This window comes from Mirounga angustirostris, unplaced genomic scaffold, assembly GCF_029215605.1.
Source record: "Mirounga angustirostris isolate CCGP_5_RB_7025 unplaced genomic scaffold, mMirAng1.0.hap1 SCAF_12, whole genome shotgun sequence".
In the NCBI taxonomy this organism is placed as follows: domain Eukaryota; kingdom Metazoa; phylum Chordata; class Mammalia; order Carnivora; family Phocidae; genus Mirounga; species Mirounga angustirostris.
Genome location: NW_026991720.1, coordinates 31191985 through 31336163, shown reverse-complemented (window position 1 = coordinate 31336163; position 144179 = coordinate 31191985). Strand labels below are relative to the sequence as shown.

Genomic DNA, 144179 nt, shown 5'->3' with positions numbered 1-144179 from the left:
ACTGTGAGATCATTAGACACACTTGTTTCAATTCTGCCCTCTGATCATTCCACCTGGATATTTCTACATGTTAAAATGAAATGAGGCATAGATTGAATCAGGAAATCTAAGTTCATACTTTGGGCCTTACAGATTTGGAACTTGGGAAAATTGTGTCATTCTGTCAAGCTCAGTTTTATGCTGTGATTATCTCTCACAAAGTTGTCATGATTATCAAATAAAAGAAACTTAAATGAAAATTTATATCAACATAAGCTAGTTTACTATTAATAGAATAGAATTCAAGATATTGTCACTTTTTTCCTGAGCGCATTTTGAGAATTAGGTATATAAAGGTAACAGAAATTTTGCAAGTTAGATGAAAGATGAAATTAAGCAGAGGATTTGGACATGGATGGATAAGATTATAAATATATTGTGCCTAGACTTCTTCTCTAAAATATTAAATGTAGTCCTGTACTTTATTTCTAAAAAAATGAAACATAAGAAGGAAAACAAAGAATACCAGCAATAATTACAACATTTTCATAATCTTTAATAAGAAGTATACATCTCCATAGGGTGAATCTTGGCTTTGAATTTAATTGTATTTTGTTCACAGATTTTTTAAAATGTAAAATATATTAAAGAAGAAAGCTATGTTTAAATATACTATGAATATCTCAAAGAGAGAAAAGGGTTACAGGCATGTAGTAGTCACAAAATTATATGAATGTATCCAAATATTAATTGAATATGTTTCTGTTCCTGCATATAATGAAAAGAATAGTGTCTTTTCGGTCCTGCTTTTATTTTAAAGAAGACAGCTTCCATCAGTTAAATAAAAATTAAATAGAAATTTAAATAGAATCACTCACTTAAGTGTAATCTCTAATTTAACTCCCACTAAAAATATACAGAAAACATACTCAGATTGTAATGATGGTACATATATTTGAGATTTATCTGCTGCATACTTACTTGTAATTCTACTCTTTCACAAAATATAACTCATTAATATTATTCTCCCTTACTATCTTTCAGTTGTTTATGCTGAAGCACTAAAATATCTTAGATATGACAACTCATTATCAATTTCTGAGCTTATGAAGACATTTGATGCCTGTCCATCAGAACATAGAGATTAGGTAATACAAATATATCCAAATACCAACTCCAGTTTTGAGATCTACATTATCAAAATATTAGTAAATAACATGACAAATGTCTAAATAAACCATTTGTGACATATTTAGGTTGTTCCTTCTCAGCATTCTCTGATGAGGTATCTCTCTCTCTCTTTCTATTATACTTACACAATAAATACATTGTAAATATAAATACATAGTAAATAAGAATATTATCCTTATCTTCCCCAGTTATCAATGAAAATCAAAAGAAAAAGATGTTACCTTAAGAATGTATCTTGTAAAATTATCCGAATTATAAAGCAATAGCCAAAGTACTAGTTACAGCTTTTAAAGGCTATCCTATTTTCATCCACTAGAAAACATCACAACTTATCATATTATGAACAAATTACAGGTCATCCTGTAGGATTTGGAATTACACCGCCCATAATTGATTGATGCAGTGTATCCAAGTTTACAGCCCAGCAGGCACAGGCGGCTTTTCCGAAGGAGAAATTACAGGAATTCCTGCATTCCAGTCCAGAACCCTGTTTTCCTTGAAGCAATGCCAATATGAAACTAGTCTTGAACCTGGTCAAACCACATTAGATACTATTAACTGCTGATACAGTCACAAAGTTACAAGGCAAAGATCTCTGGATCATGTTTCCCAATTCAAAAAAATATACATTCCCATGACAGAATGTTTTCACTCCTTGGGCATCTAAAGTTGAAAATCTCACATGATTTTTCCAAACCAGATGGGTTGAGGCATGAGGAAGCTTTCAAAAATCTCCCATCAAAGCAGCAGATTTAGCAGATATAGACAACTTTGGCCCAGGACTCCAGGACAAAGACCCTAAGTTCTAGGAGCTACTAATTGTGACACACTTCTTCTTTGTGTTATAATTATAAAGCTTTCTCTTAGTTTAGTAGATTGTTAATTTTCAAGGACAAAAAGTTAAGATTTTTTTCCCTTTAATTCTTTTTTTTTTTTTTTAAGATTTTATTTATTTGACAGAGAGAGACACAGCGAGAGAGAGGGAACACAAGCAGGGGGGGTGGGAGAGGGAGAAGCAGGCTTCCCGCTGAGCAGGGAGCCCGATGCGGGGCTCGATCCCAGGACCCTGGGATCATGACCTGAGCCGAAGGCAGACGCTTAACTACTGAGCCACCCAGGCACCCATTTCCCTGTAATTCTAATGCCCTGGTATCCAAAGATGATCTTTGCTGTTTTGACAAAATCTGACTGGTAAAAGAAAATGGAGACCTGGCCTCAGTGTCACTTTCTGGATCACCTAGAAGGGAGAATTCAGACAGAGTTTGGGTTTGGGGATTTTTTTTTTCTTAGAACTAGGAAAAATAGTTGAAAGGCTAAGCAGAACATTTCATGGGTTATTAATGATTCTACTTATTTTCCATTACAGTCCTACGTTGTGTTCTTTCTCGAGTCAAATGCTTTCACATAACTGTTGTCCCAAATGATAACTGAAATCACTATAGAAAACACAAGATCATATAAGAAACTGAAGAATGCACTCCAGATTCATTCATTTCTTATGATCACAAGCCTCACTTGGATGAGTGAGAAACTTGAAGTTTAGATGCATGGAACAGTAAAGAGGCAAATATGTCTTTTCCTAAGAATGGAACATACTGATAGAGACAGCTTCATGAATTTGAATCACTGTTGTTGTTTAAGGCAGCTTGAATGGGAAATATCAAAGCTGCCATAGGATAAATGTATTAGTATTCATAGAATATTCTAGTTCTTCACTGTCTAATATGATAATCACCAGCCACATGTGGAGTACAACTAAGGAACTATATTAAAAGCATTTTTTTACTTTTAATAAATATTGAAGCAATGCACATTTTTTTTCTGTTAAACATAGCTCTATCGTTTTGTTAGAACCATATCTCACTTTAACCACCACATTCCATAAAATATTATATTGCAGGGGCGCCTGGGTGGCTCAGTTGGTTAAGCGACTGCCTTCGGCTCAGGTCATGATCCTGGAGTCCCGGGATCGAGTCCCACATCGGGCTCCCTGCTCGGTGGGGAGTCTGCTTCTCCCTCTGACCCTCCCCCCTCTCATGTGCTCTCTCTCATTCTCTCTCTCTCAAATAAATAAATAAAATCTTTAAAAAAAGAATATTATATTGCAGTGCAAGAACATGTCATTTCTAGTATCTCACTACTACTTTCTTAAAAGCAATTGTATGTTCAAATACTGTATATTAGGTAATTAAAATATTGTAACTATGCCACCTGTTTTTTTTTAATGTGTTACTACAGCTATTAAAAATTTAAAGTAGTTTATAGTGGTTCTCATCACATATATATTGGTTAATACATAAGTAGTGTTATTTTGACTTGGTCAGTGTTGATGCTGGCAATATGAAATGATACTTAGCCTGGATATGACTTTGGATAACAGTCTATGAAACTTGCTTCATGAATGAAAGACCTATGAGACTCCACATGACAGATAAAGCAAATGACCTTTTTTAGTTCTCTAAATCTTTACTGTGGCTCAAGTTATGGGCTCTTTGTTGATAAATAGTGAGAAAAACAATTATGGAAGAGAAATAATGTGTGAAATGTTGGTAATGGTAAGCAAATCTGAGAAAAAACTTCCCTCCTTATGTAGTTTGCCCTTAACCATATTTTAAAGATAGGATACTATACAGAGTGTCATAATGCTGGGTTTAGTCTTAAAAGTGGCTAATATTCATTCAATTTTTTGTTGGTACCTACTGTGTGCCGGGCATTATAAAAATATCCCAAAAGGAATAAGAAATGACCCCAACTTTCACAGATATTACGGACATATAAAAGAGATCTATAAACCTAAAGTTGCAAATATTGTGTGGATGGATCTGTAACAGGTATTTGCACAAGTCATGCTGGATGATAAAAAGAGCAAGTAGCCATGTCTACTTGCAGTTGGGACAGCTGGTCAACTAGGAATCACACAATTTAATACATGCAGGGGTTTTGTTGTGCTCCTATTGGAACAAAAAAAGTGAATTTTTCTAGGCAATGACAAATCACAGACAGCTGTCCATTATTCTTTTTTTTTTCCTTATAATGAGGTTTTTGATAGGAGTAGGCATCATCAGCAATGTTATTTCCTAATATGTATATTTATACACATTGTGCCTTTTTTTAATGTGAACTTAAATGTGGCTTAGTGGTTTTCAGTTTCTTGAGCACTGACACAAGTCCTTTTACTTCCTGAGAATTTCCAATTTGAAAGGAATTTGGGTACCAGGAATATGATACATACTTATCTACTTGCTTTTTGGCAAGTTTTGTTTTACTCTACCTTGTTGGTTGAAGATATGCAAAGATATTTTGTAATCAATTTCCTTCATCTTTTAATTCTACAAAGAAAATAACACTTACTTCAAATATGGTTCCTTTGTCCAATTTCTAGTGAGTTCCCATAGATCTTTGTGTCTCTTAGTATTAAAAGAACTCAACAAATTAAATCAATGACTCAGACATAGGAGATTTTTTAAGAAACCAAATCTCAGTTATATCAAAAGCATTTTGTAACATTCAAAAACATTTGCAAATTAACAAAATGATTTCTCATACTGACATGTTTTTCATAAATTGAACAGTTTTTTAAAATTAAATGGCCATGCTATTTCTATTTGAAAAAGCCAGTCTCTTTCACCTTCAAATTATTTTTAGTTTTTTTCATGATGTTCTTTTAACCATTCTCTGACACCCTCCAAAGGAAAGAAAGTTTTACATTCTATCTAGGTCACTGGTTTCCAAGAGTGATGAAAATCATTTAACTTTAGTAATAGATGATTCAAAATCTGTTTAAATTTTATCTATTTTCTCTTACAAAGTTATTGTGTGTTTTAGATACCAAGGATTCATGACCCTGAAGCTGATATGATTCAGAAAAATTGGAGATTTGTTAATGATACAAAGATGGTCAAATCTGAACAAGATGGAGATATTTAGATCTCAAAAGAAGTGCAATTAGCATTATAGTAAGCACTAAGGTTCAAGTGATGATACAGGTCAAGTGAAAACTATCACTGAATAAAATAAGATGACACTTAACATGTGAACATGACTCAGTAATGTGTGCAAAATAAATGAACAAAACATATTTTGTACTTTAAAAAGTAAAACAGGTAGAGTGAAATAAAACTTTTACCACTTTTATCTATTTAAACATTATGTATAGATCTTGGCATCTTTTCCCCAAAGACTGTTCATCTAGAGCATGCACACACATGTTCACAGACACACTATATCAGACAACTACAAAAATTTTTGTGAAAACTTTCTTTCTTTCTCCAACTGAAAATTATCTTCAGCCATTTGATTGTATTATAATTAAGACCACAGACCTATTCCAGGACTTTCCTTCTCTGAATGCTAACTGAACATTTGTTTATTTTTAAATATCATGCAACACATATTTATTGACAAGCTATTCTGTGCCCATCTCTACATTTGGCTCTATAGGATTATAAAGATATGCATGTCATTGCTATCCTGTCTCCTTCCCTCCCTTTCTTCATTCCTTCCCCTTTCCTTTGTTCCCCTCCTTTCTTTCGTTCTCGTCATTCTTCTGAGTATGTGGTAGTACAGAGAAGCATAAATTCCCACTAGGAAATACTTTCTCAGAGTTTTGTTTAAGGTGCCCTTATGTTTGGGTTTGTAAATACAATGACTTGGTAATTTAACTCATTCTTAGACAAATAATTTTAATTTAGCCATTAAGTTAATATTTGAAAACAGCAAGCTGAAGTGTTAAGCTGCACACTGAGAAGTTGTTAATGAAAAAATTTAAAGTGCATACTATGAACAACTCTGCATTTTAAAGCCCAATGGATGATTAAAAAAAAAGAGTATTATAATACTGAAGCTAAGATTATATTTTAAAGTTGGATATTTTAAACATGCATATGCCAGTACTTAATTGGGAAATTAAGAACTCAAAGAAATAGTTAATAATATCCCCAAAGAAAATTTACTAGAAAATATGTGACCAATTTCTTTTATCAGGAAAGGTTGTTTCCCTTGAGGTATTGTCTTAGTTTTTTATTGCTGCCTAACAAATAACCACAAACTTCGAGGCTTGAAACAACACCCATTTATTATCTTTTTTTTTTTTTAAGATTTTATTTATTTATTTGACAGAGAGAGAGACAGCGAGAGAGGGAATACAAGCAGGGGGAGTGGGAGAAGGAGAAGCAGGCTTCCCGCCGAGCAGGGAGCCCGATGCGGGGCTCGATCCCAGGACCCTGATCATGACCTGACCTGAGCCAAAGGCAGACGCTTAACGACTGAGCCACCCAGGTGCCCCCCCATTTATTATCTTAATGCTTTCCTGTGTTAGGACTCCAAGTGTGGGTTAACTGTGTCCTCTGCTCAGTCTTGCCAGTTGAAACCCAGGTGTCCAACTTCATCTGAAGTTGAGGGTCAGTCCTCTTCCAAGCTCACTGTTGCTTGTAGTATTCAGTTTCTTGCGACTGGAGAGTGAGGCCCTCAGCTTCTAGAGGCTGCCCCCTTCATGTCATACAGCCCTCTCCCCAACATGACAGTTTGCTTCTTTAAGGCTAACTTGAAATCTCTTTTCAGACTTCTAAGAGTTTAATTAATGTAATGCACTCAAAGAAGTAATTATTTGATCACCATATTCCATTGGCTAGAAGACAAGTTGGGTTTACCTGCACCAAGGGGGAGAGATTATACAAAGTGATTAAGAAAGATGTGGATACCAGGGGGAGGGTCGTTTGGGGCCATTTAGAATTCTGCCTACCATAGGTACTTTACTATAATATTCACTGTTTCTTCATCATAGTCTTCAATTTCATTTAGAATGCTTTAAATTGCAAGAAAATATGTAAATAGGGCTTTTAAATCAGTGCTTATTTTCTCACAGTCATACTGAAAATTGTTGATTGATGGTGTCCTTTGAAGCACAAAGTTTTTAATTTTGATGATGTCAAAAGTATCTATTTTTTCCTTTTGCTGCTCATGCTTTTATGTCATATGAATCTTCTGCCAAATTCAAGGTTATAAAGATTTACTTCTATGTTTTCTTCTAAGGGTTTTATAGTTTTAGCTCTTATATTTAGATCTTTGATCCATTTTGAGTTAATTTTTTTATATCATGTGAAATAAGAATCCAACTTCATTTTTTTGCATATTTATCTCCATTTGTCCTAGCATGTTTGCTTCTCTGCGCTGTGGTCTGGAAAGTTCTATCAGGAAAACACAAAAGTGATTGTGGGGCTTACCTCTTATGTTTACCTTCCCTCAAGGATAACTGCCTTTTACTGCCTGTTGTCCAACACATAAGAAGAGGTACTTCAGGTATTCTGTCCAGTTTTATAACTGTTAATCGTGGGAGAAATTTTCCAAAACAAGATACTCGGTCATGACCTCCTCATACCTCTGCCCCTCCCTCCTCCCAAAACAACACCACCACCACCAACAACAACAAAAGGGAATGATGCAGAAACCAATAATGAAAACTAGGAAATTATATTCTGGACAACCTTAAGGGAGAAATGACTAGATAATTAGCTTCATAATTGAGTTTTCTTTTCTTTTTTTTTTTTGTTTATTTATAGTTGTATCCCAGGTACAAACTAGTGTGAGAACTGTAGAGGGGCTAATTGCAAGAAGGTTTTTAAGACAATTGGGATCAATTTTTCAGAAAAAGGGAAATGAAAACACTGAGTAAATGAAACTATGAACTAATGGGGGATTATTTTGTATGCACATCCTAGAATAGAAGAGATAAACATACACCCTGAGAATAAGCTGGGCGGAGTTTCTAGGATGCCAAGCAGTTCCTTTCCTCTTCCTTGAGGAGAGAGCTATACAATTGGGCTACCTGAGTAAGTCACACCCCACAATGATAATGGAAATGCATTTTAACCCTTAAGTCTTAGTTTCCAAGTGAATTCATTGTGTGGGTAATTGCAGCACCTACAGGTAGGGTTTTTGTTTAGAAGTAAATGAAATCTATATAAACTACTTAATCTATATAAAGTACTTTGTTAGAATTAAATGAAATCTACATAATTGAATAAATACTAAGTGTATTTAACAGAATGTATGTATGCACCATGTAACAAAACTGATTTGATTATGGAAATGTACCAATCAATTGTCAGGACAGAAAATCAGAATATTATGATTTCATTCATTCCCATTCAACTTGTCTATTGTTTAGAAATTGAATAGACTATGGAATATGATAGTGAAAGCCTAACCAATTGAAAACTTCATTCCAAAAGATTTTTTTTTTTTTTTTGGACCAGCTGGGATTCTCTTTATCCCAAAATACATTTTTAGGTAATGTTTTGCCTTTTGAAAGGATTAAATATAATAAAATGCTTTTAAAAATTACATATAAGGGCACCTGGGTGGCTCAGTCGGTTAAGCGGCTGCCTTCCGCTCAGGTCGTGATCCCAGGATCCTGGGTTCAAGCCCCACAACAGGCTCCTTGCTCAGCAGGGAGCCTGCTTCTCCCCTGCCTGCCACTCCCCCTGCTTGTGCTTGCTCTCTCCTCTCTCTCTGTGTCAAATAAATAAGATCTTAAAAAAATGTAAAAAAATTACATATAAAATAGTAGTGGATATAAAATGAAAAGTTAGAAGAAAAATGGGGTAATTACCTTCAATGATAAATAGCTACTCCAAGAAGAACAATAATAAAATAAATCTTTTTTTTTTTTTAAAGAAGTTTTAAACTTCTCTGGAAACTCAGAATGTTTCTGGAATTTCTATGGACTTGATATTATAATAACAACAAAGATGACTTTCCATCAGTATAAACCATTTTTTAAGATTTTATTTATTTATTTGAGAGAGAGAGAGAGAGCACGAGCGCGGGGGGGGGGGGAGCACACAGGGAGAGGGAGAAGCAGACTCCTCCCCACTGAGCAGGGATCCCAACGTGGGGCTCTATCCCACGACCCTGGGATGGGCTCACAAGGCAGACACTTAACAGACTGAGCTACCCGAGTACCCCTAAACCATTTTTAATGGTCTAGCAAACACTATATAATTGTGTCTGTTGTATCTGCCGACATATGATGAATGTGCTTGTATAATTACTATACGTAATATTATATAATTATTAAAGTATGATTTTAGATTATAAACCATCTTTCTTGAGGGAAAAAGAAAGGAAATTATTAAAGTAAGATATTATTATGCTAAAGTAATTAAGAGGTCTTAACTTGCTAAAAAGAAAATAGGGTGCCTGAGTGGCTCAGTCAGTTAAGCACCTGCCTTCTGCTCAGGTCACGATCCCAGGAGTCTGGAATCGAGCCTGCTTTGGGCTCCCTGCTCAGTGGGGAGTCTGCTTCTCCCTCTCCCTCTGCTATTCCCCCCTGCTTGTGCTCTCTGGCTCTCTCTATCTCTCTGTCAAATAAATAAATAAAATCTTTAAAAAAGAAAAAGAAAATAAAAAAAGAAAAATAAAATAAATGGACTAATTTTACTCACTGACCAACAGCTAAGGGAAAATCTAAGAGAAACACACAGTATCAAATATAAAAGAAAGAAAATAGTACCTAGATGAATACTGAAACATTCTATTGGTGGCAAGCAATTACATTATTTCAAAGCACTGAATGATTATTCATAAAGCTTACATCATGAGAGGGCATCTGAATGGCTCAGTCAGTTAAGCATCTGACTCTTGATTAACACCTCAGTCATGGTCTCAGTGTTGTGAGATCCAGTCCTGCGTGGGGCTCAGCACTCAGCAGGAGTCTGTTGGAGATTCTCTCTCTCCCTCTCCCTCTGCTCCTACACACCACACCCTCCTCCCCCCAACCCCCCGCCACCGGCACATTCTCTGTCTTGCTCTCTCAAATAAATAAATAAGTCAAAAAAAAAAAAAAGCTTACGTCATGAGGAACATATTTGCTTTCAAGGATTGGTTCAAATGCAATGCCATAAAGATAACTGTTAGCTAACACTTGGCAAGGTAAGCTGGTCATTTGCACCTAGAGGAGAGACAGGTTGATAGGAAATTCTATTGAGTTATTTTTTCTGATTTTCTTCCTGAATTTGAGTAAAGTTATTGATACCATTTGTGCACCATGGTACAGAGAAAAGAAAATAATGAAGATGTGGGATGCACTGTGGCTATAATCATAGCTATACAGGGATGCCTGGGTGGCTCAGTCATTAAGTGTCTGCCTTCGGGGGCTCCCTGCTCCGCAGGAAGCCTGCTTCTCCCTCTCCCACTCCCCGTTTGTGTTCCCTCTCTCACTGTGTCTCTCTCTGTCAAATAAATAAATAAAATCTTAAAAAAAAAATCATCCTTCTTGGGCCATGTCTGGCCTCCATCAGATTGAGCAGGAATGATCCAATGTGAAGTGCTTAGAGTAGGATATTTTCAATTTGCAATGAAAGAAAAACAAGGGTAAGAAAAGCAAGGTAGAAGTTGACAGCCCACAAGTAAAAAAAAAGTGTTTTTGAAAAGGAAATTTACCCAAGAAGATGATCACATTGAAAAATCAAATCTCCTCAGGCAAAGCAGACCATATGCTAGTAAAGGTCAGTTATTTCTCCTAAATCAGAGTTGTTGCAACCAGCTATTTGTTTTACAGTGGGTTCCTTGGTTTGTGTTTACAGATCCTGGTCTCTCTCTTATGGGGTGACTGCTAAAAGGGGGGGGGAAAGGCAAAAATATCATTTTCTATGACCCACACCTGGGAATATTAAACAGTGCTTGGTTATTTAAAAAAAAAAAATCATAGCTATAGAGATCTAACTAAGTGAACTAGTAATGACTGTTTTATGTATATGTATGTATGTATATATGTATCTGTGTTTGTGTGTATATTTACATTTATATACATGGGTATATATACACATGTATTTCTATATGTTTTAAGTATATATAAAATACATACATATATACACACATATTTTTATGTAGATATAAGTATATATAAGTATATACATATAAACATCTTATGCTATGTGCCTAATTACTTGCTCAAATAATTACAGAATCATAGAAATTCTTGTTTACCAAGCTATTCTGGATTACCTTCATTTAATTGGAAAAGAAAATTGAGAAAAATATTGAAAAATAAATATTACATCCCCATGGCACAAAACATTATTTGACATATGACGTTATAAATCTACTCTTATAGTAAAACTGTGATACATCAAAATGGAGCCATTAGATATCCTTCTGCAGTAAACAATTTAATCCATCAATGGCATTTTGGAAATAAACTATTGCATAATAAAAAAAATGGATTTTCTACTTTCTATTTTTTTTCTTCACTAGAAATATTTTTTACTTCCCTTTTTGGCAGCCATATCCTTGGAATTCAATTAAGATTGACACATAATTTACACATATTTATTGAGCATCTAATATTCATTTACTTATTTATTCACAAGGTTAGATTGCTGCTGAGTTCCAAAGAACCATATTAGAGAATGCGTTGATGAAGGCAAAGGGCTGGCCTGCCTTTTTTGGCTTTATGCTAATTATAGACATAAGAAAAAATAAAATAGAGAAATACTTACAAATCAAAATCAATGTTACTAAGGAAAAAGGGAGCTGAAATAGAAGGGGGAGATGAACTAATGTTAAGTACACTGATCAGGGAAGAACTGCGACTTAAAGTAAGCGGACTTAATTCCGTGACACAAAGTGGGGAAATGGCATTCAAGTTGGAGGATCAGCATCTACAGAGAGCTTGAAATGGAAAAGAACATGTCTTTGTAATTAACTGAAAGAACAATGGTGTGATGGGAATGTAATGAGAAAAGTGAGACTGGTATAGAACGAATTAGAATGCCAGAAAGAGGATACATTATTTAGGGCCTTGGAGGCCACTGTGAGGAGTTTGGATTTTTTTTTTTTTTTAGTCCCCCTGAATGCACTGAGAGGACATAGAAGCTGCTTAGAGGGAAGAATAGGGATATTATTTATTTCATGATAAGAAAAACTGTTTTTTTTTTTTGTTGTTGTTGTTGTTTTATTTTTGCTATTGTGTGAAAAATTGCAGTTAGGCAAGGATAATCTAGAAAAAATTATAGAAGCCAAATTAAGGAGGGTTTTAATCATTGCTCTATAATCAGAGGTATACCATTAAAACTTTTAAGCAATGTAACAGACTGCAAACACTTGTGTTTTAAGATGATAACTTGGGCAGTAAGTGAACATAGACAAGATCATCAATCAGGACAGCCAGAAACTATTTAAGCTCAAACACTAGAAGAATGACAAACATAGCAAATTTGAGAAAGCAGGTAATAAGGTTCTATATCAAGAAACAAATAAATGAAAACATATTCCATGCTCATGGAATGGAGGAATTAATATTGTTAAAATGACCATACTACCCAAAGCAATCTATGGATATAATACAATTCCACCAAAATCCTGATGGTATTTTTCACAGAAACAGAAAAAAACAATGTTAAAATTTGTATGGGACCACAAAAGACCTCGACTAGCCAAAAGAATTCTGAGAAAGAAGAACAAAATTGCACATAAAAATAAAAAGCACAGTAAAATAAACCATCAACAAAACAAAAGGGCAACTTAGTGAGAGCAAGAAGATAATTGCAAATGACATATCTGATAAGGAGTTAATTTCTAAAATATATAAAGAAGTTATACAACCCAACACCAAAAAACACAAACAATTCAATTAAAAATGGGCAAAAGACCTGAACATACTTTTTCCCAAAGAAGACATACAGATAGCCAACAGACAAATGCAAATCAAAACCACAATAAGCTATCACCTTACACGTGTTAGAAGGACTAAAATCAAAAAGACAAGAAATAACAAGTGTTGGCAAGGATGTGGACAAAGGTACACTTGTGTACTGTTCGTGGGAATGTAAATTAGTACAGCCACTGTGGAAAACAGTATGGAGGGTCCTCAAAATATTAAAAATAGAAATACCATAAGATCCAACAATTCCACTGCTGGATATTTACCCAAAGAAAACAAAAACACCAATTTGAAAAGATATATGCACTCCTTTGTTTATTGCAGCATTATTTACAATAGGTAAGATATGGAAGCAAGTGTCCATCAACAGACCAATGGATAAGCATGTGGCGCGCGCACACACACACACACACACATACAGGGATATTATGCAGCCATAAGAAAAAGATGAGATCATGCCATTTGAGACAATATGGATGAATCCAGAGGCTATAATGCTAAGTAAAATAAATCAGACTGAGAAAGACAAATGCCATATGATTTTGCTCATAAGTGGAATCTAAAAAAACAAACACAAATGAATAAACAAACAAAAATCAGAATTACAAATAAACGTAGGGGGGAAAGAAAGAGAGGTAAACCAAGAAACAGACTCTTAACTATAAGGAAAAACTGATGGTTACTAGAGGGGAAGTGGGCTAAACAGGTGATGGGTATTAAGGAGTGCACTTGCTGTGATGAGTACCGGGTGTTGTGTGTAACTGATGAATCACTAAATTCTACACCTAAAACTAATACTGCACTATATTTTAACTACCTGAAATTTAAATAAAAAACTCGGAAAAAGGAAAAAAAAGCAGAATTAAATCTGTAAGTACACAGAACAAACTGATGGTTGCCAGAGAGGAGGAGTGTGGGGAGTTGGACAAAATGGGTGAAGTGAAGTGGGAGATACTGGCTTCCCATTATGGAATGAATGAGTCAAGAGAATGAGAAGCACAGCATAAGGAAAATAGTCAATGGTACTGTAATAGCATTGTATGGGGACAGATGGTTGTTATACTTGTAGTGAATATAGCATAATGTATAAACTTACTGAATTACTAGATTGTACACCTTAAACTAATGTAACATTGTGTGTTGACTATACTAAAAACAAAAAACAGAAAACTGGAGGCATCTTGCACCCTGATTCCAAACGATATTACAAAGCTAAAGTGATGAAAACACTACAGTATCAACATAAAAACAGACACTGATTTTCAGAGAAATTCAATAATTTGTCTAATATTATAATTTGTTATGACAGAGACAGGATTTTAAACCCCCTCTGCTTGTCTCCAAAGCCCATAAATTGGGGTCAGAAAGAGGAATTCCATCAGATGGGGCCCTGAGTGTGGGGCATCTCTTAGTGGGGCTTAGTTCAGTTGTGGCAACATCATCAACAGCTGACATAAAACCAAGAATGAAATGTACACAAGTTTATGAAGTAAACCTAATCCATTATTGAAAATATGAAACTAGTCATTTTTCTAACTAACAACATAGGTGTAACATATGTCCAAATATCAAATCAGAAAAAAATAACTTATGAAACATGACAGGTGTTTTGATTACAGTAATTTTGGATTTATTTTATATGATGGCAATTAAATGGATAGAAGTTAATACCTAAAATTATCCTCAAAGACAGCTTTAAAAAATCTATGCCTACTATAGGGAAGATCCTCTTATTGGAAATTTTTATATGGGGTTCATTCTTTGCAGGTTGACATTGGCATCATAGATAATAATCAGACCTGGTGATAGGTCTGTGGCTAAAACTTCAGGTTGAGACACATAGTATGGATCACATGCCTGACATGTGCCATTTTGTTATTGGTATCATTTTACAACATGGATTAAGAAGACAAAGAAACCAACCATATAGCCTGTGTTAGTCAATAGAAATGTAAACTATTTTGGTAAATCTTAAGTTTCAATAATTTAAAGTCTCAATTTATTCCTTTGAAAAAATACTTGAGCCACTTACTATATCCTTGTACCTATACTATACTGGATATATAGATATGTTTTAGGCAAAGATATGGCTCATAATGAGCCTAAAGAATGACAGGCATATGTATTCGTACTTTCATGTGCACACTGCCCCCAATTATAAAATACTGTTCAAATCTTACCCCCAATATGAAGTTTTTAAGTTAGCTAGTTTACAAAATCTGAAATAGATGAACTAAAATGACATATGAAATAGAAAAAAAGAAAAGCCACTTCTAAAATAGAAAAAAGATATAAGCTTGCAACAACTGAGATATCTAGATTTATAGAGTTGGAAGATATGACCTCCTATTGATCTCTTTCACAAATCTGTTTTCAGATGTTTGAGAACCAAAGCCAGCCAACAGTATCACTATCTTTTAGTGCCTTTTTGAAATTATATATTTTTCTGGAAAAATTATTTATTATTATTATTTTTAAATATTTTATTTATTTGACAGAGAGAGAGATAGCGAGAGCAGGAACACAAGCAGGGGGAGTGGGAGAGGGAGAAGCAGGCTTCCCGCCGAGCAGGGAGCCCGATGTGGGACTCGATCCCGGGACTCCGGGATCATGACCTGAGCCGAAGGCAGACGCTTAACGACTGAGCCACCCAGGCATCCTGGAAAAATTATTTTTGAGAAAGCATCTGGGGCCTGCAGTCTTCATTGGCTTTTGCACAGAACACTGACCAGCAGAATGTCATCATCTTTGGGTTACGGTGCCTCTTTAATTTTTAAAGACTATTTGAATACCATTTCCAATACCATGAGCATAACACAATCCTTTAAGGGGTCAAATAACATACAATTTTTTTAAATACATTAAAGTTTTCACAGTTTATTTTTAGTAGTGCTAGAATTGTTATGATTATAATTAATGTCATCACACTAATTAAACTAGGGGAAGAACATCATTTTGTTCTAAACACTGCTAGATTGTGGAAAAATATATATATAACTCATGATGAGGCAGTTCAATTAACCTTTTGCACATGCTATGCGTTGGTATAAGCAGCTTATTTATGCCATCTGCTTCACTTGCAGGATTTAATTCACTGATATATTATTGTCAAAGAGAAGGGATTTGAATAAGCTAGACAGTGCTAGATTTATTTAGGATTTGATAATAATTAAATGACAATATGTGTGCGTGGCTATATATGTATGTAATTTATAAGGGGAGATCATTATTTGAGAGCACGATTTTTATTTATGAGGATACACACATTTTAAATACCACGCAGTAAATTCTCTCTTCAAATCTATTAAATGAGTCTTGTAGTTTTGGTTCCCTTAATAATGCTTCACAACTATTTTATAAAGTAATCCTCTAGCTAGGGTCTGAGAACCTGTATTGATGGGACATGGGAGGAGACATAGGCCAAAGTAGTCAATTGAAAACCAGGATTTCTTTTTTTATTTCCTGTTTAAATGAAAAAGTAAAGGTATTTTATATTCTAGTTTATACATGGATTCTGGTAAGCTGCTGGTTACCCTAATTTGAGGAGGCTCCAGTATCAAATCTTTATAAGTGCTTGTTTATCAAAGACACCTCAAAAGTAATGCTTAGCACAATGGAATATAATATATCCTTGCTGGTGGATAACAGTTTAGTTATGACTGTGTTGGTAGATATTACGCTACTAAAATTATTCTGTTAGTCCAAAGGAAACTAAAACAAATTTTAAAACACAGTGACGACATTTGAGGAAAAGAATATGTATCTTGCTGGCCTGTCCCTCTCATTTTAGAATGACCCAACTTCCTCCAGCATCTTTTCATTCCAACTTCTGCTTTTCCAGCCCCCAACCCCCACCTCAGACCCACACCTGCTTCATGGCCCTGAGCTCATGAAGTGGAAATCACTCTCAGGAAATGTAAGGCTTGCTTTCTAGTCCATAATGTTATTCACTAACCTGTCAGAATTTTAATAGTGAGCATTCCATGCCTTAAAGGAGAAGATATTTGGGCATATCTAGATTTCTGAGAAACCCTCAGATTCCCTGTTTCCTCTATAGGTATTGCCAGTTTGATTAACCAGCTCTCTGAGTGTATTTATCTGATGTTGTGACTATCTTGAGAGCTCTTTCTATATGTATAATATGATAATTATAAGTTCAAGGCCATTGAATTTATGAGATAAATATTATCAAGATTGAATTAGGAAACATTGTACCTGGTTAGACTCTGCAGCAGAAAAACAAAACAAACACTATTGAGTATCTTCTGCCTTTTGAAAATGTGGATATTTAAAATCTCATTTGATCAATCAATACTGGAAACAATGGTGTGACTATATCCTAACAAATGCTTCATTTGTTCTTTCACCCCTGACCAAATATCAATTTCCTTTCACACTGCATCTTTATTAGGTTATCTTTCTTAGAGGTTGATGTAGATGAATTTATCTGTCTGGCAGAATGCATAAAGAGGATTTTCTCAGACATGTTGATGCTGAGCACATTGTTATATTTTGTCATCCTGTTACCCTGACATCTCTGGAAACATTTTTTTTCCTAACCTATTTTGTATGCAGTTAATGCTTTTATTTAAAGTGATGCTTACTGCCCACAATGGGTAATACATATATGCACTTAAATAGGAAGTACAAGATTTTCCACATTTTAGAGTAATGTCCAAATCAGACTCTCAAATGATATAAACAGTTATCATTGTAAAAATATAAAATAATTAGATTTTGATTAAATCTTTAGACAACTAAAGAGTGTGCGTCTAGAGAGTTAATATGTTTGTATTATCTATTCCGATAACTTAGAACCTAGAAGGTAAGTAGACAAGAGTGTCTATTAAGTCATTAATGATTTTATTCTTTACTTTAAGCAATCATTTACTTTACGAGATTCCACATCTGTAAAAGTAATAATGTCTGGATATGGTTCCTGTTTATTTATATGGTACAAGGAATGCAACATAACATTAATCCAAACTCATGTTACTCCTCTAGTTTTATTGTGCCTTTTAGAATAATTCAATAAGTGACTGGAAGATTTTTAGTTTGTGTTAGAGAGCACAGGATTTCTTGTCGACTTTAGAGATATATTTAATAATAAAATTAAATTGTGTATTTACTGGACCTCAGGGGTTTTATGAGTATAAAATAAATAAACAACATGGCTCATGGGTCTATCATGACCCAAATGACACATTTCTTGCACTCTACAGCATGCATTTTACAAATGTTCCAAAGTGCCTGGTGCCTGTGGCAGTAAATGTGCTAAGCCATCAGCTGGTAAATGACTTTGGAAATTAGTTGGAGGTTAATTCTCTGCCTCATTGGCCCACCAAAGTGGACAAACTGTAATTGATTTTGATAGCTTTCACAAAGCACTTTTTTTCTTGTGAATAATGAAGGTGTATTCACAGAGACATCCTCTGGTTATAGGAACAATTAAATGGGTATCAATGAGATGTCATTAAGAGTTTATGTTTCTGTGCTTAATAAACTCTCCACCTTTAATAGTTTCCTTGTTTTTGAAATACAACAAATTCATAACTGTCAAATGGTTTATTTTTTTATGTCAAGTATTTTTCACTTAACTCAAATATTTGAATTAGCACTAATATTCTATTTCTGCACACATTGTTACAGAAGAGAGGCAGCTAAAGCCATGTGCATCCATTTGTACCCATAACTTCAGGGAGGAAAGAATGCAGAGTGATCCTCTGGGAAAGAGATATCCTCATGTACATTTTGAGTAAAGGGGGTAAAATTGGTCAGGTACATGTTCACTGTTATAGATCTTGTTCAACAGTCACATGGAAAACCTAAGTCAATGTTTTTCCATTTAAATGAATTTCTCTAATTTTTTACTCATGAATCTATTATATCTGTATCTTTTCCATAATCTACACCTGTATTTTACATAATCTAGACCTCTTAAAATCTGAATTAGATAAATAGATCTGGTAGATCTTTAAAACTTACCAAAATAGAGGTCCTGATTTGTTTGGCGAAAAATGTAAAATACCTAATTGTGTCAGATGTAAGCTTGCTTTGCCAAGTGTCTTGAAAGAACTAAACCCAATATATTTGTCAAACCCACTGTGGGCACTTTGATTTGAGAAATTCCAGCTCAAAGACACAGTAAAACAAAAATTTTTTAGTGATAAATATTTACTAAGCATTAAGGTATTTTTATACATTATTTAAAAATCACATTAGCCACATAAGTAAACTCAGTTATTATTCCTATTTTACAGATGGGAAAATAGAGGCATAGAGAGTGTAATTTACCCAGGCCTTCATATTAAGTGATGATACCAGAATTCTAACATAGTATGTCAAACCTGAGATAATTCATAAATCAATAAAAGATTTTTAAAGGCAGATAAGATATTCCTCAAATACTATACCATGCTAACTTGTTCATTATCCAGTATGATGTCTCCCAGAAAGCACTTATTAAAAATAAAGCTAACTCCTTTCTTCACTATGGTGTAAATAATAGGAAAAAAAAAAAGATTTGCAAATTAGTTAAGATTCTTCTATATTCATGGGATTAAAATGCAGATTACATATGCTACAAATAAAAGTGAAATACTATTTCTGTCCACAGTAAATCTACAATTCATTAAAAAATAGTAAAATCTGAAGTATTCAGATAAACTTTTCTATCTTGATGATTAAAATGCTATAGTTAGGTTTTTATACAATATAATAATTTGAGGGGAATGGAGGAAATAATGTCATGATAATCATCCAAATAATGAGGACATATATTTAATTGACTCAAAGACCCATCCTAAACCTCTAAGTCTGCCTTGCCCAAGAGGTTTAGTGCAATATCCTCTTTTCCTTTCAGTGCCTTTTAATTATTTTCAGTCTGAATCTTTCATTTGATGAGGAATTGTTTATGTGATGTAAAAAGATCATCAGAGCCAAACAAAGTATGAGAAATTCAAAGCACATTTCTCAGACCATCAACTTCCTTATTGTTAACAAATGAAGGAAAGTACTTAACTTTTATCATTAGATGAGATTAAGTGAGATAATGGTCATAATGCATCTATGACAGTGCCAGAAGTTCAAAAGAGTATATATTAGTCAGCTCAGGCTGCTATAATGAAATACCATAGACTCAAACAACAGAAATTTATTTTCTCACAGTTCTGGAGGTTGGAAGTCCAAGATCACCATACTGGCTGATGGTTCCCAGAGAAGAGTCTCTTCCTGGCTTGCAGATGGCTGCCTTCTGATTGTGTTTGCATATGGTGGAGAGAAAGACATTTCTTTCTCTTCTTATAAAGTAATCAACCTGTTGGATTAAGACCGCACCTTATGACCTCATTCAACCTCATTACCTACAAGAAGCTCTATCTTCAAATGCAGTCACATTGGGAATTAGAACTTGAACATATGATTTTGGGAATTGGGGCAGATCTACTTCAAGTATTTTAAAAATAATTTTTAGCAAATCAGTCAGCATGATACATTGCATCAGCAAGAGAAAAGATAAAAACCACATGATCATTTTAATAGATGCAATAAAAGCATTTGACAAAGTACAAAATCCATTCATGATAAAAACCCTCAACAAAGTAGGTTTATATACCTCAACATAATAAAGGCCATAAATGAAAAACCCACAGGTAACATTATCCTCAATGGAGAAAAACTGAGAGTCTTATCCCTAAGGTCAGGAATAAGACAGGGATGTCCACTCTCACTACTTTTATTCAACATAGTATTGGAAATCCTAGTCATAACAATCAGACAAGAAGAACAAATGAAAGGCATCCATACCGGTAAGGAAGAAGTAAAACTTTCACTATTTGCAGATGACACATAAAACCCTAAAGACTCCACCAAAAAACTACTAGAAATGATAAATGAATACAGTAAGGTCACAGGACACAAGAAAATTTACAGATCTGTTGCATTTCTATACACTAATAATGAAGTAGCAGAAAGAGAAATTAAGAAAACAATCCCATTACAATTGCACCAAAATAATAAAACACTTAGGAATAAATTTGACCAAGGAGGTGAAAGATCTGTACTCTGAAAACTATAAAACACTGATGAAAGAAATTACAGATGACACAGACAAATGGAAAGATATTCCATGCTCATGGATTGGAAGAACAAATATTATTAAAATGTTCCTACTACCTAAAGCAATCTACAGACTCAATGCAATCCCTATCAAAATACCAACAGCATTTTTCACAGAACTAGAACAATCCTAAAATTTGTATGGAACCACAAAAGACCCCAAATAGCCAAAGCAATCTTGAAAAAGAAAAGCAAAACTGGCAGTATCACAATTCCTGACTTCAAGTTATATTATAAAGCTATAATAAACAAAATAGTATGGTATTGGCACCAAAATAGGCACATAGATCAATAGAACAGAATAGACAGCCCAGAAATAAATCCATGATTATATGGTCAATTAATCTTCGACAAAGGAGGCAAGAATATGCAATGACAAAAAGACAGTCTCTTCAACAAATGGTGTTGGGAAAACTGGACAGCTACATGCAAAAGAATGAAACTAGACCACTCTCTCACACCATACACAAAAATAAACTCAAAATGGATTAAAGATTTAAATGTGAGACCTGAAATCATAAAAAACCCTAAAAGAGAGCACAGGTGGTAATTTCTCTGGCATTGGCTGTAACAACATTTTCTAGATATGTCTCTGGAGGCAAGGGAAACAAAAGCAAAAATAAACTATCGGGACTACAACAAAATAAAAAGCTTTTGTACAGTGAAGGAAACAATCAATAAAACAAAAAGACAACTTGCTGAATGGAAAAAGATATTTGCAAATGACATATCCTATAAGGGGTTAGTATCCAAAATATATAAAGAACTTATACAACACCAAAAAAACAAATAATCCAATTAAAAAATGGGCAGAAGACATGAACAGACATTTCTCCAAAGAAGATATCCAGATGGTCAATAGACACATGAAAAGATGCTCAACATCACTCATCATTAGGGAAATTCAAATCAAAACCACAGTGAGATATCACCTCACATCTGTCACAATGGCTAAAATCAAAAACACAAGAAAGAATTGTTGGCAAGGGTATGGAGAAAAAGGAACTTTTGTGCACCGTTGGTGGGAATATAAACTGGTACAGCCGCTGTGGAAAACAGTATGGAGATTCCTCCAAAAATTAAAAATAGAATTACCATATGATACAGTAATTCCCCTATTGAATATTTACCCAAAGAATACAAAAACACTTATTTGGAAAGATATATGCACCCTATGTTTATTGCAGCATTATTTACAATAGCCAAATTATGGAAGCAACCCAAGTGTCTATTGATAGATGAATGTATAAAGAAGATGTGGGTGTGTGTGTGTATACACAGATATCATGTGATTTCACTCATGGTGAGTGAAGATACCATTTCACTCATATGTGGAATTTAAGAAACAAAACAAATGAACAAAAAAGAGAGACAATCCATAAAACAGACTCTTAACTATAGAAACAAACTGATGGTTACCAGAGGGGAGGTAGGTGGGGGGAATGGGTGAAAAAGGTGAAGGGGTTTAAGAGTACACTTCATCATGATGAGCACTGAGTAATGTATAGAATTATTGAATCACTGTATTTACACCTGAAACTAATATAACACTGTATATGAACCAAACTGGAATTAAAATTTAAAAAAAAGAAAAAAATTAAAGTACTTATTGGTACAAGCTCCACTTTCACCTCAGTTGGAGAGATGGAGATTGTGTGATTTATTTTAGATCATCTTTCTGAAAGTGCCACCAACTGAGTTGGCCTGACCAAATTCCATGTCCTCTATGGGTCTATTTGTGAGGAAGCAAAGAGAACTTCTTCTTCCTTTATTCTCTTAACTCTCTGAACTGTGTTTGACCATGTCAAACACAGTATCCTTAGAAGCCAGATAAAACCACTAATAGGACTATTTAGCATAATAGCCGGGGGGTAATTGCTTCTCAGCTCTACAGATTTACTAGGAGACTATTATTGCTCTATTAGAGCTCTTTCAGAGCCAGCTGTTTAAGCAATGAAATTTTCCCAAAATAGGCCTTTACTGACAATTTTCCTCTTTATAATTGGTGCTACTGCCTCCATGAGCTCAGTTTCCTTTTCTCCTTTTCAGGTGCCTGATGGCTATCAGAGTTCTTTCAGAGAAGCTGCAAAGGATTGAGTGTAGTTTTTTCCCTCCCTTGACTACTTCAAAATAACTCATAAAATAAGGAATGAGTTTTCACAATGAAATATAGCAGAAATTTGTAAAATTATAAGCTAAAAAAGTAAATTCTTCATAAAACACAGTGGGTGAAATATTGAAATTTTTAGATGGATTCAACAGCTGTTTAGCTCCAGTAGAAGATCAGAAAAATGACTGGAAGGTATGTTAATAGAGCATATTCAAACAAAAACAAAGACAGAAAGAAAAACCAAGTGTGTGTGTGTGTGTGTGTGTGTGTGTGTGAGAGAGAGAGAGAGAAACAGAGACAGAGACAGAGAGAGAGACAGAGAGAAGAGAGAGATAGGAGTAGAGGAGAAGAGAAAGCTACAGAGAGAATGAGCTGGGAAATGGTGTCAAGAAAAGAAAGGTAATGCACAGAAAAATATATTCATATAGGGAACAGTTCAAAATTATCCAAGCTGATGAAAGACATTAACCCTCAGTTTTCAGAAGCTCTACAAACCCATGCATGAAAATACAAGAACTTGGGACTGGGTGGCTTGATTGGTTAAGCATCTGCCTTCGGCTCAGGTCATGATCCCAGAATTCTGGAATCAGTCATTGGGCTCCTTGCTTGGCAGGTAGCCTGCTTCTCCCTCCACCTGCTGCTCCCCCTGCTTGTGCTTGCTTTCTTTCTCTCTCTCTCTGACAAATAAATAAATAAATAAAATCTTTAAAAAAAAAAGGAAATACAAGAACCATATCTAGACATTATAATCAAATTGCTGACAAGTACAGAGAGAAAAATGTACAATCAATCAGAGAAAAGAGACGTATTTCCTTCGGGGGAAAAACAATGATTCTGAGATGTGGCTTCTCAACAGAAAAAGTGGAAGCCAGAAAATAATGAAATGCTATGTAGTAATAAATTAAATAAATTAGTCAAATTCTAAACTACACAAATACGTCCTCCCAAAAGAAAGGCAAAATAAAAAAAATTTCAGGCATTAAGGAAATGACAAAATCCATTGCCCGTACACACGTATTATAAGATACAGAAGAAAAAGAGTCCTTCAGACAGAAGGTAGGCTCACAAAAATATTGAAAAGAAAAAAGAGCCAAAGAAAAGCCAATGTGTGAATAGATATAAAGTAATATTGATTTTATAAAACATTACTAGCAATATAGTTCCATATTTCAATACATATATAGAAATTAAGTGTGTGTTAAAAATAACACAAATTGTGAGAGAAGAGGATATAGAGGTAAGGTGATCTAAGTTACTGCGTTATTAAGGTGATCTAAGTTACTGTGTTATTTGAAAAGTCAAGGAGGCATTTTTTTTTTTAAAGATTTTATTTATTTGACAGAGAGAGCACAAGCAGAGGGAGAGAGAGAGAGAAGCAGGCTCCCTGCTGAGCAAGGAGCCCGATGTGGGACTCGATCCCAGGACACTGGGATCATGACCCAGGCCGAAGGCAGCCGCTTAACCAGCTGAGCCACCCAGGCGTCCCAAGGAGGCATTTTTTAATCTCTAAAGTTAGTATGAAATGAATATTGAAAGAACATGTTAAGTAGTGGCTTGATGGTGGGCAGGGGGAGAAAGAGAATAACAAAAATATTGATTAAATAAAGGCAAGAAAAGAGAGAGAAAAAGAATGCAAAACATATGAATTCAGTAGAAAATAAATAATAAAATTTTATATAGAAACCCAAATACTTTTAATTTAAATGGATTAAACACTCCAATTAAAAGATGAAGATTGTGAGATTGCATAAAAAGAAAATGCATCTATATTCTGCTACAAGGATCCACTTAAAATATAAGACCGTAGTAGAAGCATCCAATAAAATTAGACATATTTATGTTACCAAAACAAAAAACCAAAATGACTTTTAGCATATTAAGGAAAGAAACATCCCTTAATCTGATAGAATATCTAAAAAATTCTAGAGCAAACATTATACTTTATAGTTCCTCCTTAGATCAGCAACGAGACAAGTATACTAGCTATCACCACTTCAATTTGACATTTTCCTGGGGTCCTACCCAGTGAAACAGAGAAAGGAAATAAAAGACAAGGTTTGGAAAGAGAAAGCATTTTTTTTTTTTTTGCAGATAACATGATTATTTATGTTAAGTGCCCTCAAATTCTAGAGATCAATATTACAATTACAAAATTAATTTAGACACTTACTAAAAACAAGAATAACATTTACAGTTAATTATATTTCTATAACCCAGAAATAAACAAATAGAAAATTAAATTAAATACTCTATTATATGAACAATCAAAAACATCAAATTCCTAGGAGAAAATCCGATGAAAGATTTAGATTAAAAAAAAAAGCATTATCAAGACGTATTAAGTTCCTAAATAAATGGGAAAATGTTATGCTTTACATATTGGAAGAATCAGTATTTTATGTTCAACCAATCCCAATCAAAATTCCAGCTATTGTTTCTTGGCCAAAATTAAAAAGTTAATACTAGATGCAATACTAAAGGCAATCTTGAACACAGAGATCAAAGTGGAAGATTTACACTAAAAGATTTTAAAGCCTATTATAAAGCTGTAGGAGATAATGTTGTGATGTGGATTCAAGATTAGACAAATGGGAAATTGGTACTGATTCTAGTGTCCAAAGACCCACACATATATTGTCACCTGATGTGAAACAGATGACTACACTGCAATGAGGAAGCAATGGTCCTTTCAGTGAATGGTGCATGGACAATTAGGCATCTATCTGAAAAAAGTCAGTTTTGACTCTTAACCACATTTCATACAAAACAATAAATTTAAGATGAATATAGTTTTAAGTTTGAACATTAAAACATTAAAGCTTTTAGAAGGAAACAATATTTTTGTGATCTTTGAGTGGACTCTAAGATTTCTTTTTCTTTTTTTCTTTTTTTTTTTTTTAAAGATTCTATTTATTTATTTGACAGAGACAGACACAGCGAGAGAGGGAACACAAGCAGGGGGAGTGGGAGAGGGAGAAGCAGGCTTCCCGAGGAGCAGGGAGCCCGACGCGGGACTCGATCCCAGGACCCTGGGATCATGACCTGAGCCGAAGGCAGACGCTTAACGACTGAGCCACCCAGGCGCCCGGACTCTAAGATTTCTTAAATCCAACACAAAACTTGCTAACCCATCAAGATTTAGTACTAGATTTCATTAAATTTAACAACGTTCGTTCATCAAAAGACACCTTTAGAAGATGGGAAATGAAAGCCACCAAGTGGGAAGAGATATTTTTCAGTGTGCACATTGGACAAAGTACACATGATGAAACTGTATAAAGAACTTTTACAGATCAGTGAGAAAAAACCAGACAAATATTTGAACAGTCATGACATTAAAAGACTATCCAAATGATCAATAAATACATAAAAATAGGCCCTTGAACTCATTAGCAATCAGAAAAATGCAAATAAAAGTCATAAATGTTATTACTAAAAACCCATAAAGAATGGCTTAAATAAAAAAAGAGAAAATGTCAAAATAATTTGTGTTGCGTTTAAGAAAATGTCAAGGCTGTGGAGTAAATGGAATTCTTGCAGTGCTTGGATAAATGTACACTGCTACAAGTTGTTTGGAAAACTGTCAATATTTGCTACAGTTGAGCTGTATGCATGCCCCTTTACCCATGCTCTATGACCCAAGAGTTCCCCTCTTTGGGAAATACTCAGCACAATTGTGTAAATAAGTTAACCAAAAGAAGGGTATAAAAACGTTCACAGCAAGCTCATTAATTAGAGTCTACAAAGGGAAACAATCCAGATGTACATCAAGTGAAAAATTAATAAATGCTGCAATATGTGTATGCAACAAAATAATATGCAAGAAGAATGAATAAACTACTACTACACACAACAACATTATAGATATAATGTTGGGCACAAGAGGTCAGTTACAAAACAATTCATACTGTGTGATTCAATTAATATAATGTTAAAAAATGATGGATATCTCTGGGAGAAGATATGGTTAGAAAATAGGGAAGAGGTTGGTGGGAGTTTATTGGGTGCTGGTAATAATCTGTTTCTTGATCAGAGTGCTGTTTACTTGGGTGTGTCCGCTTTGTGAATATTCATTGAGCTGCATATTTGTATACAACTTACCACAAACAAACAACAGAAGAATATTAGGAAACTATATGTAATGAGTCAGAGGAAAGTGTTATAAAATAAAATAAAAAACAATAACAAGGTCCAGGAAAGGATGTATATATCATTCTAAGATGCATATCTTTGTAAATTAATAGAATAACTCTGAAAGTTTACACAATCTTCTCTTTCCAGTTAAGTACCTTTTATCAAGACTGCTGCTACGACCTATCTTACACACCCACACTTTTTATTTCAATAATAGTTCCTTAGATCCTTATCACTCTTTCACAATTTCCTCAAAGTCAATATAGTGGGTGTTCAGTTCACCATTTTATCAAGAACTAAACGACTTTTAATTTTAATTCAAATATTTTATTCAAAACAAAAAATAAAGTGTGTATTTTTTACCCATTAAGTTTGCTCTGTGTTCTTAGATCTATGTTCTAAACTGATTTTGCCTTATTTCAACTTTTCCTTTCACTCATACTAGTATTTTCAATACATTATATAAATCAAAATGCACTTTAATAGCTGATAATTGTTATTACTTTGAATTTATTTTCTACTTTTGTAAATTACCTAAAATCTAACATAAAATAATTGGAAATCGTACATAAAATAATTTTTAAAAACTTTTGTTTATTTTTAATTTAAATTCAATAAATTAACATACAGTGTATTATTAGTTTCAGAGGTAGGGTTCAGTGATTCATCAGTCTCATATAGTACCCAGGGCTCATTACATCACGTGCCCTCCTCAATGTCCATCACCCAGTTACCCCATCCCCTCTAAAATCAGTTTTTAATTAAGTATTAATTTTGAAGATATTTGTTTAATGTATGATTAATCATAAAAAGTGTTAAGTAAGATCGGGGCGCCTGGGTGGCACAGTTGGTTAAGCATCTGATATTTGGTTTCAGTTCAGGTCATGATCTCAAGGTCATGAGATGGAGGCCCGAGTAGGGCTTCACGTTCAGTGTGAGCCTTCTTGGGATACTCTCTCCCTCTCCCTGCCCCTCCTGCTTGTGTGCTCTCTCTCTATTAAATAAATCTTTTTTAAAACTTAAGAATTTATAAAAAAAATTTTAAGTAACATCATCTTGAAACCAGTATTAAAATTCATGGAAAATTAACTTGTTAGCTTTTGGTGTCTCATCTTATATTCTACCACATTAGATATTTAATAAAAGAAAAAAAAACATATAAAGTAAGGGCCTGATTTTCCTAGTAAAAAGACTGTGTTACTTTAAGAGGATTTACAAGTCTTCGAAGAAGGTATTATCAGGAGACTAAAGGCTTATTTTGAACTCACTTTTTGTTTCCCACTAGACAATATGAAAAATAGGAGTAGTTTCTTAGCATAACAGAGTATCTGATTTTGATGAAGTACAGTGCTGGACAATTAGGCAGTCAAAAATTATGAATGAATTAATGAATAAAAGAAAATGGTCAATATTTGCAAAAAATGGTGAATATTTTCATTAAGTCGTGAATTAACTAAATTTAATATATATACACAAATTTGATTACCAGATTATCCAAGGAGCTCAAAAGCAGAACTACAATATTGTATATTCTTTGCTAGTGATGTTAAGAAAATAAAGTGAGGTCAGTATTATTATATTTATTTTATAGACATGAAAAAAGGGCAGACACACAATAGGTAACTCCTTGTCAGGATAGTCAGTGGGAAAAACCATGTGGAGGAGACACTCTTTCACATTATATTTGTTTGCTTACATATACAATCTACATTCAATTGATAAAGAAGGTTCTTTAGGGAAACCTGTTCTAGTGAGAATTAGTTTGTATCACCAATGTAACCTGTGGGTCACCGTGTATAGATATTATTACATTATATTAAGACAAATTAATCAAATTTTGCTGAACCTTTTCCCTATCAGCATAAGGTTGAAGAGCATAAGATCTGTGCAATATTCTCTCACTCACTCCTAAAATATTTCTTGGTACTTCACACATGTCATCTCTCTGTGCTCTTTGCTCCAGTCTTCCTCGTGCATTTCTCGTGCTTCAGAAGCTACTTGGGAGAATGCGCTGCCATAGCTATCCTTATTACCACTGACCTCCTGCCTCTGCCCTTACATCCGAAGTTCCTGTTAAAAAAGGAACTGGAGTCCCTGAGGTTGCAGGTCTCAATCAGTACTGTGTTTTATGTAGTATTTTTTACTGCTTTCCTCACACTTTGTAATCTTTGTCAAAAGAGGTAGTGCTTACATTTCATGGCATCCTTAATGAAAATTCCCTTTTCTATTTGTAACCTCTATCTCCATAAATTCTCTCAAGAGGTCATGGAGTCCAGTCATGGTGTGTACTTGAAAAAAACCCTCATACTTCACTTCTGGATATGCCCAACATAGCTTCACGTCCCTGATCTTCTTCAGCAAAATCTCTCTTCCATCCAAAAGCTCTCAGTCATATATGCCCACGGTCGTTCTGTTCACTATGTTGTAACAAAAGGGGGGGTGTTGAAGTTTGTTTGTTTGTTCATTTGTTTAGTGTGAGGAATCTGCCAGGCATAGAGGTAAAAATTAGAAGTAAGCAGATGGTTATATAACTCTGAAGTTGAAGACAGAGGTTCTCATTTGGAAGCATGTTAATCTCCCTCTCCTCCTCTCCCCCTTTCTCCCCTCTCTTCCCATCACCTCCCCTTCCCTTTGTTTCTTGCCTTGCTACCTACTAGGCTTACAAATATAAATAAGGCTGAATCACTTCTCAAGGAGCTCACACATTAGATGGAAGGCAGACAATTTTAATGGAACAGGATATGTGTCATATTAAGCTATTAGCACGTTCTATCAAGGGAGTGTCTGATATTTACTTTGGAAAATCAGGCAAAGCTTGACATATGGTGATGTTTCAACAGTGTCCAGAGGGCATAATGTGGGCAACTTCCCAAGGGAAGGAGTGAAAACATGCCAAACTGTCAAACTATAGGCATCTTGATATGAGCACAATATTGTATGCATATGGGAGGAGTGGGTAAGATAATAGCAAACCTAAAATTAGTTTATATACCATAGTAAGAAATTTTTAAGATTTGCCCATACTTATGGTACACCTTTGAAGGACTAACCGGGAAGGGCTATCAAATATATCTATATTTTAGAAGCAACTCTCAGATTGAACTATATTAGAATGGGTCTAATGAGGGAACATGAAGGAAAAATGGCCTTTGGCAGGTTATTCCAATAAGCCAGACAAGACATAATGAGTGTCTAAAATATATCATTATTTTACTTTCAAAAGGAAAAGTTTGTATTTTTCAATCTGTGAAGTACAGACTTCTGGTTTTTATGGAGTATTATGTGAAGTAGGCATTATATGAAAATTGGATAAACAATAGCCTCTGAATGCACACACAAACACACAATTTAAACATTTTTTTCTATTTCTTTAATGATAAAATGCAAATTATTTTTAAGTGTTATGGAATTCACTTTGATTCTCAATGAATATTCTAAATATCTCAATATTTTCAGTTAATAGATGATAAAAGCTACTTTCATGTTGGGGTCCACCAAAAATTTAAGATTATTTTCAGACTTGAAAGTATCAGTGATGTATATTAATACCCAGCTTATTTTGATTTATACAAATGGGTAGATAATGGTGTCATCCATGGAGATAAGGAACACAAAAGAAAGAGAAGGGCAACATGTTTAGGTGTAGATGTTGATCTTAAGTACCTACAGAATTGTCCCGAGAGGTATTTTAAGTAAAAGAAGATGACTGACTTCTAGAAATGTCTGGCTTTGATACATAAACCTGGAATATATCATTCTATCTAACTTACTCTCCAGCTAATGATCACTGAGACCATGAATCAGCAGTATGTATGGAGGGAGTGGAGACTGAGCACAAAATTTTATTTATTTATTTTTTAAGATTTTATTTATTTATTTATTTAAGAGAGAGAGAGAGAAAGAGCATGAGAGGGGAGAGGGTCAGAGGGAGAAGCAGGCTCCCCGCTGAGCCAGGAGCCCGATGTGGGACTCGATCCCAGGACTCTGGGATCGTGACCTGAGCCGAAGGCAGTCGCTTAACCAACTGAGCCACCCAGGCGCCCCGAGCACAAAATTTTAAAAATAGTTATCATGAAGAGAAAGCCATGAGTGTTATGAAGTAGAAATAGTCAGACAGGTAGGAGATCTAGAAGACCAAGAGAGACATCCCAACATGCAAGAGAGAAATGAATATACCATTTCCTTAAAATATTGTTTTGAATCCTGATGATCCTAATATAGTTTTGTTTTGTTCTTTTTTTTTTGAAATCTGTACTGAATTGTATCTACATACAATTATAGAAATATTTTCTTTAAAATGAAGAATAGTTAAACAATCATTTGCCTTCTTTATTAGTGAAATTAAAATAGCAGTTAAAGCAGAGAGTTAATGTGACATTTTATGAATGATATGACATTTGGTATATGAATATGTGACCCACTTTGATGACATAAGTAAGACTGAATAATTTGATGTAGTCTTACCTCCATTATTTTCAAAATGTCTGGCAAAGAGTTCTCAATGTGCATAGTGCCTCAGAAAAAATAAGGTTTTAATATCTCTTAATATCTAATACTTTGCAGAAATTGCCCATGGAAAGGAATCTTGCTTAATAAAGTTAATTTGTATTCCACTTATTAGGAGTCCAGTTTCCAATGAATTCACACATTTTTGTACATTTATTTTGAAGGAAAATTGATGAGTAGAAGCTAAACATCTGTAGCACACATCCAATATTGTGACATGTGAAATTTTAAAACTATTCAAATTTATATAATTCTAAACTGTCATCTGTTATGAAGATGTGTATTTTTCCTTTTGTTTGGATGTGAAACAGAATTTCCAGGAAGTAAAATATTATTACTGTTGAATTTATATAAAACATCACTAATACTTCTGTTCTTGGTATTACATCTACTATCAACTATGACTTATTCTTTGATTTAAAGAACAGCAAATAAAACAGCACAGACATTTTTAGAGATAGTTTCTCATCAGTTTTTGGAGAAATTCCTGAATCTTACCTGGGGGTAAGATTAGTTTTGCTCTTGCCTTTTGTCACTTAAACATCAGTGACTAAGCAAAAGCTTTTCATTTTCTTGGTGTCAGTCTTGAAAACTCCCTGGGCTCCAAATGATCAATTAGTGCCAAAGCAGTGAAGACACTTCAGTTATCTTGGTTTAGACAGTGAGCTGAGCTTTCTTATGCCTGTTAACAGCTTGATAATTAGACTTCTTTCTGCACGCAAGCTGAATTCTGTGACAGATCCTGGAGTGTTACAAGCACACCGTTCATACTATATGTCTAAACCATAGTCTATACACAATACTATAGTCTAAACACAACTTTCTTGTTTTCCTTTTACTCCCTCTTTCTTTATATATGATCTTTTGTAGTGTAAATTAGTGTTGCAAAGAAAAAGCACATGTTAAAATTACTGAAAATAAGTCCTGTCTTTAAGAATTGTCTGGTGTGTTTTATAAATAAATTCTAAATCAATAAAGTCAAATTTGGATGCTTAAATTATATACTCATTCAGTTCTTAACTTTCCTATTTGAAATAGTATTTTACCTGAGATTTTATATGTTTTATTTTCACATTGATTTATTTTTTGTTTATGTATTCATTATTGGAATACCAAAGCAAGATTAGCTGTGTCTTATACAGCAACCCCTAGAAAAGCAATGTTGTGTAAATTAATGAAGTTAATAATGTGAAATACTTAGAATACAAGAAAGTGTATGTAAACATGATTTTGTACTATTCTTAATCACTTTTATATATTTGCAATTATCCTATTAATGGGTTTAGTCAGTACTTGCACCTTGTTCCAATATAATTAAGATATATTTTATTGTATTCTCAATTGTCACCATCAGGTTTATAATAAAATTCTCTCCTGGTGTTCTTATAATCCATTTATATACACATTTTTCTGGACATGATCCAAATGGACTACTTTATAAGAAATTAGAACATCACTATATTTTTAGTTTTTAAGTATTTCATAGGATATTTAAATTTACTTTATTTGAGGTAACAGAATTTTAAGTATTTTATATTTAATGTCACTATTTTGATTTAAATCAATTTTGAAGGACTTAATTCAATTGATTTTTGAGAATTTCAATTTATATAACTGAATTTTCCAAAGTATTTTCTGGAACCCCTGATTAGCTGATTTATAGCCTCTTGATTTCCGCTCTTCTCACTATAGCAGAAATTTCTGGCCAACATGAAGATTTAGTCCCACCAGAATTCTAGGACCAATCCTGAATTTGGTTAAAAGCAATTTCAGCAGCAAATCCCTCACCTATGAGATTTAGCACTTTCACAGTGTTTCTCTGACTGTTATTTTCTGATGTTAGCTCTAGTAACTACTTTTCTGGTTTATTCCCAAATTTATTCCCCAAAAGACATTTAGCTTTTGTCTCTGAATTCTTGCTTTGTTCCTTGTGTCCCAGTCTCTGCCTTATTCCACTCACCCTGAAAGCAGGCCCCTTTCCTACATTTTCCAAATCATAAAACTGAATGCTGTCCTTGAATTACATGCTAGGAAAATGCTATTAATTGGCAAACATCTTTCATACCAGCTGCTTGACTGCTGGGATTTCTTATTATTAGTTCCATCAAATATAATAAAATCAATTCTCTAATTGCTAAGTGTTAAGTGGTCCTGTTATTCGGGGTGCCTGGGTGGCTCAGTTGGTTAAGCGTCCACCTTTGGCTCAGGTCATGATCCCAGGGTCCTGGGATCGAGCCCCGCATCGGGCTCCCTGCTCAGCCTGGGAGTCTGCTTCTCCCTCTGCCACTCCCCCTGCTTGTGTTCCTGCTCTCCCTGTCTCTCTCTGTCAAATAAATAAATAAAATCTTTTTTTTTTAAAAAAGAGGTCTTGTTATTCACTCTCCTATACCCACAAAATAAGTGTCTGCTTAAGATGTCTTTCATTGCTATACTTAAAGCATAGGATGTGCATTTCTAGTATTTGAGAATCACTCTGTATTTTGGTGTCTTTCCTACGCCTAAGGCAGGTATGGCTACAGTGCCTCTTTCCCCCAAGTTGGCCTCATTGCACAACAAGTTAATAATGCTCACCATTCTGGCAGCAAAAACTTACGTATCAGATCTCCAAAATATAATTTACAAATAGAATTTAAAAAAATATGTCAGTGTAAGCATATTAAAAAACTCCATCTCATCAATTGTCCTTAAAGAAAGTGAAAACTGTTACTGGTTAGTGTTGGGGCAGGGAGAGAGCTGAGGAGAAGGGAAAGGCAGAACTGAGGCATGCACAATTCAGAATGAAAACCTCAGCTTCTTGAGTCATCATACCAAGGATGGTGGTCCAACCATGGCCTCTGAATGTACCAGAGTAAATTAATTTTCTATTGCTGTGTAACAATAATTACAATAAACTTAAAGACCAACAGTGTTGATTAAGGGAGGAAGATAAGTAAGATTTTTTGTACCCCTGTTGGTATTTTGAGGATGTAACACACCAACTCTAACTCCTAAGGGTGATTTTATTTATGTTGAGTCTTTCATAATATAAAATGGTTTAAAAACAATGTGCTCTCTTTGTGGAAATTTAGGGAAAATGACAAATAACTTCAAGACTCAGTCCTAAGACTCAAAAGAACAAAACTTTTTTGTATGTGTGTTTCTAAAGATCATTTTTTTCTGTTTAGAAATGTTTAATTATATCAATAAAAGCACATAAGCACACATATATACACACAATATTCAGTCAATAAGAACCACTTAAGATAAATAATCATGAAGCAACTTTTTTCCCTCTCAATTCCTTTTTTTTTTTAAAGGAATACTAATTTACTCTCTTACAGTTATGGGGAAGTCAGAAGTCCAAAATGGATTTGCAGAGCTATATTCCTTCTGGAGGCTCTATGTTTATTTGTTTGTCTTTCCCAGCTTCTGGAGGCCACCTGCATCCTTGGCTCACAGCCTCCTCTTCCATCTTCAAGTGCAGCCATGTAGCAGCCTTGAATTTTAATCTCTGTCTCTGTTTCCCTCTTTCTTCATATCTCTGTCTCTATTTTGAGGTGCATAGGTCACCATGAAACCAAGGGGGCTCAAAATGGAATCTTGAACAGGGTATTTTATACCCTGCTGGACATGTAAATATATTCTTGCTATGTAACTATCCCCATTGCAGAATCCACTCCGAGTCTCACTGAGACCAGGAGCCAACCATGAATCTCACCATTATCAATAAGCAATGCTGATGAGCTGGTTGCAAATTGCCCCCAAACCGCTCAGCTGTATGGTTACAAAGCAGCACTATTAATAGAACATTCATGTCTTAACCAGGGATCAGCATTCTGCAGGTACTTTAGAAAAACAGCTTAGGCCAATTCCCAGTCCACAGGAATTAATCCTTACAACAGAAATATATTAAGAAAAAACAAAACAGTGGATGTATGGTGAGGGAAAGAATTCTTTTTTGTTGAGAAAAACAAAACAAAACAAAACAGAAACTCCACCACTTCAAGCAACCAAGCCAGAATAGCCAAATTAGTCTGGACAAATATTAGACTTCAATATTTGAATTGAACTCGAGGTCAATTTTGGTTGACTCTTAAGAATCCCTTTCCTAATTTGATAGTTAGGTGAAATTCTTCACTCCTTGGGGAAACTATTTCCTAATCTGTTCTTCAAATGTGCTTTCTATTACTTACATTATCACCACCACCACCACCACCAGGACCACCACTAGAACCACCTCAATCCTTGATGAGGGAATATCCTGCACTTTCTCTCTGAAAATGTTCTAAAACTCCTAGATACTGTCATTGTCTCCAGAGTCTAGAAGGTGCTCCAAAAAGTTTGTTTTTTTTTCAGACTTTTTCCCATTAATCTAACTCTCCTAGAAGAAGTTTCTACATCAGTACTCCAAAACACCTTTTTTCTCCCAGGCAAAAACATTTTGTTCTCACACTTTCTCAGTCTTACTGCAGCATATTCACTAGTTGGTTTTCACATGTGGTTATTTGTATAGCAGATATCATGGTTTTCAATTTAGTAATCCACAAATTTCAGGGGTATAGAACTTAGACCATGTATCTCTAATTTCTGTACTTAATGGGAAACTTAATATCTTGCCTTTTCCAATAAACTCTGTGTCATCTAGTAATTTTTTAGTTACTTCTGTTTTTTATTTAGTTACTTTATTTTTTTTAAATTTTTTATTGTTATGTTAATCATCATACATTACATCATTAGTTTTTGATGTAGTGCTCCATGATTCACTTCTGTTTTTTATTTAGTTACTTTAAACTCTTCAAAATGGAAAGAGATGCATAGAAATAGATGCACGGCTTCATATTACCCTTCACCCAGTGAGGTTTATTTATATTATGAGTGAGAGGAAAAAGCTTATGAGTAACACTGCACAACTTATTGGTATCCTTATGACCTCAGATAGGAAGCTGTTCCTCTAAACTTACTAATGTAAGTATTCTTTTTTTCTTTCAGTGATAGGTATTATCAAGTAATTAATGGATTATTTTCTATTAAATTACCAGATTAGGGGAAACAAAAAGGAGTCAGAGGGAGTCTGGGGGATTATATTCCATTATTTTTCACATTTTATCTTCAATACCTTTTATGATGATGATAATAACAACAATAAGCATGTCATTTATTAAGCACAAGTTAAGCGTCAGGTTGTGTTACCTATTTATTATATCTAACCCTCATAACAGTGAGATATATATATATGTATATATATGTGTGTGTATGTATATATATAATCATTATCCCTATTTCATAAAAGAGGGAAATCAAATAAGAACATGGCTTAAAGGCCATATTCAGATAATATCTAAATTGGAATTTTAACCCACATCCCTGATATTTAAGAAGCTGTATTTATTATTCAGTGCTTCTTGTCTTCATCTCTTTCCTCTCTTTCCTTCATAGTAGTTACCACAGTTAAAAGTTTGTATTTACTTGTTTAATGCTTTGATTAATGTAAATGGTATATTTTGTTGGGAATGCCTCATGATCTTCTGTCAGCTACCTATTCCAAACCATGGGATAGAGTCATATGTGGTAGGATAATTATTTAAATAATTTCATGATTACTCCAGGTGTCTCAAAAAAAAAATAGGAGATGTTTCTAAAATCTCATTTCCCAGAAGTTAATCAAACCTTTGGTTTCCCCTGGGTTAATGATGGTACTGACCAGAATTTTTGAAAACTATTCATAGTTCACACTTTTATTGCTTTAATTTAAACGAACAAACAAAAAACAACCTAGGTTGGGAGGTATAAATGCAAGTAGAGGGGTGTCTTGAGAGCTTCTCACAATGACTAGGAAGTCTGAAGGACTCTTACCCTGTTGGGAGATCAAGCTCTCTCATAGCTATTCCAGGTAGAGAATAGGACCTTGGACAGGTGTTAGGGTGAGGTGTGGGTTCCTTGGTAGCTGAACTTTGTGCTTCAGCTCTCAGCCCTTAAAAAAACAACTGAATTCAACCCAGGCACAAAGGGTGGCCATCATCAAGGGCCCTGGATCAATGAGCACACCACTAAGAACTTATGTGGCTATGGAAAGAGAGGATCTCCCTACCAAGTTTTAAATGGGATTCTAGAGAGTAAATAATCTCTCCCACCACACCCTAAAGTCCATGACTGAAAAAGAATTTCATTCCATCTTTCCATCCAGAGTGGCTACATGGAACAGTTTTAGCATGGTTTCAGAAAATAAAGGGAAATGGTATTTATTTTTTGCACCTAATATATTTATTGCATAACATTCTGTCTGACCCATTCACATAGCCTTGTGAGTTAATGTTGTGGAAAAGAAGAGAATGAAGTGAAGCTTCTGCACAGTAAACTTCCTTTTGGCCTCTGTGGAAGGAACGTGCTTATAACCAGTTAATGACCAGTAGTCAGCTATGGCATGAGTAACAACAAAGCACAAACAAGAAAAGAAAAGCATGAATAAAGTGTAACTCTGACCAGATCATCCAGGAATGGTTGAAAATAGAGGATTTAATTTCCATATTTACTCTAGAAGAGAGAATATTGACTCATTAAATGTATGTTCATGGGAAAGTGTGGTGAATAGGGTAGAAGGGTGCTTGGCAGATGTATCTTAGCCTCTATTACTACGAATATTTGACTGACTTATTCTCTATATTTATGGTCAGTCTTTCTTTATAATATGGGATCCTCCTGGTTTCACTGCTTAGCAGAGTCATGCAGCTAAGCTTATCAGAAATGGTTACATAGAGATTAGATCGAAAATAGTCAATACTTCTTTTCTACTCTGGAAAATATGTCTATCAAAGCATTAATGATAGACATTTGAATATACAGTGTAGCTCATTTTGGTTTTCCATTAGCCTATCATTTAATGCCTTTGAACCAAGTGATATACAGCTAATTAAATAATAAAAGAAAATCAGACTAAAATGTTTGAAGTGAAAATGTGTAGCTTAATTTTGGCATTTGGAAATCACTTTGACATTTTTATAATCTACTGGGTTTTAAAATTTTATTATCCAAAATTCATATATTAATAGGATTTTAAAATTGGAAATGTCTATATAGGTCATTTTGTCCAACCTCTCCATTTTACAGATGGGGAAATAGAAACATAATACTGAGATTATTTTCAGCAACATTTTAAACTATTTTCATTGTGATACATTCTCCACAGTCCATTTCATTAAGTAGAAAGTATATTAGATATTGCTGTAAATAATTTTAAATGCTATGTTCAAGTTACTATATATTAGAAAGATGTTAAATCATGAGTTTTAATCAAAACTAGAAGGGGTGACAATACATGAGTTTAGCATCTAATTCTTTTTTTTTTTTAATCATAATTTTCTTGCTGTTACTCAACAGAATTGCCACATGGGATGGAAAGGGAATGGAGGGATGGTAAAGGGCCTAGGCAAGAGGCTTCCAGCCCTTGCTTCCACTCTATAAGAGCTCGAGAAGTTCTATTTTCATGTGCTTTGCATATTCAGCTTCTATTGGCCATTTGGTTTCCAGATACAGTTCCATCGCAAAAATCAATTTATAGAATACTTAGTCATCTACATCTTCTGCCAATGCCAAAATAAGTGTTTTTTAAAAATGAGTTATTTCCAATTACTCTCTTATGAACTCATTCAACTTGGATTTTCAGTCCTTACCTTCCTGCTTCACTCTATTTCATAATAAATTCTCAGTCTTATTCTCTTCCTGATCTTTTACACCTGAAAAGTTATTTTTATAGTCCAAAATGGGCTTTATACCCAAGACTAAAATTCTCTGTTCTTTCTTAATTTTTCCTTTTATACAGTCCTAGAAACTAATTATTAACTGAATTTATATCTTTTTAAAAATTCTTCATAATCAAAAGTGTCTGATATGTTTATGATAAACTGCTTAGTGTCTCTCAGGCAAGCCATTAATCTCTCTGCTTCTTTGCTTTGCTGAATTCCTCCTTTACCCCAATAATTATCTTCCACTGGTCTATTTAACACACTCAAAGATTCATTGGGAGTCATTCCTGCACCATGATTTTCTATGCTTCTAGCAAAGATGCACCTTCTCCCTATGCTCTCAGAGCTTTTGCCCTCAATATCACCATTGAGATAGCACAGTACTCAGAAGATATCAGTTGTGAATATTTCAACATTTTGTTACCATAGTAAACTCAGAGATTGAAAGCTGTTGTTTTTTCCATGCCACACTCTTCATTTTTATTGTTCTTACTTTTCTGTATTCATATTCTTTTAACAGAAATGTAAGTTAAACATTTTACATGCTGTCTTGCCCTGGTGCTTATGTTTTCCACATATTTTTTTTCCCCCTAAATTATTTATTTTAGAGAGAGAGAGCAGGAGGAGGGGCAGAGAGAGTGGGACAGGGAGTGGGGAGAGAATCTCAAGCAGAATCCTCACTAAGCATGGAGCCCAGTGGAGCCCAATGTGGGGCTTGGTCTCACGACCCTGAGATCATGACCTGAGCTGAAATCAAGAGTCAGACGCTTGACCCCCTGAGTCACCTAGGCGCCCCATGTTTTCCATGTGTTCTTAAAGAAAAGTCTCGGGCGCCTGGGTGGCTCAGTTGGTTAAGCGACTGCGTTCGGCTCAGGTCATGATCCTGGAGTCCTGGGATCGAGTCCCGCATCGGGCTCCCTGCTCGGCAGGGAGTCTGCTTCTCCCTCTGGCCCTCCTCCCTCTCATGCTCTCTGTCTCTCATTCTCTTTCTCTCAAATAAATAAATAAATAATCTTTAAATAAAAAAAAAAGTCTCATTTGTGATTATGTAAATTTCTTTGATTAAATATGTCCTATAGTTTTCTAGGGTTGGTGAAAAGAACTACATCAGTGGGATGGTATATTCAGTTATTGGAAACAATCTACAGCTATTTACTCAATTTAGCACTTCATAAGCTTTATGTATTTTTCTGTTTATACCCTTTAAATAAAATGATGACCGGAATTTATATAATCCTCTATATTTTATAATAAAATTTCAAAAATTTTATCTTGCTGAAAACATACAATATATTTTTGAGGTAAGTAGGATGAATTACATCATCTCCATTTTGAAATTTATAAAATAAAATTCAGAGAGGTAAAATAATCTTAATATTTTTAGATTCTGAATACTTTTCTTTGGGTTCCATTGTCTCTTTGTATGTTTTTATCCTGTAAGATGAATACTGAATATTTTTTTAAATTTTCATTTAAATTTTAGTTAGCTAACATATAGTGCAATATTGCCTTCAGGAGTAGAATTCAGTGATTCATCACTTTCATAATCACCCAGTCCTCATCACAACAAGTGTCCTCTTTAATACCCATCACCCATCTAGCTCATTCCCCATCCATGTCCCTCCATCAACCCTTAGTTTGTTCTCTATCTTTAAGAGTCTCTTATGTCTTGTTTCCTCTCTCCTTTTTTCCCCCTCCTATATGTTCATCTTAAATTCCACGTATGAGTGAAATCATCTGGTATTTGTCTTTCTCTGACTCACTTATTTCACTTAGCATAATACATTCTAGCTCCATCCACATTGTTGTAAATGGCAAGATTTCATTCTTTTTTATGGCTGAGTAACATTCAATTCTCTCTCTCTCTCCACATCTTCTTTATCCACTCATCATTTGATGGACATTTAGGCTCTCTAAATAGTTTGGCTATTGTTGATAATGCTGCTATAAACATCAGGGTGCATGTATCCCTAAGATTCAGTATTTTTTATCCTTTGAGTAAACACCTAATAGAGCAATTGCTGGATTGTAGGGTAGTTCTACTTTTAACTTTTTAAGGAACCTCCATACTGTTCTCCAGAGTGGCTACACCAGTTTGTATTCCCACCAACAGTGTAAGAGGGTTCCCCTTTCTCCACATCCTCACCAATACCAGTTGTTCCTTGTGTTGTTAATTTTAGCCATTCTGACAGGTGTGAGGTGGTATCTCATTGTGGTTTTTGATTTGTATTTCCCTGATGATGAGTGACGTTGAGCATTTTTCATGTGTCTGTTAGCCATGTGGATGTCTTCTTTGGAAAATTGTCTCTTCACGTCTTCTGCCAATTTTTTAACTGGATTATTTGTTTTTTTATAGGTGTGAGTTTGATCTATAAGAAGTCTACAAAGACTTACTCAAAACTAAGTAACTACTAAAAAGAACTCAGTAGATTTTATATATTAACCCTTTATCAGATATGTCATTTACAAATATCTTCTCCCATTCTGTAGGCTGCCTATTGGTTTTGTTGATTGTCTCCTTCACTGTGCAGAAGCCTTTTATCTTGATGAAGTCCCAATAGTTCATTTTTGCTTTTGTTTCCCATGCCACTAAACATGTCTAGTAAGAAGTTGCTGCGGCTGAGGTCAAAAAAGTTACTGCCTTTGTTCTCCTCTAGGATTTTGATGCTTTCCTGTCTCACATTTAGATCTTTCATCCATTTTGAATTTATTTTTATTTTTTTTAAAGATTTTTATTTATTTGACAGAGAGATAGAATGCACAAGTAGGCAGAGCAGCAGTCAGAGGGAGAGGGAGAAGCAGGCTCTCTGCTGAGCAGGGTGCCCGACATGGGGCTCAATTCCAGGACCCTGGGATCATGACCTGAGCTGAAGGCAGCCGCTTAATTGACTGAACCACCCAGATGCCCCATTTTTTAAATTTATTTTTGTGTATGATGTAAGAAAGTGGTCCAGTTTCACTCTTCTGCATATTGCTGTCCAGTTTTCCCAACACCATTTGTTGAAGAAATTTTTCCCATTGTATATTCTTCCTTGCTTTTTGAAGATTAGTTAACCATACAGTTGTGGGTTCATTTCTGGCTTTTCTATTCTCTTCCATTGATCTATGTGTCTGTTTTTGTTCCAGTACCATACTGTCTTGATGATTACAGCTTTGTAATATAGCTTGAAATCCAGAATTGTGATGCCTCCATTTTTGTTTTTCTTTTTAAGGATTGCTTTGGTTATTCAGGGTCTTTTGTAGTTCTACACAAATTTTAGGATTGTTTGTTCTAGCTCTGTGAAAACTGTTGGTAGTATTTTGGTAGGGATTGCTTTAAATGTGTAGATTGCTTTGGATTGTATAGACTTTTTAAAACAGGGTTCATTCTTCCAATCCATGAACATGGAATGTTTTTCCATTTCTTTGTGTTCTCTTCAATTTCTTTCATAAGTGTTCTATATTTTTCAGAATACAGATCTTTTTTTCCTTCCAACTTAGATGCCTTTTATTTCTTTTGGTTGTCTGATTGCTGAGGCTATGACTATGTTAAATAGTAATAGTGAGAGTAGACATGTACTATGTTAAATAGTACTATGTTAAATAGTAATGGTGAGAGTAGACATCCCTCTCCTGTTCCTGACTTAGGACCATAGAGGGAAGGGTCTCAGTTTTTCCCCATTGAGGATATTAACTGTGGGTCTTTAATATATGTCCTTTATGATGTTGAGGTATATTCCATTCATCTCTACTTTGTTGAGGGTTTTTTTATCAAGAATGGATGCTATATTTTGTCAAATGCTTTTTCTGCATCTATTGACAGGATCATATGGTTCTTATCTTTCTTTTATTAATGTGGTGTATCACATTGATTGATTTGCAAATATTGAACCAATCCTGCAGCCCAGGAATAAATCCCACTTGATCATAGTGAATAATTCTTTCAATGTACTGTTGAATTCGATTTGCTGGTATCTTGTTGAGAATTTTTGCATCCATGTTCATCAGGGATATTGGCCTGTAATTCTCCTTTTTAGTGGGGTCTTTGTCTGGTTTTGGAATCTAGGTAATGCTGGCTTCACAGAATGAGTTTGGATGTTTTCTTTCTATTTCTATTTTTGGAACAGTTTGAGAAGAATAGGTATTAACTCTTCTTTAAATGTCTAGTAGAATTCCCTTGGGAAGCCATCTGGCCCAGGACTTTTGTTTATTGGGAGATTTTTGATTATTGAGTCAATTTCTTTGCTGGTTATGGGTCTATTCAAATTTTCTATTTCTTCCTTAGTTTTAAGTTTCTAGGAATTTATCCATTTCTTCCAGATTGCCCAGTTTGTTGGCATATACTTTTTCATAGTATTCTCTTAGCTATTTTTATGTCTGTGGTGTTAATTGTGATCTCTCTTCTTACACTCATGATTTTATCTATTTGGGTCCTTTCTCTCTTCTTTTTGATAAGTCTGGCTAGGGGTTTATCGATTTTATTAATTCTTTTGAAGAAAGAGCTCTTAGTTTCATTGATCTGTCCTACTGTTGTTTTTGTTTGTTTGTTTCTATATCATTTATTTCTGTTCTAATCTTTATTATTTCCCTTCTTCTGTTGGCTTCAGGCTTTATTTGCTGTTCCTTTTCTAGCTCCTTTAAGTGTAAGGTTAGGTCGTGTATTTGAGACTTTTCTTGTTTCTTGAGATAGGTCTGAATACTGAACATTTTTATGTGTAAATGTCTCACATTTAATCACCAATAAAGGGGAGAATTAATGACAACACAATGCTGACAGACTAGAAACTTAATGACTCTAAACCAAACATTTGGAGAAATGAATCATTTATGACAAACACATTCAAAGCAGGAAGTAAAAAGAGTAAATCATGGTAGCCTCTCCCTACTCTTTTCTCATTGAAAGGGAAAACAGAAGTAGGACAATAAGAGGGGTCTTCTAAAATTGTAGCTGATTGGTCCTCAGAGAAAGCAATGCAAATCCTGTAAAGCATTCAGAGTTATGCTCTTGGAGTGGGATGAAGCCTTGGAAACTGTACTGGGGACAATTGAGTCTCATGCTATAGATTCATGTTATGATCACATGGTTACACTAAAGAGAAAAATCCTTTAATTTACTTGACATTTTGCTGTTGGAAAGTGCATAGCACTGGGGTTAAAAGCCCTATGCCTGACCATCTAGCCCTGAGCTAGTACATATTAAATACTTGATAAATACTTATGTCCATGCCTCTTATTAGCTGTGTCTTGGGATTCTGAATTATAAATGGAATAAATGTTTATACAAGTTTTTGCTTATTGGTTTTTGTTCTTGGAACCAAAAGATACCAAAGGACTTGAAATGGTTTTCACATACATACACACACACATAAAACTACAAATTGATAAATGATATTTGATGATCTCTGATGTCATTTTTAACAAAAAGCTAAAGATGTACTAGCATTTAGTAAGTTACAGTAGGTGGCATTTTGCTGTATTATTTCCATTCAATGTCCTCCATCTTGCTGATGTGTTCAGTAGACCCTGTTTCCTCTTACTCAGCAAATACTCCCAGTATGGCAGTAGCCCACTGCCAATGTTCAAAATTGTCTTTAATTTATAGATAAATAACATAAATGTGAGTCGGTTAAATCATACAATGCTCTCTTCATTCACATTAGGGTAGATATGATGAATATAGCCTGCTTTATTCTTCTAAGTCATTTAAAATAATCTTCTTCATCACCCAAATGAATCAAGTATAAGGGAAAGGACAGTTGTCGAGCCTATTCAAAACACTGGTTAGGGCATTTGTGTATCAGTTAGATCACTGTATATTGAGAGTCTAGTCCTTAGCTTTGTCATTTTAAAAACATGTTTCCCCTCTTCTGCTTCAAACTACATTGGTCTCAAGAAGTGGATGAATCTTTATACTAGAATGTCACTCTACATATTTATTATGAAACTCGATCTGGTAAGAGAATATATATATGTCATTTACACAGACCACTCACTTTCATGACTCAGTCTGCTCATGTACCATGATACAGATCCAAAGACTTCTTGATGAACATACAATAAAATAAAGAAGGAGACATCTTTCTAATCCTATTATTTGTTTCCAATATTATGGCTGGATTAGGAAATGGATTGATAGAGCCCGCTGCCAAATTAACTAAAATTCTTAAATTAATAAAATATTTATTGTATACTGACATTGATGAGATAACAAAAATAATTAATATGACACTACAACCATGATATTGTTGACAAACCAATTAATGAGTGCACAACTAAACTTGAAAGGATATGAACCATGTAGCCAGCCCATAAGTGAAAGAAAGTTGATAAAGCTTGTTACAAATTTGATAACAGTCCTAAAATTTATACAACCCTACCAATAATAAACCCTACAAAGCCCGGATTTCCCCCTGGTAAAGAATTAAGAGAAAATCAGGGTTGCTTAGCTACTCATTATAATGTTTATAGGACTTAAAACGTTACTTCATAAAACTATGTTCTTAATACTACTATCATTGATATATTATTCCAATATACCAAAGAGACCATGCTTAGACTAAATAAGATAGTATCCATGATAAAATTTTAATTACTCAAGATTCTCACAAGACACACAACAGGAATTTAAAATGTCTCTCCCTCTTTTTTGTCTCAGTATACTTAATGCTCCAAATAACAATACATTAGCATTCCAAAAAGATGTATTGGACAACCAAAAAAATTGCAAAGGAGGTTGCCAAGACTTAATGAAGTCTTTATTTGATCACCCAAATCCAGTTAAACAAGTCAGGAGTCATAATGGCACTGGATATTAGAGAGACCTCTATAAGGAGAATTGCAGTGTCTTTAAAGTTCTACCTAGCCTCACCCCTACCATGGGGGGAGAGGTGGTGATTCCTCTCATCCACTTCAGTTCTAGTTAAAGGGACTTCATGTTTCCCCTGGAACTTGGGCAATACAGTAGAGGAGTGTTCAACCCTCAACTGACAAATTTAAAGGATAAAAATCTACCTGAAGATATCTGTCAGTTGAATAATGGGCTGGCTCAGCCAATGAAAGTTGTCCAAAGGAACATGTTTCACATAGATCAGATGATAGAAGGTCATTTTCGGTCATGCTTTAAACTGAGAGGTAAAAGAAGACTCTAAGCAAGCTTCCAGAGGAGATCGATTTGTCAATGTCTAGAGAGTTAGAGATAGAAAATTCTCTGTGATAGGAGAATCTCCAAAACACCCACCTGCAATTGATTCTAGAGTGTTAGGCCTGATGGCAAGTGATACTGTCTCAGAACTGGGCTCCCTAATAGCAATGGGAATAAAGGAACACTGATGTCATGGAGGACAAATGACAGCATTTCATGGTCAGAAGCAAGAAGGATGCAATTATCTTAATGAGTGATAAGGTTGGTATGGTGGTCAGGGTTGTCTGTCCTGCTGAGAGCTAGGGAGATGGTTAAAAGATCAGTGTCCTGAAGGGCAAGATGGATATATAGCCAATAAATATCTGGCTTAATTTATACAAACAAATCAAGAATAAATGATCCACAAATGGAAAACAATGTTGTAATAAAAAGTCATGCTCTCTTAATAGTTTCCAGACCTGAAACCATTCTTATAATTGGAACTCAGTGACTGAAAGGGACTAAATCCCAAGAACAAATGATGCTGCAACCATGGGAACTATCCACAGGAATGATCGCCTAGTCCTTCCCCAAAGGGATCTATGGGTATCTACTCAGCCAACTGTACACTGTGGAAGTAGGAAATCCAGATTTTTATGCACTGCTGGACACAGGGTCAAAATTTTCATTGATATCATCATGGCTCATAGTGGAGTTCTTTGATGAGAAATGCCCCAGGTTGAAGAGAGCTGCTTCTTCCAAAGTCATGCCCCCTCTGCAGGGATAGACCACATGGAATGGCTGGTCTATGTGGAGGATGTGGGATGAAAAAAATCTAACTCTTGCCAGATCAGCTCAGATCTCTGCTGCTACTGCAACAGATCTCAACCTCTCTACCTAATCCTGCTTCTTTTATTTCCTTGTGGAGCACTTCTGGAATATTCTAATAAATTTCCTATGTGTGAATTTCCATCTAGGAGTGTTTTTCCTAGGGATTCTTCCTGACACACTACCAAAGCACTCTAAGGAGAGTGTGTGAGCCTAAAAACCTGCCAAGCCCAGAGTGTCTATACCTGCTCACTCCCATCAGATGTCTGTTCTCACCATTTATCCCTTTATCTTCCATTTTTATGAACCTAGAATTAGCAAACTGGAGTAGTAAAGTAGATGAGCCAGGTGGGAAAATAGAAACAACAACAACAACAACAACTTGATGATTCCCTTCTTTCCCACTTTGGCAACCAGTTTAAAGCAAATCAAAGTTGGGAGAAGGAGAATTTTGAACTTGGATAATTGGAATGTTACATTGGAATAAATATATAAATTACTAAACTGATACATCTGTGGACCAAACTGACCTGAAGACTTTTCAGTATCTAAGAGTGACTACACAAACCAAATATTCTGTGTTAGTTTCATAACTAACGGGGAGAAAACAGACTCTCAGAGCAGCAAAAATGATGACAGTGTTTTCTGTTGTACCAGCATCCAGCTTGTTCCATGTAGGGATGTACATAGCTTCCCTGGAAATAGCCCAAGCCAAAGTAATGTTGGAGTATGTGCAATGGACTTTAAGACATTGATTCTCCTGTGCTTCTGTGCTTTACTTTCTCTAAATCCAATTATTGAAAATGGTAAGTTGACATGTTTTTCAAAGTTCTTGATTAATGAAAGAAAACCTGACACTTATTTTATAGTTGGAGAGAGAGACAGAGAGGGATTGAGAGAGAAAAAGAGAACAGAAATGAATTTTAAATCAAATTGTGGAAAAGAGGAACAGGTGTTGGAGGCAGTGCTGCTGAAAATGAAATTGGCTCACAGATTTTGGTGACTTTTACTGTGAAAATCCTTCCCAGAAAGCTCTGCTTCTTCTGTATAATGTCATATTGTTCAGTTTGGAGAACTCTGTCTTGGAATTTGCATGGTTTATTTTTAAGACCTACAGAAAATGTATAAAATATTTATTGAAAACCCATAAGACAAGGCACTACTGAAGTGCTGTTGTTAAACACCTCAGAAGTGTAGGTTTCATAACAGCACAATGGCTTCATACTTCTGATCCTTAGATTATAGCTCTAAAAGGCACATAGAATTAAAATTAATGATAGACATTTGTAGAGCATTGTATGACTCCCTTATACACAAGCTAATTCACTTTAATGCACTTTTTGGGTTTATAATATTAGAGTTAAATACCATTTATCAATTCAGAGAAGATTAGCCACATTATTTATTGTGGATTCTCCATATCAAATTTTTAAGCTCTGAAAATGTGTATTTTTTCTCATTTTACCAATTCTATCTCCTTCCTGCTCCTACTAAAATGGTACTTGGTTCCCATGGACATGAAGTCTAGAAAAATAAAACAGGAACTATCTCAGTGTTAATACAAATCCTATTCTAATACTTAAATAAAAATAGGAGATTTAATAATAGGATATTTTGAACCAAATGCTTGAGAGTCATTTCAAACATTCACATTCTCTTTGTATTTTATTCAGGAAAAATATCCCTATTTTCAAAGAAAAAGAATATTTTTTTTCCTTCCACCAACTTCACTATTATTCATTAATATATGAGAAAAAATTGAGAGAAAATTATATGAAATCTAGATCAAAGCAAATAGGGAAAAAAAAAGCCTGATTTACTAACATATTCTTGTAATCAATCCCCTTGCTCTTTAATTTATGCGTCCAAGACCCTGAGATCCTTTCAGAGAAGTCAACCACCAATGGTTTTGCTAACCATTTTATTCTATCTCAATTCAAATAGTGACCAAATAGATCTAAATAAGAGAATCATCAATCTCCTATGCATTCATTATACTGGCTTTATAAAAAGGAGGTTGAAAAGTTAAAAAAATAAATCCTGTAGGTGTTGAATGAAAAGCACTCCCCTTTGTGATTCACAGTTGGGCTCCCATCCCCAGTATGTTACAAGTGAATTTAGTTGAGGGGCAGCTGGCTGGCTCAGTTGGTGTATGTGACTCTCGATTTTGCGGTCCTGAGTTTGAGCCCCATATTGGCTTAGAGATTACTTAGAAAAGACAAGACAAGAAAAGAAAAGAAAAGAAAAGAAAAGAAAAGAAAAGAAAAGAAAAGAAAAGAAAAGAAAAGAAATGGCCCTGAACAAGTGAACTGGGTTGAAAAACTTGTATTCAATCCCTAGATCTTTATTGGAGAAGCAGTAGGGGAAAATAAAGGCAATGTGTTTGTTTCCTCTGGAGAGTCTTCATTGTATTCCACATTACCTCACTAGATCTACAAAATCTCATTTTCTTGACCTTTAAAGCATGAGACCAGGCCTATCCATTTAGTTAGACATTTCCGTGATTGTGAGCAAAATCTGTTTAAGGATGAGTTTATTTGCTAAGTTCTTACCATTTAGTCACTGGTTATCACAGTAAGTGCCCAATGCTCATGTGTGTATTTAAAGATAAATGCATTCAGAGTTTAAATGATGGGCAACTGAAAATATGTTAAAAAAAAGTTAGTAGAGTTTACATTAATAAAATTGATATATGAACTCAGAAGCCTGCACACATCAGGCTTCACTAAATAGTGTATATATATATGTATATTTTTAAGATTTTATTTATTGATTTATTTATTTATGTAGGTATTTATTTATTTAGAGTGCAGTGAGTTGGGAGGAGAAGCAGAGGGAGAGGGAGAGAATCTTAGCAGACTCTGCACTGAGCACAGAGCCTGACGCGGGGCTCCATCTCATGACCCTGATTTCATGACCCGAGGTGAAACCAAGAGTTGGATGCTTTACTGACTGAGCCACTCAGGCACCCCTAGTACATATATTTCTTAATGCCAAGGAAAGAAATTAAAAGTGAGAAAATCACTCATTGAGTATCTTACTAGCTTTACCAAAATAAAGTATTTTGCATCTTCATAAATCCCAAGCTTCACAGGTTTTAAAAATTTTATAATTCATTTTTACAGAATTTTCTCATAATACAGTCACTTTACCTTTTGAAAAATTAAGACTAATATACAAATAATCCTTCAGCTGGTAACACCTTCCACTTTAGTGACAGCTGACTTCCACTTCACAAAGAAATACAAAATTATACACTTGAAAAATTTCTCAATTAAGAAAAATTAAAACAAACTTTAAAAATTGCATTAAGTACATTAATAGGGAGGAAAAATTTCAGTATAAAATTAGAAAATGCAAAATTTAACACTCTCATAATAACATTAACTCAATGACATTGCTTCCAAAGAAAGCCCAATAGTCAGATGGCAAAGGGTCATTGTCAGTGTTAGTGTTATGTAGCAGTAGAAACACTACTGGCATGAATGGGTTCACTCTGAACACTTATATTTTGATTGCTTTGTATAACTTTACTGATATGTCCCTGAAATATTTTTTAAATGACATTCAGAATTTGTCCTGTTCTATTATTGTTTTTTACAGCTTTGCAAATATATCTGAGTTAAAAAGACAGGAAATAGAGTCCATCAGTTAGGTTTTGAAGCTGCTTTTGCAATATTATATTTTCATTTTTCCATAATCACATTACCTGTTCTATACTAACTCTGAGTATTGCACTTCTAAATGTAAAATTATATTTGTTTTTTAAAAAAAATTAGCAAATGTAACTTGAAGATAATAAAATTATTTCCTGAACTATTAAAAATGTAGCTGTATCTATTGGTTCAAAGTGAATTTAAAATATGTAAAATACCTCAATAATTTTTTCAAATAAATTAGTATTTTTACATTATATTTATAAGGTATTGTTTTGTTAATTTCATAAATGTATTTATATATTTATATCTATTTAATTAAATATAAATATACCATCACTTCATAATGGAGTTCTCAACTAGCTATTTCTCAATACTTAAGTGACCTAAAGAAATCACTGCATATTTTCAAGCATGTTTTTCACCGGAAAAGTGGGTGGATTAGGCTAAATGCTTTTAAGATCCTTTAGGGAATAAAATGTTTGAGTTAAAAAATCCCTCCATTTATTGTTAGTTAGCCAATTAAAAGCAAGCTTACTTAGATACACAATCTGAATGATTTCAAATTACCTGATTTGTCTAATCCTTCACTTTTCAAATAAATATGAGGCGGTATTATAGGTACACATTTCTAATGTTTCAGTTTTCCACTGACTGTTTTGGTATTACGTAGTCATATTTCCATCCTTTCCAGCTGTTTTTATTTTTTTCTCATCTCAGGTAGGTGGAAAAAATTAAATAAGATTGTAAAAGCAGTTATATCCCTGGGATTCCCTATAATTAGGAGCAAAACTAACCCAACACATTTGTCCGTTGGAAAGAAAACTTCCCAAGATAAGAAATGTAGAACTTTCACAGAGATTAAGATTGTCTTGTCAGAGTGTCAAAGACTTCATCAATGGTAGTAGAAAAAATAAAAAGAAATTTTCATAGATCATCATCAAATTAAAAAATTGTAATTGCTGTAAACAAAAATAATATAATTTTGCTGGCAAGCAGCATGACAGTTTATAATCTAAAATATGTCACCTTTATATTTGAGTCTAATTTTCTACTTACCAGCAGGGTATCATAAAACTGATGATTTTAAGAGTATGTCACATAAATCTAATCTCATATTTCTTTACTTCTTTTTCCTTTTTTTCTTATTGATTCTCTCAACCTAGCAGGAGATCTTAAAATTCCTTCCTGGTTCTATAACCCCATAACATGTTTCATAAATTACTCTATAACATTGCTTGTTCAGTCAGTATAAACTTTGTGTCATACAATTTCCTAGATATCTCATATATTAGTATTAACAAATGAAGGCCTTCATGGAATTAAATGTAGGGCTCTAGACCAAGGTTAAAATTGTTCTAACAAACATCATTCTTCAACCCAAATTTATGCTTAATTAAATCTGAAATTATTAATTTTCAATAGCTTTTACATTGTTTTTATTTCATTATTTCCCATTTCTCATTACATTCATGAGAATGAGAATATTTCTATAAACATTTTTTTAAGGAGAAGAAATATAGATAGTGTCACACAGGAGACAGATTGATTTGTTGACATTACTGTTCAGTTTTTATAAGTAGGGCCAATAGTATACCACTACACAATTAACTACAAATCCTTCCTAGTCAAAGTTTCTTATCAATAAAATTGTAATATAAAAGAGCATTACTTATCCAGCCATCAGTATAGGATCTATGTTAAATTTGATTCTTTACTATAAGAAATGTTTATTTTCAGTCTCAATATAAATCATAAGGACACTTGAGAAGCTTGCTTTGTGGAAATCCATATAGAGTACAATTAAATAAGGAATCACATAAAGGATCATTCGAAAATAGGTTCAAGACAGAGGCATGGTGAACATTAAGGTGCATAAACCATAGTACTTAATCTTATTCAGCTACAATCCTTTCTTTAAAAACAATAACAAAGAGAAGTTGACTTAGGTATACCTTACCAAACTGATATTACTGGTTTCATCTTATTTAATCTTATTTCACTGCATTAGTTTGCTAGGGCTGCTATGACAAAAAACTACAGTCTGCGTGGCTTAAATAAGAGAAATATATTTTCTTACGGTTTTGGAGGCTGGAAGTTCAAGATCAAGGTGTTGGCAGTTTTGGTCTCACCTGAGGCACCTTTCCTTGGCTTATAGATAGTCACCTTCTTGCTGTGACCTCACAGGGCCTTTTTTTGTGTGTGCCCGTGCATCAGTGGTGTTTCTTCCTTTTTCTGTAAAGACACCAGTCATATTGGATTAGGGTCTCATGCTTGTGATATCTTTTAACTTCAATTATTTCTTTGAAGGCCCTAGCTCCAAAAATAGTCATATTGGGAGTTAGGTCTTTAACATATGAATTTGGAGGTCACACACTTTAGACCACAACACTTACTAAATGCTTCTTTAAAATATCATGGATTTCAAAAACTTTTATAGGAGGGTCCTATATGATGTGCTGAAATGCAAATATTGTCATACAGAGCAACTCCAGATGATTATTTTTGTTTTGTTATGCTTTGTGGGGAGGAAAAGATCACAGTCAATTTTATAGCCCTGAAATTTCGATCAGGCTTTCTTTTAACTTCATGGTATTTTATTAATCTCAGAAGTAATACAGCACAGACATGCCCTGCTGTGAAGAGGTTAAGGAGTCCCTGTGCATGGTCACTGCGGAACTTACTTGTCATGCATATTTCACTATAGTGCATTTTATGCATAAATGTATGTCAGGTAATGCATATTTTAGATAAAACATCTTTTAAGAGATTTATAATTACCATTTCACTGATATTTTCTTACCACTCTTGAATAAATGGTTAAGTGTTAAATGGCAATTGTGCCATGATTATGGACATCTTTTATAATATTTATAAACAGCCATAAAGCACATGGTATTTTTTTTTCTTTTAGATTCTTAAGTTGAGGAGCCAATGCTTCCAGATGATCGAAATAATTTCTAGTGTAGTAGGTGAAAGTGAACTCATTTCTGTTTTTAAAAGATTAACTTTAGGGATGTAATAAATAAATATGATAGAAGTTCTCTTAATTAGTCACTGCTTAAATACCTAACTAGATTAAACCATGATCTTCATTCCCTCTGAAAATACACTCATTGATATTCAGAATGCAGAGAACTTCTGGGAAATGTTGTCTATATGCTCCCAACAGTGAGTCTCTAAAATTCATTTGTGCTTGTCACTAAAACCTTTCATTCTAGTCGTACCTCTTGTTGTAATTATATCATTTAATTAAATATTACAGAGCAGTAAATTCTCAATTTGAAACAGTTATTTCGAGGAATACTGACCTGAATATTTTGCAAATACGCCAAAAAAGTGAATATCTAAAACTTGCTATTAAATTGATATTAATACAACTTTATAAATTTGGACAAATCATAAAAATCTACATTTATCCACTCATTACTTTTACTTCATACTGTTTTTTTCCCCAAAGAATCTGAAAATAGGAAATCTGAATGGATCTCCAACAAGTAATTGAATTAGTAACTAAAATTCATTTCACAAAGAAAAGTTAAATCCAACCCAACACATAAAGAAGAAATACTAGTTTTTTTTATAAATCCTCTCAGAAAAAGAGGAAATATACTTCCAAACTCACTTTATGAGCCAGTATTATGTTGCTATTAATAACTACGTTAAAATATGGTGAACACCAGTACTCATCAGTAATAATTACACATAAAAGGAAGCACAGATAATTAAAGTTAATGGAAGGAGAGTACAAATAAAATCTAGATTAGAGTGACAGAATATTTTGTTTTAATACCATGTTTTCAACAAATAAATATAATTTTCAAGTTGAGATTGCTATAATTAGCCAACACTTCCCCTTATCCATGTATCTCAATTAAATGATTATCTCTATAATAATCTTGTCAAATTAATCTTAATGCAGGACATTTGGATCTTTTAACTATATAATTACTAAATATTGATGATATTTATATTTTAAGAAGCCTTAAAATTGTCTTTACAAAATATCTCTCAAAATTATGAATTGATAAGAGGTTACAGACCATATGAACACTAATTTGCATGATTCCACTATTTACAGATCTATTTCTGAACCTAAATTGAGTTCATAGAGTTCTATTATAGATAATTAGTGATCATGACGAAACTGATTCTGCTAATATTTGGTGAATTTTTTTATCTAATATACTTCTTTACAGACAGTGTAACTAAACATTACATTAAGGGACAATTATTAATTATATTATTAATGAAGATGCATAACCAGCACATTAAGAATTGTCTGATTCCCTTTATGCATCCTAAATTTTAGTATTTTACATTAATATTTGTTTTACTCATTCTGATGCCTTCCAACATAATATTAAACATATTTTGCAGATACTTCAAACAGTGCTATACGCTGTGTTATAAGAGTTGCTGAACTCTTTGTATTTAATTAGTCCCAGATTTCCTGTCTCAGTAGGTCTATGTTCCATAGGATTCAAACATAGGCAATTGCTGTTATTAACATTAAGCAAAAAAATGTCAAGATAGTCCCATATAAGAGACATGTTAAAAATCTATTAGCTTTTTGTATAAGCTGCATTGGTAAAGTCATTTCAAATTTTAATAGATGGCAGTGGCTTGTGAAATACACTGGTCATAGTAGGACTTCTAGAGAAGTTACAAAAAGAATGAAAAGATACATATCTTTAGTCAAATATTTATGTAATACTTAAGTAAAAATGACAACGTCTCTTGGCTCTAGTCATATATATGATCTTACATATATTATGAAAAGAGATTTTTATTTTATGCCTCTTTACTCTTTCTTCTGGTGAATCATAATAAATATTGCCTATAGTCAGTTTTGTCATGAAAAGGAGTAACTATTTCATTGTTTAAAAGAACCCATGAATTTAGTAAAAAAATGAATTTGTTTCTATGCATTGAATGATAAGGAAAATGTTCAAATGTATTCTTTAATTTTTTTGTACTTGTACATTTTTAAATGTATCTTTTTTCAAATTTTTATTTAAATTCTAGTTAGTTAACATATAGTATAATATTGGTTTCAGGAGTAGAATTTAGTGATTCATCACTTATACATTAAATGTATTTAAATGTATTCCATCTTTATATTTAGGATTCATATATATTAATCAATCCAAATCTGCTGCATTTTTTTCAAAAGCAAAAATTGTCTATGTTCCAATTGCTTCATATATACAAATATGTTCAGGGATGAGCTTACAAAGGGCAATGAATGAGAATATAATTCAAACCTATAGGGATTTTTCAAGTAAAAATCTAGTTGTCATAAAACATTGATGAAGAATTCAATGAAAATAGTATTTGAATTACTAAATACACAAATTATGCCATTCAAGAAATAAATCTTTTGAATTACAATGAAGAGCACTCTATACAAAGTAAATATACCTGTGTGTGTACACAGGTATCTTATTTCATCAGAAGAAAATAATTTACAAATACAATATATACTTAAAGTGGAACAGGTCTGCCAACAATGCTTTCAAAGTTAAATAAATTACTAGAATTGAATGTTTTTTAACAAGTCAGTTTTTAGTGAGACCTCAGAGTTTTGTGAATTGGCAACAATCTATGGGTTGGGGTGTGGGTGGACTGTTCAATCTTAAATTCTCTTGGAGCTATTGTCTGAATGTGTAATGTTGATAAAAATTATGACTGCATCAGTGATGGGCTTCCAGTGTAATACACATTGCCCAAAGCAGGCTTCTCATGACCTCTGATAATTTGATTCTGCCACTGGTTCTTGAGAAGGCTGCTGAAGTGATCACTAGACCTGCAGAAATGGCCACCCATTTCTCATGTTCCGAACGAGATTTCAGCCTTGAGCTGACAACTTTAAAGGAATAATATCCTAAGGGTTAAGAAGAAATGTTCATTATTTCCCTGAAAGTAACCTAAAAACAGGACTCTGCACACAAAATTAGAAGTGTGAATATTATTCAACCAATCTCTTGCTTAGATAATTAAAATAACATCTTTAAGTAAACTATTATTCTCCACTCAAAATGAGATAAATGAATTCAATGACTAGAAATTCAATTTGTCTTTTAATTACATCTCACAATTATATCCATGTATTGTACAATGTTACTTGTACACTAAATGTTTTTCATCCTGCAGCCCACCTGCATTCAACGCAGAGTAAGTCTTTACAGCAGTTCTGTAGCTGTACTCTAAATCCAAATAAAGCATGTAATTACAATTAAAAAAACCTTTATAATTGCTTGGGTTTTAAGAATGCATTAAATTGAAAAGACAGCTGACACTGGAAAATGCAGTCATCTCTGGGGATAGGGGGAAGTTTTTATAAAAAGTAATCCAGTTTCAGTGAAGCAACTAATTATTAACACTACAGCTGGACACTTGTGTTTCCAACAGCCAATTTCATAGACTTTCTGTTGAGTAAAATCCAATTTTAAAATTTATAGTGCAGTTGAGTTTTGCCAAAAGAAAAAAACCTTAAAGTTGGACACAGTTGGAAGGGACTTAGCACCAGCGGAATCTCCAGTTTTAACCAATGAGAAAATCAGTTTCCACAAAGGTCAAAGGAGTTTTCCAAGTTCATACAATTAATTATTTACAAAATAAAGGATAAACCCCAAGCTACTGACTCTCAAAGTTTTTGTTTTAGCAGAAATAGCATCATATACAAGTAAATTTATGCACTATGTAGGAAGGTGATAAAAGTTATGCAAAAAGAGACAAAAGTAAACAGAAAAAAAATATTGGGATTGTCAAAGTTGAGGAAAAGTGAGGTAAGGGTATACTTCCAGGTAGAATAGTCATCATTTTCATCATTAAGAAGGTGAGATTTGAGCAAAGACTTGAGAAAGATGTGAGTTGGCAATGCAGACATCTGGGAGAAAAGTGCTCTAGTTAGAACTGATAAACCCCAAAGGTGCTACTTTGGTGGGGTGGGGACTGTCTGGGGTATGCAAGTACTCAACATATAGCTGGCATGGCTAAGGTGGGATGACTGATGGGGAGACAAGAAGATCATATAGGATTAGGAGGAAGAGAAATGTGAACCACTGAAGAGTTCTAAATAACAAAATTATTGGACTTACTTTCAAAATAAACCTTCTCTGTGCTGTTTTAAAAAAGCTGATAGATGGACAAGAGCAGAAACAATGAGACCTGTTAGGAGTAATAGAGTGATATATGGTGGTAGTTCAGATTAGAGTGTTAGCAGTGATGAAAATGAATAGAATTCTCTTTACATTTTTAAGCTAGACCAATATTGGCTGAATTGAATGTGGCATGTAAATGGAATGTGGCATGGTTGGCTTAAAAAAGACAGAGTCAATAATGACATGAATATATAAGGCTTGAGCAACTGAAAAGACAAGAGTTGCCATCTTGAGATGAGAAAAGACTAAAAGGTAAGCTTTGGGAGGCAAGATCAAGACTTCAGTTTTGGTTCATTTATTTGATATCCAAATTGAGACGTTGAGTAAACAATTCAATATGAGTTAGGATTTAGGAAATAAATGTAGAATGGAGATGTAAATTTAGATGTTTTGAACATAGAGATATTAGTTAAGCCCAAGGACTAGATAAGGTTTCTAGAGAATGAAAATAGACAGGAAAGAGAAAAGATTTAAGAACTACAACGTGAAAATTTTGCATTTAAAAAACTGAGAGAAGAAGAGTAATCAATATAGACAAATGAAAAAGAATCTGCAGTGACTAGGAGGAAAAACCAAGAGAAGGTGTCCTGGAAATCAAGTGAAGAACATCTTTTAAAGATGAGAAGTGAACAAGCATGGCCAATGCTATTGATAGGTCAAGAGTGATGACACAAAAAATAACTTTGGAATAAACTTCATGGAAGTTACTGTTGACTGTGGTGAGAGCAGTTTAAAGCAGTGTGATAGAAAGAGGAGTTAAAATGGAGTGTTGTATAAGAACATCTTCATCAACCTATTCCATCAAAAATAAGATACCATTTGAATAGTCTTGCCCACTTCCCAGAAGTAACAAGGAATAATTTGAAGTACTGAAGTACAATAATTATACACTTAGACACCAGTCTTAGGACATTCTAATTTTTTTAACTTTGGAGCTTTCTACTAAATACATATTAAGTATAGTGTACCTCTGTAACCTTTACTAGCAATCTCAGTACTCACTAGTACATCTTATTCATTATTAATCAACCTCATTTAGAATTCAAATATATAGTTTGATAACTTTGATGGTGGTGAATAAAAGAAGATAAACATCTTATTATTATGGTTAATTTGAATTTTTAAAGATTGTAAGAAAAATTTCAACTATCCCTCCTTTCATGAAAGGTATGTAATTATTGTGTTTTTCTCACTTTGATTGAAAAGCTATAGTGTTCCATATATATTAACTTTTTTCATCTGTTGCAGTTTTTCATCATCTTTAAAACTGCAAGACTACTATTAAGATAATAAAGTACCTAAACAATCTTGCCTCACTGACCAGAGGCCTTTAAAGAACAACCAAATTCTTATTTTCAGCTCTTACATTTCCTCAATTATCCTATGGAAATATGACCTAGTAAATAGTTCACACAGTGGTTATTAAATGTTATTTTGTATCAAAATCAGCTTCTTTTAAAAAATATAGGTGTTCCCTCACTTTACCCTCTATTGATTTGGAATTAAATCATACTTTCTGGGTATTTGTATTTTTAAATTTTTTAAATTAAAAAAAATTAAGTTTTTATTTGAATCGCATGGGTGCTCATCACGACAAAGTGTACTCCTTAATCCCCATCACCTATTTCATTCATCCCCTTACCTATCTCCCCTCTGGTAACCATCAGTTTGTTCTCTATAGTTGAGTCTTTTTCTTGGCTTATCTCTTTTTTTCCCCTTTGCTTATTTGTTTTGTTTCTTAAGTTCCACATATGAATGAAATTATATGGTATTTGTCTTTCTCTGACTTATTTCACTTAGCATTATACTCTCTAGTTCCATCCATGTTGTTGCAAATGGCAAGATTTCATTCTTTTTCATGGCTGAATTTTACATATATATATATCACATCTTCTTTATCCATTCATCAGTCGATGGTCCCTTGGACTGCTTCCCTATCTTGGCTATTTTCTATTCTGTTTTACTGATGTATGTGTCTATTTTTGTGCCAGGACCGTACTGTTTTGAGTACTACAGCTTTCTAATCTAACTTGAAATCCAGAATAGTGATGCCTCCAGCTTTGCTTTTCTTTTTTTTAAGATTGCTTTGGCTATTTGGGGTCTTCTTTGGTTCCATACAAATTTTAGGATTATTTATTCTAGTTCTGTGAATACTGCTGCTGGTATTTTTATAGGGATTGCTTTAATGTGTATATTGCTTTGGGTAGTATAGGCATTTTAACAATATTTTTTTTTCCAATCCACAAGCAGGGAATGTCATTCCATTTCTTTGTGTTATCTACAATTTCTTTCATCAGTGTTTTATAGCTTCAGAGTATAGGTCTTTCATCTCTTTGCTTAGTTTTATTCCTAGGTTTCTTATTATTTTTGGTGAAATTATAAGTGGGATTGTTTTCTTAATTTCTCTTTCTGCTGCTTCATTATTGGTGTATAGAAACACAACAGATTTCTATACATTGATTTTTTTATCAGCAATGTTACTAAATTTATTTATCAGTTCTACCAGTTTTTTGGTGGAGTCTTTCAGGTTTTCTGTATAGAGTATCATGTCATCTGCAAATAGTGAAAGTTTTACTTCTTCCGTACTGATTTGGATGCTTTTATTCCTTTTTGTTGTCTGATTGTTGTGACTAGGATTTCCAGTACCATGTTGAATAAAAATGGTGAGAGTGGACATCCCTGTCCTGTTCTTGACCTTAGGGGAAAGGCTCTCAGATTTTCCTCATTGAGGATGATGTTAGCTGTGGGTTTTTTATTTATGGCTTTTATTATGTTGGGATATATTCCCTCTATTCCTACTTTGTTGAGGGTTTTGAGCATGAATGGATGTTGTACTTTGTCAAATGCTTTTTCTACATCTATTGAAATGATCTTATGGTTCTTATTCTTTCTCTTATTGATGTGATGTATCATGTTGATTGACTTGTAAATATTGAGTCACCCTTGCAACCCAGGAATAAACCCCACCTGATTGTGAATCATCTTTTTAATGTATTATTGTATGAGTTTGCTAATATTTGTTGAGATTTTGCATCTATGTTCATGAGAGATATTGGCCTGTAGTTTTTTTTTTTTTTTTTTTGTGGCATCTATCTAGTATCAGAGTAATCCTGGCCTCAAAGAATGAATTTGGAAGTTTTCCTTCTTTTCTATTTTTTGGAATAGTTTGAGGAGAATAGGTATTAACTGTTCTTTATATGTTTGGTAGAATTCACCTGTGAAGCCATCTGGCCCTAGACATTTGTTTTTTGGGAGTTTTTTGATTACTGATTCAATTTCGTGGCAGGTAATCAGTCTGTTCAAGTTTCTATTTCTTCCTGTTTCAGTTTTGGTAGGTTATATGTTTCTAGGAACGTATCAATTTCTTTTAGGTTGCCAACTTGTTGGCATATAGTTTTTCAAAATGCTCTCTTATGATTGTTTGTATTTCTTTGGTGTTGGTTGTTATTTCCCCTCTCTCATTTGTGATTTTATTTATTTGGTTCCTCTTGATAAATCTGGCTAGAGGTTTATCAAGTTTATTGATTTTTTCAAAGAATTAGCTCCTGGTTTCATTGATTTGTTTTATTGTTTTTTTTTTTTTTTTAGTTTCTATATCATTTATTTATGCTCTAATTTTTATTATTTCTTTTGTTCTGCTGGTTTTGGGTTTTGTTTGTTGTTCTTTTTCTAGCTCCTTTAGGCATAAGGTTAGGTTGTTTATTTGAGATTTTTCTTGCTTCTTGAGGTAGGTCTTTATTGTTATAAATTTCCCTATTAGAACAGCTTTTGCTGTGTCCCAAAAGTTTTGAACCATTGTGTTTTCATTTTCATTTGTTTCCATGTAGTTTTTTATTTCTTCTTTTACTTCCTGGTTGACCCATTTATTGTTTAGTAGCATGTTATTTAACCTCCATGTATTTGTGTTCTTTCCAGATTTTTTCTTGTGGTTGACATCTATTTTCATAGCGTTGTGGTCAGAAAAGATGCAGGATATGACTTCGATCTTTCAAAATTTGTTTAGGCTTGTTTTGTGGCCTAAAATGTGACATATTCTGGAGTATGTTCTTATGTGCATTTGAAAAGAATGTGCATTCTGCTGTTTTAGGATGGAATGTTCTGAATATATCTGTTAAATCCATCTATCTGGTCCAATGGGTCATTCAAAGCTGGATATTTGTATTTTTAATCGAGAATTCCATTTGATTCTTAAGCACATCAACTCACATCACTAATCAGTAACAACTTTGAATATTTTAAAAAATCCATTTTCTGGTAAAAATATATAAATATGTATGTATATATCTCTCTATATACTAAATATACAGTATAAATATGTATACTATATACATATGCAATATATGTATATACATATAGTAGAACAGTATGTGGCACATAGTAAGCACAATATAAGTGTTAATTATAAAGGCAAAAACAATATAAGTTACTGTGCGTTTAGATGTTGGCCCAGGTCTTGGATATCACTAAGCTATTAAACTAGCAAAGTCTTTCCTGCAGACTTATTACATGATCAAACTACATTCCAAGTATAAGCATTATTAACTGAATTTTCTTTTATATACAATGAAATCATCCTTAATATGTGCCTTCCACATTCACATTTGTGTTTATTTCCTGTTTCTATTTCCTCTCTCATCTCCACCAATATTTCTTTTTTCTTTTACATGTTTCCAATGAGTATTTATTATTAGTTAAACCACGATTCAGGATCCCAAGGTGGGGATCACCATGTACACAGGTCCCCCTTCACCACCCTGGGAGAAGAATGGATGACAAAGGAGAGGTGGGTGGAGCCAGTTCAGACCTTCCCAGGAAACATGCCTTTTGTGCTGCAGTTGTCCCAGGCTGACTCCCAGGATATGGGGCAGAGGGACTTGTACACACACCAGTACTATTTGCACCTGAAGACATCAGCCCCTTTAGCAGTCATTGCCTTCTCACAGCAGTGGAAATCCAGTTAGTTCTGCCAGCAGTTCCTAGTCTGGTTCTGGTTGGGAAAGCAGTTGTCAAAAGGGACAGTCTGGTAGTTCTGGTAGGTCTTGATTTCTTCTGCCATGGTGCTGACTCCTAAAGACATCCCTGAAGCAGCTCACAGCTCAATGTGACCTCCGTAACAGACACCAGAGTCACCACTAATATTTCTGAAATCTTTCCTGACAATGTCTCCTGAGATGCCAAGGAAGTTCCTTGCTCCTTCTCCTTCATTCATATCTTGAGACACCACCAAACCAAGAAGAGGTTGAAGTATGTGGGCAACTCCAAAGTGGTAATTTTCATGTTTTACATCCTAAAAATTTTAGGCTTAATTCTTACCTAGATGTATTGTATATAATGCCAAGATATGTTTAATTGAAATAGTGCCAGCCGTAGATGGAATTTAAGGAAAGTGGCAGCTGTGGGAGTAAGGAAAAAACAGTTGATAACAGAATGTTTAAAGGTAAAGGACTAAAGCATGGGACCCATAATGTCTTCTCTTCATTTTTACTTGTTTGTTTTGTGGTAAAGATTTTGAAAAATGAATATTTTCTTTTTGTAGGAAGGGGCCATTCAGTTTATCCCAGATCCCAGAAGTTTTCAATCCTGCCTTGCATATTAACATCAATTTAGGAATTATTATTATTATTATTATTACTATTATTTTAAAGTAGGCTCCTTGCCCGGTGTAAAGCCCAATTCTGGGCATGAACTTACCACCCTGAAATCAAGACCTGAGCTGAGACCAAGAATCAGACATTTAATTGAATGAGCCACTCAGGCACCCCTAGGAATTATTTTTAAAATAACCATGCCTGGCTCATGCCCCATATCAATTTAATGAAGAATTTGGGAGATGAGACACTGGTATATTTAAAAGTTCCCTAGGCATTTCTAATGGGTGGTCAGGGAAAGAAACTACTGAAATACTTCATCACATAAACATGGCAAGCTAGTAATCTAAAAGGAAAAAAAAATGGTACAGAATAGAAAAACATGCAGCAAGCCATATTAGCCCATTTTTTGCAGTTTTCAAAAGTCTCTATTAAAAATCAATGTGCAGGGGCACCTGGGTGGCTCAATCAGTTAAGTCCAACTCTTGATTTCAGCTCAGGTCATGATCTCAGGGTTGTGAGATTAAGCCCCGCCTTGGGCTCTGTGCTGGGCATGGAGCCTGCTTGGGATTCTCTCTCTTCCTTTCCCTCTGCCCCACCCCTCTCAAAAAAAAAAAAAAATCTATGTGAAAACATAATTAAAATTGGTGAATGTACTGTACTGAATGAGATTCTAGCAGGATAGTCAATACATACACTAGATACTACCTATATTCTATTAAGTCACACTTGTGATGTGGAATATGTAATATACAAGTAGTATGTAATAAAAGTAAAATGGATTATTTAATCATATTCATTATCAAAAGTTCTACTTTGCTTTTGTCTTTTTTTTTAAAAGATTTTATTTATTTATTTGACAGAGAGAGAGAGAGAGAACAAGCAGGAGGAGCAACAGAGGGAGAGGGAGAAGCAGGCTCCCCGTCTGAGCAGGGAGCCTGATGCAGGACTCGATCCCAGGACTCTGGGATCATGACCTGAGCTGAAGGCAGACACTTAACCAACTGAGCCACCTGGGTGCCCCGTGCTTTTGTCTTCTGAAAATTAACAATAAGTCTTTTTTTAATCTCAGGATTTAGATGGGCATTTTATTATTTTCATATATATACATATATGTATGTCTGTATATATATATTAAATTATGCTAAATATAAAATTTGAATTAAAGAAAACATATATATTGATTCCAGTATATTAGATCTTTATATGCAATAAAATCTCACTGGTTATAAGGATAATCCAAATTAAGATAGTCAAAATGTACTTTATTTCTTTCAAGAACAGGTAGCACATAGGAAACAATGTTCTAAATGCTAAATATTACACATCTGAAATTCATTTGATTCGATGTAGAAAATAGATAATCACTTACAATGAATGCTACTAAAAAAACTAAGCTAAAATCCTCACAATAGTGCATTCATTCTCATTCACTAAACAGTCATGCTATTTTCTGTGTTTTACGTTTTTAGTTTTATCACTACATGAATAATTCAAAGGAAAACTTTTGCAGTCTGAATTAAGTTATCATAAATTCTGAATAATGGTAATTTAACACTACAGAAGTACTAGAAGGCTCATTTTAAAGATTTCATTAATATCTTAGAAACTAAAGGTATCATTCCACATATAATAGATATGTTAATTAAATTTATAAAAATATATGTGCAACACAATTAAAAATGTCATGTCACTAGATAGCCTGCTTTCAATAAGTCTAACTTAAATTCTCACTAATATGATGTCAATAATTTTAAATAAAGATGTACAAATATTGATATTTAGGATGATGCTTTTTAAAAACTGTTATTTATCATGTGAAATTCAGACTTATTGGACCTTACAAAGGCCATATGGAAATTAGAACTGTGAGTGGGAGCTGAACCATGGATAGTGAAATACACGTTACCAATACATAAATTTTCCAAATAGAACTCATTCTACTCTATTTTCAGAGAGCATAATATTTATTTTGGCAACAAGTAAGGCTGCAATTGGAAATAGGCTTGGAATTTGAGTTAAAACTTTTAAAACGTTTGCAACAGCCTGTACAGTAAATCATAATACAGATCATCTATTTCCGTTTATACACAAAGATAAAATACTTCCCTGTAGGCCCCCACGAGAATACTCTTTCCTATCAGAATAAGTACATTGACTTCATAAATTCAGTATGCCATGATGTTTAAAAAATGTTTGGGTGACATAAATTGCTCTTGTACACTGTAGAAGTGGTTTTATCAATACTACCGACTTCCACACTTACAATGGATTTGCAGAATTAATCAAATGCCGGCACAAACTCAGAAACTTTCAATTATGTATTTCAAAAATATTCATTTTTATATACTCACTGGTTGCATTCAGATCATATCTTGCAATTGTGTTAATTCATAGACCATTTTAAAATCATGGAGCTAATTTGGGAGATTGTCTTTGGAAAGAATCTGCAAAGTGCCTATTTCCTCAAAAATACTCTTTATAAGCATTCTTTTTCCTCCTTTATGCAATTTGGACCAAGCAAGGTCAGTTAGTGAGGAAATAACATTATTTAAAAATAAATCTCTATCAGACCTTGGAGCTGTCCCTTGGGTAAACATTGTAGGAAATGAATGAATGTTTTGCAGTTTGTAGCTTCAAACTCTCTGTTTTAATAATGCTCATATGCTACTGGCTATGTACAGTGGAGTTAATATTCTTTAATACTGTATTTTATGTGCTATCCTAGGGATTCTTTGTCTTGCTTTTCATTTACTACACTAGTACATTATTTGGCTGCATGTAAGAATTTGGACATTATTCCGTCGTTCAGTTTCAGTTGACAAAATACTTTTGATCAATACAACTTCCAGAAAAATTAGGCCATAAAAAACAATGTGTTTAGTAGAATATTTGTGTCATTAAAACTTTCAGTACAAGTCCTAAAAACTAGAGGTCTCAGCCCTCTCAGCCTTTAATGTCCTTCTGCGTGACTATTAAATACAAACTGTGTATGAATACTTCGTTCATCCTTCAAGAAACACATTGAGTCTGGTTATTTAATGCTACCATATAAATTTCTATATAGGTATTTTCAGTTGCAACCTGAAGTGTATAAAATAATGGAGCAGAGCTAACAGCTTGATTTAGTACCTTCCTCCAGAAACATCTCTGCTTCTAGCAGGAAAAAGAAATTAAAAAAGAATAGGAAAGAGAAAAGGAAATTATACATCTCTGTGAACTTCTACCAGTAAAATGACCGATTTACTGTATAACACAAAGTTCAGGTAAATAAAATGCCAAAATAATTATAAAATAATATCTCAGATATTTTCTTGATGATATTTTATGCAAAATATTTTTTTGACAAGACCTAGTCTTGCCCTTAGAGTAGATTATAGAGGCAAAGGGAGCAAGAGTTACTGGTACAGCACCAGGAACAAAATAATTTCATTCTTAATTCATGAATCTGTGGAGAAATTCACAAGTGATGATGTGCATGTTTCTTAGACTTTATGTTGTAGATAATAATACTTTGAGTTGATCTCTTTGTCTTTATTTTTTTTTAAGATTTTATTTATTTATTAGAGAGGGAGGGAGAGAGAAACAGCATGAGAAGGGAGAGGGTCAGAGGGAGAAGCAGGCTCCCCGCTGAGCCAGGAGCCCGATGTGGGACTCAATCCCAGGACTCCGGGATCATGACCTGAGCCGAAGGCAGTTGCTTAACCAACTGAGACACCCAGGCGCCCAGATCTCTTTGCCTTTAAAATAAAGAAGCTCACATAAGGAATTGGTACTGGATTTTTATGAGTCTTATAAAAATAGGTGATATAAACATTGAGAAGACTCTTTCCATTAATGCAGGTTACAATTAAAGAGGTTTCAGAAGACTAAGCATAGGCAGTCTCCTCCCATCCCCTCTGGGAAAACATTAAAGATCAAAATATGCTATAAGCTAATAACATGTATTACTCCAGTGATCCCTTGAGAAGAACAGCATTTGGACCTGGAGAGCTTTGCAACAGAAAGTTGTTTTTCTAACAATGGTGACTTTGTCCTTCCCAAAGGACATCCCAAACAGCAAGTATTCCCTAATAGATATGATGAGTTTCACCTAAGACTAAGAACATCACTAAATTGAAGAAAACATTACTCAGTAAGTTAATTATTCAAAACTCTTTTTTATATCCTGAATACAACCTATTGTCATTGTCAAAATTACACAGTTTCAGAATATGAAAAGTAAGATTATTCATTCAATGAATTGTAAGTTTTAATTTTCTTTTTCTTTCTTTTTATTTTTTTTGTTGATTTTTTTATTATGTTATGTTAATCACCATATATCATTAGTTTTTGATATAGTGTTCCATGATTCATTGTTTGTGTATAATACCCAGTGCTCTATGCAGTACATGCCCTCCTTAATACCCATCACCAGGCTAACCCAACCCCCACCCCTCTCCCCTCTAGAACCCTCAGTTTGTTTCTTAGAGTTCATAGTCTCTCATGGTTCATCTCCCCCTCTGATCTCCCCCTCTTCATTCTTCCCTTCCTGCTATCTTCTTCTTCTTCTTTTTTTTTTTTTTAACTAATAATGTATTATTTGTTTCAGAGGTACAGGTCTGTGATTCATCAGTCTTACACAATTCACAGCGCTCACCATAGCACATACCCTCCCCAATGGCTATCACCTAGCCACCCCACCCCTCCCACCCCCCACCACTCTAGCAACCCTCAGTTTGTTTCCTGTGATTAAGAATTCCTCATATCAGTGAGGTCATATGATACATTTCCTTCTCTGATTGACTTATTTTGCTCAGCACAATACCCTCCAGTTCCATCCACGTCGTTGCAAATGGCAAGATTCCATTCCTTCTGATGGCTGCATAATATTCCATTGCATATATATACCACATCTTCTTTATCCATTCATCTGTCGATGGACATCTTGGCTCTTTCCACAGTTTGGCTATTGTGGACATTTCCTGCTATAAACATCGGGGTGCACGTAGTCCTTCAGATCCCTACATTTGTATCTTTGGGGTAAATACCCAGTAGTGCAAATGCTGGGTCGTATGGTAGCTCTATTTTCAACTTTTTGAGGAACCTCCATACTGTTTTCCAGAGTGGCTGCACCAACTTGCATTCCCACCAACAGTGTAGGAGGGTTCCCCTTTCTCCACATCCCCCCCAACATCTGTCGTTTCCTGACTTGTTAATTTTAGCCATTCTGACTGGCTAAAATTTTCTTTCTTTTTAAAAAAAGATTTATTTATTTATTTGAGAGAAAGAGGGAGCAAGCACAAGAGCGGGGGTGGGGGAGAGGGACAGAGGGAAAGAATTTCAAGCTGGTTCCCTGCTGAGCGTGGAGACTTACAAGGGGCTAAATCCCACAACCTTGAGATCATGACCTGAGCCAAAATCAAGAGGTGGACACTTAAATGAGCTACCCAGGTGCTCCTTAAATTTTCTTTATCTTCTGCTCTGGAATCAATGTTTTCTATGTATTGTTGAGCTAAGTGGAACTTAAATCCATTTTTACAACATATTTTCTCAGATTTTATCCAAAGAGTAAAGCTAACCTCTATATACATTTATAAAACAATAACATACATAATCAATTCTAAAATATTTTTATATGGGTTTTTCTTAAAGATTTAAACCAAATATATAAATGGTTTCTTGATTTTTCTTTAATGTGAGAATTTTTTATGATTCTTGGTTAACAAAGAATTCTCAGTTCCAAATCTTAGTCCATTCTGCTATTTCTATTTTTTTTAATTGAGGTATACAAAAAAAAAGGACACAAAGTGTATAACTCAGTGTGATGTATAATTACTTCCCAACATACTAGAAGGATCCATTGTGCCCGTTCCCATTCATAGGTCCCAGAGAAAACAACTTTCTGATTCCTTTCCTTATAGATTAGTTTTGTCTCTTTAATTTCTTATAAATGGAATCATACAGATGCAATCTTTGTGTGACTTCTTTTGTTCATCATTATGACTGTGAGTTTCATTCATGATTTGCATGTAGCAGCAATTGCTCTTTTTTGCTGGCACATAATGTTCAACTGCATGAATGTACCACAATTTATGCATTCATTTTGCTGTAGATAGGCAATTGGGTTGTTTTCAATCTGGACAATGAGGAATAAAGCTGTTATAAACTTTCTAGTACATATCCTTTAGTAGACATATATATTCAATTATCTTGAGTATATAACTAAGGTTGGAATTTCTGAGTCATAGGATAGGAACATATCTTTTAGTCGCCATTGTCAAAAAGTTATCCAAAATGGTTGTAATTTCTGGCTATTTTTAAAATTTGCTAGTTTTGCAGGATGGCTGTCTCTCAGACAGGGTTACACCGTTGTCCACATTAAGGACACATGAGAAAGACTTGCTTCTAAGGGTCCAGAGACAATCAGCATTAACCCCTCCTGCAGGGTTATATGGCTTCAAGTCACTGGACATTCAGAGTCCTGTGTGCCATTGGGAAAAGGATCCAATATAGACAAAAATGTTGGTCTCTGTTAAAACTTTGTAGATGTCAAGGACTAGATACATCCTCTTACTGAAAATGAGGAGGTAGCAAATATAATGCTGCTTTGATAAACTCTAGCCATGAACAGAAATTCTGAGAAAGGGTAAAATAAAATAATTTTCCTTTGTGTTTCCTTTTTGCTATATTACTGTTATGGACATACTGAATAAGAAATTTATATGACATTAAGAAGATATTTTATGTATTTTGATAAGGCATCTCATGTTTGTTATAGATAAGCTTTCTACATCAAAGTGGTGTCATATTAAGAGTAGAGGTCATATATGATGTACTGAATTGAGATATTATTTAGAAAAACTGGATCTAGTTACAAAATACATGAAAAGGTTAATAGAGCAGTCAGTGGAGTCAGTTTGGAATATGGCATTTGACTTTATTCTTGACAATGTTCAGGTGGTTTTATAACAAACTTATGGAAACACGTTAAAAGAGCCTCCACTAGCTGTGCCATTAAGTGTTTGTGAGGTGTTTGCAAGATGCATAATAATGCTCTTTTTCAATCTAAAATTTCTTTTTAAGCCACTGTTTTATACTTTTCTTTGCAATAAGTGCTGAATTTGTCAGTATTGCTTGTAAATAATTGTGTTAATTTTTTTTACTGTAGTATAGATTCTATTTACAAAATGTTTGTTTATAAAGTTTTATGAATTTTTACAGTGAAGTGCTTACAGTTCTTTAATAAAGAACCATATGTTTAAAAAGGTCATTTTAGCAATGCAATATTGACCTTTTAAGTTATTAACCAAGGTCCTTTATTAGTTCCTAAAAAGCAGGTGTTATTATCCAATGACAATTGGGAATTGCCTTATTATTTTGATGTGATTTTAACAGACAAGTCCAAATACTAGTCATCACCTGTATCTTTCCCTTTGCCTCTACTTAAGGCCACATATTGAATGGTTAAGAAAATACCCCGTTACTTATAGACAGATCAATTCAGCAAATATGTATTGAATTCCTGACATATCCTTGGGAAGGTTCTAGAGAAAATAAATATGAACTGGGTCAATTACACATATTCCTTATGTTTATAAGTATTTTTGTTTTATATAATATAAAAGTTCTCTTTAGTCTTTTTAAATTGAGAACAATGCTGTTTATGACGCTATTTTTTAAAAATCTAAGTCAATCTTCTTGTAGAATGTCCCAAAATCTGGATCTGTCAGATTGTTTCTTCATGGTGTCCTTTACGATGCTGATATATTTCTTTTGAGTGGGATGTTCAGTTTAGAAGTTTGAATATATTCAGTTTAAATCTCTTTGCAAACATACTTCTTAGTGAACTTCTTATTGCACACAATGGACAGATTGCCTCACAGATCCCACCATTTTTTTTTTTTTAATTTTTTTATTCTTATGTTAATCCCCATACATTACATCATTAGTTTTAGATGTAGTGTTCCATGATTCATTGTTTGTGCATAACACCCAGTGCTCCATGCAGAATGTGCCCTCCTCAATACCCATCACCAGGCTAACCCATCTTCCCACCCCCCTCCCCTCTAGAACCCTCAGTTTGTTTTTCAGAGTCCATCATCTCTCATGGTTCGTCTACCCCTCTGATTTCCCCCGCTTCATTCTTCCCCTCCTGCTACCTTCTTCTTCTTCTTTTTTTTTCCTTAACATATATTGCATTATTTGTTTCAGAGGTACAGATATGAGATTCAACAGTCTTGCACAATTCACAGTGCTTACCAGAGCACATACCCTCCCCAGTGTCTATTACCCAGTCACCCCCTCCCTCCCACCCACCCCCCACTCCAACAACCCTCAGTTTGTTTCCTGTGATTAAGAATTCCTCATATCAGTGAGGTCATATGATACATGTCTTTCTCTGTTTGACTTATTTCGCTCAACATAATACCCTCCAGTTCCATCCACATCGTTGCAAATGGCAAGATTTCATTCCTTTTGATGGCTGCATAATATTCCATTGTATATATATATACCACATCTTCTTTATCCATTCATCTGTCGATGGACATCTTGGCTCTTTCCACAGTTTGGCTATTGTGGACATTGCTGCTATGAACATCGGGGTGCACGTACCCTTTCGGATCCCTACTTTTGTATCTTTGGGGTAAATACCCAGTAGTGCAATTGCTGGATCATAGGGTAGCTCTATTTTCAACTTTTTGAGGAACCTCCATACTGTTTTCCAGAGTGGCTGCACCAACTTGCATTCCCACCAACAGTGTAAAAGGGTTCCCCTTTCTCTGCATCCCTGCCAACATCTGTCATTTCCTGACTTGTTAATTTTAGCCATTTTGACTGGTGTGAGGTGGTATCTCATTGAGGTTTTGATTTGGATTTCCCTGATGCTGAGCGATATTGGGCACTTTTTCATGTGTCTGTTGGCCATTTGAATGTCGTCTTTGGAAAAATGTCTGTTCATGTCTTCTGCCCATTTCTTGATTAGATTCTTTGTTCTTTGGGTGTTGAGTTTGATGAGTTCTTTATAGATTTTGGATACTAGCCCTTTATCTGATATGTCATTTGCAAATATCTTCTCCCATTCTGTCGGTTGTCTTTTGGTTTTGTTGACTATTTCCTTTGCTTTGCAAAAGCTTTTTATCTTGATGAAGTCCCAATAGTTCATTTTTGCCCTTGCTTCCCTTGCCTTTGGCGATGTTTCTAGGAAGAAGTTGCTGTGGCTGAGGTCGAAGAGGTTGCTGCCTGTGTTCTCCTTTAGGATTTTGATGGACTCCTGTCTCACATTGAGGTCTTTCAACCATTTGGAGTCTATTTTTGTGTGTGGTGTAAGGAAACGGTCCAGTTTCATTTTTCTGCATGTGGCTGTCCAATTTTCCCAACACCATTTGTTGAAGAGACTGTCTTTGTTCCATTGGACATTCTTTCCTGCTTTGTCGAAGATGAGTTGACCATAGAGTTGAGGGTCCATTTCTGGGCTCTCTATTCTGTTCCATTGATCTATGTGCCTGTTTTTGTGCCAGTATCATACTGTCTTGATGATGACAGCTTGTAATAGAGCTTGAAGTCTGGAATTGTGATGCCACCAGCTTTGTTTTTCTTTTTCAACATTCCTCTGGCTATGCGGGGTCTTTTCTGGTTCCATACAAATTTTAGGATGATTTGTTCCATTTCTTTGAAAAAAGTGGATGGTATTTTGATGGGCATTGCATTGAATATGTAGATTGCGCTAGGTAGCATTGACATCTTCACAATATTTGTTCTTCCAATCCATGAGCATGGAACGTTTTTCCATTTCTTTGTGTCTTCCTCAATTTCTTTCATGAGTATTTTATAGTTTTCTGAGTACAGATCCTTTGCCTCTTTGGTTAGATTTATTCCTAGGTATCTTATGTTTTGGGGTGCAATTGTAAATGGGATCGACTCCTGAATTTCTCTTTCTTCTGTCTTGTTGTTGGTGTATAGGAATGCCACTGACTTCTGTGCATTGATTTTATATCCTGCCACTTTACTGAATTCCTGTATGAGTTCTAGCAGTTTTGGGGTGGAGTCTTTTGGGTTTTCCACATAAAGTATCATATCATCTGCAAAGAGTGAGAGTTTGACTTCTTTGCCGATTTGGATGCCTTTTATTTCTTTTTGTTGTCTGATTGCTGTGGCTAGGACTTCCAATACTATGTTGAATAGCAGTGGTGATAGTGGACATCCCTGCCGTGTTCCTGACCTTAGGGGGAAAGCTCTCAGTTTTTCCCCAATGAGAATGATATTTGCTGTAGGTTTTTCATAGGTGGCTTTTATGATATTGAGGTATGTACCCTCTATGCCTATACTCTGAAGAGTTTTGATCAAGAAAGGATGCTGTACCTTGTCAAATGCTTTTTCTGCATCTATTGAGAGGATCATATGATTCTTGTTCTTTCTTTTGTTAATGTATTGTATCACGTTGATTGATTTGCGGATGTTGAACCAACCTTGCAGCCCAGGGATAAATCTCACTTGGTCGTGGTGAATAATCCTTTTAATGTACTGTTGGATCCTATTGGCTAGTATTTTGGTGAGAATTTTTGCATCCATGTTCATCAGGGATATTGGTCTGTAATTCTCCTTTTTGATGGGGTCTTTGTCTGGTTTGGGGATCAAGGTAATGCTGGCCTCATAAAATGAGTTTGGAAGTTTTTCTTCCATTTCTATTTTTTGGAACAGTTTCAGAAGAATAGGTATTAATTCTTCCTGAAATGTTTGGTAGAGTTCCCCTGGGAAGCCATTTGGCCCTGGGCTTTTGTTTTTTGGGAGATTTTTGATGACTGCTTCAATTTCCTTAGTGGTTATAGGTCTGTTCAGGTTTTCTATTTCTTCCTGGTTCAGTTTTGGTAGTTGATACATCTCTAGGAATGCATCCATTTCTTCCAGGTTTTCTAATTTGCTGGCATAGAGTTGCTCATAATATGTTCTTATAATTGTTTGTATTTCTTTGGTGTTGGTTGTGATCTCTCCTCTTTCATTCATGATTTTGTTGATTTGGGTCATTTCTCTTTTCTTTTTGATAAATCTGGCCAGGGGTTTATCAATCTTGTTAATTCTGTCAAAGAACCAGCTCCTAGTTTCGTTGATCTGTTCTACTGTTCTTTTGGTTTCTATTTCATTGATTTCTGCTCTGATCTTTATTATTTCTCTTCTCCTGCTGGGTTTAGGCTTTATTTGCTGTTCTTTCTCCAGCTCCTGTAGGGTTAGGTTGTGTACTTGAGACCTTTCCTGTTTCTTGAGAAAGGCTTGTATTGCTATACACTTTCCTCTTAGGACTGCCTTTGCTGCATCCCAAAGATTTTGAATAGTTGTGTTTTTATTTTCATTGGTTTCCATGAATTTTTTTAATTCTTCTTTAATTTCTTGGTTGACCCATTCATTCTTCAGTAGGATGCTCTTTAGCCTCCATGTATTTGAGTTCTTTCCGACTTTCCTCTTGTGATTGAGTTCTAGTTTCAAAGCATTGTGGTCTGAAAATAGGCAGGGAATGATCCCAATCTTTTGGTACCAGTTGAGACCTGATTTATGACCTAGCATGTGATCTATTCTGGAGAATGTTCCATGGGGACTAGAGAAGAATGTGTATTCCGTTGCTTTGGGATGGAATGTTCTGAATATGTCTGTGAAGTCCATTTGGTCCAGTGTGTCATTTAAAGTCTTTATTTCCTTGTTGATCTTTTGCTTAGACGATCTGTCCATTTCAGTGAGGGGGGTGTTAAAGTCCCCCACTATTATTGTATTGTTGTCGATGTGTTTCTTTGCTTTTGTTATTAATTGCCTTATATAATTGGCTGCTCCCATGTTAGGGGCATAGATATTTATAATTGTTAGATCTTCTTGTTGGATAGACCCTTTAAGTAGGATATAGCATCCTTCCTCATCTCTTATTACAGTCTTTTGTTTAAAATCTAATTTGTCTGATATAAGGATTGCCACCCCAGCTTTCTTTTGGTGTCCATTAGCATGGTAAATGGTTTTCCACCCCCTCACTTTCAATCTGGGGGTTTCTTTGGGTCTGAAATGAGTCTCTTGGAGACAGCATATCGATGGGTCTTGTTTTTTAATCCAATCTGATAGCCTGTGTCTTTTGATTGGGGCATTTAGCCCATTTACATTCAGGGTAACTATTGAAAGATAGGAATTTAGTGCCATTGTATTGCCTGTAAGGTGACTGTTACTATATATTGTCTGTGTTCCTATCTGGTCTATGTTGCTTTTAGGGTCTCTCTTTGCTTAGAGGACCCCTTTCAAGATTTCCTGTAGGGCTGGTTTTGTGTTTGCAAATTCCTTTAGTTTTTGTTTGTCCTGGAAGCTTTTTATCTCTCCTTCAATTTTCAATGACAGCCTAGCTGGATATAGTATTCTTGGCTGCATATTTTTCTCATTTAGTGCTCTGAATTTATCCTGCCAGTCCTTTCTGGCCTGCCAGGTCTCTGTGGATAAGTCTGTTGCCAATCTAATGTTTCTACCATTGTAGGTTACAGATCTCTTCTCCCAAGCTGCTCTCAGGATTTTCTCTTTGTCTATGAGACTCGTAAGTTTTACTATTAGATGTCGGGGTGTTGACCTATTTTTATTGATTTTGCGAGGGGTTCTCTGTGCTTCCTGGATTTTGATGCCTGTTTCCTTCCCCAAATTAGGGAAGTTCTCTGCTATAATTTGCTCCATTATACCTTCTGCCCCTCTCTCTCTTTCTTCTTCTTCTGGGATCCCAATTATTCTAATGTTGTTTCATCTTATGGTATCGCTTATCTCTCGAATTCTGCCCTCGTGATCCAGTAGTTGTTTATCTTTTTCTCAGCTTCTTTATTTTCCATCATTTGGTCTTCTATATCACTGATTCTCTCTTCTGCCTCATTTATCCTAGCAGTTAGTGCCCCCATATTTGATTGCACCTCATTAATAGCCTTTTTGATTTCAACTTGGTTAGATTTTAGTTCTTTTACTTCTCCAGAAAGGGTTTCTCTAATAACTTCCATGCTTTTCTCAAGCCCAGCTAGTATCTTTAAAGTGATGATTCTGAACTCTAGATCTGACATCGTACTAATGTCCGTATTGAGTAGGTCCCTGGCAGTCGGTACTACCTCTTGTTCTTTTTGTTGAGGTGATTTTGTCCGTCTTGTCATTTCGTGCAGAGGAGAATAGATTAATGAGAGAACAAAATGCTAGCAGAGTAACAACGTCCCCAGAAAATATACTCTAAACAAATCAGAAAAGACCTGAAACAGTGGGAAAAGAAACAGAAAGAGAGAAAAAAGAAAAAGGAAAAAAAAAAGAAAAAGAAAAAGATAAAGATAAAAACAAACAAAAACAAACAAAACAAAACAACAACAACAACAACAAAAAACAGAATGTGATCAAATATGATCAGGCTGGTATATAGATCAGTGCCACACACTAGATTTTCGGTGTATTTTGGTCTGTTAGAAGAAAGTGCCTCCCAAAATTTTAAAGAAAGAAAAACTTATATATGTACAAAAATAAGGGTTGATATGATGAAGGGATGGAATATGACTGTAAAGATGGAAATTATAAAAAATTTTATAAAAGGAATTGATAAGAAGTTGTTTGAAAAAAGAAAGAAGAGAATTAAAAAAAAAAAAAAGGGAAAGAATGTGATCAGGCAGGGGAGTAGAAAAAACCCATATACTAGAGATTTAGGGTATATTTTGATCTGTTAGAAGAAACTATCTCAAAATTTGAAAGAGAGAACAACTTATATATATATATGCCAAAAATATGGTAACTACTATGAAGGGATAGAATATGACTCTAAAAATGAAAAATAAAAATGTTTTTTTAAAAAAGGGATTGATAAGATGTTGGTTGAAAAAGGGAAAAAGAAAAATTCAAAAAAAAAAAGAAAAAGAAAATAAGACAGTTTAAAAAAAATTAATTTTGAAAGACTAAAGAATCATGGTAAAAAAGCCATGAATTCTATGTGTAGTATTCCCCTAGCACTGGAGTTCTGCCGTTCTCATTGATTGGTAAACTTGGTCTTAGCTGGCTGTTCTCACTGATCTTCTGGGGGAGGGGCCTGTTGCTGTGGTTCCCAAATGTCTTTGCTGGAGGCGGAATTGCCCCGCCCCTGCCCCCTCCCGGCTAAGTAATCTGCTCGGGTTTGCTCTCGGGTGCTTTTGTTCCCTGCAAGCTTTCCGTACAGCTTTGGAGGCAGAGAGTGAAAATGGCGGCCTCCCAATCTCCATCCCGGAGGAGCCGAGAACTTGGGGCCCTGCTCCTCAGTGAGCCCCCAGAGAAAAGCAGTCACTCGTGGCTCCCCGGTCTCCGGCCGCACTCCATGCTCACCCGGCCTGTGACCGTGCGTTTCTATCTCTGGCACCTGACCCCGGGTGGAGTCTCAAAACCCAGCAGATCCCTGGGGTGCACTCCCACGCCACTCCTCCCGGGGGAGGAAGGTGAGTCTCCCCGGATCTGCCGCTTGTTGGGTCCCTGCTGGAGGAGCAGGGGCCCAACTGTGCCGCGGATCACGGTTTATGACAACCCCGAGTTGAGAGCCTGCGCCTGGGCTCCGCCTCTGCAGCCGGCTTCCCTGCTCCATTACCTGGGAGCTCTGCCACACTCAGGCACCCCCGGTCTTCCTGTGAACCTGAGGGTCCTGAGACCACACTGTCCCGTGAGGGTTCCACCCCCTGCTTAGCCACCAGAGTGACGTCCCTCTGCGGAGCAGACTTTTAAAAGTTCCGATTTTGTGCTCCGCGGCTCTATCACTTGCCAGAAGTGGCCAACGGAGGCCCCTCCCCCGCCGTCTATCCTCCCGAATATCACCTCGGATTCACTTCTCCGCACGTCCTACCTTCCAGAAAGTGGTCGCTTTTCTGTTCAGAGAGTTGTTGCTATTCTTTTCTTTGATCTCCTGTTGAGTTTGTAGGTGTTCAGAATGGTTTGATCCCTATCCAGCTGAATTCCTGAGAGGAGATGAAATCCAGGTCTCCTACTCCTCCGCCATCTTGCTCCGCCCACCCAGGTCCCACCATTTTTAAAGGAACCTTGTGAGGTGATATTTTGAGTCCATCTGACTTTCCTATTCCTAAGCAACTTTTCACCCAATGGTTTGATTCCCATTTATGAATGAGACCAGAATCATTTATGACCTAACACAAAGGATAATGAAAGTGAGATGTTAACCTGTCTCAAGCTTAATAACTTCAAGGATACAATCATTTAAGAGGTTAATACAGATAAAGCAGAAAGAGGTTTAGCAATGTCCCTGGGACATTTTTCTCTCATAGTGGGCATATATCTCTAACATAGAATTAGAGATGAAGTCTAAGTCAAATTTGTGAGTCAACTTACATTGTGAGAGTGTTTAGGTCTTAAAACAGCAATTCATATCCAGATGGTTCCAGATCTTACATGACATTTTCCAGAAAGCCACGCTTCCTGATTCCATAGATTCTCATTTTGTTTATCATCAGCTCCTATAGGGATATTTTGACAAGAGCATTCCACAGAAAAAAACTTTTCTCCTAGCAAATAGCATTAGTCTATTTATCAGAAAATCTAGTTATTATCAAAAGAGAACTGGATCACTAACCAGCTGCTTTAACTCCTTCCTCCCCAAATTATAATACTAATTAATGTTTGTAAAATAGTGATTCTCTGATTCCTTCATTTCATTATCTCTGCTTTCTCTTTTTAAATACCAATACGGACATACGAGTATTTTTAATCAAACATATTAGAATCACTTATAATCTTCTTTTTTTAAATGTTCAAATTGTCACAAATTTGACTAGTAGAAGACTCAAACTTTTTCTATGTCTTTTTGGCATGATCTCATTTGTATTTGAGCACTCTTACTTTCTGCCACAAGATGTCCCAAACTCACCTTCTTCTTTCCTAGTCCCAGATAGACTCTAACATTTCTCCAAGGAGCCTCAATCTTTGCAGGCAAAAGATCTGTGTACTGGATGGTAGTGGGGTGACATTGCATCTGAGCACTGCCCAGCAGACAGAGCTGAATAATCTGTATTTATATTTGTATCTTTATATTGTGTCATGAGATTATGCTGAAAATTCACATTTAAATTTAATATAATAGATTTTAAAAACCTTTTAAATGTTACATGAATATCCCTATTCTCTTGCAAAAATCTTTGTTCCTGATAATATTAAATATTTACATGTATGCTTTATCCAATCAAATATATAATGTAGTTTCAGAGTTACAGTAAATACATTGTTAACAAATTTACTAAGTGCAATTAATTCCCTTGCAGGTTTTACATCCTTAGAATATATTCATAAAATATTTAGAATCAAGTTACTGTGTTCACAGATCACTTGAGTAATTCCTTTTTTTGTAAATTTACATTGACAAATTGGTATGCATTTAGTTTCTCACACACACACACACACACACACACATATATATAAGATTTATTTATTCATTTTGAGAGAGAGAGTGCATGAGAGCACAGGCAGTGAGGGGCGGAGGGAGAGAGAGTCTTAAGCAGACTTGATGCTGAGTGTGAAGCCCGAAACAGGGCTTGATCTCAGGACTCTGAGATCATGACCTGAGCCAAAACTAAGAGTTGGAGGCTTAACTGCCTGTGCCACCCAGGCGCCCCTACATATTTTTTGTATTCAGTTTTAATAACCACTTCCTTTACCACTGCCCTTGAGTCCATTTCTATTCTAAACTGAAGCCACTTCTCTTTCTACACAAAGTGATGACCAGGTGCACCTCTCAGATATTTGCCCAAAGTGAAATTTTCTTGTGTCACTGTTTTAAAATATCCATTTTTGGGTGAGGTTGTAGTGTACCTGCTAACTATTTTTGCTTGTCTATAACCAAGTTAATGTACCTGTAAGCCAAACTCATGCATTTTCCTCCTCTTTTAACAGGTTATAAGAGATCCTGCATTAAATTATAATTATGAGATGAGGGAGCACTGTTTGTGCAAATGTATGGGTGTCCAGGACACCTGCTCAACAGCTATCTTGTACACTCTGGTCCTGCTCATCCTCTATTCCCTATGTACTACTTTCATCTTATTATGATTTGTTGTTGGATACATCCAATATTATGACTTAATGGATCTGAAAGGACTCAGCTCATGATGGCCAGTTCCAGTTGCATATACTTGGTGTCCCACAGGAAGTCATACACCTCTACAATGACCCAGCAGCATGCCAGGAATTGTCTGTCAAGAGACAAATAATTCTATGCTGCAAAAGAAATGGCCTTGCTCCCAAAACTCAAAGGTCTATGTTGTAGTTCTCTCACTGGTACTTGCGACAAAATACAAATGATATTTTTTTTCCATCACTGATATCTCTAACCACATAGAGTCTTCTGCCTGGACCTTCTGCATAGCTTTTCCTCTCTGGGTTCTATTTAAATCTGGTAGTTTTTGTTTCCCCAATAATCCTAGTAATATGATAACATTAAACTAAAAAAAATTACTCAACATCGTGCTTACTTCTTTTAAGAAATAATGAAATAATTTGCATTTTATTTTGCTAAGAATGTCCTATAAAAGCCCTTTATCTTCAGAACCCTAAATACATAATGAGTTTGGAGGGCCCTGAAACACACAGGGTTTACCTCCCAAACCCTGGAGCATTAAAGTTCTCCAGATGCCTTCAGCATGCTAGCCAACTCTTGATCATCCAGGTGAATAAATATAATTTTATTGGTGAAATACATCAACATCATATTCTGCAGAATATAAGGATATTCCAGGGGTCTTTGGAAAATATTATTATAGAAGGCAAGAGTGTTACTATCACTCTATGACAAAAGTAGAAATTTATATTATTGTCCATTTCATATGAATGTGAACAGCTTTGTTTTTTCATTTCTAATTAGGTTAGAACAGAACAAATTAACCAAATCAATGTTCACTTATCATGTACCTGAGTCTATATTTATCTGCTCTCACACATATATCACATCTGACATCACGACTGAAATTTGGGCTAATGGTGGTCTATGATTAGCCTTGATGAATCATCTAGTTTCTACAAAGGCCAGACTCATAAACTGAACATAGATATAATGGGGACTACAGACCTATATCCCTTTTGATCCTTAAGTTTGGAACTAATTTCTACCATACCTTCACACAGGATGTGATGTTGTTTTGAATTATTAGCCAAGTGGAAGGCAATTACAGATGCTTCCAAATGATTTTCCCTACTATAATAACCTACTGTAATAACTCTTATCATATGTAATAGGTAGAATAATGGTCCTCAAATATTTCCATGTCCTAATTTCTGGAACCCGTGAATATATTAAGTTACATGGTAAAAGGGTTGTTAGATGATCTTCATATAGGAATATTATCCTGAATTATATGGGTGGGTCCAATGTAATCACAAGGGTCCTTAAAAATGGAAGAGGTGGGAAGAAGAAGGAGAACCAAGGAGATAAAAATGTGAGAATTTGGCTTGATGTTTCTGAGTTTAAAGATGAAGGAATTGGGTCATGAGCCAAGAAGTGCAGTTGGTCTTTAGAAACTCAGAAAGACAAGAAAATGGATTCTACTCTAAAGACAGCACTATTGACACATTGATTTTAGCTCAGTGAGTCCCATTTCAGACATCTGAATGCAAAAATATAAAGTAGTTAATTTGTTTAAAGTCACTAAGAATGTGGTAAGTTATTGAAGAAGCAATAAGAAACATACAGGTTTAGGGAACTGGAAATTGGGTGCTGCTATAATAAATACCTAAAAATAGGAAAGTAACTTTGGAATTTGGCAGTGGGGAAAGGCTGGACAAATTTTAGCTGCTACTCTAGCCTTGTTGGTTGTTATATTCACTGATTATTGCAATAATTGCACTTATTCTTTCTAACTTCTGATAATTAAGCAAATTGCACCTGGCCTCTATTGTTTTACAGTCCCATTATTCCCCTTATTTTCAGAAAGCCAAGTTCTGTACCATCTTTCCTATCATTACAGGGAATACAACTGAGTTATTTGCAAGTGGTTTGATTCTTTTAAGGCTTTTTTTTTTTAATTTTTGGAGTTTTTATTGAGATAATTGCAGGTCCACACACATATGAAATAATACTGAAAGACTGTACACTTTCTCCAATTTTCCCCAAAGGTAACATTTTGCAAAACTTCAGTATGTTGCATCATATTGCAGCAAGGATATTGACATTGATCCAATCTACCAGATGTGAGTGTGGTTTAAAAAAAAAAAAAAGGTGTAAAAGGGACAGATGAAGGCCAGATCATGCCATTCTAAAGAAACTGTGCCTATGACCAGCTGCTGCACTCTAAGAACATTCTCAAATGACTCTCAGAATACATGGTATGTTAGAATCCCAATTGGAAGATCATGTACAAGTGCTATGGTGACTCACAGGTGGAAGGCCATTTCTGGCTGGGATGAGATGAAGGTAGAGGTAGAGTTGCAGGGATTATTGGTAGGACTTTTAAACTTTGTTAGGCAAGATGAAAGGAGCCTTTTAATCCAGGGCCATTTTTGCTCCTGCTGTGTAACCTACCATCATTCTGGGAATTTACAAGATCTATTGTTCTGACTAGTAGAAGCATGAACCATGCCCAGTTCTGTGTATATCTTTGCGATTATCCACTTGGTTTCTTTGACATGGTTCTTTCCCCCTGGAAATTCCCTCACACACCTGTATTATGCTAATCATTACTCATCTAAAGTTATGTGAGACCCTATGCAGATTTATGGAGCTTTATCTCTCACTATGCATCTCTCTCTCTTCTCTGCATCTATGCTTTATGAATTCTTGCCACCTTGGCCTCCCTGATCTCCCAGCTCTCTCTCCTCAATTCAGAGTGATCACCAGACTCTATGTGCATCCCCATACCTTTGGTGCATCTTAAATTCTTTCCAGGAGATAAACTAGGGGAAATAGACAGTTTACTAAATTTCTCCTCTCTCAGGGATAATAGTCCTGCCCATCTGATATTTAATGGACAAAAACCATTGTTTTATACATTTTTTATTTTTAAAAATATTTTTAAGTTGAGAGAGTAAATTGTATCCTTGTTTATCATGACCATAAATGGAAATCAGCATCTTCATTCTTAAAATACCCTCTTCTTGGTCTCCTAGGTAGGCCAGGTAAGACTATGGGATTAACACAATGAATGAGCTCCCTGATTTGAATGAGGATGATGGGTCACTGCATAGCAGAGTGGAAGCACTTTACTGACAAAGATGGGTGCATTTTCTATAAGAGGAAGCAGAGATCCATCAATATTTAGAATATTTTACTTACAGGTAGTTTTGGCAATGGCTAATTGGACACACTTCCTATAGTGCTATGTTATTGATCTTTATATTTAAAGAAAACAAACCAAAAAACCACACAAAACCTTAAAGATCCATTTGTTCAGAAATCTAATGAGCTGCCACAAGAGACTTGCCTATCGTTTACTGCAGGGTCCATAACTACATGTGTTCAGAGACCAAGATCCCATTGATTAAAGCAAAATCTGGCTTTCTTGAAAAATACTCTGTGTCACTGCCACAAGTTAATATAAGTTAAATCTTCTCATACTTTTCTGTAAGCATTTACTAGAATAAATATGAAATGGGAAAAATGATGTAGCCAGACTATTCAGGGATTACTAACACTGACTCTGAATTGACATGTTTCTGGGGACAGAAAAATGCTATTCTAATCCACAATTCAAATTGGTGGCTTTTGTTGGCGAGATGATATATAGGCTAATCTCCACTCAGAGTGGGCCTGGCTGTTCCACTAATATTTTGGTTATATACCAAGTTCTTGAATATATATAATTGGAATAGATTTTCTTGACAAATGGCAGAATTTCCACATAGATCTGTAACCCCTAGGGTAAAGCTGTTATAGAAAGGTATAAATGAAATTACCTAAAACTTACCTTCCATACCAGGACAGTAAAATAAAAGTAAAAATCCATGGGGCACCTGGGTTGCTCAGTCGATTGGGCATCTGCTTTCAGCTCAGGTCATGGTCCCAGAGACCTGGGATCGAGCCCCACATCGGGCTCTCTGCTCAGTGGGGAGTCTGCTTCTCCCTCTCCCTCTGCCCCTCCCCCTGTTCCTTCTCTCTCTCTCTTGCTCACTATCTCTCTCAGATAAACAAATACAAGCTTAAAAAAAAATCCAACCTGTGGGAAATTATAGATTAATTCCTCTATTAAAGACCTGAAAAAGACATGGATGTTGAGACCTATCACATCCCCATTAGCTTATCTGTGTGTATATGCAATAATTGGGATGACCTTGCAGTATGACACTGGATTATCATAAACTTTATCAGGTGGTGACTCTAAATGCAGCTTCTATTTTTTATGTGATATCTTTGCAAGAACACAATAACACACATCTGGAATGCTGTTATAGACCTGAATAATTGTTTTTTTTCCATCCTAATATTCAAAGGCCATGTGAAGCATTTTTATTTTCTCTTGGTAAGGCCAACAGTATACCTTCACATCTTGACATTTCACATAACATCAAACTACAATGTAGTCTACTACACTGATGATAAAATGTTAATAGGTTCTGATGACCAGGAAGTAGTAAGTAATGTATTAAGGCATTTAAACTAGAGATTTGGAGATATATCCCACAAGCTGCCAGAAGTCTGCCATCACAGTGAAAGGTTTAGGGACCAAATGGTCTAAAACTATCAAAGTAACTCTTACATAGTAAAATAAAAGTGCACCTTACATCACTACTACAGACAATGAGGCACAGTACTTGGTAGTTTTTGTTTGTTTTTTACCATCAACACATAAAACAGTCAATTGTGCTACTTCCATCTGTCATCAAGTCACCCAATAGGCTGTAAGGTTTGAGAGGTACCAGAAAAAAGGAAAACTCAACTAATCTATACTACAAGTTGCATTTCCACTCGGAACTTATGATTCAGAAGATCTAATGATATTCAAATTGTGGAGAACTGGATTTTGTGTAGAACCATTTTCAAGCCCAGTATGGATCATTTCAGACCTCTAGGATTTTAATAGCAAGGCCATGTCCTGTTAAACAAATAACTATTATTTTTTTAAGATTTATGTATTTATTCATTTATTTGAGGGGTGGGGAGGGACAGAGGAAGAGAGAATCTAAAGCAGATTCCATGCTGAATATGGAGCCTGACACAGGGCTTGATCTCACAACTCTGATCACGACCTGAGCCAAAACCAAGAGTTGATGCTTAACCGACTGAGCCACCCAGGTGCCCCGACATTTTAATTATAACGTGCCGTGGTGTTCATCTTTGTTTGGGGCTCCTTGGGTTCATCTTGTTTGGGACTCTTTGTGCCTCTTGGACTTGGATGTCTATTTCCCTCTCTAGGTTAGGGAATTTTTCAGTTATTATTTCTTCAAATAAGTCTTCTACATCTTTCTCTCTTTCTCCTTCTGGGACCTCTATAATGCGAATATTTGTTTGCTTGATGTTGTTGAACATCTCTTAACCTATCCTCATTTTTAAAAATTCTTTTCTCTTTTTGCTGTTCAGCTTGTGTGCTTTCCATTACCCTGTCTTCCAGACCACTGATACGTTCTTCTGCATCCTTGGATCTACTGTTTATTCCCTCTAGTATGCTTTTTATTTCATTATTGTATACTTCTACTCTGGTTCTTTTTAATATTTTCTATCTCTTTATTGAAGGTCTCACTGAGTTCTTCTATTCTTTTTTTAAAAGATTTAATTTATTTGACAGAGAGAGTGAGAGAGCACAAGCAGGGGAGCGGCAGGCAGAGGGAGAAGCAGGCTCTGGCTGAGCAATGAGCCCGATGCAGGGCTCAATCCCAGGACCCTGGAATCATGACCTGAGCCGAAGGCAGACACTTACTGACTGAGCCACCCAGGCACCCGAGTTCTTCTATTCTTTTCTGCAGTTCAGTGAGTATCTTTATAATCATTACTTTAAATTCTTTATCAGGCATATTGCTTATCTCTGCTTCATTACATTATTTTTCTGAGTTTTTTTCTTATTCTTTCTTTTGGAATATATACTTCTGTCTCCTCATTTTGCTTGACTTTCTGTGTTTGTTTTTATGGATTAGGTGAAATGGCTACTTCTCAAGTTGAAGGAGTGGTCTTGTGTATGGTCCTCTACATAGCTTATGTGTGCTTGGTGACTTTTGCTGGCTGGCTGGAGTAGTGGCTGTATATGCTAGTTACTCTTTCAAACCATTAATTTTTAGAGAAAGAATAAAGAAAAAATAATGATAAAGAAAAAATAATAAAAGAAAGGAAAAAATTGAAAAAGAAAAAGAGAGAAAAGAAGAAAACAAGAAACAAAACCAAAAAAAAAAAAAAAAAGCATGACAAGACAAATTTTAAAAAGGAAAAAAAAATAATAATAAACAAAAATTCAAAATAACAGTTAAAAACAATAACAATGACAAAAACCAAACAAAACCACAGCTTGTTTTCTGTGCCCCAGCACCATAGGGCGGCTGGCATGGGCTTGTGTATCTTGGGCTTACTGAGGTTGCAAGCTCATTGTGAGGCTTTTTTCTGTGCACCAGTGTGACCAGAGCTGGTGTGGGCTTGTAGACCCTGGGGCTGCTAAGGTCTCAAGCTCCCTGTGATGACTGGACCCATCAGTTGTTGTGCCTGGACCCACCCATTAGGGCATCAGGACTCTCCAATTATGTATGACATCCAAACCCACCCTTTATGGCATCCAGACTCTGCTCAGTCTGGGCTTCTAGGGTGCAGGAGGAGAGGGCAATACAACTCCTTAGCCCTTTTAAACCAGAGCTTTTTTGTGTGTCCCATGGCTACTAGGGCTGGTATGGGTTTGTGGACCCTGGGCTTGCATAAGACACAAGCTCTCTGAGATGACTGGACCTGCCCATTAAGGTGTCCAGATCCTGCCACAGGTTTTTAAGGTGGGGTGGGAATGTAAACCATGTTATTCTCCAGTCCCTCTGTCTGGAGAGCTTTCCCACAGCTTTTTGGATACTTGGCAGAGATCTAGTATTGTCTCTTTTATGTGTTACTTGCTATTTCAAACCATGGCTTTTTTTCTGAGTCCAAGGACAGAGAGATCTGTTCCTGGTCCCTCAGCACTGTCCCTCCCCACTGTTGTTCACCGTGATGGGGTGGGGGTTCCTTTTGTTACTGTGTCTCCATCTCTCTTGCTGTTATCTTGTCATTCTATCTTTTGTTGTTCAGTAGCTGTTCATTCAGCCCTCAGTTCTTCAGGAGGAATTGTTTTATCAATAGGTGTAATTTGGTGTATTCTGTGGAGGAGCTGAGTTCAGAGTTCCTATGTTGCCATTTTGAACCAGACCTATATTTCTTTTTTGTTTGCTGGCTATATGTTATACTCTGCCAGTACAGGGTGCTATGGGACACTGCATAGCTGGAGGAGGATGAGACAATTTTATATTCCTCCAGCTTTTATGATTTTCAGTGTGACAGTAAGATTACTGGCATGCATTCATCACACTGGTGGCAATTCTTGTGGTTCTTATGATGACGCCCTCCAGACAGCTTCTTTATTATAATAGTGGTAAAAGGCCTTTCAGTACAACAGTGGGCACATTCCAGCAAATTTTTCTTCACCATAAGTGGTGTCTCCTTGTGGCAGCAATATCCTCTTAGAAATGGTCCAACACTCAGCCTTTCAGGACCCTCCTCTGTATTTCTTCACCATTTACTTTTTCCTTAGCCCTAGGTGTTGAAGCTACTTTGTGCTGCCATATCCTAGAGTGATTTCTTATCTCTTTTAGTAGTTAATCAACTTTTACATAGTTCAAAATTTTTCATATTCATTGAATTTCTCTGTTCAATTTACTACCTATACTTTGACTGATACAGACTAACTTATAATATCCATTAGCATCATTTAGCATTATTTTTGGTTTTCATTCTTCTAAGCACATGACAGTACTACAGGAACATAGTAAGATATATGAAAAAGGAGAGAATTAAACAAAATTATTTTCTGTTGTCATACAAACACACAAAAGTAAATGCCTTCAACAACTAGAACGATAAAAATCCAAGAATATAGATCAAGGAATAGCATAGGTTAGAAATAAAAGAGAGAGCAAAAAAAGGAGGAGCACATCCAAAGGGTGATGATTGAAACCAACTAAACATGAATTTTTACATAAATTTCCCATCTCTGAATTAGAATTTACAAATGCACAGACGGTTTTTACACACATGCCTCTCGACATACCCATAAGTGCTTGTGACCTTGCTTTTAAAAGTGTTTATTTTAGAGCTTTCAAACATATAGAATGAATTTATGCAAACCTGTACATTTCCTACCTAAACTACACATAGTAGATGACATTTTTTACTGGACATTAGTGGAATATACGGAAAATGAAGAACACCTGTTATATGATAGCTGAGTATGTATAGAGGATTAGTGCCCCTGAGATTTTAAGGGACAACTAGTCTCTCTTCTTTCACATAACTCCCTGCCCTGCCCCCCACCATCATTATAACATTAAATTGTAACTTTGGGACTTAACAAAATAAAAAAGCAATATAAGTTTTTGCACAAAATAGATATATATGCATCCTGAGTCTCAAATATTTACAGTGCTATGTTAATGGAAAGTGAGGTATAGTTAATAGCAATAATAGCATGCAGTATTTCATGAAAATAATCCCTTTTTTTTTAAACTATAGGACATAAAGTGATTCTCATCAGTATGAATAAAGCTAATGATAAACTATATAATAAAAATTTAAAACATGAGTCCTCTGATACTAATAATGTGAAAAAGTTCTAGTTCACTGAATATGGAATTGAGGAAATAGCTAAAAATCTGGAAAAAGATGTAAGAAATACATATAGACATGACAAATATGATCTGAAACTTTACTAAATTATAGATATATTAATTTTAGATGGAATCTTTTTTTAAAGAGCAAACCAATTGTTGAGTATAAAATTACATTCCATGTAGGTATTTTATTTTACTCTTCAATTTTTACCCATATAATTTAATGGATGAGTCAGAAATACCTTCTCTCTAACATAATATAATAAATATAATAATATAAAATACTTACATATCTAAGTATTTGATGACTTAATCAGTAACTACCTTGGAAGCTGGGCATTTTTGCCTTGGCTAATCCTTTTGCACTGAGCCTGGAGGGATAGCCATTTAAAACTGCCTCTGTTTTCTGTGGTCTCAGAGGACCTTCATGAATGCAGAGCCCCATCAGCTCTTAGAGCTAGGTACTTTGGGAGTCAGTCACTCTGGTAATAACCTTAAAAGTTGGGATGCTAAATGTGTGGTTCAAACCCTTTGTCCCTTCATCCAGGGAGAAGCTGGGAGCTAGAGAGTCCCTCCCAATTATAAGGTGCTGTGCAGGGGTGCCATTTATGGAATGAGTGTGTCTTAGCTTTTCCTACCTGTTCATTATAGGTATCTTCTCAGGCACTAGTATGTAGGAGTCCCTCAATTAGTTTCTGGATTTTTCTCAGAGGGAATTGATCCATGTGTAACTGTTTATTCAGTGCATTCCAGGGAGGAGAAAAAGTCAGGTACCTCTTCTGCCATCTTTCTGCTGTCATTCTTGACTTATCCTTTTAAAAGAGTTTGGAGAAAAAAACATTTTTTAAGTTTAAAAGCATTAATGAAAGTTCTATTAGATAAAGGAGACTAATGATTTCCCATGTAAAATAAGCATTAAGTTAATCAATTTCCTTTATATAGAATCCACATGTAGATGAAATTCATTAAATTTGATAGTGTGGGTATATTTCTATGACACTAATAAGATATTTTCTTACACATTATCACTGTTTAAATTCAGTACATCACGAGTGGTTTAAATAAGCAAAATGACCTCTATTTTTAATCTAATTGAAATATGTTATTTATGGCCTGAAGTTCTAAAACAAATAAAGCTAAAGAGTTCGTGTTATGTGTGTTGTACGTGAGTGTATGCGTATTTTTCTGTTTCTTTAAAAAGTGTAAGTGCTTTTGTTGTTTTCAGATTTACTGTGCTTTTGCTGTCTTGTCTTTCTGAGAAAAAAATAGTTCTGCTGATATACAGGACAGAGGCTGCAAATAAACTGAATGTATGGTAATTCCCTACAATATTCCAGTAGTAAATTTTAACAGTATGATTGACAAAGAGTGAACTGGCCCATTAAGTTAGTTCTACTACTATAAAATCCTTCATTCCAAACTTAAGTGGTTGCCACCATTAACCATACAGTGACGTGCTCTTATCTAAGTAATTTCCCTTTACTCACTGTGCAGAATCATGAACTTCACTTTGGTTATATGGTTTATATTTTAGTAAAAATCTGTTGGCTCATTGACATTTTTTTAAATAATGCATTTGTCAATGCTTTACCTGCTGTGAAAACCATAATCCTCTTCTGTGAACTGCATTTAACTAAAGATGTTTTTATTAATTTACCTTCAAATTTCTGTTCAATGAATTAATTTATTTATAAAATACTATCAAGAAAGTCGAATGATTGCTATTATTATAAAAGCATCAGTTATTATACATATATCCCATTATACTTTATACTTTTAAACCTTAGTGTAATTTTAACCTAGTACAGAATTTTATTCATCTTTTAAAATACTGAGGCTAAATTTACTGGTCACCTGCAAAAGCACTGTGTTTTTCACTAAAGAACATGTCCATTAGAGCAAATTTGGACTTACATATATTTTTGTATCCATGTTAAACCTATAATACAGTCTGTAACACTATTTGGTAAATAGTAATATTTGAGTTAGTCCATTTATAATGAAGGGGAATTATTTTTCAGTATGATGAAATGTGTTCTTAATATTTGAGCTTAATCAACACTTGATTTAAACACTTAAACCCCACACGGGAAAGTATTTTAAATAGTCTTTGTTATATTAAAGCATGTAATAAGGAAGCATGGGTTTTAATCAATTTTAATCAATAATCATACCGAATCCTATAATTAATGAAGGGGAAACTAAATCATATTTAAACTCATTCTCATTGGAGTCAAATTCCTGGATCTCTGCCTCTAACTGAATGTGTGGTATCAGGGCTATTAATGTCCATGCCTTTGTTTCCTCACCTATAAAAAGAGTATAATTATGAAACTTAAATCCTAGGTTTGAGTGAATGTTAATTATGGTTACATATGTAAATTATTTGGCACTGTGCTTGGCATATTGCAACTACACAATAAATGTTTGCTATGATTATAATTGGTTGCTATTATTTTGAGTCTTACAGGTTTTGTTAAAAAGTACTGTATTATCATATTAGAGGTACACATATTAATTTAGAATTATTTATTATTCAGAGATAAGAGCTGACTTGTGTTATTACCTTTGCTTCAGATCCCATAAACATGAATTGAAAACTTTATTATTTATCAAGAGCTGTACAAGGTCCAGTGAGTTACAGGAGAAGTAAGAAGAAATCCTCAGTGAAAACAAAATCATTTTTTTTGCAATAACATCAAAATGAACAATTATGAAACATAAAGCTAATATAGTAAATGAAAACTCCATGAAAAATATAAGACATCTTTGAAAAAAATAAGAATTTTAAAAAGGAAAGATATGCCATATTTTGCATTTAGAAGACTTAATATTGCAGATGTCAATTTTCTCTAAATTGATCACTAAAGTAAATACATTTCCAACAACTTTTTGTAATAAATATTATTAAAGCTGAGATTCTAAAATTTACAAAATAATGCAAAAAGCCAAGGAAATATTTCCCCCTTTTTTAAAAAAAACTTTATTTATTTGAGAGAGAGAGAGAGAGCACAGAGGGAGAGGGCGAAGCAGACTCCCTGCTAAGCAGGGAGCCCAATGTGGGGCTCAATCCCAGGACCCCGGGATCATGACCCAAGCTGAAAGCAGATGCTTAACTGACTCAGCCACCAGGCACACAATATTTCCCCTTTTTATTAGGATATAACTTACATATACTAAATTGTATACATGTTAGGGATACAGCTCACTTTTTTATAAGAATATAGCTAAAAGCTTTATACATATGTGTTGGTCATTCAACTTACTCTCATATCAAGATTTATATTACTTCCATTCCCAGAATATTCCCTCTACTGCATTACTGTTGGGAGAGATTTTCCTAGTCAATTCCCATCTCAAAGATGATCACTCTTCTGATCTCTATCATTATGGATCAATTTTGTCTGTGAAAGTTTTTATAAAGATAGAATCACACAATATATACTTTTTCTTCCTCACATTTTTGTGATCAAAACAGTGTTTGTGAGATTCAACCATGCTGGTGTTTCTAGCAATTGTTTGCTTTGAATATGCCATAACTCTTTATGCATTCTTCTGTTGATTGATATTTGGATTGTTTAAAAACTTTTGGTTATCATTAATAGTGATATTATTAACATTATTTTATGTCCTTTCTTGATCATAAACACTACTTTCCACTGAATATACACACAGAATGGAATTATTCAGTTGTTGTCAACTTCAGTAGATAGATATCACCGAAAAGTTTTTCCCCGTAGTTGTTCCAGTTACAGTACTACAAGCAATATATGTGAGTTTCAGTCAGTCGACATCCTTTCCTCATTTCAACCATTCTGGTGGATGTATGGTAGTTTTGTGGATTTTACTTGTAGTCTTTGACAACTAGCAATATTGAGTTGCTCATCATATGATTTGGAGACATGCATGAAGTACCCATTCAATATTTTAAGTAAACTTATAAATACTTTTTTCTTTAAAGTTAGTGTTCTGTGTATCCTCTTTATCTTGCCTATCTAAAGATCATGAAGGTATTCCTTATATTTTCATCTAGAAACATTTTTAAATTATTTTTTATTATGTTCAATTAGCCAGCATATAGAATCATTTTTTTAAAATTTTACCTTTTACATTTATCCTAAGGATTCTTTTCAAATTATTTTTTCATTTGATGTGAAATAATTGTCAAGATTAATTTTTTCCTTATGAACATACAGTAGGTCAGACTTTTTAAGACCATTATCTTGCCCAATGGACTGTATTGATGCTTTTGTCATAAATCATGTGACTTTATTTCTGGACTCTCTACTGTGTTTTATTGGATTATTTATCTATTTTTGTAATAATATATTGCAAGAAACCCTACACAACTGATGAATTATGGAACTCTACATCTGAACCTAATGATATACTTACATTGGCTAACTGAATTTAAATAAAAAAAAAGAAAATGCTTCTATCTTCATGAAAGATGTTAATTGAAAAAATTAAAATTAAAAAAATAATATTTTGCAAGAAACTCTAGGAGAAAATGATATAAGCTAATAAGATTTTTAAAAAGTTATCAAGGCTACAGTAATTAAGAGAGAAAGTGGTATGCTATATATTTTATTTCTTGGATAGGTAAGGGTTACATAGTTGGTAATTTTATAATAACATTAAACTCTATATGTTTCACAAACTTTTCTATATATTTTACAATACAAAGCAAAGTAAAAAAAAAAGACTCTGAGGATCAAATTGAATCACACAACTAACCAGATGCCTACGACAGAATAAACTTTCCAAAACCTATACCATAAAATATTATTTTATGGCAAACTAAATATGGGAAGATCCAAAAAATAATTATTCAAAATTTTATGGTTATTTAAAAATTTATGCCATTTTAACAATGGGGGAATGGCTAACTACAGAGGCAGTGTGTAATATTGATGTAACCCTTGGGGCTATGAATAGTTGCTCTGGCCTTTTATACTATCCATGAGCTTTCTCAAGGATGGTATCAAACTTGCCTAACAATGCCAAGGAAGTTAGAGCCACACTGGTAAGACTCAAGTGGTGAAACAATTCCTAGAAATTCACATTTACCATCTGGGAACAAGGCTTTTTTTTTTTTTTTTTTTTCATCTGTGGTATGTTTTATGAGTAAAAATCTTAAGTTTAAACTTGCAAAGTCTTGGTAGTTAGTAATAGGTCATATTACCATATTCTGTCTAAAGAGTCACCACTATATAAACAGAATGCTGTGGGAGAACAAATTCATCCTGGGGAGACCTGAAAGGAATTCACAGAAGAACTAAACTTTGAGCTGGATTGAAAAATAAGTATGACATTGCCTGGGAAGAAATGAAAAATACAAGAGATCATCAGAAGTAAAGTACTGGATCATGAAAAGTTGGTAAGGTCACTGTGGCTGGAAGGTAGAATGGATGGAGCATTGGTAGAAAATGCCATTAGTGTGATAGGTTGGGGCCTGATTGGGGAAAATCTTATCCATATATGGATATACATGGTCTTCATTTATTCTGCAAAATCACAAGTATCTGTCCCAGTCAGCCATTACTGAGCACCTGCTGTATATCAGGAAATAATGTGGATATTTTCATGTTACTACACAGTCAAGGCTTTTTTAGCAAAAATTACTGGCAACCTGGGTTAAAGGATGAGTGGATGGCAAACAAGTCTTGGATGTGAAAGATAGTGAAATATTCTAGACAGATTTACAAATTTATCTTTCCTGGAGTCATTTGTTCACTTTTCAAAGGATAATAAAAAACACACACACACAAACAAGGCCAGTTGTTTATATTACAAAGTGTTGTAACAATCTAAAGATCTTCCTCTTTTCTTCCCAGAAATGGTGTAATTACATTAGGGAGCAAAGATTTCCGTCCCTCTCTCAAAAGGAAAGGGAGACAGCTGTGCAATCATTCCTAGGAAAGCTTTCAAAGTCATAATTTCAGTGTTTCTCTCCTATAGTGGATTGATGACATCTGCCTTGATCATGTCACTCGATGGAGAAATGTGGCATTGGGAACAAATGCTAACATATTCTGTAAGTAAATAATTGGTATGCCTCTGATCCAGAAAACTTGTGTTTGCTGCCAGGAGAAGACAAATAAATATAGATACTAAAAACTTATCATATGTCCCAGGGACAGTTCTAACTCCATGCCTAATATCTTTAAGAAAATAAATTTTTAACTTCTCACAAATTCTCATGCTAATTATTTTTTATTTTTTAGTAAGGTCATTCCTCAGAATATCATCAAAAGGAACCAGCATAAGGTTAAGTGTTATACATAGGTTATCTCACTTATTTCCTATAATAACTTAAGAGCACCAATTTATATATGAGGGTATGAACTCAGAAACATTAAAAACAATTGTCAAAAAGTGGAGTAGAAATAACATATCAGGTCAGTCTGATTATTCACTCTACATCACTACTTCCTTTAAATACATTTGAATGAAGGAAGGAAGTAAAATGATTTATGTTTGTGTGCATTGTGTGAATTAAAGTAGGTGCTTAAAAATGAATAATTGAAAGAAATAAAATATCACTTCATCAGAAATATTCAGATTTTTCCCTTTGTCCGAATGAATTAAGTTTTACTCTATTTCCTAACAGACCAATACTGTCTCTCAAAGCATCTGCCGCATACCTAACTCTAGGTAATGAATAAAGTGCCTTATACATCAGTAAATTGACCTAGGTAACAACCACAATCATTATCATTGTCATCATCATCATAACAGCTTACTATATACCAGGCAGGTATTAGCTGATTTAGTCCCCATAATTAACTTTTAAAGTAGGCAAAAGACATCATTACCTTGTTTTACAAATGAAGAAATTCAGGCACAGAGACGTTAAATGGCTTCCCAAGGTCACATAACTAGTAAGTGACAGAAATCTGATTCCAGTTCAAGTTGTTGGCTCTAGGGTCCATGCTCATAACCCCTATAGGCTATTGTCTCTCCATAAAGGATTTCAAATGCCTTCATGCTCTGTGAACTGTATTTATACTTTGGGGAATAGAATTTTTTATGATATCTCTTATTATATATGTTTTATTTATTAAACATTAATCATCTTTAGATTGCATATTCTACTTCAGATGGCCAATGAGTGCTGAAGTCAAACTAGCTACAGCACCAAAACTATGCTCCAAGAATATCTTGTGTAATTTATATTAAATGTGAAAATAAGCAAATTTCCTTAAAAAGTCATGCCTATAGCATGGCAGGTGCATTTTCTATAATCATGTTCCATGAAATAAACATCTGACTGACTCATTTTTGCTCTGTAGCATCAGCTGTTACAAAGAAGTGACAATTTACACAGCGATTTGATATTTTTGATTGTCTTACTATAACAAAACTCTTTCAAGGCCCAGCTGCAAGATAGCCATTATATTCCTAAAATTCTCAGTGAAAATTAACCACATATCCTTACTTACTATAGCCTCTGTCAATCTATTTTTTGGGAGACAGCAATGAAGTTCTTGTAGATATTGCACTCAAAATTTGTAAGTCTGAAGCAATTTCAATATTCACATGAAAATAAACATTTTAGCAAATATTCAAGAGAAAGTGGTGCCTATTGCATAATATTATCACTTACATAAATATACTATATATGTGTATACATATTATACATGTATAGATATGTCTATATTTGTGTGCCTGGGTATATATACATGTATGTATTAGACAAACTTATTTTACTAATTATTTTTCTTCCTTTCAACTAAAATAATTAACATAGTGGAAGTCGATATAGCCCAAACATCAGATATTTTGGCCCATCTGCTCCTAAATCCATAATGAACTTTGCACAAGTCAGATGAGATTGATGAAAACATGCTCAATTGGTGTCCAGAACTCAAAGGAGTTAGTCAGCATAGCCAAGTGGAAACAATGGATGGCACAGTTATCTAATGATCTTCAGCTGTTGTTAGGGCCAATGATTTTTTACACAGTCACTAAAATATTTTCCAGAACATTAAAGATAAAATGTATATTTAATTAAACAAACTTGGCTTTAGGAAACTAAAATTAATAACATAATTGAGAAATGTGAAATTTCTTCCAATTTGATTGTCATTATGTGCTATAATTCCTGGGCTGCTAGTAATCTGCTTCCAGAGTGTTTTCTGACTTTGATTCTAAAGATTTCATGGGAGTCTCCACTAACCAACATTCAACCATCACACTGAAAGGTAAAAACAAACAGGAAAAATGAATTGATGTTCTATTTTTTGTACAAAGCAGTAGTGATGATTAAGATAGACTGGCAGGCTTCAGTGGTGGAAAAATTCCTATTATTCCCATAAAAATTATTTGCATTTCATTCTGTATGTACATTTATTTTTATTTTTTGACTCAATAATCACATTTTTTAAATTTCACAATAGTTTACAATCTAAATATTCTTTAGCTTTTTAAAACATTTTCATCAAAAATCATAATTCCTTTTGAAGAATACAGGAACTTCCTGTATGTTGAAATGAAGATTCTTTCATGTAATAAATATTTTTGTAATGCATCTATCTCCTCAACTGTCTTAAAATTTTTTCTTAAAAATTATGAATATAGAGGCTTTACCTACTTAATACTACTAATTCACAAAAGTTTCATTATGTGTGAAAAAGCCTAACATTTAAAAAAAACAAACAAAAAATCACAGTTTATTTTTAATTCAATAACATCACGGAAATAAAGCTAAACTGAGTCAAGAGATTCCTATTTTAGTTTTAGCCTAGAACAAGTCAACATTTTCTTCTCTGAATTAGGCCAAGTTACTTAACTTCTCTGGGAATCAGGTTTGTTATTAAATGAAGGAATTCAGCCTTAAAGTTTCCTTTCAGCTTTATTATTCTGTAATATTTCCCAAAATATATTTGTCAGAAACCTAGTCTTGTAAGTTATTCCACCTCAAAATGAGGATTTCATGATAAATTCATTTGGGAATTTGCATACTTCATTTATTCAATGTACATTTCCATAATACTTTTACAGTGTGAACTAAGACTGCCTTGAGAAGTCAATTGATATGTTTTATCAAGGAGACAGCATTAATCAAGTAATCATGCCAATAAGTGCTTAAAATAGCAATTATAAAATATAATACAGATGAAAGGTACTTGATATTCTGAGGTTCCTATTAGACTGGACAGTCAACCAAGGCTTTATTGAGGAAGTGACAACTTAACTGAGATTAAATGGATATGTAGGATTGAAGTAGGAAAGCAAGGAGGAAGATATATCTAGTGAGTGGAAAACGTGAACAAATGCATACTGGCAGAAGGGAGAATGACAGTATAAGACAAATTAAAGCAGACCCACGTGGCAGAGGCAAAGACCACACCCCAGACTGTAGAATTGATAAAGACCAGGCTTTTAAAGTCTTTATGCAGGTAAAGATTTTGCTCTTATAAATGAAGAAGAACCATTCAACAGCAGCTGAAAAGTATTGGGAAAGGGCATTCTCAATGGAATAGGAGATCTGGACAAATACTTGACAGGTACTGTACCTATTGCATAACTTATCTATCTGTCACATAAACTTAGTACTTAAAACGAGATGTATTTGTTATATCCCATCTTATTACTATTTTTTATAGATGTATAATTAACATACATCGTTATATTTGTTTCAGGTATACAACATAATGATTCAACAGTTTTAGAGTATTCAGTGCCCACCACAAGTATAGTTATCACCTGTTGCCAAACAATGTTTTTATAATCTTATTGACTATATTCCCAAAGCTGTACTTTTCATCTACATGATTTATTTTGTAACTGGAAGTTTGTACCTCTTAATTCTCTTTTTTCTATTTCACCCATTCCTCCACCTACCCCCCTTTGTCAACCACTTGTTCTCTATTTAAGAGTTTGTTGTCTTTTTCTTTTTTCTTTGTTTTTTAAATCATAAAATCATATGGTATTTGTCTTTCTCTGTCTGACTTATTTCACTTAGCCTTATACCCTCTAGGTCCATTCATGTTGTTGCAAATGGCAAGATTTCATTCTTTTTTATGGCTGAATATACATATGTATGCCACCTATAGGAGTTAACAAACACATTACACTAATGTGTAAACACAGTCACATTACACTAGTAATACATTACATTGTAACACAAATTTTATATATATATATATATATACACATATACATATATACATACACACAGGTATGTATGTATATATGCCACATCTTTGTTATCCATTCATCTATTGTTGGACACTTCGGTTGCTTTCCATATCTTGACTATTGTAAACAATGCTGGAATAAACATAAGGGTATGTATATCTTTTTGAATTAGTGTTTTTGTTTTCTTTGGGTAAATACCCCATAGAAGAATTAGTGGATCATATGGTATTTTTATGGTCAATAATCTGGTTACAGCATAGTTGGGTCTTCTATTATAAGGTCTCACAAAGTTCCAATCAAAGTGTTAGATTGGGTTGTGGTATTATCCGAGGTTCTCTCTCACCCTTTGTGTGTGTGTGTGTGTGTGTGTTTCTCTGTGATATGAGTTACAAATCTCCCTAATAAAAGTGTCTATCAAGCTTTAAGAAAATGATCTACTTAAATCTAACAGAAAAGTGAGTAAAGCATATGAAAAGACAGAACAGGAAATACAAAGGACTCAAACCAATGGAAATATGAAACTCAACTATGCTCAGATTAATAAAAATACATATTAAAATGACACTAACATAGTATTTCCCATCTCAGATTGGGAAGATCTGACTCATTCTCTTGACCAGACTGTGTTCCTAGTGTAATGTGTTTGTTAACTCCTATAGGTGGCAATTTGGCAATCTTAATCAAAATTATAATTTTAATTATAATTTTCACTAGGCAATTTCATTTTGGTGAATTATCTCTCAGATATACTAGCACAGATACAACTAATGTCTGTAGTAGCAATCTTTTGAAACAACTTAATATCCAAATCTAAAAATAATTTAAATCAACTGTGTGTATCTATGGAACAGAATCCTATAGAACTATAAAAACAGAGCAAAACTAAAACAAAAATCAAGGAAGCAATCTATATACTGATTTGGTAAGATTTCCAGGATATTCTATTAAGTAAAAGGGCAAGATATTACATCTTCTAACCTGCATATTGTCACACTAATCTTCATGTAAAATAGGAAGAATAATGTATGTACACACTAGTTTATGCATAAAGAAATTGTGGAAAGTTAAACTAGACACTGGTTATACATTTTGATGTTTGTAAATGCATTACCTCTTCATAATCAAATAAAGTACTTGAATTATGAAAATAAGGAGGGTCACTGACAATAATGAATAGCACTGAAAAATTAAAATAAATTGAGAACTGAGGAGTCAAATATTTATACTCTCATTGATGTCCTTAATAAGAGAACTTATTTTAATTTTCATTGTACACAACAGACTGAAAACTTCTGCATTAATGAAACTCACATTAGAGCTTAATTCAGTGTTTTCCAAATTTATTTGGTCTTGTATGATTATTCAAATATCATACATTAAGAATCAAGCAAATTAATATTTTGTGGAATACATTTTGGAAAAATAGTGCTTTATGACATTAAAATTTTCAATTACTTTGTCAGTCATTAATAATTACTGTCTTAAAAGTTCCACTCTCTAGTGTACATGTAAGGTATATGTTTTAGTAATTTAATTATAAGTGCTTTTGAAGGATAACATATACAATTATAACCATTATGAAAAATGGTTTGCAGTAGAATGATAAGGAAATGAAATTTTTAATATGGGTGAGTTTGAAATTTTTTCAGGCTGAACTAGCAACCTTAATCCTTTGAATAACCTAGATTTTTAATTTGGCATGAAACCATTTCAAGCTGTGTAATAAAACTAATGAGGCTGCTACAACAGTGCAAAGCAATAATCAACATATATTTTATTGTTGGAAACTGTATTAAGTCCATGTATGAGGTGAACTAAGACAGCTTTTTTCTTTGTGTGCTTCAGAAAGAAGGATGAGAAAGAAAAAAATCAAATTACCAACTTAAAGGAAGATAAAAAAACATTTTAAAAATCACCTGAGTAGCATCAAGCAGTATTCAGACTGCTTTCCTAAAAAAAAAAAAATACCATTCTAAATATGTACAATGCCTGGAAAAAGTTCAGAATCATTAATTATTTTCAAATAAATGTAGAACCCTGAGAATCACTCAATGTAATGATATCAAAACACAAAAGTATCTTCTCTGCCTACCAATTGGACATAAACATACATATATATATATTAAGCACATATCTCCAACCAGCAGATTCCATTCATCAAAGCACCAAGTCTTTCTCCAAAGCAATTATGATCCATGGCAGTAAATATAAATATCTGTTAACATACATAATATGTCTGGCAGATGAAAATGAGTTCAGATTTATCCAAGTGATGTGCAATGTCAGAAAAAATGATGATTCTCATATGAATGAATTATAGTGACTTTTACCCATAATATATAAGCTGAATCAAGAGTTACTCTAAATTATATATTGGGGATTTTCAGAAAATGACAACAAAACTATTCAAAATAGTTCTTTGTACCACTGTACTACAATGATGAGTGAAGTACAGTCAACCAACACACGCCCATTTGTGCACTGATTCATTAGTACATCCAGCAACTGAGCTTCTCAGTTATCCACCTATTTACTGATTTCTTAAATTATTACTGAGTATAATGTGATCTCAGCACTGGCACTACATATATAATTAATCTACAGCCCTTGTCTTTCGGGAGCTATCATTCTAGTGGGTTATCAACACTACTAAGTATTCTTACCATGGGAGGTGATAAGGGGCTCCATTATAGTGGTAGTGGTGGGAGCATCTAACTCAAGTCTGGGATCAGGGAAAGCTTCTTGCAGGGGTGAGCTCAGTCTGACTAGCTTGACTGGGAGCAAGCCAGGTGAAGCTATTTGTAAAGTTATTTCAAGGCCATGTGCAAAGGCACAGAAAGAAGATATAGCCAGATGTACATAACGAATGACAACAAACCCATTGTTATTGAAGGAAGAGAAGAGAGGATCAAGATATCAGAATAAAATAGGAGATAGATCAACAAAAGGAGTATTTAAATTTGAAGTTTTAGAAATAATTGTGAATTAAAAGAAGACTCAAAAGGGGAAAAATGTAACAGAAATGTTTTTTAAAAATTTTATAAACATAGCACTTAAAGCATTTTGAATAAAATGTTATATCTAAATGTGTATATTACTGTTTTCTCAGTCTGAACAATTAAAGGCAAAGGTGCCTGTCTCTGTTATTAGGTTAAATGATACTTTAAGAAAGAAATGGAAAAATAAATTAACAAAATTAAATTATATCAGTGAAAATGAAAGTCTACTGTGTGTGACCAAGAAAAAGCTTGTATAATCATTGGTTTTGAAGGGGGGGGGAGTCATACTACATTTGAGAAAACATCTCCAATATTTTAGTTTTGGCAGAAAAGAACCTAAGGAATGTTTTATTGGTCTCCCTTAAAACTTTAAAAATATTACTATTATTTTTTAGTAGGATATTGTACTCAATGAACTTCCATGGATATGCTTCTTTCTATGGTTTCTCTTGGAAACAAAAAAATTATGCCACGTAATTCAGAGGTTTTCTAACACTTAAACCACTATTAAATCATACTAATTTGTAGCTACCTATCAAGTGTTGCTATTTAAACTAATTTACTAGTCGAATTGCATCTAATTCCTAACCAACATATTTAGAATATTTATTAATTAAAATAAGTTCTCAAAAAAAAAAAGTTCTCAAGTATCCTGTAGTTTGCTAGAAGTCATTAAGTCACTCAGTGTAACTTGCACAGGGTTGGGGAGAAATTAATCAACTAAACAGCTTTGCTACACAGATTTGTGAGTTGCACTTAAATATGCTGTATTCATTCTTTTTTTTTTTTTTTTTGCCAAGCATTATCTAAAGGGGTAGGTCTTGTTAATTAAAAGAATGATCTTCTAAATTTTAAACCTATAATTCTATGATTTTTCTCTATTTACCACAAAAACATGGATCTAAAATTTCTTTTAAGGATAATTATTTTTATTTTTGAGGATCTAGGAAATCAATGTTTCAAGAACACCTGTTTAAAAAAATCAAATTACCAACTTAAAGGAAGATAAAAAAACATTTTAAAAATCACCTGAGTAGCATCAAACAAAATTAAAGTATCATAATTTGGAAATAAAGCCTAAGAAGAAAATGCCTGGAATTTTAAGAAAAAGGAATCTTCTGGGGTGCCTGGGTGGCTCAGTCAGTTAAGTGTCTGCCTTGGGTTCAGGTCATGATCCCAGGGTCCTGGGATCCAGCCCTGCATTGGGCTCCTTGCTCAGTGGGGAGCTTGCTTCTCCCTCTCCCTCTGCCTGCTGCTCCCCGTCTTGTGCTCTCCCTCTCTCTCTGTCAAATAAATAAAATAAAATCTTTAAAAAAATTGCTTTCCTTTAAAAAAAAAAAAAAGGAATCTTCCATTTCCCTGTATTTCTATGTCACAAAGAGCCTTAGGAAGAGTCTAACTCTGCAAATTTGTAAACACTTGATTTACTTTAGTACTTGAATATATGGGATAGGTAAAGTCTAACGATTTATAGAAAGACTGGATATTAGTAATGTTGTGCTCAGGATTTACTGGTTTGCAATGGAAACTAGAGTATATATGTCCTGTTGCCATGGTTGGTCAAACACAAATGGATCTCTATATAAGTACATGCAATTTATTTGATTTAAAATATGTATTTTTATCAAATTTACTGAGAGCACTTCTGACAGATATATCACTCATTTCTTGGCTCTTCCCCTTTTATCATCTTCTTTTGGACAAGCAGCAAATGACTTCAATTAATTGTATAATTCTCAAGATGTGATATATAAACTGGTAATTTTCCAAACAAAATCAAATCACCAAAAATATGTAGTTTTCAAATGTGCATTTTACCTACCCCCAATAATCTGAATATCCAAAATACAGAAATTAGTTAGCATATTAACTTTATATCCCATTTTCACCATGGCATTCTAAATAGTGATATTGCTAATGTGAGTGTTTTTCTCTTCAAATTATTAGTTTTTAAAGGAAAGTAAAAGGAAGTGAACTTAATTTCTCTTCAGAGCAGTTCCAATTCTATATAGGAAACATAATGAAAGTCACATCTAGAGGGTCTGAGCATCTATATATGTACACCCACAATTTTGAAAGGGAGAATCCCCTTCTCCCCAAAAGTTCAAAAGCTGCATATTTTGATCACTTAAAAATGAAACTGATTATGTTGTTTAAAATTACACTGTTTTCCATTTTTGAAATTGACATTTATAGAGCATAATTTTTATCATTCTTTTCAAGTTGGGGCTAGTGTTTTTGGTATTAACGGTGGTAAATGACTAAAAAAATAAGTTTAGTTTAAAGGGATCCTTAAAATAAAATATAAAAATGGTAAAAACCAGGTGACTATTATGTATAGATTGGGATAAATTGCATACTTTTAAAAACCAGTAAGAAATTTTACTTTGAGGGAAGTATTGTATTTGAGAAAGACAAGTCACTTGGGGGAGCAGTCACTTATTGGAGGTGGAAGGGGTGAGATTCCAAAGTCTCAGGCCTCAAAGATAGATCAGTAGGAGGCTTCCTTTTAAAAATATGCGAATTACTGAACACTACATCTGAAACTAATGATGTACTACATGTTGGTTAATTGAATTTAAATAAATATAAATAAATAAATAAATAAATAAATAAATAAATAAATAAATAAATAAATAAATAAATAAAATGTCTTGTTAATTGCAGGGTCTTTTGTTTTTTGAGCTCCAAGATGGGTGTGATGAAAGTTTGAAAATAAAGAAATATTACAGATGTGAGTAGCAAGGTCTAAGAGCTTTGGCAAACAGACACTTTTGTGCACGAAGGGTGAAAATAGCATGCAGAGACATGGAGGATACACTCACTTTTTTTAGCACTAGGGAAGGACTCATCCTTAATTGCTAAAATTAAATTTTCAAGTTGATTGTTAATAATTGAGACAGTAAAAGGCAAAGTATAGTAAAAGCAAACTATATTTGCATATGTTAGAACAATTCTCTATATATCTTAAAATATATATGTATATACATAAAACATTAAATATTAAGCCATCCTGATACACTACTCTCCAAGCCTTACTGAGCTTTTGAAAATATCTTTATCCTGTTTTTCACTAAATGTAAATCTGTTTCAAGCACATCTTTGTCCTTATGACCTTGTTTCAAAGGAAAAAAGGAAAGAGGAGACTAAACCAACTAATTGCTTAATGAATCTCACACCTGTTAATTAAACAATTTAGTAGTATAAGAATCTGTCAAAAAGCAAAGTTAAAAATGAAAACATACACAAAATTGTGAAGATATTTAATTACCTGTAAATCTTTGTAAGCTTTTAAATAAAATATTTGAGTAAACATACTGTTCTCAGATTCAGACATTTATATAAACTATAACATATGGTCACTGCCTACAACACTAGTATTTCTCATTTTTTCTAACATCTAACTGTCCTAAAAATCATATGATGTGGTTGTTCTTATACTGAAGGTTTACAAAACTTGCCTTCTGCTTTCTCCAGTTTTTGTAAGTATGAGCTTATTCAATGCTCAAGTTCTTCCATATGTTTTCTTCCCTAGTCATTAAACTAAATATTACTATTGAGAAACTGAGATACCAAATAGTAAGTGACTTGCTCACAATCAAAAAGCATGTCAGTGATTGAGCTAGGGGAGTATCCATCTGACACCAAAGGCCTTCATGATGCTACACTGACTCTCATTTCACTTGGGTATTTTAACATGCCCAGCTTGAGAACCTCTAGTAACTCATTTCATAAAAAGAAAATTTTAAAAATAGATACTTGGAATGTTATGACACTATGGACATGCAACTTACATGAGATTTTTGTAAAGTAATGGCTTTTAATAACAATTTTCATATACTACCCCAAATACAGATTGGATAAATCTTTATATAAAGGCAAAATCCTTCATGCTGCACCCTTCATGTTGCCTCATCAGTATTACTAGAATTTTAAAAAAAGATAGAACATCTTATAAAAATGAAATCTCGCTATTTGCAACAACATGGATGGAGCTAGAAAGTATAATGCTAAGTGAAATAAGTCAGTCAGGAAAAGACAATTACCATATGATTTCACTCATATGGAATTTAAGAAAGAAAACAAACAAGCAAAGAAAAAAAAGAGAAAGAGAGAGAAGCCAAGAAACAGACTCTTAACTATAGAGAACTGATGGTTAACAGAGGGAAGGTGGGTGGGAGATGGGTGAAATAGGTGATGGGGATTAAGGAGTGCCCTTGTTGTGATGAGCATTGTGTGATGTATGGAAGTGCTGAATCATTCTATTGTACACCTGAAACTACTATGTTTCTGTATGTTAACTGGAATTAAAATAAAAAAAAGAGAACATCTTAAGCTACATATATGTTTACATTAATTAAAGTATACATATGAACTAAGAGTTTTTACTAGTCTATGATACTGTTCATTTTGTAAAAATCTTCATTCCATCTTTGCTTTGACTTTCAACTATTAATATGAATTTGCCAAAGAAGAACTTGAAAAATGCTATTGGAACTCCAAAACGGGGACTTGGGAAAATTTGGAGACCGCAAAATAGCTTTCAAAAATCTATGAAATGTTAATGTCTTTTATAGAATTTCATGGATAACTAAAATCATGTATAAAATATAATTCCTGATAACAATAATCGTTGTACCAAAACCTTATTTTTAATCAGTCTGAATTAACTATGAATGCTTTCATTGGCAGCCTACTACAAATATGGCATTGTTAGTAAGGCTCAATTAATATAATATTGAAATTAAATATATTGAATAAAGTTAAAAATCTGTATTGATGATAGGTGACAAAGCTTCTGAGGTCATTTATACGAATGCCTGGCATTCATAATAGCAAGCAAACAAGATAAATGTTATAAATAAAAGGCATGATGTTCCAATCTCTTAAAAGTAGCATAGTGTCCCATCAATTAGTTTAAAAAATGTAGGTACCACAATGCATCCCTAAAATAAAATTCTATATTCCTGAAATAGTGATGGAATTTTATATCTGGGAAAACTTATTAGTCTAATCTACATGAAGACTGAACTATTATTATTGCTGTTATTATTATATGTTTTAATCACTAGCACCTTTGCTGTGGTTGGCACAGTGTAAATGCTCAAGTGTTGGTTAAAGTAGTTTTTATGTTCCATTTCTCAAGTAAGTCACACAAATTTTAACTAGGGTTTGCAATGATGTTCACAGGACCTTCTGTCTCACTCAAGTTCCCTTATGTCCAATATTCCATTGATGATTGCCACTGTTAACAATGATCTATTTTCAAATGTCACTATTTAGTGACATAATTTTTATATGCTGACTTCATAACTTGTAACATTGCTAAATTCATTTATTCATTTTAAAAACATTTCTGTGAATTATTTAGGATTTCATTAGTAAGAATGACGTTAGCTACAGTTTTACTGGAAATGTTCTTATCAGGTTGAATTCTCCTTCTCTTGAAAATGAGTTTGAATTTTGCCAAAAGCTTTTTTCTGTATCTATTAAAATGGTCATATGATTTCTCCTCCTTGGTTTGTAGAAACAGTGAAATACATTAATTGGCTTTCAAATTTAGAATCAGTCATGCATTTCTGGGGAAAACCTCAAATGACTATGATGTATTATCTTGGTAAAATATGATTGGATTCAATTTCTGAATACTTCATTGAGAATTTTAAAAATCTAACTTCGTAAGTGATTTTTGCTTATTATTTCTTTTATTATAATGTATTTGTTTGGTTTTGGAATCAAAGTAATGTTAGGCTAATAAAATTATTAAAATATATTCCCTATTCTTTCATTTTCTGGAGGAGTTTGTATTGGATCAGTGTTTTTTCTTTCAGTGTTTCATAGAACTTTCCAAAAACCCATCTTTGCTGGATTATTCTTCATTGGAAAACTTCTAAATACAAATTAAGTTTATTAAATATATGATTTAAGATTATTTGTTCAATTTCAATTGCCAATTTGATTGGAACAAAGTTGATAACATTATTCTCTTGTCATTCTACTAATACATGTAGGATCTGTAGTGATGTCTACTTTTTGAGTCTTGATATTTGATCTTGTTTTTATTCTTTTTTTCTTGATCAGATTGACCAGAGGTTTATAAATTTCATTAATCCTTTCAAAGAATCAGATTTGCTTCCATTTTCTCTATTGCTCTTCTGTTTTTAATTTCGTTTTTTGTCTGCTCTCTTTATTCTTTCCTTCTGTTTACTTTGGGTTGAATTTTCACTTATATTTTAATATTTTATGATAGAAATATTGAGCTGATTTGTCATTTCTTCTTTTCTAATATATTTCATGTTATAAGTTTACATCTAAGCACTAATTGTGTTCCACAGATTTTGATGTGTTATACTTCCATTTTCATCCCATTCAAATTATTTTACTATTTCCTTTGTTACATCTCTGACACATAGGTTATGTAGAATATAGAAGTGTACTGTTTATTTGTAGGTATTTCGGTATTTTGCAAATATATTTCATTTACTGACAGATATTCAATTATTAGTTAGTAGCTTAACTTTTTATTTCAGAGCAGGCATTTTGTATTTCAGGTCTTAAATTTGTTGAGGTGTGCTTTAGTGAGCAGAACATGATCTATTTTGGTATATGTTCTCTGTATGCTTTTAGGAAAAAAAAATATTTTCTGTTTTGGAGAGGAGTTTCACAAAAATGTCAAAATATTGATTGTTTGGTACGCACTATTCTTACTGTTTTTTTTTTAAGATTTATTTGAGAGAGACAGAGAAAGAGAGAGAGAGAGAGAGAGCAGAGGGAGGGGCAGATGGCGAGGGAGAGAGAGTCTTAAGCATGTTCCGTGCTGAGTTCAGAGCCCAACGCTGGGCTCTGGGGTAGATCCCATGACCCTGAGACCACCACCTGAGCTGAAACCAAGAGTCAGACACTTAATCAACTGTGTCACCCCCAGGCACCTCTATTCTTACCGATTTTATGACTACATTTTATTGTTTATTGAGAGAGGAGTGTTAATGTTTCCAACTATCTTTACAGAGTTTCGTACTTATTTCAGAACTATCAGTTTGTTCTTTATGTATTTTCAAGTCCTTGGTTAGGAATATAAATATTTAGGATTGCTATGTCTTTGTAGTGAAATAACTTCATTATCATTATTATTTTGCTTTGGAAAAGGGAAATTATATGCAATTAAATTTTATCTCAGATTAAATATATGGCTTGGTAGTACATAAGGAAGGAAACTTCAGTCTCAGCTCCCTTTTCCATTTTCATATACTGCTCTCTATATCAGAGAGTTATTAGAAAAGAAATAATTCTTTTTTTTAAAGATTTTTATTTATTCATTTGACAGAGAGAGACACAGCAAGAGAGGGAACACAAGCAGGGGGAGAGGGAGAAGCAGGCCTCCCACTGAGCAGGGAGCCCAATGCGGGGCTCAATCCCAGGACCCTAAGATCATGACCTGAGCTGAAGGCGGACACCCAACAACTGAGCTACCCAGGCGCCCCAGGCAAGAAATAATTCTTATAAAATGCTTAAGACTGGAACATAATGTGTGAAGAATTCATAGTAGATAGTATTAGAACCTCCTTAATTAAGTCTTAATAATGCTATGCTTCAACCACTGTTTTAGGTTTACATCAATTAATTCAAAATAGAAAATTCGAATAGAAAATTATATTCATAATGACCATTTTAAGGGCAGAGCAACTAAATGACTGAAGGATTAAAATTAGGTAATGTGCCCAAACTGACACAGTCAATAATTCAGAGAACAGGGATTCAAATTCAGACAGCTTCTTACAAGAACCAAAATCCTGAGTTAATATACAGGGTTGAATTGTCAAACAAATTAGAGATAATACCCAGTTTCTACTAAATAATACTAAGCTTTACTAAATAAAATCAAAGCTATAGGCAATCAAAGTCTCCAATGAAGCAAAGGGATGTCCAATGTCTCTCCCTAGATTTTCCCCTCATTGGACTTAGCCCTTTTGCTCCAGAAAGTGTCTCTAGGTGAGATTCCTAAAAGCATCTTATACAGTGGGAAACATTTAAATGATCAACTATGGGACTTTTTCCAGGGCATTATGCTTCACAGATTTGGGTTCTATTTACTATAGGTATTCCCTAACCAGGGAAATATTGCTAGGTACATTAGAAATATGGTCTCTTCTTCTTGGGAAGTATCATTAGGTTATTTCCTTGGGAATTGAATTGACAGAGATTATTTCAGGTCATTTTCAATTCTTCCTTGGTTCCCCTAACCAAGAAGTGAATGGACCACAGTCTAGTTGCTTTTACTACTTCCTCGCAGTCCTTAAGAACTAGGCAATATAGCTGCTCAAGAGTTTAGGTGGTACATGTAGTACACACAGACATAACAGAGACCCTAATGAATAATGATGGTAATAGAATTAGCATTTTTTTTTTAATGGCAGCATTGGAGCTTATGTGTTTTTTGTTTGTTTGTTTGTTTTCTGCAAGGCATCCACTGACAGAGAACTTCAAACAAGTAGTAGGTTAGGGATTATGTGATAGACAGCATTACCAATGATCAATCATTAGATCAGAGAGCAAAGCACACAATGAGGGCTCAAAAGGGCAAGGCATCACATAAAAGCCAAGAGAGACAGAGGAAAAAAGTGATCGTCAGAAGCCAGAAACAAGATCCCCACCCACAACAGCATTAAATATTGCTTTGGCTCATGTAAAGACTTTTCAATAAATTCCAATAAGGCCAAAGCCAATCCTGTGTACCTTGCCTGGGTGTTGCCAGATGAAGCTACTAATTGCTTCAGGTAGCAGCTGCCTACGGGCAAGGCATCCAGGCTGGGATAAATAGTGGCTGCAGGTCTAAACACAGTCGGGCGCATAGGCTCTGTAAGAAGGATAAGCTGAGCCTTCTTGAGATCAAACAAGTTTGCACAATTTTTAAAGGAAAAGCATTCCACAATTCTAATCCCATTAATTATTTAAATACTATAATTTGCCTATTATTTTGGGATAGTCAATTCTGTTTCCTATTGTTTCCCTGTACCCAATATTTTCATTTTTGTGCTCACTTGCCTGAGCAGAACTGTGCAGTCACCCAGGATAAAACCAGCACCATCAAGTTGAAGTACACAGCATGTGGGGAAATCGCTCTCTCATGCAGTGGTTAATTTGAATTTAAGTTGACTACATCAGCACATTTTACATCATAATCTATAGTCTCAAAGCAGGTGGGGCATTCTATGTCCCTTGTTTGCTCTAATATGATGAAAAGTGAATGAAGTGGGATTGATTTTAAAGGCTCTGTGTGCCTGGGGATTGCTAGGAACCAGCATCAGAGAGAGATACTTTATGTCTTCTTGAAACTGAAGAAGAGTGAAACTCAGCATTTCCAGGAATTGTACAAATATATTTTGAAATGTACAGATTAATAAAAAATGTTTAACAAAATGTTGACAAGGCTTTCTCTCTAAACAGCTCTCACAGAATCAGTAGCAAATCTCATCAGAAAATATGCAGGATGATGTTGGTGTTACCAAATAAATCACCATTTCTGTTCTACTGAGTAATGAAAAACTGTAACAAAAACACACATTTACTATTGATTTAGGACACTGTGTTGCTTTCCAGATCATTTGGCATTTTGTTATAAACAATCTACTAGCTTCCCAGAAGGTTTGTCTCTGTTTATTTTCTAAGACTATCATCTAGCAAATATTCGAATACTTCTCATTCTTTGGAAGAAGTTACAATTAATTGCCTTTTTGGGGATAATTCTTGACAGTTGCAAATGTCTAAGAATACTGAGTTTTCATTGTAGCTCATCCATTTCTTCCTGTGACTTTGTTCATTAAATATTCCATTTAGTCCATGATTATTATTTACAATCCAGGCATTTTTACTAATGACATCCTTTCTCATCTGCACTTTAGTCTTACTCCCTCTGCTACTAAACTAAGAAAGGACAAATAGTTCTGATACAACTATGGACATATGTTATTCACAGACTTCCTGTGAAACAAACATATGTTAGAAGCAAAAGAAAAGTCTATAGCAGGGGCTGGGAAACTTTTCCTATAAAGGGTCATATAGTACATGTTTTAGGCTTTGTAGGCCTCATTGTTACTATTGCTCTATTGTAATTACTCAACTCTGCTGTTGTAATATGAAAGCATCTATAGAAACTATGTAAACACATTGGTGTGGCAGTGTTCTAATAAAACTGTATTTATAAAAATAGGCAGTAGCCCAGATTTGGCTTGAGGCTCATACTTTTTAGCCCATGGTCTATAAGCACCTGTTTACTTTCCAGACTCTCCTGAATTTTATTTCAGTTTCTGAGTATTCCAACACATGTTTCTTTTACTGGTATGTTTTGATATATCCTCAAAAAGCTCTGCTACATTATATTTTCTTTCTTTTTTTTTTTTTTTAAGGTACAGAATTTGAGAAAGAGGTCAAGGATAGACCTAAGGGAAAAAACTTTTGGCTTAGGGGATTTAAGCAGAAATCACAATGTCTGATGCAGGAATTTTCCAGATCTCTGTGTCTGACATCCATCACTCACCCCTGTAAGAGAGGGCTGTGAGGACTTTTTATCAAATAAAGCATCTTCTTTTTGCTGAGCTGCTCTACCTACATAAACTATATCAGTGACTGAACTAGCAAGTATAATTAATAGAGGCAGTGGGGAGACAAACTTTACTTAGTTCAGAGAAGTACCATGCATCAAGAAAGTGCTACAACTGATATTGCATAATTGAGCAGAAACAGAAGATATGTTCACTACTTTTCTTGAAAAAAAGAGCCAGAGGAAGAGTCATGCAACCTTAATGCTCATACTACCAGCAGCAGTGATTCCAAATCGTGGCTTCACATCAGAATCACCTGGAGAGCTGGGTAAAAAATAAAGATCTTGGGATTTGTAAGAATCAAGATCTCAGAACAGAGACCAGAGAGCCCTATTTTATGGCTGCTTTGTGGCCAGGAATTTGAAAATGACTCTCAAATCAGCTAGTCTAAGCCCCTCGTGTTTCAGATGAGAAAACTGAAGCTGAGCGACTGTCTACCCTCCTCCCATAGCTGCTCCTTGGCAGTTCGAACCCTGTTCTTCTGACTTGGACTCTTTCCACTCCATGGACCATTGTCCTATGATCATGACACTCTTGGTCACAGCACCTTCATATCTGTTGTGTTAGCCAGGTTTACCCTGCTTCCCTTCCATGTCCTTACACCCTCTAACTTCCTTCGTGGGCTCCTTCCTTCTTTATCTACAGGCCCAGAGATCTCATTGCTGGCCTCAGAAAAGAAATAGACTAGTAAATCTTACCTGAGGAAAACACGAAACCCATTGCCACTACAGTATCATGTCTTCCACTGCTTTAGTCTATTTCCTATATATATATTCAATGCCATTAAGTTTGATTGGTAATTTTTAAGTATCATTATTTGTTTATATAACCCTGCACGCAAGCACAAGATTTTTGAATAGGCAATAACAATGCTCCAATTCTTCCCCCTTCTGGGATGATGTGATAACTCAGACAGTCCTGTATGTGCCAAAAGGGGGTTTTCTAACACCATGAGAGAGGAAACCTGAAATTAAGAAACTGAAGTTTATATATTAGAAGTCCAGCTGCCACCCTCCTCTCCTGAGAGAAAGGAACCTCTCTAAACAAATTATCTTTGGAAAAAGAAGAAGACCCCTAGATTCTTAATCTATGTAACATAAATATACATCTCTGGAGAGGAGAAAAACATTTTTGAGTTTACAACCCTTAACAGGTTACCCTAGTTCAGTTTTTTCCCCACTGAAATGTAAACACACACCTCTGGGAAGGTAGACCTTTCTGGAGTTTTCAGGGCCATCTAATCACCTTTTAACTTCTGAGACTTGTCCTTTTAACCTACATCCTAAATTCCTTTGCTCAGAAAGCCCTAACTTTTCAGAAACATGAAATATGTTCTCTACAGTCCTGTGGTTGTTGAATTTATCATATCCTTAAGACTCAAAGAGATGAGAGGGTGCATGATATTAGGGGTGACAGATTCTCCCCACCTCTTTTTGGCAACTGCCCATACCGTTTAGAGTTTTGTTTAGAGTAGAGCATCATTATACATATTTTAACTTTTAAAAATGAGCATAAGTAACTTACTCAATAGTTTATCAGTCACTTCATTTATTATTATTATTTTTTTTGCCTATAATCTTTATCAAATAACTACTATCTAGCAAATACTATGCTTTTCTGTTAAGTGCTAGTGGCACAAAAATAAATTACATAGCATTCCTTGAGTTTATGTTCTTCAACAAATGAAAAAGGAAAGAGGGAAGATATGAGGGAGAAAAACAAGATGGAAAGAAACAAGAAAAAAGAGAAAGAAACAGATGTGTTAAAAACTTACTACCTGCCAGGATATATACTGTGCATATCCACATGATATGTCTCATTTCATTTGAATTACACAACCCCCAGTAAAATCCAAGGAAGTGCATATTATTATCCCCATTTTACATTTGAGAAACCAAATTTAGAGAGGTAACATAATTAACCAGCTCGTCAGTGGCAGATGCCCCCACTATTATTACAAGACAAAAGGTTGCTTTTTCAGGCACAGAAGGTGTCCTGTACACATAATGCAAATGAAGAATTACCAAACACTGTGCTTAGCAATGTAGGTGCAATAGAGAAAGTTGCTGTGGGGCACAAAAGACAAAGCCACTAACTCTGCTGGGGATACCCTGGAGGCATGTCTTGTGAGCACTTAGAGAGAATGCCCTGATTATCAAAGATCAGCTAGAAAATGCTGACAGCCTAATAGCAAGACTTCATCTCAATTCCTTTAGGCCATTTTTCATTCAACAAATACTTACTTGATACGTGTGGATACTGGTACTATGTCAGGTGCTGGGAATAGTGGTGGAAAAGACATATACAATCCTTGCCTTGTGGAATCTGGAGTACATAGTCCATAAAAGCATAAGCATGGGGTTAGGAGACCACACCAGGGCCATCATGGTCTGGGCAAAAAGACAGATTAGAGGATACTACAGGAAAATGGGACTCTAGCCCAATCTAATGGGGCCAGAAAAATTTCTGCAAAGTAAACAAACCCTCACTGAGTCTTGAGGGACAAGCAAGAGTTAGTATGTCGGGGGGTGGGGGGGAAGGGTGGAAGGGTGGGGGGGAAGGATGGGGGGGTGGGGGAGAAAGGTGGGAGGGTGGGGGGGATGGGTGGTGGGTGGGGGGGAAGGGTGGGAAACCCAAGGGGTCAATGGGAAAGGATGTTTCAGGAGGAGAGAAGAGCAAGAGAATGTTAAAGGAAGTGTTAGAAAGCAAAATATAATGATTAGGCTGACAGGAAGATATACTAAGGTTTGAGATGGCTAAAAAAAAATTCCACTTATTATCAGAATTACCTGTGATTCAGTAGCACATTTAATAAAGCTTTCTTAATATTTCAGAATGAAAAATAAGACAGGTTGAATGAAGGAGAGAGAAGTAATATTATGACAACAAATAACAAATATAAAGAATTTGATTAAGTTTTTCCCACCACTATGATGTCATCCTAGGGACTTTATTCTTTAATGAAAAAAAAAATCCTGTTCTGGGAGATAGGATACCTGAATTCTCATTTTTATTCTCTCATGTAGATAGATCACTGAAACTCTCTGTACCTTGTTATTTTTTTCATATATTTAATGTATATCTCCTCCTTTATCTCAGTAATTATATTGTTTTTATGCAACTTCCATTTTTTTACTCTAGTTATATTCTCATCTTGTTATGTCTTGATTATGGCAATGACTTCCCAAGTTCTTCCCTCTAGTATCCTACTCAAAACTTTGCCATTAGAATAACATCCTAAGGATTGCTTTCATCAAGTAGTTTTACATTTCAAAATCCTATAATTCATTCTTATTGCCTGTAAAGTTACATTTTCAAAGCTCTGCCTGTATCCAAGTCTTTTCCTCCAGTTCATTCAACCATCATTCCTACCCAACATACAGTCTGTACATCAGCCAGAATGTTTAATTACAGAATTCAGAACTCAGCCCTCAACACAACAGTCTCTTACTGCACTCACACTCTTTCCTCAAATTGCCTTCCTAGTCCTCTTCACATATCTAATTGTAGCCATTCTCTAAGATCTAATTCTAACCAGTCTTTTTCCAGGAGGGTTTTCTGAGGTTACTGGAATCAACCTTAATCTCTTTTCTATGATGGCCTAGAACACTGATTGTCTAATCTATTTGCTTAAAATAAACACCAATTTCTACTACATTTTGTTGTGTGCCCCTTGAGGGCAGGGGGTCTTCTTATGTACTTTATCTAAATCATCTATAGTCACAAGTGCTGATTACATAAAAGATCAAAACATATTCAGAGAATTACATTTGGAAAACTCACTGTGTGTCAGAATGATTTAGGATACATGATAAAATGACCTTCACTTTGGAATGAGTCATACCATTTTGTAGGCTACATGAGCAATGGTGATTAACTAGTAGACCTAAGATCTTTCTTTTCATTGGAGAGAGAGAGAGAGAGAGAGATAGTAGGGATCCCTTTCATGACCTATACTTTCATGACCTATAGTGAATTAGGCCAGCCTTGAGGTGGGAAGGTTGCCTCATGCTGTGCGCTTTCATGTAAAATTAGTAGACGAAGGTTATTCTCTACATCTGCATTACTGGTTGTGAGAGAAATATACTGGTATTTGCATAAATTGCACTTAATTTAAGCTCTTTTCAATAGAGCAAAAGAACTTTGTTCTTGTCTGATTCAGGGATTAAGCTCAAAACTACAAACTAGCCTTTAGAATAACTTGTATTCTACCATCACAAAAAAATGGGGTTAGGTATTTAAGAAAAATTGTATATATCAACAATTATTAAACTCTAATAAAATTGGAGTCTAGCAAATAAAGCTAATATTACTTATAATATGTATACAGTGCAATTCTGATATAAATAAGTTTTTTGATATCTTTCTATATTTTAAATATTGTCAATTGCTATCCTCTATATTATTCCATTTAATTTAATCCTCCCAACAAACCAAGGTCAGCATTATGTAGATTAAATACTTGACATTAAAAGTGATCCAAAATCATTATTTTTTTCCAAAATCATTATTTTAAAAACCAACTTCAAACCCTGCTTCTCTGCTCTCTTTTCACCATGCTCTAGTCAACAAGACATACACACACACAATTATTGTTATTGCTAAAATAACATTTTTATAGTTATAACAAATTGACATATTTATATAATATTGGCATTATATTTTAGCATATCACCTAAAATTTTTACATAGTTTTGAAACTTTCTGAATCTATGATAGTGTCACCAAGACTCACATATGTTGTATTTCCTCTTTACTGTCATTCTTATAATCGTTATAATTTTGCCCCTCAAATTTACCATTCACAAAAAACTTCAGCATTTTCCAAAGGGAAATATTTGTTGTGAGTTCCATTTATTTTTTATTGTGTCAGTAATATAATGAGCTTTTTTTTTTTTATAGATTATCACTTTATCCTGAAAATATCAGAGATGTGCCATCCAAAGTATTTGAAACAGTTTTTAAAGTCTCTAGTATTTACCTTTATCTGATTATGAAACATTAATAGCTTTTTTCATTTCATAAAGTGAACAGTCACTGACCAGACAGGAAGACAGATATGATTTGTTTCTACAAGAAAATAAAATCCCATTGTCCTATAATTAATGTTCTATTGTCTATCTGGCGTTTCTGGTTTTTTTTTTTTTTTTTACTTGAAAACTGTTTTGATTTTCAGAATGCTTAACTTTTGGAGTGCTTGTTCTCCCAACTTTGTCAATTATAGATAAGGTTTAAGTTACTAAGACAAATGTGTTTTTGCACTTCCATGTGCTACAAATGCATTCAATAGTCATTTAAGTCATCACTTTTGTTAGAATTAGCAGATGTGCTAATACCACAGGAGGGAAATTTAGAATCAGGTGCTCCAAGGTTCCATATCAAGACTTATAACTTAAGATTAGGATATTATATACAAAAGTGGAGTTAATGCATTTGTGTGCAGGAATAATTAAGATGTAATAATAAACATATGGTAAGAAAATACAAATTCTCAAAGAGAATGAACTTATTGAAATAATATTTACATATTTATGGTTTTTAATATACACTCTTCACTTAATGCAATCAATGGAGTTACCTCAAAAACATTCTTTTTAGAGGGGAGGTGGGTGAAAGGATAGATGAAATAGATTAAAGATTTAAGGAGTAAACTTATCTTGATGAGCACTCAGAAATGTATGGAATTGTTGAAGCATTATATTGTACACCTGAAAGCAACATAACACTGCATGTTAATTACACTTGAATAAAAAAAGAATTATTCTTTAGTTATTACGAAATTTCCAGGCTCTTCAAATTACAAGACATACTTAACTATTTTTGTATCACAGCAAGCAAAATAGAACCAAGTTAGTTAACTACAAATGGGCACGGACAATTTTACTGGAGTGGCAGGAATGTTCTAAATCTGGATTGTGATGATAATTGTATATATTGGTAGATATACTAAAAGTCATTGAATTGTATACTTAAAATAGGTTGATTTTATGGTATGTAAATTATACCTCAATAAAGTTACTCACACACACACACACACACACACAAAACCCACAAAATACTCCTTTTAAATCAATAAAGTAATTCATTTAAGTAGTAAAGTTACACTAATATTAATTTTTTTTTTTTTAAATAGACTTCATGAAAACTAAGCATTCTAATCTTATATTCACCTTTATTATAATTGAATCACTGGAGAAAAATCATAAGAATCATCATCTTTCTGTAGTTGTTCAGTTTCCTCAAACCTCAATTAAGCAGAAATGATAGGAGAAAGGAAAATTTATGAAATTATTTTCTACTTAGTTCAGGCCTCATAAGAAAACATTTCAGCATAAAAGTACTTTTAGGGGTGCCTGGCTGGCTCAGTCAGTAGAGCATGTGACTTTTGATCTTGGGGTTGTAAATTTGAGCCCCACACTGGGTATAGAGATTATTTAAAATCTTAAAGAAAGAAGCATTTGTAAGTCTAAAATTTTTGTTTCCTGAATTAGTAGAGGACACAAGGTGTTTTCCTATATTAGTGGGATAAATACAAATTGATTATTGGCAATTGGACATCTAGACTATTTCGTAGTTAGATAATTACATCTAGAAGTCTTTTTTTTTCCATCTAGAAATCTTTGACAAATATAACTGGCACATAAATTTAAGTGACACTTTTTGTTTTGTTTTGCTGTGTTTTTAATCAGACTCATTTCAGTGGGCTATAATTAGGAAATTATTTTTTCTCTTGTCACTACCTTCAATCAGTGTTGAATCACTATTTTCTGTCATTTTAATCAGACAACACAATTTTCTGGTCATTTTTTAATCTATTCCATTTAATATTCCAAGCTCAAATGATTTACATTCCATCTACTTTCTATATCTTTGGAAGTCTTGAGCTGATAGCCTGGTTGTGTGAAGATGGATGGGGAATGATTCTCATTCTCAGATACCTGCTTTCTCCTTTTTATTGAAGCCTATTTCCTTTTCTATGTTAGAGTGAAGAAGAGATGAGAGGAGTGGTGGGAAAAGGGACAGACAGCTCTATATTTAGCTGGTTCTTACATTCGTCTCAGTTTTCACCATCTGTCTGAACAACTCTGTTAATGCTCAGTTCCTTCTTTGTGAGCTTGTGGTCTTGGGGCTCTTTGTGTGAATTCTTTGAAAGTGTCCTATAAGCACTCTCATTTTTACAGATCTCCATGAGTGTGTTCTAGTTCCAGCTCAATCTTTTCACTTTTTTTTTTTTAGTTCTGGCAAGAAGTAGAATATAACTCCAGAAGAACTGATTGTTGGGGTCTTCTAAACCACAAGGCAGCAGCAGCCCAGCCAATTTCTTTTAATTTATCATGGAAGGATCAAACCTTGGTAGATAATACTAAAGTCATTGAATTGTATACTTAAAATAGGTTGATTTTATGGTATGTAAATTATACCTCAATAAAGTTACTGACACACACACACACACACACCACACAAAAAAACCCCACAAAATACTCCTTTTAAATCAATAAAGTAATTCATTTAAGTAGTAAAGTTACACTAATATTAAATTTTTCTTTTTTTATCCTGTGCTAAACCTGGGAAAAAGCTACATCTCCCCTTCTATACCTTCTATACCATGCTCTCTCTTCCCCAGTCCCTTTCTCCTACTCATCTGACACGGCATTGATTAGCAGGAGTGTTGCCAAAGATGTCCAACAGTTATACTCCCAATCTTTCACACTGAATCTTGTGGAGCCTAAATGATGTTTTCTTTTTCCTATTAAATATGGGTCTTACACATTGCTAATATCATTTGAGAAGATGTTAGAGTAAAAGTTACCTGTGACCTAGTGTGCATGGTAGGTTTGAAGGCACTTTTTAAGTGGAAGGTGGGCTTCCTCCAAGCTATCCAGATGCATACCTTGAATACCTAGGTGCCCAGGTCTGACTTCTATGGTATGACTTCTATTCACCCTCAGTACTCAACTTTCCTTTCACACAAATTAAGATAAATAGTGCAGCAATTATCAAAATTGCTCAGTAAAGAAATCTGTTCTGAGTCACTGACTTTCCCTTTTTAATCCTTTATCACCTTTTCTTTAAAAAAAAGATTTTATTTATTTGAGAGAGAGAGAGAGCACGTGCAAGAGCAGTGGGAAGGAGGAGAGGGAAAGAATCTCCCACAGACCCTGGAGCACGGAGCCTGACATGGGGCTTGATCTCATTACCCTGAGATCATGACCTGAGCTGAAACCAAGAGTCCAAAGCTTAACTGAGTGAGCACCCAAGTGCCCAATCCTTTATCACCTTTAATGAAATTTACTTTTCCTAATTCAACACTGTGGTAACTTTCAACATTTTTCCATATCAAAAAGGGAACAGATCTGTTATGATATTAGATAGTCTGATGATACAGATTTATTTAAATATGAAAATTCTCATATGTTTGCCTTTTAAAAGACTATCTTTTAATCATCAAGTGGAAGTCCTTATTGCTATATAAAGGTTGGGTAATGGCTGAGTAGAGGGACCTTTTATTTTTATTTATTTATAAAAGATTTTATTTATTTGACACAGAGAGAGAGAGAGACAGCAAGAGAGGGAACACAAGCAAGGGGAGTGGGAGAAGGAGAAGCAGGCTCCCCACTGAGCAAAGAGTCCAACAAGGGACTCGATCCTAGGACCCCGGGATCATGATCTGAGCTGAAGGCAGACACTTAAAGACTGAGCCACTCAGGCACCCCATAGACGGACCTTTTAAATAAGCCAATGATGCACCTTTTCCTGGCTCTGAAGTCCACTCAAAGAAAGATAAGAAATGGTTCTTACTTCTCTCTCTTTTTTTTTTAAACTCTTCCCAGTCCATCTACCTTACCAAAGACCCCTCCTGGGTTTCTCCTCTGCCTTTCCCATTACACCACAGCATCTGGTAGTGTTTTGACAGTAACTTATCTCTTAGAGTTTCTAGTTTTTAAAGATCCTCAAATCCTAGTCCAAGGGAAAAGGAGAATAACCACAGGATTCCAAGAATTGGAGCAGCCTGGGGGAAAATGTGCAATTGGAAAAGGTGAACTCAGAACCTAGAATGTGGCAAGAAAGGTTTAGATTCAAGAAAACCCCATATGGTGAGGAGTTCAATCTAGAACAAGTGTGTATACATGCATCTGTGAAGTTGAGCATTTTCATCATTATGATTAATTGTACATATTTTGTGGAAATTTACCACACCAACTAATAATGTATATTCAGAAACTAATAAATTAAGAAAAAATTTATATTTTACATTTGTAAAAAGTACTCTAAGAGTGTGAAATACTACTTATACCTAAATATAATAGTTTTATGAACAAAACTAAATGTATCTAGGATTGATTTATTTCACATCACTGTGATAAATTATATACATAAATGTGTGCCTAGTGACATCACAGTTACTATTCTAGAACAAATGGCTGTTCCTATAGTTATCTGCTCCCAACAAACATAAACAAGAGAGAAAATGTGTTCTGCATGAAGGCAGGCCACTTTTAGAGGATTCAGCATCCACATAGTCAAATACTCCATCAGAACTAAAAGAAGGACAAAGTGTCTTAAAAGTTTGTGGCCACTATATGAGTGTTGACAGAATTAGATGCTTGACTGAGGTCCCCATTTTTCTGCTAGCTGCTGTTCAGATACAGCTTACATCTCCTAGATTCCAACTACAGTTCCTAGCACACACACACAATTCAAAAACTGCACATTTACTTTCTTCCAGGCCAGACTCACCACATCTCTCTGACTTCCTCTTCTGTTACTAACTGGAGAAAACTCTGCTTTTAAAGAATTATCCAGATTATCTTCCTGTTTTAAGATCAACTTGTTAGTAACTTTAATTATATCAGCAAAATGACCTTTTCCATGTAACATAAAGACAGGATTTACATCTAAGGGCAAAGTCGTGGGAGCCATCTTAGAATTTGGCCTACTACAACAATATATTAAAGCAAATACAACAGTTAGCAATATTAGCATATCAATCAGTGATTTGTTGACACTTTGTTTTTTCCTTTACATTTCCAGTAAACTTCTTACAGGAAGTACTTGTGATTTTTTTTAATGTTTAGATTTGCAATCTATTCTGAAGATATTTGAGTAATATATTTCTAAGAATACTGCTGGTCCCATGAAATCTCACCTCCTTTACTTCCGCCCAAACAAAATCTGTTAACTAATTTAGCTTGACTTTTGATATGTTCTTTGTTCAGCTCCCATAGGCAACTAAATTGTTTTAAGAAAACTATATTACTGTTCATACTGATTCACCTACCAATCTTCAATTCTGCAAGTTGTCTAGTTCTTCCATCAGTAAATGTACTTCTCATGGAAACCGTTTTTTCCAGGATGGATCAAGTACTGTGACAGCTTGAATACTTAGACCTGATGTGCTTTGATGTTTTATTGCTTTTCTTTTAAATTTTTGTTTGAATGAGAAAAATTTATTATAACATGTCCAGAATACTTGCAGTCTAAATGAAGATTTGATTATTGTATAAAAAATAATGCTGTAAATTCCTAATAGGCAGGTATTAACTTTTTTGAACACATCTTTCTCCAGAGTAATTCAATATCCATTCCTAATATTTTCCTAAGATGTACTCTGTTAAAATTTTCCAAATAATATTTATAAAATGTAATGATAAAAGCAACAAGTGGAGGTTCTTCAATGTCTAAGAAGAAAGAGTTGGTTGGGCTGATAAAAATTTGGGGTCCTTTCTAGTTTTAATGAGCTTAAGTATTGATGATTAATACATGCATTAGTTATTCTTTACAGGTCATAGGCAACATCTAATGATTGGTCCAAGGCAGCAAAATAATAAATCTGAAAATAATCAATAGGTGATCATAACTGGCTCTCTATTGTGCTACATAAATGTCAAGCTAACTCTGATCTCTCTTTTCACAAGCACATATTGCCTTATTTTATTTACAGGTTCTTTTAAGACATACAAACAGATGGCTTGATTTAGAAAGCTTTGCCTTATCCAGGAAAATTAGGTTCTGTCCAGATGGACTTGCAAGCTTCAGTGCCAATATTGTACCTTTACCATATGGACAGGAATATTTATGGCAGCAGAAACTATGTTCCGCTTCATACTTTAACACAGATAATGTTTGATTACTTGTTCATACTCATTAATTCTTGTCGTTAGGGAACCAGGGAATAGGAAATCCTATAAATAAAGTATTAAAAATAGTAATTTCAAGATTGTTAGCTAGTTCATAATTAGCAAATGGTATATTAGTACTTTGATTGTTTCAAGTTTATAAAACTTGAAATATGTAAAACTAAAAAGATAAAGATAGTTATCAACTTCTATAAAATTGTACACAGAATTCTAATGTTTATCAATTTATAGAGTGGAAATACTCACAAACATGTTCTACAATTGACAACAACATAGTTAAGGCAGTTAAGGCACCATGTCAAATCACTATAAATCTCTTCTTACCCAGAGTGAATTCCTGGGGGAATTAAATTATCAATTAGATTCTGCAATGAGAAAGCAAATTCTTGGTTACAGAGATCAATTTTTAAAGAGGAATGGATTAAAAGATTAACTTTTCTTCAATGGAAACGTCTATCACCAACATTTTAGGTTTAAATAAATTAAAAAACTCATATATATATTTATATAAATATATAGATAAATAAATGTAAAAATATAAATACATAAAATATAAATAAATATAAATATATGATGATATATTTATACAATAGAATAGTAATCATAAAAGGAAATGAAATCTTGCCATTTGTAACAACATGGATAGACCTAGAGGGTATAATGCTAAATGAGATAAGGCAGCCAGAGGACAAATTCCATAGGATTTGACCCAGATGTGGAATTTAAGAAACAAAACAAATGAACAATAACAAAAAGAGATAAACAGAAAAACAGACTCTTAAATTCAGAGTACAAACTGGTGATTGCCAGAGGAGAGGTGGTGGGAGGATGGGTGAAATAAAGAGGATTAAGAGTATAATTATCTTGATGAGCACTGAGAAATGTATAGAATTGTTGAATCACTATATTGTACACCTGAAACTAATGTAACATTGTATGTTAATTTTACTTGAATTAAAAAACTGATATACACATACATACATATATATATATCTATATATATCTATAATGTCTTTATGCAGCTCTGTAGGAAGGAAAAGCCATTTTTTACTTCTTTGCAAATCATCTTCATTACATCTTTACTGCAGATCATCTTTATCACAAATACACCACACTGGTCATAAAAGAACAAAGACTGTGTCACTTACTATAGCCCATGTCAGGAAAAAATATTGAAACTTAGGTTCTTAGCAGTTGGTCATTTATAATGAAATTTAAGGGGTGCCTGGGTGGCTCAGTAGGTTAAGCAACTGCCTTCAGCTCAGTCATGATCTTAGGGTCCTGGGATCGAGCTCCACATCTGGCTCCCTGCTCAGTGGGGAGTCTGCTTCTCCCTCTCCTTTTGTCCCTCCCCCTGCTTGTGTTCTCTCTCTCTCAAATAAATAAATAAATCAATCTTAAAAAAAATGAAATTTAAGTTTTAATGTGAAGTGAAATGAAATTAATTTCTGGATTTTTGACATGTTGTTTAACTATATCAGTTTTTCAATTTTTACAATCAAAGGATTAAAATTATTATTAAAGAGTTGAGAGAGCCTAGTATCAAAAATCACTTGTTCCCAAGAATGAAAATATTTCATAGTTTTGAATAAATGTTTGAAAACAGCCTCATATAATGGGTATCCTAAAACACATTTGTAATCACTAGATAATAAATTACTTTTAATAGCTTATTAGTATTCATGGTTGCATCAGACACCACTGGTTGTGGCCCAATAGCCATTCTCTGATTTGATTTGAATAGTAACATGCCCAGTTTAAAGGTATAAAACAGTTTCAGTCAGTCATAACTTTCTCATCATATTTTGTCAATAGCTGTTCTAAGAGTGGACATAATTTTGGAATTGGTTTTAGTCAATAAGACATAATGGAATATATTCTGAAACTTCTGCTCCATGACAAGAGAAGTATGGAAGAAAAAATCTCCTTCCAGCAACGCTTTGCTCCTTATTTTGCATGTTGCTGTCCCGTGAAGAGGTCATAATTCTTAAAGATGTAGCACCCATACTGGGATCAAATAGGGATGGAGAGTCAGCCATCATCCTGGAGCTAGCAAAGGGGGAAGGGCTGAATGAGTCTAGATCCTTGATGACACTAATAACCAATGCTGGGTCATCTACTTCTAAAGCACAATTTAAAACACATCATAAATGTTCTCATTGATGCAAGTCAAAATTAATGTGTTTTCATCTTTACTAACGCAATAATCTATTATGAAATGCTTTTGCTTTGTAAAATCAGATTTCTCCATTTACTACAGTAGTTGATTATCTACAACATGTTACTCTCTCAGATTCCTGTATTTACATATAAAAAGACCCCAGCCAAATTAACAGAAGTTTTCACTTTCATTTCTCCCTCTTTTGACCTGAAAAGTGAAAAGGTCTTGTGTAGTTCTGTTTTTTCCTGGTCTGGTTGCCAAAATCATTTAGAGTGCTTTATAGGAGCCCAGATCATATCAATGAAGATTCTAATTACTTATACAAGGGGGGGGAACACACAAATCTGTATTGTAATAAAATTGGAAAGAAAAATAGTTACAAATTCCACAATGGCATGGGGACTTCAGTCTATTATAAAGCATCACAAACCTTGTTTTAGGTTTTATTAATTTAGTTCTGCCCCATTACAAAATCTACTAACCATGTATATTATTGAATACTTAAATGTACCAATTAGAAAAGAAGCAATTATATTACAAACTATTGGCTAATCAGGAAAACATTTTATGGAATAGAATATTCTGCAGCAATAATCTCAAAGTTTGGCAAAAACCATATGGAGGACTTGTTAAACACAGATTGCTGGCTCCCACTTCCAGAAATTTCAAATGAGTAGATCTGGGGTTGGTCCCCAGAATTTGCATTCATTTCTAACAAGTTCCCAAGTGGTGATGACGATGATGATATTGGTCCAGTAACCACCTCTGGTTAACAAACTTTTTCTGTAAGGACAAGATAGTAGTAGTTTAGGCTTGTGGGCCTTATGTATCTGTTACCAATTTTCAACTCTGCCACTGTAGCTCAAAAGTAGACATGGACAATATGCAGACAAATGAGTATGACTGAGTCCCAACACACAGTTACTTAACAAAAACAGACTGTGAAGCTCAATTTGGCCCATAAGCCATAGTTTGCAAACTACTTCTTTGCAGTCATATTTCTCAAGCTCAGCACTATTGACTTCTTGAAATGGATAATTGGGCAGCCATTGTGCACATTTTTGGATGTTTAGCAGAATCCTTGGCTTCTAACCTCTAGATTCCAGTAACATTTCCCCAAATGTGGCAACCAAAATGTTTTCATACTTTGTGAAATGTCTCCTGAGGGGCAAGACTGCCCCAGTTGAATACCACTCCTGCAGCGGAAGAAGGAGTTACTACAGAAAATGAGCATGTTGTGATAGAAAACACATGGAGATAAATTCTGAGAAAAGGAATGTCTGAGCAGGCTGATCAAACATTTCTGATTCTCTCTTCATCATGATACCCTGCTGGGATTCCATAGGAAACCAAACAATCATGTTGGAGCCAACTTTTAGAACCTGTTAGAAAGCTGAATAAAGCTGTTATTTTGAAAACCGTTGAAGATGGTTCAGGTATAAAGTGTGGTGTTTGCTGCCAATTAAAATCTGGCTGCTTGGCAAATGATTTATGAGATGAATACCATCAAGCATATATTTCCAAAAGTATATGTACTGGGGAGTAGACCAACTAGTAGAACAGATTTATCTTTAAGAATAGAGAGAACAGACTCTGGCCATTGTTAACAAGAAAACATTCAAACTTTTAAAAAAATCACTCAAAGACAGTAACAAGGCAGTAAAGAAGTTTATTCAAGGGAGGACTATTGCAATAGTTACAGGGATCAGAGCAATGAAGTCTTGCAGTAGGGGAGAGAGAGTGTGTTGAACTCTGAATAAAACAAGGAAAAGTGGAAATTTATAGCCAGGAAACAGGTTGGGGGTCACTGGATGCAAAATTCCTAAGAGGAAACATCAGAAGTAGGGAGAAATTCTGACATAATAGGATTCTTGCTGAAGGCAGGCCTGTGTGATTAGACATCACCCGCAGAATGGTAGAGGATTAGGAATTTGATTACATATCCAGGGTGATTAGACATGGAAGATGATATGGAAGAGATTCTGGCTAAACGGACTTAGCAGGATTCTTATTAAAACTGAACCATGCACAGAGGAACATGGAAGTTCAAAAGTCTAAGCCTAGTTGAAAAAGAGTTCAGGAGGGCCTGCTTAGAGTTTGCCCAAGGAGAGAATCTAGTCACCACATACTGCATACAGTTCTTGGGAGAGTCTAGTTGTTCCCATTTGCTCAGTCAGCATCAAAAATAAGTTGCAGGGTAGGGCAAAGGTGAGGTTTCTCAACATGTGGTTCTTCTTGACTAGTAACATCAGCATTCCCTGGCAACTTATTAAAAATGCCAATTTGTGGGGGCGGGGGGTCCATCCCTTACCTACTGAATCAGGCACTCCAGTATTGGGGCCCAACAATCTTTTTTAATTTTAACAAGCCCTTCTGGCATTTCTGATGCATGCTTAAATTTAAGAAATACTGGCAATCAGATTAATCCATTCCCAATTGCATCTGAAAAAAAAAGTTCCCTTCTAAAACATATCAAAAGAGAAGCCTAGCTTGCCACCTTGGTTTCTATTGGGTCACAACATCTTCTAATGCCTGTTGAGCTGCCACTGCTGGCAAAATTCTAGATCATCTGAGCTGCTAGATATTGACAGAACTTTGTTCATGAAAATGAGTATGTAGAAGATCCCAGGCCATTATATGGGAACATAGTTGCTAGCAAGATAGAAGTAAAGCTGAACTAGAACATATGGCTATTATAGAAGCATAATAATTAATTAGTAGTTTATTTATATCTTCAATTTCATCAGTTTTTTTTTTTAAGATTTTATTTATTTGACAGAGAGAGAGACAGGGAGAGAGGGAACACAACCAGGGGGAGTGGGAGAGGGAGAAGCACGGTTCCTGCAGAGCAGGGAACCTGATACGGGGCTCGATCCCAGGACCCTGGGATCATGACCTGAGCTGAAGGCAGAGGCTTCACAACTGAGCCACCCAGGTGCCCCTTATCAGTGTTTATAGTTTTCATATATGGATCTTTTACCATCTTGGTTAAAATTATTGGGGTTTTCTTTTGCAATTTTATTTTATTGAAGTATTGTTGATATACAATGGAATATTACTCAGCCATAAAAAGAATGAGATTTTGTCATTTGTATTTTATTGTTTTTGACGCTACTGTAAATAGGACTTTTTTTTTTTTCCCCAAATAGTTTGTTAGGGTATTCATTAGTATATAAAAACACACATGATTTCTACATGTTGAATATGTATCCTATGACTTTACTGAATTTATTAGTTCTAATAGTTTTTTGGTGGGATATTTAGGATTTCTATATAGAAGACCACATCCTGTGCAAACAGAGACAGTTTTACTTCTTTTCTGATTTGGATGCCTGTTAGTTCTTTTTCATTCCTAATTGCTCTGGCTAGGATTTCCATTATAATGTTGAGTAGAAGTGGCAAGAGTGAACACGTTGTCTTGTTCCTGTTTTCAGAGGAGAAGTTCTCAGCCTTTTACCACTGAGTATGGTATTGGTTGTGGGCTTGTCATATATGACCTTTATTATGTTGAGATATGGTCCTTTTATGCCTTTTATACTCTATTTATAGAGGGTAGTTATCATGAAAGAATGTTGAATTTGGCAAATGTCTTTTTTGCATCTATTGAGATGGCCATATGATTTTTACATTTCATTCTATTAATATGGTGTATCAAGTTTATTGTTTTGCTGATGTTGAAACATTCTTGCATCCCAGGGATGAATCTCATTTAGTCATGGTGTATGATCTTTGTTGAGTTCAATTTGCTGGTATTTTGTTGAAAAATTCTGCATCCATATTCATTAAAAATATTGGCTCATAGTTTTCATTTCTTGTAGGGTCTTTATCTAGCTTTTGTGTCAGGATAGTGTTGGCCTTATAGGATGAATTTAGGAGTGTTTTCTCCCCTTCAGTTTTTTTGGAAAAGTTTGAGAAGAACTGGTAGTAATTTTTCTTTAAATATTTTATAGAATTCATCCATGGAGCCATCTAGAGTCCTGAGCTTTTCTTTGTTGGGAGGTGTCTGAGTACTGATTTAATCTCTTGATTCATCATTGGTCTGTTCAGATTTTCTATTTTTCATGATTCAGTCTTGGTAGGGTGTATGTTTCTAGGAATTTATGCATTTCTTCTAGGTTGTATAATTTGTTGTCATATGATTGTTTAGAACTATCTCTTATGATCCTTTGTATTTCTGTAGTATCAGTTGATATATCTCCTCTTTCATTTCTGATTTTGTGCATTTTCTCTCTCTCTTAGTCAATGTTTTGTCAACTTTGTATTAAAAAAACCCAACTTTTTGCTTCATTTATCTTTTCTATTATTTTTTTGTCTCTATTTCACTTATTTCCACTCAGATCTTTGTTATTTTCTTCTTTCTGCTAACTTTGGGCTTAGTTCTTTTTTTTTTAGTTCTGTCAGGTATAAAATGAGGCTGCTTACTTGGAATCTTTCTTTTTTCTTAATGTATTTATCACTATATATTTATCACTATAAATACCTACATTTGATTCCTCTTAGAACTGCTTATACTGTATCCCATAAGTTTTGGTATGTTGTGTTTCCATTTTCCATTTTTTCAAGATATTCTTTGATTTCCCTTTTATCTATTCTTTGATCTATTGGTTTTTTAAAGTGTGTTCCACATACTCATGAATTTCCCAATTTTTCTATTATTCCTTTCTACTTCCATGCCATTTTGGTCAGAAAAGATTTCTTGGATTTCTTTTTCTTTCTTTCTTTTTAATTTTGTCAAATTTTTTATGTGTTTTCTTATAGCTCACTGAGTTTCCTAAAACAACTATTTTGAATCATTATCAGGAAAATCACAGATCTCCATTTCTTTGGGGTCAGTTACTGGAAAATTACTATATTCCTTTAGTGGTGTCATATGCTTTTAATTTTCCTTATTCCCTGAAGTTTTGCACTGCTGTCTTCCCATTTGAAGAATCAGTCACCTTCTCCAGTCTTTATTGACTGGCTTGGGGAGATAATACCTTCTATTAGTCCTGTTAGGTTCTTAGGCCTTCTCAGACCTTTGCTATGGGTATGCCTGCCCCACATTTCTTATTCCCTCTTGGGAAAGAATTCTTAAGACTGTGTACCTTCTGTCAATCCTGCAAACACGCCATTGCTGAAAGCCTCTTGTTTCCCCCAGGGTGGTACTGAACGCTCAAGTTTGTGTGCTTTGTCCTAAGCACAGTCAGATTGACTTTCTGCTCATGCTCACTAGTCATTTGTAAGAGCTTGCTTTCACCATTCTAGGAGGTGTGCACAAGGAGCTAGCCATTAGGTGAGGGGGGCAGTATGTGAGTGAGGGACACAAAATGTAGTTGGGGGGATCCATAAGCAAGCTTCTCAGTGGCTCCTGAAAAGGCTTTCTGATGGAAGTCCACAAAGCAGTTAAAGAGTGTCCAAGTCCATTCAATGCCCTCCAAGAGCCCTGGCTGCTGTTTCCCCAAACCTTTACCATCCCTCATTTGTGCAGCGTATCTCAGTGTTCTGTATGGGGTGAAAAAGAAGTGGGTGTTTTGGGCCTCATCCTGCATGGTTAAGGAAGCTGGACACCCACTCATGTGCTCTTACTATCCTGTGGGAGAAATCATTGACAGGGAGTTCTCTTGGCACTGAAATATGATGTCTTGGGGGAGGGGTGATGCTGGTAAAGTGAAACTGTTTCTCTTACCATCTTCAATGCCTCCAATCTTGTATTTCTTTTTCTTTTTTTTTTTTTCCTTAGCTCCAGTGGCATGCTGCAACTTCTCTACTGGACTTTCAGACTTCCACAAAGGCACTCTTGTCCATGGGTGATTGTTAAAATTGGTGCCCTTTGGGGAAAAGATGGTAGAAAGCTCATTTGATGATATCATTCTCCTGGATAAGTCAACATTTGTTGAACTGAGAGACATCGAAGACCAATGGTTTTCACACAGTTATTAAATGGCAAAATTGGGAATTAATTTTAAATTTGTCAGCCTAGTAAGGCCAGGCTCTTTCCAAATCTCTTTTCAAAATGATCTGGTGCAAATTAGCACATGGGATATTCCCAAATTCAGATGCACTATGTGACTGTGCTAACACAAATTTTCTTCTCAGGATTTTCTTTGAACAACCCAGGGATTATCTAGGAGTATCACTTTTCTAATTTAATCTAGCCAGTATTCTGATCACTTGACTATTATCTATAAGAACAGAGGTGGATGAAAGTCATTTTGCTTCTAGATGAAGTTGGGAATCTCTGACCTATAAGCTAAAAAGACAAATTTGGAAATTATTTAGACATTTTCTCCTAATTGTCTATTAAAGAAACTTTTCTCCCCTAAGTGCTAGAAATATTGAAAGCACTAAATTTAATTCTAGACCATCTTTTGTTATTTTGCATAAAAATGATTTTATTTAAAAACCACATGAAAGAGAATTATAAAACTTCAGTGGAAATATCTAATCAAAATGTTAAGGCAGTAGCCCTTTTTTGGAATTTGTCAGGCTGTTCATATTTATGCAAACTTTACCTAATGCTCTAGATGAATAGACTCTATCAAAAGCATCTTTGCGGGCGCCTGGGTGGCTCAGTCGTTCAGCGTCTGCCTTCGGCTCAGGTCATGACCCCAGGGTCCTGGGATCGAGTCCCACATCGGGCTCCCTGCTCGGCGGGAAGCCTGCTTCTCCCTCTCCCATTCCCCCTGCTTGTGTTCCTGCTCTCGCTATCTCTCTGTCAAATAAATAAATAAAATCTTAAAAAAAAAAAAAAAAAGCATCTTTGCCTTTTCTCTAAAAAATGGAAGCAGTACAACACACATCTTTAAGAGACATGGCTATTTCTACATTTAAAAATTGCCACATTTACTGATGGAGGAAAAAAGGGAAAAAGATATAGAAAGAAGACAAACCAAAGAAAAATTCCCTGATCCTCAGTTTGGCACAAAGAGATCTTAATCTTGTCTGGGGATAGTATATCCATTCATTACTGCAAAATAAAATTAGTTCTTTAGGAAAAATGAATTGTGCTCAAAGACTTGACAATCCTATTTAACATAGAGAGAAACTGCTTATTAAACCAGTCATGGTCTTCCCAATAGAACTGAGAGAAATAGTGTGAAGTTTTAAATATTTCTTTGGGACATTTCCCAAAGAAAAGGAAAGAAGACATCTCTTCATTTCAAAATGGTGCCAGTTTCTTAGTACAGCTGTAAACAACCTAAAATGGTATTAAATATTCCACAGAAGCCACTGGGATGTAAGATGTAGACATGAGAAAATATGTAGTACTTCTGCCCATGGAGACAAGTTTAAATCAGTGGAACACGTGAGCCAATGTAATATTACTTTCAGACATTATTCAAGCCTTTCCATAAACCAAATGGTCAATCCTGTATTATTGCATTTACAATATGAGAAAAATAATATGTAAAAAGAATACAGTTGAGACTTTTGCATTTTCCTTAAAGACAATGTATTTACACTTTGTTTAACTTGGGCTGTTTGTACATTTGAGTAAAATAGACTTGGGAGAGTGAGAGAAGAACAATCAAATTTTTGCCATTTTTGTGCTTGGAAAGCAGCAACAGGAAACTAATACAGCAAGAAAACCTGAGGAGAAGAAAAAAGAGCAAATAATAAGAGTAAGGCAAATAATTAGATGAGCCATGGGAAGAACAAACACATGGACACATAAACACACCAAAAGAAGGTATGACATGTGATTACAGAAAGGAAATCAAGTCAAAAAATTTAGAAGGAAAGGAATACAGAGAGTAATAACAACAACAACAACAACAAAAATAAGGGCAGACAAAGAAGCAAGGCAAGATTCTTCTCCCTCTAGCAATAATTATCATGTTTAAATATACAGGAAATGTTCTTTCTCTGGCTCACAGTTGTGAAATTTCAAAACTTCACATAGAACTACGCATTCCATTCAAAAGGCAAATAAGAAAACTTCTGTTTCAAATTCAAAGGAAGACCTAAAGGGGTATTTCTTCATTTCAAAAAATACTTAAGTCTTCCAAATTTGAGGGAGATAGGTAAGTCAGCTTAGGTCTCATTACCTCTTTCACTTCAAAATTTTTTGTTAGAGTGTTCAGTTTTCTGATCCTTTGCCCAGAAAAATATAGGGATGCCAGTGGAAAGTACTGTCAAGTAAACACAATCACAGAATTTTGCTTTGAATCCTTCTGATGCTTATAAGAAGCTATGCAAATCCATTTTGCAGACATGTTTTTATCTGTTTACGATTATAATTGAAAATTGCAGTGATTTACTTAAAAGCAGCCCATTGAATAGAACTTGTCTTATAATAGATCTAGTTTTAAATGGACAATTGTGTACCTTAAGAGTTATTACCAGCCTTTGGCCAGTACACAACATACATGGAATCACTAGCATATATGAAGATTTTTAAGAATAGAATTACTATCACCTACTATGTGGCAGAAATCTGATAGCAACTAAGGAAAATGAATGAATAGAAACACAGTCTCTGGTCTCAAGGCATTTAAAATCTATTTTACTCACAATAAAAATATAGTACATATTTTTATTTTATGGGTTGTGATGTGGAAATTGGAAAGAAGAAATGGTAATGTTGTGTTGCTTACCAACTGGAAATCTATGAAATGCTAGTTGTTGTATGTGGTAGATATCTGATCCCTGAAGGCTTTAAACCTTAGTTCCCTCAAGTGTGAAACAGAGCTCTTTGTTAATATTTATCTCAGAGGATTGTCTAATTTGCTTGACATAATGTATGTAAAGCATTTGTAACAGTGTCTTTCACATATTAAGTGCTTAGTAAATAGTGGTGTGTATGGTAACTATTTTAAGTTATGAATGCAAACCTCTAACATAAATATCTATAGATAAAGATTAATCTGATATATTAATTTTAGGGGTAGTTTGATTTCATTTTGGTAGACTTACTCCATCTAAAAGCGAAGACTGTATATATTGAAAAAAATAAAAGGTGAAATAGATTGAAAACAAGTTTCCCTATGTCAAATACTTTAAATATATCTACATTTTGAATGTAAGACTTAAGCTGAAAATTCTGATTTGAGCTCATTTCTACTAACTGCAACTATTATCTTAGAGAACAAAACTCTCCTAGAATAAGATTACTATATATAAAAGATTTTATTTATTTGACAGAGAGAGACACAGGGAGAGAGGAACACAACTAGGGGGAGTGGGAGAGGAACAGGGAGAAGCAGGCTGAGGAGGAAGCCCAATGAGGGGCTCCCATGACCCTGGGATCATGACCTGAGACGAAGGCAGACGTTTAACAACTGAGCCACCCAGGCGCCCCAGATTACTTCTTTTTTTTTTTAAATTACTTTTTAAAAAAGGCATTAATAAGATAGTTCATTTAAAATCCAGTATCTAATAAATATCACTTTAAAACAAATCCAGGACAATAATTTCTTTTTCTTTCAAGATTTTATAAAATTCAAGTTAGTTAAAATATAGTGTAGTATTAGTTTCAGGGATAGAATTTCATGATTCATCACTTGTATATAATACCCAGTGCTCATTACAAGTGCTCCCCTTAACGCCCATCACCCATTTACCCCATCTCTCCACCCACCTCCCCTCCAGCAACCCTCAGTTTCTTCCCTATTGTTAAGAGTCTCTTATGGTTTGTCTCCCTCTCTGTTTTTATCTTAATTTATTTTTCCTTCCCTTCCCCTATGTTGATCTGTTTTTGTTTCTTAAATTCCACATATAAGTGAAATCATATGGTATTTGTCTTTCTCTGCCTGATTTCACTTAGCAAAATGCACTCTAGTTCTATCCACGTTATATTCACTAGCTCTATCCATGTTGTTGCAAATGCCAATATTTCATTCTTGGTTTTTATGGATGAATAATATTCCATTGTGTATATATATACCACATCTTCTTTATCCATTCATCATTTGATGGACATTTCGGCTCTTTCCATAATCTGGCAATTGTTGATAGTGCTGCTATAAACATTGGGGTGCAAGTGCCTCTTTAAATCACTATTTTTGCAGCCTTTGGATAAATACCTAGTAGTGAATTTTTAATGTATATAGTTTAAAAGTATGTCTCAAAAGCCATTTAAGGAATATGAAATGTGTATAATGTATATAAATATAAAATTCATATGTAGATTTACTACACCTTAATCTGCTATAACTGATAGTTATTTTTTATATTAAGAACAAGAATCATAACTTTCACATGTGTATTCCCAATGCCTACCATAACTCTAGCACAAAATACTTGCTCAATTAACATTTCTTGAATGCATACATGAATCAATTTCTATAATATCAACTCTACCAGGATATTCTAGGGTAGATAATGGCTACATGAATCTAATTTATGGGCTACATCTCTATTATACAATGTAAGTCTAGTTCTTCAAAACAATGTGATTACCTGTAAAAAAAAAAAATATGTTACTTAAAAATCCTAGAACTGCTCCAATGGATCAGATAAAGTGTCACACATATACATAACAAATACTGTAATTATAATAAAATAATTTGGGAAAAATCAAGCAATAATTCAGTGATTTTAACCTTTATGTTATTCTGCTATTAATCTCATTGCCATTCCTTTATAATTTAAGTGTATTTTTTTCTAGTTTCCTTCAAGATATTTCTTCATCTTTAGGAAAAAAAGGTGTCACTATAGTATGCATTTCTTTTACTTTTCTGATGGGTACAAATTGTGCTTTTAGTGTATATGGAATCATTCTTGTCATCAATTCTAGAAATTTATCTTGGAATATATCCAGTAGTTCTTTGCTTTTCTCTTTAGATTCTCTTGAGATGCATTCAGGCATTCTCCTTCATCCTGCATATCTCTTGATAACCTCTTTCATATATCTTCCTGTTCACTAATTCTCCTTTTAACTGTGTTTAATCTGGGGCTTAACCTGTATAATTTCTTTTTCTTTTTTTTTAAGATTTTATTTATTTATATGACAGAGAGAGACAGCGAGAACAGGAACACAAGCAGGGGGAGTGGGAGAGGGAGAAGCAGGCTTCCCGCTGAGCAGGGAGCCCGATGTGGGACTCGATCCCAGGACCCTGGGATCATGACCTGAGCTGAAGGCAGACGCTTAACGACTGAGCCACCCAGGTGCCCACCTGTGTAATTTCTTATTCCAGAATTATACTTTTAATTTCAGGAACTAAATAGTTTTTCTGTGTTTATTTTGATCATTTCTTGACATGTCCTTATGTTTTAGTGAATTCTGATTTTTTAAAAAATTGAATATATAGTCTACATTTTTAATCTGATTATTGTAATTTCTGTAGTCCCTGGGAGATTAATTTATTGCTTTGGATTCTATTAACTCTTGTCATTATGATTTACCTTATAATAAGTTTGATAATCTGTTCTGGTGTTCTCAGTCTTATTTTATGGGAGTCCTGCAGGAATAACTTGTTATAAGGGATATGTATTTTTTTCTATTCTGCTAGTAGTTTGAAGTTACTCCCAACCTAAGAGCATTTCAGGAAACTTGAGGGTTTGGGTTCACAGAAGGAATTGAATATTCAACTTTCTCCCTTCCTTTCCCTCCAAAGTTCACAGTCCCCAAGAGGGATCCAACCCTAGGGCAACCCCTATTTTTCCAGTTACTAACTAGTTTGCGCAAGCTCTTTGATGCCCTGGGTTCCTGCTTCTATGGCTTACCTCTGAGTCTCTACCAAAATAGTAGTGATGGTGGCTGACTTCCTTGCTATAGTGAGTTCTGAATAAATAGTCTTTGTTTTTCTCATTTCGTTGGTCTTCAATTATTTCCACACTTTGTTATAATAGGAATATTTCTTGAGTTTTTTTCCTACTTTTTCAAAAATAAACAGAACTTCAAAAAGTGTGTTTGATCTAGAATATAGTTGCTATGGGGGATTTATGATAGCAGAATTGGAAATCCTTTGTAGATAACTTTATTAAACTCATCCTTTAGAGCAGGGATTTTACAAGACAATGTAGGTACATAAGAATATAAATGATTTTTCCTCACAAACTTATCCAATTGTTTCTTTTTGTTCTCTCTCTTTTTTCATTATAATTTCATTTAGGCAGTGCTTCTAATGTTTTACTTGAATTTTGATTTTTTTTTAAACAACTCTACTCTAGCCTGATATATTTTTGTATAAGAAGATTTGATGAATAGACATATCTAGATCTAAAGTTAGGTTTTCCTTAGCAAATCATTCAAAATGGCCACCAGAGTAAGCATTCCCCTCATAACTAGACACATAAAATTTCTTTTTTTTTAAAGATTTTATTTATTTATTTGACAGAGAGAGACACAGTGAGAGAGGGAACACAAGTGAGGGAGAGGGAGAAGCAGGCTTCCTGCTGAGCAGGGAGCCCAATGTGGGGCTCCCAGGACCCCGGGATCATGACCCGAGCCGAAGGCAGATGCTTAATGACTGAGCCACCCAGGCGCCCCAGACACATAAAATTTCTTAATAAACCCACATGATGGCTGACAAAGAGAGGTTGTAATATCACTTTTTCTGCTTAGTATTTCAGACGAATACTAAGAGGCACAGCCAACCTCTAAGCAATTCTGCTGCACACCAAAACTGAATCAGCACACTCGAGAAGACATTTTCCCAAATAAGTATTCATGCCAGTTACCATTATAGATTTATAAATATTTACAATATCTTTATATGAAAACCTAGCCAGCATTTTAGTTTGCTATACAGAGAAGTAAATTGACAAAGGGCAGTCCATATCAACTTATTTTTAATCGTTCTCATTTTTTCATTGCACTTTTACTACATAGCTATCATTTTTTAGTCTCATACTTCATCAGTTCTAGAAGCAAAAATCATACATTTTCAATCAGGGGGATATAATTTCAAAACAATAACATGCCCAGTCCCTATTGATAGAAAATAAATCTTCTTTCTTTTATGTAAAATGTATTCTTTTGGGGTACATTTTGACTTTTAGATGACTAGAAGAGGTCCTTCTGTAGGTAGGAATGTAAGAATAAACTAATATGGATGTTCTACTAATGCTTTTGAAGTCATACATTAGCAGACAATTAAGATTTTACCACAGGGTGTTAGATTTGATCATTAATTTTGAAAAGGTAATTGGAAGTACCAAAAGTTAGATTAATTTTAATATTTCCAAAGTAAGTCTAGGGACAGGGAGAAAGAAATTTTGTTGAGATAAAAGAATATTTGATAAAATTCAGATAATTTTTTATAATGAAAAGCTATTATTTCTTCTAAGTGTTACTTAGGATTTTTAGGGGAAAATGTTAGCAAGGTCTTTGTTTTTCCTTCCTTGAATAATGGGGATCTATCCATCCATCTATCTCTATAAATAGATCTCTTCTAAAAAAATTTCTTAATAAAACATATTTTACTTTATACTTGAAATGTTTCTGTTCATATAGAACACATAACAATAGGATAAGTACAAAGCACAGCCATAATTTAAAAGAACTTTATCACCTAACAGATACAGAGAAAAGGCTTAATACTGTTAGTTTAATATAGATTTGGCATTCCAAATAGCACAAACAGTTATAAGGATATATACCACAGTAAGCTGAGAATGCACCCCTCTCCCCCAAATAAAAATCAGGCCCTCATCCCTGAAACCAGTGAATGTTACCTCATGGAAGAACGGATCTTTATAAATATGGTGAATTTAAGGCTTTGAGGTAGGTAAAATGGCCTGGATTACTTGGGTGAGCTCTAATGCAATCACATGTGCTTTTGTAAGAGGTAGGCAAAGGTAGATTTTACATATACAAAGAGGAGAAGGTACTGTATCTATCCACAGAGGCAAAGATTAGAGTGATAAAGCTATCAGAAGCTGGAAATGATGAGGAATGGATTCTCCCCTAGTACCTTTGGAGGGAGTATGGCATTTCAGACTCCTGGCCTTTAGAATGGTGAGATAATAATTTGTTTAAGCCACCACATTAGTGACAATTTCCTTGTTTTTTAAGATTTCATTTATTGAGAGAGAGAGAGAGCATGAGCAGGGAGAGGGGCAAAGGGAGAGAGAGAAGCAGACTTCCCACTGACTGAGCATAGAGCCAGGCTCAACTAGACATGGGAGTGGATGCAGGGCTTGATGGTGGGGTTGATGGTGGGGCTGGATCCCACCAGGACCCTGAGATCATGACCTGAGCCAAAGTCAGACGCTTAACTGACTGAGCCACCCAAGTGCCCCACATTAGTGGTAATTTGTAACAGCCACAGAAAACTAACACACACACACACACACGAATGCACACACACAATTGAAGCATAAATGGCTGCTCTATTTTAGATACTAAATTCAGAGAAGCACAATATCAAAAACTCTATTTTTTAATGCATAACTTTTAAATTATCAAATTTTTGATATTCAAGAAAACTATATAAGTCTAGAAATGGTCTCGTTTATAAAAAATACACCCACTTGTTTTACTACTTTTATTTCTTATTAGAAAACTAACTTTTAAGACTATTTCCATTGTTACTTGCTCATTGTTTTCTTGTCTGGGAGAGGATTACATAAAATCAATGAAGTGTTTGTTTTAGTTGCCAAAAGCCTAATGTGAGGGAATAAAATCTACTTAGCATGAAGTTGGTCCTTTTTACGATGAGGAGCTTTTATTTTTAAGCCATATCATGTGCCGATGAAAGGAAAATCTGGTCCATGGGAAGAAAACAATGGGCTATTTCTAAATAATTGCTATGAAATATGAAAAATTTCAACACAAAAGGCTAAATAAAAATTTTCCTTGCATCAAATATATGGAGAAGGATATTTTGATAAATTAACAATCATCAAGAAAACTAAAACACATTGTGAAAAAGGAGGTCTTCACACTTATTTACCACTTAAATTTTGTAAATACAATTCAGGTAATACAAATCAAGCCTTTAATTTTAAATTTCTTTTATGAGAGTAAACAAAACAACTTTCAATATTCATGTTTGATAACATATTGAGGCATACTAAATAGAGCTTACCAAGATAACAGAACATCAATAAATATCTATATCTGTAATAGTAGGAAATAAAAAAGCGTATTATGTTTTGAACTTCAGTGCTGCCCTGTGGTTCTAAACAGTGACAAAGAGGCAGAAAATCACAAAAAAAAATCTGTAAAGTTAGAGAACAGTCCCCAAGACTACCCTCACTTCTGACACCGTCAGCCTGGAGGTCCCCAAGACCACCCTCAGTTTTGATAATTAAGGATTCACAGAGGGCACTGAGAACTGTTGTACTCATGGTTATAATTTATTACAGCAAAAGAATACAGACTAAAATAAGCCAGTGGAAGAGAGGCATGGGGAAGAATCCAGGAAAGTTTCACATGTGGAGCTTCCAATTGTCTTTTCTCATTAGGGTCATGGACAGTGCTAATTTCTCATCATTGCTGTGTGACAATGCATATAGAATACTTCCAACTAGTCAATTACACCAGAATCTTGGAGTCCAGTTTTATTTGGGCTTGTTGTCTTAAACTTGGTTGGCCATCCACATGTTTGACCTCAGTCTCTAGCCCTCACCCTAAATCATATTGTTATATTATCTAATGTGGCACAAAGATCCCAGATAAAACAAACAAACAAACAAACAAACAAACAAAAACCAAAGATCCCAGGTAAACAAAGATATTCTCATTTGGCATAACATTCCAAGGGTTTAGAGATCATCTTCCAGGATACAGGTAAAGACCAGAACTCTCTTTGGATAAAGTTACTTATTTACCATTCAACATCTAATATTTCTAATACTATAAAATTTTTATATTTTAATTGTTGCCAACAATGTCATATTCCAATTCTATTAATCTTTATCAAGCATTATGCTTTTCTTCCTTCTTTCTCCTATAATAATCTATAAACTTGTACAATTCAAAATGGAACATTTATTTCTAAATGCTAATTTGAGAATTAAAAAGCTCATGTCTATTTTTAAAACACACTTTTTGCCATACTGTACCATGCACTGTGCTAGAAGTTCAAAACCATTCAGAGAAACTGAAATTTAAAGTATTTGTTTAGATACAGATCCCCTAGTCAGAACCACAATGTCTCAAAACATTATTGTTCAGTCTTGTGGATATTAGTGTAATGACATGAACATTATTTCAGTTCAAAATAAGTACTTTTTAACACTAATCTTGCCAATGGACTTTTTAAACATTAAGCCCAGTTCTCATAGGGAAAATAAATCCTACTATAATAAAGACTATGTGAAAAGATTTTAGAAAACCTAAATTTTCATCAGTCAATGCAGACAACTTTTTAAAAGTAAAAATAAACAAGCAGGAGGAAGATAAATGGTCAAACTATAGGAGGAACAAACGTAGTAAGACAGTATAATTGTGCTCATCTGTAAAAATTTCTGGATGAAACAAAAGAACATGTGTAATAAAGTAGATACACACACACACACAACGAAGTAGATACACTGTGTCCAACTGTTTTTGTTTGAGATGATTTGTCAAGTTATAAATATAAGTCATAACCAAGAACTGGAAAAGTTCAATCAGTGGAAAGTGTTATATGATTTATTTTACAATTACAAACTCAATTCTAAGTCTGAAAGCTTGAGAATGATTCATGAAATATACTGTTTTTTCTATGATTATTATATTGATAAAATAATGATGTTGAGGAGTACTTTTTCCATACAATAAAGGTTATCTCCCTTTCACTCTGAATATTTCTAAGCTTCAGGCAAAGATCCCATCAATCAGTAATGACCACCATATGTCATATTCTCCACTGATTTTGTGGACAAGTTTAGAGGAATAAGGAGAATCATCTGGCTCCTTTGAACACTGGTTATTTCAGTTTTTCTTTCCTAAAACAGAATATGACCTTAGATAACTTTGATAGCTTGTGCTGGGAGGTAATTACAAAGACTTCCTCTCTTTTATGTCAATTAAAAGAGTGAAATTATTTATATTCCATTTGAATGATTAAAACTGAATCTTACAAATAAGTTTATTGCACTTTTTTTGGCAGTCAAACATTATTTCAATTTTCTCTCTCCATTTTTGAAAGCAATACAATTGATGACTAAGATCATCACCGTCACAATGATATTAGTATGCTCTAGGCCAGACTCTAAGCACATTATATGTATTATCTCTGTTAATTTTAATGGAAATCCTGTGGTAAATGCATTATTATTTTACAGATAATGAGACTGAAAAACCGAGAGAGTAATTAAAATTTGCCCATGCTACTTCTCTACAAAGTGGGTCCAGTATCTGAATCTACAGGTGATAGTGTGGCCAAAAAATTCTACCACTCTGTAACATGGCTTACTCTTTTTTTTGAGCCTCCAATGGCAATTTTCTCAGTTATTCCAGGCTGACCTAACAGTTTTTTCACTGAACTTTCCCTTGCCACCCAGTATCAAAACCAATGATAGGGGGTTTTTAGGTTTTTGTTATAGCAGCAACCCACTTCCAGATACCAATTTTGTTTCAAGTATCCATTATCATTGCTGTAAAATAGACCAACCTAGCCATTTTGTAGCTTAAATCAGTGTCCATCTTATTGCTCACAATTCTCTGGGTCAGGAATTTGGGCCAGGTTGGTGAGAATCATTCCAGCTTCGGTGGAGTCAGCTGGGGCAGATGAGTTTGGAAAATAGTGCTTGTACAAAGCTTTATGTAGGTAAGCAGGTAAGTAAATGGGTATGAATTTAAATCA

General features: G+C 34.5%; 1 pseudogene; it reads right to left on the bottom strand.

Annotated features, from left to right (window-relative positions):
* Window positions 1-62962: 62962 nt before the first annotated feature.
* On the bottom strand, window positions 62963-63220 carry LOC123835932 (cytochrome c oxidase subunit 6B1-like; annotated as a pseudogene).
* Window positions 63221-144179: the final 80959 nt, after the last annotated feature.